General features: G+C 50.5%; 9 protein-coding genes across 29 annotated transcripts in view; 4 read left to right on the top strand and 5 right to left on the bottom strand.

Moving 5' to 3' along the window:
- Positions 1 to 6,678, top strand: part of ACTL6B (actin like 6B) — a 13,189-nt gene extending 6,511 nt beyond the window's left edge. The window contains exons 5-14 of one of the 2 annotated variants that reach the window (XM_019629883.1): positions 1,136 to 1,233; positions 1,890 to 1,984; positions 2,050 to 2,156; positions 2,873 to 2,962; positions 3,120 to 3,181; positions 3,281 to 3,395; positions 3,537 to 3,617; positions 3,717 to 3,812; positions 4,018 to 4,104; positions 6,374 to 6,677. In XM_019629883.1, coding sequence (XP_019485428.1) covers positions 1,136 to 1,233; positions 1,890 to 1,984; positions 2,050 to 2,156; positions 2,873 to 2,962; positions 3,120 to 3,181; positions 3,281 to 3,395; positions 3,537 to 3,617; positions 3,717 to 3,812; positions 4,018 to 4,104; positions 6,374 to 6,454 — 912 coding nt within the window. In that variant the 3' untranslated portion in view covers positions 6,455 to 6,677. Of the gene's footprint in view, positions 1 to 1,135; positions 1,234 to 1,889; positions 1,985 to 2,049; positions 2,157 to 2,872; positions 2,963 to 3,119; positions 3,182 to 3,280; positions 3,396 to 3,536; positions 3,618 to 3,716; positions 3,813 to 4,017; positions 4,105 to 6,373 lie in introns of both variants that reach the window. The other variant, XM_019629884.1, reaches the window with a different exon arrangement.
- A 347-nt stretch (positions 6,679 to 7,025) lies between these two features.
- On the top strand, positions 7,026 to 22,936 carry TFR2 (transferrin receptor 2). 7 transcript variants are annotated; one of them, XM_019629873.1, is made up of 20 exons: positions 7,114 to 7,163; positions 7,865 to 7,922; positions 8,164 to 8,224; positions 8,451 to 8,703; positions 8,805 to 8,991; positions 14,466 to 14,606; positions 14,681 to 14,783; positions 14,865 to 14,987; positions 15,282 to 15,398; positions 15,525 to 15,664; positions 16,035 to 16,198; positions 17,019 to 17,128; positions 17,556 to 17,600; positions 17,714 to 17,777; positions 17,867 to 17,934; positions 18,020 to 18,096; positions 18,179 to 18,263; positions 18,347 to 18,577; positions 18,940 to 19,080; positions 22,197 to 22,936. In XM_019629873.1, the coding sequence occupies exons 2-20, from the start codon at positions 7,891 to 7,893 to the stop codon at positions 22,479 to 22,481; spliced, it is 2,427 nt and encodes an 808-aa protein (XP_019485418.1). In that variant the 5' UTR covers positions 7,114 to 7,163; positions 7,865 to 7,890; the 3' UTR covers positions 22,482 to 22,936. The 7 variants fall into 7 exon arrangements, with proteins under 7 accessions (XP_019485419.1, XP_019485420.1, XP_019485421.1 ...); XM_019629871.1 differs by having other exon boundaries at positions 7,120 to 7,163; positions 17,019 to 17,138; positions 17,556 to 17,638; XM_019629872.1 differs by having other exon boundaries at positions 7,123 to 7,163; positions 17,019 to 17,138; positions 17,556 to 17,638; positions 18,350 to 18,577.
- Positions 22,937 to 26,226: 3,290 nt separating this feature from the next.
- MOSPD3 (motile sperm domain containing 3) lies at positions 26,227 to 28,896 on the bottom strand. Of its 6 annotated transcripts, none has more exons than XM_019629895.1 (6): positions 28,814 to 28,896; positions 28,073 to 28,340; positions 27,769 to 27,844; positions 27,318 to 27,547; positions 26,565 to 26,729; positions 26,227 to 26,442 (listed from the first exon to the last, which is right to left on the bottom strand). In XM_019629895.1, the coding sequence occupies exons 2-6, from the start codon at positions 28,275 to 28,277 to the stop codon at positions 26,411 to 26,413; spliced, it is 708 nt and encodes a 235-aa protein (XP_019485440.1). In that variant the 5' UTR covers positions 28,278 to 28,340; positions 28,814 to 28,896; the 3' UTR covers positions 26,227 to 26,410. The 6 variants fall into 6 exon arrangements, with proteins under 6 accessions (XP_019485440.1, XP_019485439.1, XP_019485438.1 ...); XM_019629894.1 differs by having other exon boundaries at positions 28,687 to 28,895; XM_019629893.1 differs by having other exon boundaries at positions 28,718 to 28,895.
- A 1,439-nt stretch (positions 28,897 to 30,335) lies between these two features.
- PCOLCE (procollagen C-endopeptidase enhancer) lies at positions 30,336 to 35,511 on the bottom strand. Its single transcript, XM_019629934.1, has 9 exons — positions 35,324 to 35,511; positions 34,336 to 34,444; positions 33,670 to 33,928; positions 32,678 to 32,802; positions 31,982 to 32,118; positions 31,375 to 31,646; positions 31,042 to 31,119; positions 30,734 to 30,904; positions 30,336 to 30,591 (listed from the first exon to the last, which is right to left on the bottom strand). Exons 1-9 carry the CDS (start codon positions 35,416 to 35,418, stop codon positions 30,425 to 30,427), a joined length of 1,413 nt encoding a protein of 470 aa, XP_019485479.1. The 5' UTR covers positions 35,419 to 35,511; the 3' UTR covers positions 30,336 to 30,424.
- A 1,171-nt stretch (positions 35,512 to 36,682) lies between these two features.
- On the bottom strand, positions 36,683 to 44,534 carry FBXO24 (F-box protein 24). Of its 3 annotated transcripts, none has more exons than XM_019629929.1 (11): positions 44,513 to 44,534; positions 43,108 to 43,237; positions 42,338 to 42,439; positions 42,057 to 42,240; positions 40,866 to 41,104; positions 40,414 to 40,648; positions 39,605 to 39,763; positions 39,208 to 39,329; positions 38,834 to 38,965; positions 37,358 to 37,528; positions 36,683 to 37,043 (listed from the first exon to the last, which is right to left on the bottom strand). In XM_019629929.1, the coding sequence occupies exons 2-11, from the start codon at positions 43,186 to 43,188 to the stop codon at positions 36,687 to 36,689; spliced, it is 1,782 nt and encodes a 593-aa protein (XP_019485474.1). In that variant the 5' UTR covers positions 43,189 to 43,237; positions 44,513 to 44,534; the 3' UTR covers positions 36,683 to 36,686. The 3 variants fall into 3 exon arrangements, with proteins under 3 accessions (XP_019485474.1, XP_019485473.1, XP_019485472.1); XM_019629928.1 differs by lacking the exon at positions 44,513 to 44,534 and adding an exon at positions 44,432 to 44,502; XM_019629927.1 differs by lacking the exon at positions 44,513 to 44,534 and adding an exon at positions 44,061 to 44,393.
- A 501-nt stretch (positions 44,535 to 45,035) lies between these two features.
- Positions 45,036 to 55,959, top strand: LRCH4 (leucine rich repeats and calponin homology domain containing 4). 4 transcript variants are annotated; one of them, XM_019629925.1, is made up of 18 exons: positions 45,036 to 45,318; positions 48,859 to 49,003; positions 49,108 to 49,234; positions 49,423 to 49,528; positions 51,401 to 51,474; positions 51,618 to 51,733; positions 51,874 to 51,973; positions 52,220 to 52,310; positions 52,402 to 52,478; positions 52,600 to 52,661; positions 52,770 to 52,895; positions 53,017 to 53,085; positions 53,178 to 53,287; positions 53,408 to 53,491; positions 53,709 to 53,794; positions 53,971 to 54,108; positions 54,207 to 54,284; positions 54,571 to 55,203. In XM_019629925.1, exons 1-18 carry the CDS (start codon positions 45,099 to 45,101, stop codon positions 54,766 to 54,768), a joined length of 2,007 nt encoding a protein of 668 aa, XP_019485470.1. In that variant the 5' UTR covers positions 45,036 to 45,098; the 3' UTR covers positions 54,769 to 55,203. The 4 variants fall into 4 exon arrangements, with proteins under 4 accessions (XP_019485470.1, XP_019485469.1, XP_019485468.1 ...); XM_019629924.1 differs by having other exon boundaries at positions 51,338 to 51,474; positions 54,604 to 55,203; XM_019629923.1 differs by lacking the exon at positions 54,571 to 55,203 and adding an exon at positions 55,584 to 55,959 and having other exon boundaries at positions 45,037 to 45,318; positions 51,338 to 51,474.
- Positions 55,960 to 56,056: 97 nt separating this feature from the next.
- On the top strand, positions 56,057 to 57,911 carry SAP25 (Sin3A associated protein 25). Of its 2 annotated transcripts, none has more exons than XM_019629936.1 (6): positions 56,057 to 56,519; positions 56,683 to 56,783; positions 56,883 to 56,989; positions 57,086 to 57,236; positions 57,397 to 57,455; positions 57,538 to 57,911. In XM_019629936.1, the coding sequence occupies exons 1-6, from the start codon at positions 56,374 to 56,376 to the stop codon at positions 57,832 to 57,834; spliced, it is 861 nt and encodes a 286-aa protein (XP_019485481.1). In that variant the 5' UTR covers positions 56,057 to 56,373; the 3' UTR covers positions 57,835 to 57,911. The 2 variants fall into 2 exon arrangements, with proteins under 2 accessions (XP_019485481.1, XP_019485480.1); XM_019629935.1 differs by having other exon boundaries at positions 57,358 to 57,455.
- A 93-nt stretch (positions 57,912 to 58,004) lies between these two features.
- LOC109374927 (insulin receptor substrate 1-like) lies at positions 58,005 to 63,408 on the bottom strand. Its single transcript, XM_019629930.1, has 3 exons — positions 60,112 to 63,408; positions 58,776 to 59,887; positions 58,005 to 58,582 (listed from the first exon to the last, which is right to left on the bottom strand). Exons 1-3 carry the CDS (start codon positions 60,593 to 60,595, stop codon positions 58,526 to 58,528), a joined length of 1,653 nt encoding a protein of 550 aa, XP_019485475.1. The 5' UTR covers positions 60,596 to 63,408; the 3' UTR covers positions 58,005 to 58,525.
- A 100-nt stretch (positions 63,409 to 63,508) lies between these two features.
- AGFG2 (ArfGAP with FG repeats 2) lies at positions 63,509 to 87,425 on the bottom strand. Of its 3 annotated transcripts, XM_019629932.1 has the most exons (13): positions 87,036 to 87,423; positions 78,813 to 78,906; positions 77,897 to 78,012; positions 76,644 to 76,797; positions 75,892 to 76,057; positions 75,106 to 75,231; positions 74,419 to 74,451; positions 68,402 to 68,522; positions 68,140 to 68,222; positions 67,875 to 67,958; positions 66,822 to 66,950; positions 66,411 to 66,496; positions 63,509 to 66,067 (listed from the first exon to the last, which is right to left on the bottom strand). In XM_019629932.1, the coding sequence occupies exons 1-13, from the start codon at positions 87,254 to 87,256 to the stop codon at positions 66,008 to 66,010; spliced, it is 1,473 nt and encodes a 490-aa protein (XP_019485477.1). In that variant the 5' UTR covers positions 87,257 to 87,423; the 3' UTR covers positions 63,509 to 66,007. The 3 variants fall into 3 exon arrangements, with proteins under 3 accessions (XP_019485477.1, XP_019485478.1, XP_019485476.1); XM_019629933.1 differs by lacking the exon at positions 74,419 to 74,451; XM_019629931.1 differs by lacking the exon at positions 63,509 to 66,067 and having other exon boundaries at positions 66,090 to 66,496; positions 87,036 to 87,425.
- Between the last annotated feature and the right edge of the window lie 15,164 nt (positions 87,426 to 102,589).

Raw genomic sequence — 102,589 nt, 5'->3', positions numbered from 1 at the left:
TCTTAGCTGTAGAGGGCAGTGTCACTGGCCCTCATATGGGATCCGAACCGGGGCCCTGCTGCTCAGAGCTGGCGTCCCAAGCCAGCTCTTAACCAACGCGCCGCTCGGCCGGCCCTCATTATGCTTTTGATTTGCATTTTCCTAATGACCAACAGTGTTGAGCATGTCTCCATGTGTTTATTGGTTTTTGTGGGTTTATGTCTTTTTTTAAAGTTTTTTAATTGGGGAATTGGAGAAGGGGAACAGTGTTGGGAAATTGGGGAAGGGGAACAGCCAAGTTATTGTCCTTCAATCTTAGCTGTGGGGGGCACAGCTAGTTCAGCTCCCAAGTCCAGTCGCCATCCAGCCGCCTGTCAGCAGCTTGCAGCTGCTCAACTCAAGGTGCCGTGTTCAAGCTTAGTTGTTGGGGGGGGGGAGGGGAGCCCACCATCCCACGCGAGAGTAGAACTAGCAATCTTGTTGTTAAGAGCAGGTGCTCTCACCAGCTGAGCCATCCTGCCACCTGTTGGCAGCTCAGCAGCAGCTCAGCTCGGGCACAGCTCACTGGCCCATGTGGGAATCGAATCGGTAGTCCTGTTGCTCAGAGCTCAAGCTCTCACCCAACTGAGCCACTTGACCAGCCCTGGTTTATGTCTTTTTAAATTGCCCCTTTATTATAGTTTTGCTGAGATCTTAGAAGGGAATCAAATTAGATATTTGTATTCAATCCACCATTTTTACCCAGAAATTCTCTTCTCCAGCTTTCTTGCCTCTGAGATGATTAGAATGAGGAAGAAGAGAAATGGACTGGGGGCTTGGAGGAGCTTGAAGTGTGTATATTATACAATAAAGAACACTGGGTCAAGAGTTAAGAGACTATGACTCTAGACCCAGTTCTACCAAGAGCTTTCTGTGTGATCTTGGGCAAGTCACTATCCCTCTCTGAGTTTTTCTTCATCTGGGTTTGTATTGTGATCTTTAAAATTCTTTATAGGTCTCACATTCTAAAGATCTATGAGGGTTAAGGGGACTGACCTCTGTCCCCAAAGATTGTGTGTGTGTGTGTGTGTGTGTGTGTGTGTGTGTGTGTGTGTGTACATGCATGGGTCTGTGCCTCTCCATTCCTGAATCCTCCTCTCCTGCACTTTTTCCCTAGTGGAACACACGGGCCAAGCGGGAGAAGCTGACAGAGCTGATGTTCGAGCAGTACAACATTCCTGCCTTCTTCTTATGCAAGACAGCTGTGCTTACTGCGTATCCTCTGGATTAAGCTGTTCTGCCTAGGTGGAGTGCCAGGGTGGGGTGCGGGGTGTGCTGAGCTGAGGGCTAGGCCTGATTCTATGGAGATAAGGGCTTTGATGGGTAGACAGCCCCTGAGCCCTATTAGCGCAGAGATCCCCTGTGGGCTAAGTGCCTTGGACCCTGGGGTGGCCAGAACAGCAGCCCCTTCCATTTCCTTGGATCAGGCTGAGCAGAGAGAGAGGGTTGGGCCAAGTAAGACAGCAAGGACCGGGGCTGAAGAGACGAGGGTGCGGTATATGACACTGAGGAGTTTCCTTCTCAAACAGCCAATCAGCATTTATTTTTTAAAGGATCTGCCTTGCATTGAACCCTGTGCTAGGCACTGTGGCAATACGGCCCCTAATTTCAGGGAGCCCATAGGACATAGACCAAGACTAAAGGGAGGCTGGGAGCTCAGAAGGAAGGAATAGAGAAAGATGTGATTCAGACAGCAAAGCAGTGACAGGGTTCTCAGGAGCCTTCCTCCGGCAGATAGGTCACAAACCAGAATTGATTTGCAGACTGGGAATGGGCTGGACCCTGGGAGAGCAAAGAGTGACCAGGTCAGGCCTGGTCCCAGCCTCCTCATTCAGTGCTGCTGTCTCTTTGACCTACCTATCCCATGCCAGCTTTGCAAATGGACGCTCCACGGGCCTTGTGCTGGACAGTGGGGCCACCCATACAACAGCCATTCCAGTGCATGATGGCTACGTCCTGCAGCAAGGTGGGTCCGTGGCAGGGGTTGGGGGTGCCTTAGGGGACCAGATCTTGACACCCTTCCCCTTCCAGGCATCGTCAAGTCACCCCTGGCAGGGGACTTCATCTCTATGCAGTGCCGGGAGCTCTTCCAGGAAATGGCCATCGACATCATCCCACCTTACATGATCGCAGCCAAGGTGGGGCCTCTGGGGTGTCCTGGGCACTCACCCTATGACCCACTGACCCATCAAATATCAGAGCCGGGAGCAGCAGGGCCCCCAGAGGACCCTGGGTCCAGTTCCTCAATTTACAATCAAGGCATCAGAGATTCAGACAGGCTGAGGGATGTGACCCAGGTCACACAGCCAGCTGGTAGCAGGATGAGGGCCAGTGTGGTGAGTTTTGGGGTCCAATAGGCCCAGGTTCAAGGTCTGCTTCTACCATGTAAGAGCTGTGTGACCTAGAGCATAAGACTGAAACTCCCCAAGCCTCAGTTTCCTACCATGTAAAGTGGAATAACAGCACGTAGGGGTGCTATAAATGTTAAATGAGATACTGCATGCAAGGGTCTGCCCTGGAACCCGCCCCCCCCCCGCCCCCACACAAATGGAACATGGAACATAGCTCAGTAAAGGCTGTTTCCTTAAGGTTCTGGTTCCACTGTATTTCCCACGTCATCAGCTTTCTCTGACTCAGGCCTTTCAGATCAGCTGTACCCAATGCATGCATGGCATACATGGGGACAGGCTCTCCTCTAACAGGGAAGGGGAGAAACAGCTTTTGTGGGCAACAGAGCAGAGAACCCAATGCCCATTACCTGCAGAGCCAGAAAGTGCTAGGAATGCAGGTGTGGTCAGAGTGGGTTGGGCAAGTGTGGGATGGGGAAAGGTGCTGATAGGTTGTGCCCCCACAGGAGCCTGTACGGGAGGGCGCCCCCCCAAACTGGAAGAAGAAGGAGAAGCTACCCCAGGTTTCCAAGTCCTGGCATAACTACATGTGCAATGTGAGGCACTGGAGAGGGTCCTCTAAAACACCCCTAGTTCCCCAACTCCTAGTTCCCCGCTATGAGTAGAGAGGAAGGGCCAAAGACCCTGTACATGGGGTGGGGTTGGGGGTGCTGAGGAGGGAGGCCAGCCCTCACCACTTCCCTGGGTTCTCAGGAGGTGATCCAGGACTTCCAGGCATCTGTGCTGCAGGTCTCAGACTCTCCCTACGATGAGCAGTGAGTGGGGCCCACAGTTGGGGGGTGGGAAAGAAGCTCAGGGGGTACCTCTTGTCCTTTGTAAGCACCCTAGACAGACTTTTGCTGCTTCCTGGGCAGGGTGGCTGCGCAAATGCCCACAGTGCATTACGAAATGCCCAATGGCTACAACACAGACTATGGTGCTGAGCGGCTCCGCATCCCTGAGGGCCTGTTTGATCCCTCCAATGTCAAGGTTGGGCTGCTGGACGGCACTGGGATGGGTGGGGCTGGCTGGGGTCTCCCCATGCTGAGGTGTGGGGGAAGCTGGGAAGGGTCACAGGGGTCTGAGGAGAGGAGACAGAGGGCCCAAAGCCCACATCACCTTTCTCTGCAGGGCTTGTCAGGGAACACCATGTTAGGTGTGGGCCATGTGGTGACCACCAGCATCGGCATGTGTGACATCGATATTCGTCCGGTGAGGCCTGAGCCTGTGGCTGGGCAAAGGGGCCCAGGAAAAGTGGGGAGACAGGGAAGGGCTGTTCCCTGTCTGCTCACTCCTCATCCCTCCTCTCAGGGTCTGTATGGCAGTGTCATTGTCACTGGCGGGAACACACTGCTTCAGGGCTTCACTGACAGGCTCAATCGAGAACTTTCCCAGAAGACCCCACCGGTAGGAGCCCATGCCCAGCCAGGGCCCTGGTTTCCAGTCCTGGCTTAGCCCTTTAGGGCCAAGTTCTCCCTCCTTCCCAAACAACTAACGTTCTGGCCACCAGAGCAGACCCCACCCCCTGTGGCTTCCCAGTCTTCCCCACCCCAAACCTTCTCCTTCCTCAGAACCCAGGTGTCTGCTTCCCCTAGCCCTTCTTTCCCCCCAGAGCATGAGACTGAAACTCATCGCCAGCAACAGTACCATGGAGCGCAAATTCAGCCCCTGGATTGGGGGTTCCATCTTGGCCTCACTGGTGAGTGGGAAGGGGCCTGGCCTAGCCCTGACTATAGGGAAGGGGCAGCCCCACTGCCTTGCCTGCCTCCTCATTTATTCATTCAACATTTATTTTTGAGAAAGGGCAGTCAGTGCTTCCAGAAGGATGAATTCTCCATTAGGGCACAAATCAGGGAGCAGAGGGACAGGAAGCTGGAGAGGTTGGTTGGGATAAGATTGGTGACCTACGTGCCAGGGTGAGGCACCCACTGTACTCAGTGGAGAGGAGACACTGAAGGTCTGGGGCAAGGCGAGGTAATGGTCACAGGCATTTTTGGGAAGAATATGTCTTAGGGGATTGGGGTGTGAGCTGGATGAGAGGAGACCTTGCAAGGAAACTCTGTTGTCCTGGAATCATAGAGTGGGTAGAAGTGGGGATGGGGAGGAGAGCAAAGGGCAAATAGAGAAGGAGACAGGCAGGCTGGTTCTGGGGCAGTAGGTGGTGAGTTCAGTTTGGACTTACTGCTGGGCAGAAGCAAGATGTTGAGCAGGGAGCTGGAGATGCAAAATGCATCTGGAGGGTGTCAATCAAAACAGAGGGGATAGCAGGGCCATGACAGGACAAGGAGGACATCCACTAGAGGGGGGGCCCCCCAGGGAGATAGAAACAAAGGTCAGAAAGGCAGGAGGCTGACAATCTGGTTAGTACAGGGCTGGGAGCATGTCAGCTATACAGTTATTGTGGGCCTCCTGTGTGCTGGAAGTGGACAGAAAGAGTCCCTGCCTATGAGCAGGGACAGTCTAGAAGCCAAGACCATTAGACAGGAGGTCACCACAAAATGTGGGGTATTGCTTTAAGGGAGGGCCTAACCCAGCTCAGGGGTCATGAAGGGCCTGTAAGGAGCATTCAAGCTGAGATGGGAAGACTGAGTAAGAACTCAGAGGCAAAGAAGGAGAGAGGGGGATTGGTAGGCAAGGTTAAAATCAGAGGGCCTATGAGTTTAGGAAGCTCACTTGGGCTCAGTGGTCTCCACTGTGACTGGAGTTTGACAGAAGAGTGGCTATTGGGGTGGAATTGGGAGCTTATCAGAGGTCTGACTGATAGAATGTGGACACTGGATATAAGAGGTAAGAGGGAGAGAGTCCAAGATGAGGCTCAGGATGGTAGCTTCTGGAAGATCTGTCCAATAGGAACGTAATGCAAGCCACGTATGCAATTTAAAGTTTTCTAGTAGCCAAAAGAATCCAAAGAATCTGGTGAAATTAAGTTTAAATAATATATTTTATTTAATCTAATATATCAAAATATTATTTCAATGTGTGATCAATATAAAAATGATTAAGATATTTTACATCCTTTTTTCTGGACTTAGTCTTCAATATCCAGTGTGTATTTTACACATAGAGCATATCTCTGTTTGGACCAGCCACTTTTCAAGTGCTCAATAACCGCACGTGGCTAGTGGTCACTGTTTTGGACAGAGCTCCTGTAGAAGGTGAAAAAGACCACGGAAGAAGATTTGGGCCAGACCTGGGGAAAACAGTGAACTCAGTAGTGGACATGTTAAGTTTGAGGTCCTGAGGGATACTCAGGAAGAGGTGTCCAAAAGACAGCCTTGTTCTGTGAGCCAAGGAGAGAAACAGGGGCACAGGCACTTTCAGGCAGAGACAGAAGAACCATCAAAGATAAGGGACAGTCTGGGATGCCCAGTGCAGAAGACCCTCAAGGGGCAAGTTTCAACAGGGGGTGGGGGTGGGGCGCCAGACAACTTCATCACAACTCCATGGAAGACAACTCCATCACAAGTTAGGTGGTGCAGAAATGGTGAGAGTGGAGGAAATATTTTTTTATTGGGAATGAGAGAGACTTGACAAGTTTGTAAGGCCTGATGGAGTGACAGGATACTCCTGGTGGAGGAGGAATGTGTGTGTGTGGGGGGAGGGGGGGCGCGGCGGGGTGCCGGTTGGCTGGCCTGGGGCTGTAAGCTCCACCACCCAGCTCGAGAACAGTGCCTGGCCCAGGGCAGGCAGGTGCGCAATAAATACTTGTTGAATGAATGAATCAACATTGTGATTGAACGATATGACATATGACGACGGGAGGCGTACTAGTCCTCCGAATATGAAGGCGTTGATGGGCGAATGGGGGCGGGGTTGGGGAGGCCGTTGCAGGAGGGTGGTGGGCCTGAGGGGCGGGGAAGGCCAGGAGGGTTTCCAGGGGCTGAGCCTGCACGGGTGGAAAGTGGGGAGGCGCTTCCCCCCACTCTTCCAGGGCCTCCCTGACCCTAGGTGTTGTTCCCTGCACCCAGGGCACTTTCCAGCAGATGTGGATCTCCAAGCAGGAATACGAAGAGGGCGGGAAGCAGTGCGTGGAGCGGAAGTGCCCCTGAGGTCTCCCCCTCTTCAACCGCAGGCCCTCCGCAGCGGTGGGGGAGGGGGCGCGCAAAGGAGGAGAGGGTTCCCTCCCGCCCTCCCTGGCCTCTTCAAGCTCAGATCGAAGCCCCCATCTACCCTTTCTCTTTCCCATCCCTCTCGTCCTCTTAGATTGTGATGTTTCTGGGTTGAAAGGAGTAAAAATGTCTTACGGAAAAAAAAAGTTTGGCCTCCTTGGCGGTGGAGAGTGGGTGCAGAGGTCTGGGAGTTGGCGATGGGGGGGCCACACCTACATCCATTCATGATACCATGGTGGACACCGAAGCAAGGTCTGTGGACTGGGACGGAGCCGCAGGAGCCACGGATGACTCAGGTTTCAAAGGGGTTGCGATTCAGGAAGGATCACACAAGGAGGATCACGCAGCGAGGACTCGTAGAGCCGCGCAATGAGTCCCCCAGTGAGGGGCCGAGTTGGGGACGGAAGGGGTTGCTGGAAAGGAGACGCCGAGGCAGGGGAGGGGCCAAAGCGAAGGCCAGAGTGGGAGGAACGGAGGTGGGACATAGGTGGGCGGGGCCTTGGTCCTCAGGAAGTTAGTGCCCAAGCACCTCCAGACCCGCAGCTGAGGTGAGCTGGGGCTACGCTGGGTCTCTTGGCGATGACAGGAATGGGGCGGGGACTGGGGCACTGGTTCACCCCAGCAGCTCAGAACTTCTCTTCCGACTTGGGTAAGAGCTGAGGTTTCCCAGGGGTGACTCCAACACAGGATCCCTCAGCCCTTCTATTCCAGAGCTACTTGTCCTGGGGTCCTCGGTTGGGCTTGGGGACCTGTGCCCCGTGCCGAAATTGTGGGTAAAACATCGGTTTGTGACTGTGATGTGTTACTGGGGTTCCTAGACCTAAAAGAGGTAGAAATTCGTGTGGTCCAAGTCCTTTGGTCACCAAACAGGCAGAGGTGCCCAAAGAGGGCCATGGCTTGTCCAAGGTCACCCAGCTCTGACTACGCCATGGCCAGGACTCTTTCCACCAATGCCTGGTGACCCACAGATGGCTGACTCCAGGACTGCCATCCTGGAGCACTCGCTGGTCTTGCCTGACCATGTGCTCCCACCCATGCCCTTCCCTCCCCAGCAGCAGTAGGAGACTGAGACCCACATTGCAGCCTGATTCTCATGAGACAGACATCCACATGGCCAGACCAAACCCCCAGGTCACACCACTGTGGTACATTCAGCTTAGGATCCCACTGCGGCAGGCATCTAGACAGGGAGGGCAACTAATGTGTTACAGGCCCTGGGCATTGGGCCTGCAAGCCAGATGAGGAGGGGCAGAGGTTTTCATGATGGGGAGCGAGAGGGGGGTCCCTAGAACACTGGGAGGAGTGAAAGCAGGAAAGGGGTGGGGGCATCCATACCTCTGCCCTCCCCAGCCATCAGCCCCCCTCCCCCACCCCTGATGGGAACTGGAAGGCCAAAGTCTGCTCCAAGGTCAAAAAATTGATTGTTTTGCAGAATGGGACTGTGGAGGGATTGGCAGGGGAGGGTACAGTCCCTCATTCTCTAGCCTGGGCTGGGGGGCCATGTCTGGAAGTCTGGACTGAGGCCAGGGTTGTGCCCCCACCCTTAGTGGGGGGGGCAAGGAACGCCTGAGCTCAGGCTGCCTGCCAGGGCTGATAAGGGGCCCTCAAGCAGCTCCCACAAACGGTTTATCACTGGGGATGGGGGACAGCCTGCAGGACTCAGGAGGGGGCACGAGCATGGAGCGGCTTTGGGGTCTACTCCAGGGAGCGGTAAGACTGAGTGGGGTCGGGGGACACCCTAGGCCTCCTCCCAAACCCCAAGACTGGCCCCTCCCCTTCCCACCTCAATTTCTACCTTCCAGCCTACCTCTCACGACCCTCGCCTCTGCCTTGTGCTCATTTGGCACCCCAAAGTCACTGACCCAATTTTTGCTAGATCCCTCCCTGGTCCTCCCCACCTCTTTCCTCAATCTCATGCCCACCGTGCCCCCCACAGAAAAGGTTGTCCCCAGTACCCTCTCAGACCATCTACAAGCATGTGGAAGGTACCCAGCAGGGGCGACTGCAGGAGGAAGAGGAAGATGGGGAAGAGGTGGCTGAGCCACCAGCCCACTTCTGTCCCATGGAGCTGAGGGGCCCTGAGCCCCTGGGCCCTCGACCAGGGCGGCAAAACCTTGGACTCTGGGCAGCAGCAGGACGAAGGGCCATCCCCTACCTGGTCCTGATGGCCCTGCTGATCTTCACTGGGGGTGAGAGTCATTTGGCCCCCACGATGAGCTGCCTGGGCTGGGGGAGATTTCTGGGGTCCAGAGGAGGGCACAAGAGGCATCTCCATCTTGCCACCCACCAGCCTTCCTTCTGGGCTATGTGGCCTTCCGAGGGTCCTGCCAGGCATGCGGGGATGATGTGCTGGTGGTCAGCGAGGATGTCAACTATGAGACCAGCCCAGACTCCCACCAGGGTACATTATACTGGAGTGACCTCCAGGCTATGTTCCTGCGGCACCTGGGGGAGGGGAGCCTGGAAGACACCATCAGGTAAGGATCGATCATGCTGCCCTCTTCCTGGTCTTCAAAAACCCTCATCTGCTCAGACTCAGCCTCTTTTCTTCCTCTCCCAGGACCCTGGTGTTGGGGTTCCCTTTCTGAGTCCTTCCCCTGCCTCCCTGGCCCTCCTGTTCATTGATCCTGGGAAGGATGGCAGGCATTGGAGCTGAGAGGAGAGAGGGCAGTTCTCTAGATGAGCCTGCAGAGGGCTCAGGTTCTGAGCGTGGCACATTTGGGAGATTGGCGAGCTGACTGAATGAGAACACTGGGGTCCAGATATGAGGTGGGACAGGCCCTGAAAAGTCTTGAATGCCACACCAAGGAGCTTGGGTTTTGACATGGGACAGCAAGGAGCTCTGGGGGGCTCTGAGAAGAGGTGTTTTAGGCAATCAGAAAAACAAGCAAGGAAATGCATTTGTGGGCACAGACCATCCCCTCATCTACATTATGAGAGAAGCCAGACTGACTGTGTGGGCCTGCAGCACAGCACAAGCAGGGCAGTGTTTTTTGTCCTGCTGAGGTCACCCTTCCCTGATGGGAAGGAACTGCCAGGTAGGTCCTCAGAAGAGCTATTAGGTCAGGAATAGTTTTGCAGTGGATTCGCCTAGGTTTTCTAAGTACAAAATCATACAAACTATAGATAGTGAGAGACACATAGCTTCTTTTCCAACGCTGATACCTTTTATTCCTCTTTCATTTCTTATTGCATTGGAAAGGACATGAATTTAGGTAATGATAACAATAGATATCCTTACCTATTTCCTGACTTTCGTAGGCATGTTTTTATAATATTTTGTCATTGAGTGTGAACCTTGCTGCAGACTCTGGATAGCTTTTTCAAAGTAAATTAAGAAAGTTTCCTTCACTCTTAGCTTATTGGGATTTTTTTTTCTTTTTTTAATGATCAGGAAAGGAAGAACAGGTATGGGATTTTTTTCACATATTTTTCCAGAATGTACTGAGATGATCACCTAATTGTTCTTTTTTTCATGTTTATGTAGTCATTTATTTTAATACTGAGGGTGCCAAAAAATGTATACACATGACATGTATTCGTCTTTTGTTATCTGTATATATTATTAACATTTTTATACAGCTTTTTCCTTTCTTAAAATCTGTATACATTTTTTTGGCACCCTCTGTAGATTTCCTTTTCTTCGTGAGATCAACACTAAACTTGATCAAGGCGTATTATTACACTTTTGATTCTCCTGGGTCCATCTTGCTAAAAAACCTTAAATCTGTGGCATCAATGACATGTAGGGCTTTTTTATTTTCTTGAGCAACACTTGGCAGTCTGGGTGCAGGCTGAGCAGGTGAATGGTTTGACAGGTCTGAGAGTGGGTTGTTGCGCTGTGGATGCCATCAAAGGGCACGGAGGCAAGAGGATAGCAAGCAATGAAGTGATTCTAGGTTGGATGGGGAAAGAGAAGGGAAACTAGGAGCTGATGGCAGGCTTGGAGAAATTGGACAGTCTGGAGTGCTCGATGTAGTTGAAGACCAAGTACAGTAAGGGTTAGGGAGTAAGCTGGAACCTGAAAAACTAGTCAGAGAGTGGGATTCTGAAGCTTTTACGATTTATCTGATAAACTGTGTCCTGTTGATTTTGGAGCCTCTGGCGCCTATCACAATGCCTGGCACTTAGTAGGTGTTCAGTAAACCCTCAATGGATAAATATTCCAGGGATGGAGTTCTGCGTAATAACAAGATCCAGGGTGAGGCCAGGAGAGTGGGTGGCTGGACTAGAAGTAACAATGATGAGGTTGTTCATTTATTTATCCAACAAATATTTGTGAGCACCTACTATGTGGCAGGTGCTGGGCTAAGTAGCTGGTGGCGATATAGGAGAGAACAAAAAGGTCAGGACCTTTCCCTCCTGGAGCTTACAGTCTATTGGAGGAAATTGATACAACAGTAATAATCACATCCATGACTGCATAATTATTACAAGGATCATGGCTTTGAAGGAAAAGTATGGGATGTGGGGAATGACTATAACCCAGGGAATCTGATTTAGACTGGGGGTCAAAGAAGGCTTCCTTGAGGAAGTGACTAACTGAGACCTGTGGGGTGAGTTGATCACCAAGCAAAGACAGGGTAGAAAGCATTTCACACCAGAGAACAGCACATGCGAAGGATCTGGAGCAGGAAGATGGTGGCCTGTTGAAGGAAGTGAAAGAAAGTCCCTGTGGATATGGCTCAGGCAAAAAGAGCCTTACTGGCTACATGAACAGCTTTGGATTTTATTCTAAGGGGAAAGAGTGAGAACTGAAAAGTTTCAAACAACAGAGTATCATGATCAGATGTGAGGGGAGGGATTTTTTTTAAGTTGTACCCGAGACCATTGTACAGTTTCCTCACTGGTCAATGAGAGTGAAAAGGCTTTCCTGTTTAATTTCCCCTCCCTATCCCTGAGTACTCCTCCCCACTCCCTTCTCCTATAGGCACCTTATCTAATGTGTTTGATGTGTACCTTTAAATACACATGTGCCTTTGTCATATACTGTATTTTGACGTATATAATGTGCTCCCATATGTAATGTGCACCCACGTTTTTGGCCCAAACTTTCAGGGGAAAAAATCTTTCATTTTATTTATTTTTTAAGATTTTTATTTGGGGAATTGGGGAAGGAGAACAGCCAAGTTGTTGTCCTTCAGTTTTAGTTGTGGAGAGCGCAGCTAGCTCAGCTCCAAGTCCAGTCGCCACCTGGCTGCCGCTCAGCTCAAGGTGCCGTGTTCAATCTTAGTTGTGGGCGGGGGGCTGTGGGGGGAATCGAACCTGCAACCTTGTTGTTAGGAGCAGGTGCTCTCACCAGCTGAGCCATCCTGCCACCTGTTGGCAGCTCAGCTCCAGCACAGCTCACTGGCCCATGTGGGAGTTGAACCGGCGACCCTATTGCTCAGAGCTTGCGCTCTTAACTAACTGAGCCACTTGGCCAGCTCTCGTTTTAATTTTTTAATTCAAAATTTTATTTGTTTACATTTAGGTACAGTAATACCTTGGTTTGTGAGCATAATTCGTTCCAGAAACAAACTACTTGTATTGAAAGACATCGCATGTTTACCATGTTAAAATGTATTAGAAATGTTTGCTCATCTTGTGGAACACTCGCAAACCACGTTACTTGCAATCCAAGGTTTTATTGTACTTGTTTTTTGTATTAGAAAGGAATTTTAGCATTTTTTAAACAGTATGGCACAAGAAATTTTATGTAACAAATAATTACAAAACACAAGAACAGATACAAGGTACAAGAAATTTTATGTACTCGTAACAAATTTACGATATTTATACATCATAGAAGGCCAAGAACTCTTCATCGTAAATTCAACAAAACCGATTATTGTATTCCAGGGTATTATTTTGCATACGGGTATCATTATTGATTTCTAGAGTTATTTATACTTTTAACTCATAAGCATAAAGAATTAAAAATATTTATATAGATACAGAATTAGTACTACCCATGTATAATGTGCACCCTTATTTTTCCCTCACAAATTTGGGCAAAAAAGTGCACATTATACACGGCAAAATATACAGTATGTCATGTTTTATGTGCACATGTAGATTTTTCAAAACACTAATATTTGCGTAAAATGCTATATGTTTATTATTTTAAAATTTAAGCAACTTGGAAAAATACAAAGTAAAATTAAATAAAATTACTCCAAGACTTACTATTCAGATATAGCCATCTCTAGTGTGTGCTTTTAATTTCGATAAACTTTTTTTTTTTTTAAAGATTTTTATTGGGGAATTGGGGGGATGGGAACAGTGGTGGGGAATTGGGAGAAGGGGAACAGACAAGTCGCTGTCGTTATTTTTGTTCTTCAGTCTAGTTGTGGAGGACGTTGCTTCACTGTCCCAATTTGGCACCATTATTGCGCTCTTCCTGGGCAAGGCAGATCCGTCGCCGGCTTCTGGACGGCCGCTCACTGCGGCTGCTGGCCACTCACGCTGGCTGCTGGCCGCTCACGCTGGCTTCTGGCTGCACACAGTAGCCCATGGCAACCCACTGCAACCCACTGCCATAGGGGCTGCAGCTTACGCTGTCGCCGGCGACTCACAGCAGCCCTAGCTTCAGATTGAGCTGTTGTTCAGCATCTTCGGTGTAGAGGGCAGTGTCACTGGCCCTCATATGTGGGATCCGAACCGGGGCCCTCTGGTGTCCCAAGCCAGTTCTTAACCATCGTGCCACTCGGCCGGCCCTCGATAAACTTTTTTTTAACCTAACAGTATGTTTTCAAGGTCTATCTATATTGCAGTGTACGAGTACATAGTTTTTTTTTGTTCCTTACTGTTGTGCAGAAATCCAGTGTGCATCCTCTATTTTATGAACACAGTGATAGGTGCACTTTCAAAGACAGTTGCGCTCCTGGGGGTAGGGGGTGAGGGGTGGTGGTGCAGGAATGGTACTGAGAAAGCCACTATGACCATGGATTGCAATAGTCCTCATGAGAGAGGAGAGGATGGTGGCTGAAACTGAAGGGCACATCCACGTGGATTTTGAAGCAGTGCAGAAGCTTAGTGTACCATGACAAAGCCCTCAATGAAAGTGGTCAAGTGACCAATTGGCTAGAAGATAATAGCAGTGAGGTGGGACAGAGGGTGGGAGAGCTGGAGGGCACAGGCTTCAAAGGAAAGAGTTCTACCACAGGAGAAATGGTCACAAATGTAAACAGTGGAGCCAGGAGCATGCCTCCACTCTAAGCCCAGGTGGTATGTGAACCTGGTATGTGAACTTTAGGAGTCCCACAAGAGACCTGGCTTCTCAAGGGAGAGCAAGGTTTCTTACAAGGCAAAGGGTAGAAGGAGTATTCAGTGATGATGCTAAAGAAGGAGGGGTTTGTTTGCCATGGAGAGGGCACAGGTGGAGCAGGTTCACAGAGGTCATGGGGGGGAGGGGCTGTGGCAGAGATGACATGGAAGAAGAGGAAAAGTTCAGGTGACAACAGGCTCGCTAGTTAGGTGGTGACTATGGAAGACGACAGGGTCTCCATCGATTCCACCGGGAACCTTTGTGTAAGGTGCCTCCGTGATTCCCAGGTGGAGGACAGGGAAGATGGAGTGTCCCCCGTCTGTGCAGTTAGCCCTTTGGAAGAAAAGCTTTCGTGCCTAGGGCAAAGTACAGGCCAGTGTGCATGTGTGGAGGTGGTAGTAGATTGCTGAGTTTGACCTGAGCCAGGAAGAACCTAAGGAATGGTGGACAGGACCCCTAGCTATGGGCAGCTAAGATTTTAAGCAGGAGGCCCTGGAAACATTAGGTCGCAACCTGGTGGTGATGGAATTGATGGTAATGGCAGGGTCAGGGACAGGCTTGGGAGCCCCTCAGGACCCAGTGCCCAGGACAACCCCATGTCTCTGGCATCCTTCCCCGCCCCCCACCTCCCTCTCCTCCAGGCGCCCAGAGGTCCCTGCCCCTCTCCCCTCCGGCGCCCCAATCCCACTTCTCCCCGCTCAGGCAAACCAGCCTTCGGAAAAGGGTGGCTGGCTCTGCTGGGATGGCCGCCCTGGCTCAGGACCTCCGCGCTGCGCTCTTGCGCCAGAAGCTGGACCACGTGTGGACTGACACTCATTACGTGGGGCTGCAGTTCCCGAACCGGTGAGTCCGTGGGAGGCGAGGGACGCGGCGGGGAGCGCGCGAGGTCGGGGACGCTCACCACTCTCACTCCTCAGGGCTCACCCCAACACTTTGCACTGGGCCGGGGAGCCCGGGAAGCAGCTGCCGCTGGAGGACCCAGACGTCTACTGCCCCTACAGCGCCACGGGCAACGCCACGGTGAGCGCCTCCTGCCGCGGCCCCGTTTCCTGGCGGAGGAGGGACGTGGCGAGCGCGCCTGACTATCTTCCCCACCCTCAGGGAGAGCTAGTGTACGCCCACTACGGGCGGCCGGAGGACCTACAGCACCTACGGGCCCTGGGCGTGGAGCCGACCGGGCGCCTCCTGCTGGTGCGCTTGGGGTTGATCAGCTTTGCCCAAAAGGTGAGGGTCCCTGGATGGGGATCTGGGGACCCCCAGGATTGGATAGCGTCTAGGAGGCTGTCAGAGGGAAAAAAGAAAGCACAAAGTAGGTCATAAGAAAATGTTGGCAGGGAGGGCTGCCAAGGCCCTGCTGGAGGGCGCAAGATGAGGGCCAGGTGGTGCCCACAGCCTCTCTATAGATCCACAACCGGAGATCAAAGGTCATGTCATTTCACTTTTCCTTGCTTCTCCTGCCCTTATAAATCAGTTTTTTTTTTCTGGGAAAAGGAGTCGTTTAGCCTCTCCCTTCCCCAGGTGGCCAGTGCCCAGGACTTTGGGGCCCGAGGAGTGCTCATATATCCTGACCCAGCAGACTTCTCCCAGGATCCACACAAGCCAGGGTTGTCTAGCCACCGGGCTGTGTATGGACATGTGAGTCTGGGGGGAGGTAGCAGTGCCTTCCTAGGGTCCTGGGGCTGCACCTGGCCCGAGATGAGGCTGGCACACTATTTCTGGAAGCTCAGCCCACAGCTTCAGTGGGCACCCCTCTCCCCACAGGTGCACCTGGGAACTGGGGACCCCTACACGCCTGGCTTTCCTTCCTTCAATCAAACCCAATTCCCTCCAGTCCAGTCCTCGGGCCTCCCGAGCATCCCAGCCCAGCCCATCAGTGCTGACATTGCCTCCCTCCTGCTGAGGTGAGGGGCATGTGGGAGGCAGAAGAGGAGGCAGGGAGAAGTAGGCTGCAGCTAGCCAATAATGTGCCTTTGGATGAACTACAAAAAGGTGTCTTCTGGGAGGGCATAGCCTCTTGTCAGTGTCCAAGGTTTGGTGAGTGGAGCTCCTGTTGGATATCACACTCACCTCAGCTGGGCAATCTTGAGCAGGACACAACCTGCACAACTGTCCAAGGCAGCCCGGGCGGTATTGCCCCTCAGGCAGGGTGCAGAGGCAGAGAGTGGAACCAGAGGGTGGGAGGGAGAAAAAGAGTGAAAAGGGGGCATCGGTCTCTTCTATAGCCTGAGCCTGTCTGCTACTTCCAACCCTTTCTACCCCAAACCTCTCCAGGAAGCTTGAAGGTCCTGTGACCCCCCAGGAATGGCAGGGGCGGCTCTCAAGCTCCCCTTATCGCCTGGGCCCTGGGCCAGGCCTGCAGCTAGGTGTCAACAACAACAGGGTCTCTACCCCCATCAACAACATCTTTGGCTGCATCGAGGGCCGATCAGAGCCAGGTGTGCTTGCTTGCCCAGCCTGCCGGAGGGGAGCTGCTTATAAACCTTGGCCAGAGATAATCCTGGAGCAAGAGGCCCGGGGCAGGGAGGAGGCTTTGGCTGAAGTGGAGGTTGCCGCACGGGTTAGCAGGGACAGGAGCTGGCAAGTTGGGGCTAAACTGATACCATGGAGGGTGGCAGTGCGATCTCAAGGTTCAGCCTTCCCAGAGCTAGAATGAGCTGTTTTGTGCGGTAGTGAGTTGTCTAGCACTGGAGGTGGGCATGCATAGCTGGGTGATGTTACATCATGAAAGGGAGGTCAGATAAGGTAGATGAACCTTTGAAGCATAACTAGATGTGGATAGCAGTGGAAAATCAAAGTGGGTTCTTGGAGCTGAAGGGTGGGGTCATGAGAAAAGCTTGGGAAGGAGAGGGTGATACCTATAAGCACTGAGGGAGAGGCACAGAGAGGCCTGTAATGAGGGTCTGCTGAAGATGCTGGTGGTGGAAGTATGGGTGGGGTAGGGATAGAGAGAGATTTAAAAGGGGAAAACCTGTCAGGACTTGGCAAACAGTGGGACATGGCTGACCTGGGAGGTAATGGAGTCCAGAATGACCCCAGGCATTCCGCTGAGGGAGCAAGCCACCCAGGCAGGGCTAGGGGTAAGAGGGGCACTCTTTTTAGGGACAGCAGGGGTTGCAGAGATGTGAGGTGCTGAGAGATGGAGACTGGTTGGGGGCCTGGAGAAATGGTGTTGAGGCCTTACCCTCCCAGGGTGGAGGGAGAAGCCTCTGGGTACTGCCAGTGTAAGAGGTAGACCCCAAACATCTCCTCCCCCAGATCACTATGTTGTCATTGGGGCTCAGAGGGATGCATGGGGCCCTGGAACTGCCAAGTCCGCTGTGGGGACTGCCATACTTCTGGAGCTGGTGCGGACCTTTTCCTCCATGGTGAGCAATGGTAAGGTCAGGGCCTGGGCCCAGGCCCAGCAGCCAGGGCTGTGGCCCAAGTCAGGATATGGCAGAGAGGCAGTTAGGAGCATAGGCTGGAGGGTGGCCACTCAGACTTGGGCTCCAAACCTGGCCACTCATGTCCTAGCTGCGTGGCCCTGGACAAGTGACTGCATCTCCATTTTCTCATTTAAACATGAAAGTAGTAACAGCCCATGGTTGAGTGTAGATTAAGCAGGAGATTCTATATGTAAGCCATCTCCATCACTATAAGAGTTGTGTCAGGGTAGACCCAGGTGAGATGGGCTGGGTTAGGGGCTTGATGAGAGTGAAGGAGAGACCCCAGGGGACTAGAACAGAGGAAGACAAAGAGGGGGTCTTTGCTTGGCTCCCAGCTGAGCCCATCCTCCCTCCTCCCTGTCCCCAGGCTTCCGGCCCCGCAGAAGTCTTCTCTTCATCAGTTGGGATGGAGGTGACTTTGGGAGTGTGGGCTCCACGGAGTGGCTGGAGGTAATGTGGGGTCCTGGGCAGATAGGAAGTGGGGAGAAGTGGGGTGTGTTCTCATTCCACACCCTTCACCCACAGGGCTACCTCAGCCTGCTGCACCTCAAAGCTGTCGTCTATGTGAGCCTGGACAACGCTGTGCTGGGTGAGCAGGGGCAATGTCACCGCCTGGGCCTCCTCAGGTGCACAAGTGTCCTCAGGACCAAGGCCTGAGCCTGGTGTCCCTCTCTGCAGGGGATGACAAGTTCCATGCCAAGACCAGCCCCCTTCTGATAAGCCTCATTGAAAACATCCTGAAGCAGGCAAGAGTCCAGCCAGGAGCAGGGTATGGAGGGAAGCTGGGGGAAGGGGCAGAGAGCCTGACTGTGCCCCCACCGTGCCCCCCAGGTGGATTCTCCTAACCACAGTGGGCAGACCCTTTATGAGCAGGTGGCATTCAACAATCACAGCTGGGATGCAGAGGTGTAAGTTAGGACAAGTGGGGAGCTGGGGATGATATGGGGTAAGCCTGAACCCACAGAGTACTATAACCTGCCCCTCTCCCAGGATCCAGCCGCTTCCTATGGACAGCAGTGCCTATTCCTTCACCGCTTTTGCAGGGGTCCCTGCTGTTGAGTTCTCCTTCGTGGAGGTAAGACTCACTGGCCTCAGCCCAAAGCAGCAGCCCCTCGGCCTGTCTGCACCATGCCCCTGAGCCAGCATCTCCTGTCCCAGCAGGATGGCCAGGCGTACCCATTCCTGCACACAAAGGAGGATACCTATGACAACCTGCACAAGATGCTGCAGGGCCGCCTGCCGGCTGTGGCTCAGGCTGTGGCCCAACTCACAGGACAGCTCCTCATCCGGCTCAGCCATGATCACCTGCTGCCCCTTGACTTTGGCCGCTATGGGGATGTGGTCCTCAGGCACATCAGCAGCCTCAACGAGTTCTCTGGGGACCTCAAGGTCTAAGATGCCAACGATGCTCAGGGCTTTTGGGGGTGGGGGCGCTATGTCCCCTTAAAGGGCAACCCGGGCCAAAGGGTCTGGTCCCTCCTCCCCACACTCTCCTTGGAGTCTACGTCCCCTATGGCAACCTGGCCCCTTTACTTCTGCTCCAGTCACCTAAGCCCCTCCCAACCCCCTGGGATTTGCTCCTTCCAACCGTACAGGTCTTCCCTCTCACTTCATTAGGCCCCCCAGCATTCCCCCTATACCTACCCACTCCTGCCAGGCCCAGGGTGAGCCCTGTCCCCAGCCACTTGACTTCTATCCTAGGCTGGGTCGTGGCCTTTACTGCCGGCCCCAGCCCATGCCTCCACACCCAGGCCCGCGGGCTGACCCTCCAGTGGGTGTACTCGGCGCGGGGAGACTACATCCGGGCAGCAGAGAAGCTGCGGAAGGAGATCTACAGCTCCGAGGAAAGCGATGAAAGGCTGATGCGCATGTACAACGTGCGCATCATGCGGGTGAGGCCCCGTCCCCTGGCCGCTGTGCCCTTGTTCCTGCTGCCTAGCCTCTCTCACTTGGCGCTCCTCATCCCTACTTCTGCCTTCCCTTGGTCCCTGTCCTCTGGCGCTCCCAGTCCTGGATGTTCAGTGTTCACAGACCGGCTAGGCTGGAGCAACCACTGAGGCAGGCTCCACAAAGAGATGAAACGGATAAGGAGGGCCAGCCCTTTGGCCACAGTCGCTTGGCCAATGCTGGGCAGAGCTGAATACCCTCCCCCCCCCCCAACACACACACACACACACACACACACACACACACACACACACTGCCTCCCACCCCTTTGGAGAGTAAAAGCATTCCACGGTCCACAGTACAATAGGTACAGGGTTATGGCCTGGGAGGCGCAAAAGACAAGAAATTCAGAGCTTGGAGATCGCTTTTCTTTCTGGTAACGAGATGGGTGAAACCCAGAAAGGCTGCTTGGAGGAGGTGTCACATGAAATTTATACTAGATCTTATTCCCTTGCCAATCCCTCCTGCTTAGCTTTAGTACTTTGCAACCCAAACCCCATCTCCAGTTCCAACCCCTCCTCTTCCTTCCGAACTCAACCCTGCAACCCCTTGATCTCAGGAAATGGATGGTTAGGGACTGTAGGTGTAGGGAAAAGTCTATATGGCAAAATTATAAGCAGGACCATCCTCAGTGAATATGGGCACACTTTCACCCCCTTTTTCCTGCTTGGGTCCCTGCCCATTTCCCTTGGCATCCCTCATTCCTTCTTTCTGTTCACAAACCCATCCCTCTTGCTCTTTGGTACTTGCCCCTTTCTCCTGGTCTCTCTCATTCTCCTCTCACCTCAGTAGTCTCTTCTTCTTCCCCCCTTCCTGATTTCTCCTCCCCTTCCCTTTGTCCCCTCTACCTGGACATGACCCTGCTGTGACCCTGCCCAAGAGGTTGGACATTGTTCATTGTCATTCACAGATCTTGCTTTAACCCCTGTTATGCCAGACTCCAGGACACAAAAAGACACCCCCCTCACCCTGCCCCCAAAGTTGTCCCCTAAGGGATAACAGCATCTGTGTATAAGGTAATGATTCAGACTCAGGCTGGAGAGGAAAAGACGTAGGACTTCAGAATCTACAACCCAGAGCTGGGCAAGACCCAGGGGACTTTGTGGCTCTAAACTAGGGTTTAGTTAACTACAGCCAGTGGGCCAAATTGGACCTGCCTTCTGTTTTTGTAAATAAAGTTTTATTGCAATGCAGCTATGCTTATTGGTTTTCATACTGCCTGTGGCTGCTTTTGTGCTACAACAGCAAAACTGAGTAGTTGGAGCAGAAACAGTATGGCCTGAGAAGTCTAAAATATTTACTATCTGGGTTTTTGCAGAAAAAGTTTGCTGATTCCTGCTTTAGACTATGACTTGGGTCTTGAACAACAGACAGAACTTGAGTTGGTTCAAAGAAAGAGGACATTTCAGGGTGGGGAGCCCCAGAATAAGGACAAGGCAGTGAAATAGGCCTGACTCTCCTTATGAGCAGGGAGTGGACCAGCAGAACCTGAACAGAGGCCCTGTGGAGAGGCTAAGGAGGAAGGAGCACCAAATAGTGAGTTAGGGACCAACTATGGGGGGCCTTGAATGCCAGGATAAGAAATTTGAATTTTTAGGGTCTGGGCATCAAGGAAAATAGGAAGGTGTTTGAGCAGGGAGGACATGGAAGCAAAGTGGAGTTTTAGGAAGGATTTGGCCAGAATGTAAATGGCCTGAAGAAGGAATGAAATTAATGACAACTGAGCTCTGGGTGAGGGTGGCAGGTGGCAGCATATGCCACCTGTGGATGAGGGGACTGTACTGATGTAAGACATTTGGAAGGAAAATGGGCAGAATGAGTGTTCAGAGAAGAGGAGGAGAATAATCATAGCAGCTGCCATTTATCAAGGGCTACCATATGCTAGGGCTTCACTTTCTCTCACAGGACTCCCCCAAATCCTGTGAGGTTGCTAGTATCATACAGAAACTGAAACTCAGATGGGCTAAATAACGTATCCAAGATCACAGTAAGTGGTGGAGCCAAAATTAGAAACCAGGCAGTCTGACCACAAAGCCTGTGCTTGCCCCACTTGCACTCACCTTCAAGGCTGAGAGCCTGGCACCTGGGGCAGACTGTGGTACTCATGAGGGAATGTGGGTGCAAGGATCAGGTTCTGGAAGTTGGTGCCCACATATGTGTGAGGCTGTGTCCAGGTGTCCCCTACCCCAGTGGGGAGGCTCAGCAGGCTGAGGGCAGGATTCCAGCGGATGATTTGTCAATTAGACTTGGCAACTGTCCCCACGAGGTCCTGGTTGAAGTCAAGGCCATGCATGAGCTCTTTCAGTGAATGGTGGAAGCCTTAAAAAGACATGAGTGTGTGAGACCACCCCTAGAGATTCTGATTTTGCTGGGATGGCACCCAGGCAATGGTAATTTAAATATCTTCCCATAGTGATTCTAATATGCAGTCAGGGTTGAAAACCACTGGATTGTAGGTAAAGAGAAGGACAAAAGGTAGAGGTTGAACCTTGGGCCTGCAGACAGGTAGGAGCAGAAGGAACTAGAGAGGCTAGCAGAAGGGTAGGAGGAGAACTGGGCTAGGAGCAAGGCCATCGCAGAAAGACAAACAGCATCTGCGTCAAAGGGTGAGGATAGAGCATCAGGCACTTCATTAGGACTGGGCTGTCCGCTTGACCTTTGAGTTTGGGCTGTGGACATTGGTGGAGGTGGGGTGAATGACTGGGGTGTGGGAAGGTGAGGAACAGCAGGACAATAGACTATTCTTTGAGGCTTTGGACAGGGAAGTAAAGGGGTGAGGAGAGAAGGCTGGGGAGACCTAGAGGCAGACTTGGAGGTTCAAGGGATAGAAAGGAAGGAATCCAACCTAAAACAAGCTGGAAGACGCATCCTACCAGGCTACTTGTGACTTCACAGAGTGGCAGTTCCTGATTGTGTAGCCAAAGGGAGGTGGGACTTAAAGAAGCTGTTCAACCATATTTATTAAGCAAGTACTAGGTTCCAATCTTGGTTTGGAATTGTTGTTCAGGCTTTTGCTCCTGGGAAGAGCCCCAACTTCAATCTGACCCCCCTCTCTGTGCAGGTGGAGTTCTACTTCCTGTCCCAGTACGTGTCACCAGCGGACTCTCCTTTCCGACACATCTTCTTGGGCCGTGGAGACCACACGCTGGGTGCCCTGCTCGACCACGTGCGGCTGCTGCGCTCCAGCGGCTCTAAGGCTTTGAGGACTGCCTCCTCTGGGGTGGCGCCCGTCCTGACCTTCGAGGAGAGCCACTTTCGGCGCCAGCTGGCCCTGCTCACCTGGACGCTGCAGGGGGCCGCCAACGCACTCAGCGGAGACGTCTGGAACACCGATAACAACTTCTGAGATCCGTGGGGGCTTGAGATGGGGGTCACATGCCCCTGCTCCTGGCGGACAGCTTCTGCTCTCTCTGCTTGAGAGGTTTCTGGGTGACTGCACCACCTCTCAATGCTGACCGATTACTCATTAGCCCTTCCTGTCTCTCCTTAGGGCCCAGTGTAAACACCCACACACCCCTGACCCCACAGTGTAGGAGTAGATGAACAGTGCCTTCCATAATGGATGGTCATACTGGTCAGCTAATTAGACAGCAGCAGCTGCTTCATCAATCTCAGTCTCTCCCACTTCAGGAGCCACACCCCCCACACCTGGAGACCACGCTGGAAGGTTTCCTAGGCCCTGGGATCGGGCCAGCTCTAGGAGGGAGAGATGGCTGGGACCATAGCCTTATGGCCAGTAGGTAGCTTGGGGTAGGGGGGCTGGGATTTGTACTTCAATAAACTACCTGGGTGTCTGTTGTTTATAAGCACCTTTATGCTTCCTCACTCTCATCCACTCAATCACCCCTCCCTTGAGACCTAGGGAAGGACTGAGCAGAAGGGGCCAGAGAGGATGCAAGTGGGAATGCTGTCTCCATGGGGGAAATTCTGAGCTATTTTGTTACCTAAGGAAGGAAATTGCCTAAGGAAATAAGGAGGGCCCTTCTCCAAAAACTACCACGGGGTGGGGGGCTGGCTCTGAACTATCTCCAGAGACAAAGGACGGCTACATAATTTGTAAGGCCTGGTGCAAAATGAAAATGCAGGGCTTGTTTAAGAAGCAAGTTCCATAGTTGCTCCATAGTTGCTCAACCTGTCATGGTGGGGTTTAATTTGCTGTTTAATGTCCAGATCCCCCAGACAGGGAATTACTCTGGGGAAGATCCCCATAGGCACCCAGGGTTCTGCCCCACAACTTGGTACAGGTGTACCCGACCATGACCCTGATCCAGACCTGGACCCTCCTGTGCCTGCGCCCAGGTTCCTGCTGGGGAAGGAGGGTGGCAGTTGTCACTGGATGGGGGCAGGGGCCTGGCAGGCAAGAACCCCATTTAGGGGAGGCAGGACCCCAAGCACATGCTCTACTGTTCCATTGGACTGTACTTCCAAAACATAAATTCAAAGGTAGAATCACTAAGAATTTCAAGACAGTGATCACAGAGCCTTAAACCCAAACACAGGATCCCTTCTGAGCATGGGGTCCTGTGAGATTGTAGTGGTCACACAGTTGGACTGGCCTGGGACCTCTCCTGCTAGGGTTCCCTTTGGCCAATCTTTGTCCAGCGAGCTGGAAGCTGCAGGAGGGCAGGGAATTACAAGGGCAGGTGGCACCACTTACCTTTCATCTCTGTCTCACAAGGCTGAGACCCTGCGGCCCTGCCTCTCCAAGGACAGCTGCAAAATTCCCAGCATCCGCCTCTCAGGGTCCTACCCAGCTCCTCAGGATGTGGGATGTAAAAGCCTCTTAGCCTATGGTTTGGGATGTCCCAGCCCCTGGGTCTAGGATGAAACTGTCCCTTCCTTAGCCACCTGAGCCTGACTTGGTGGGATCTCAGGAGACTGGACTGGGGCCAGAATCCTTCTTGACTATTTGCTTCTGTGACACACAGTCCAGAACAAATTTTCCAAAGTGGCATCTCAGCCCTTCTTCACCTTGTTCATTTGCTCCCTGTAGTAGACAGAATAATGGTCTGGACAAAGAGGTCCACATCCTAATCCCTGAAAACTGTGAATGAAGAGGAAACTGGACACATAGACACCAGGGATGCACACACACAGGAAAGGCTGTGAGAGGACATAGCAAGAAGGCAGTTGTCTGCAAGCCAAGGAGAGAGGCTTCAGGAAAAACCGAATCTGCTAATCCCTCCCTCGATCTTGGACTTCTAGCCTCCAGAACTGTGAAGAAACCAATTTCTGTAGTTTAAGCCACCCAGAATGTTTGCCTTAGCAAACTAACACAGGGAAGTTATCCTGGATTGGGTGGAGTGGGAAGGGGGGGGGGGCAACGTGATCACTAAGGTCCTTATGAAAGGAGGCAGGAAGATCAACGATAGAGAAAAGAGAAGTGACAACAGAAGCAGAGGGTCAGAGTCAGAGAGAGATTTGAAAATGCTACACTCTTGATTTTTTTGTGTGTGTGAGAGGTTTTAAACAATGATTATTTGTTATTTCCACTCTAGGCTTGAAAGATGGAGGAAGGGACCCCAAGACAAGGAATCTTCATTCTTCTTTCACAGAAGCTAGAAAAGGCAAAGAGACATCCTCCCCTGGTGACACTTTGATTTTATCCACAGAGGACTCATTTTGGACTTCCAACTCCCAGAACTGTAGAATTAATGTGTTGTTTTAAGCCACTAAATTATTAGAGCAGCATCAGGAAACTAATACCCACGCCAACTGCTGCAAGCTCAGTATTGTTTTCTAAAAAAATTTACTTAAATAAAAAGGTCTGTGTCATGAGGCTTAGTTGGTTAGAGCGTGTGCTCTGAACAAATTGGCTGGTTCAATTCCCACATGGACCAATAAGCTGCGCCCTTTGCAACTACACCGAAGAAAACGACTTGAGCTGAGCTGCCGGTGGGTGGCCGGATGGCTCAGTTGGTTAGAGTGTGTGCTCTTAACAAGGTTGCCGGTTCAATTCCTGCATGGGACAGTGGGCGGGGCCCTAGCAACTAGAGTGAAAATGGTGACTGGACTTGGAGTTGAGCTGTGCCCTCCACAACTAGATTGGAATGACTTGACTTGTAGCTGATTGGTCCTAGAAAAACATACTGTTTCCCAATAAAATTTCTAAAAAAAGTCTGTGTTCCAAGCCCCTCCCATCCCTATAGAGGGTCATTTGTGTGTGATACCTCAAACGCACTTTGGGAACCTGGGCATAGCCAGCCCAGTATGAATGGTTATCACTCACACACATGTAATTTGGTGAGGGGTTCACTGGACCATAGTGATAACCCTCCCCATACTCCCTGACACAGGCTGCACAGCCATTCTCTGCACACTATTGGGGCCATACTCCACTGGGGCTAGCTCCATGTGTGGGAGGGACAAGACTCGCTGAGCAGTGGGGCAGCTCCCAAGGCCCCCAAAGTAAGCTGGAACAACTGATAACCTTCCAGCAGCATTAACCGACTAAGTCTGTCTTAACAACATTATCTTGCTGATTTTTGTCCCCAATCAATAATCTACCAGTGCTGCTAGGTGCCCATCAATAGATGAATGGATAAAGAAAATGTGGCACACACACACACACACACACACACACACACACACACACACTGGAATATTACTTATCCATAAAAGAGAATGAAATCTTGCCATTTATGACAACAAGGATGGACCTGGTGGGCATTATGTTAAGTGAAATAAGTCAAACGGACAAAGATAAATAAATACTGTATTTCACTTACATGTGGAACCTAAAAAGTTTTTTTAAATGATTAAACAAAACAAAACAGAAATAGACCCAAAAGTATACAGAACAAGCTTATGTAGCCAAAGGGGGCGGGGTAAAGGAATGGGTGAGAAAAAAAAAGAACCAGCTTTCCCAATTCCCCCATTTAGGAGGTAGAAACGGAAGCTCAGAGAAATTAAAGGTCTTGCTCAAGGTCAGTTTTTTTGGTACAGCCTCAGGACTAGAATCCAGCCCTTCTAAATCCCGACTGGGCCTCTTCACTGGCTCAGGTGCCTGGGTCCCCTGGGAATGGGAGTAGGAGGAACTGGAGGAAAATAAGTAGGAAGAAAGGGGCATGTTCCCTACATTTCTCAGTTTAATTTTACAAACTCATTTTATTTAACTTGGAAAATGAATACAAATCCCTGGGTATTTTTTGTCTGGGGTGGTGGGGGAAGTGGGCAGGAAGAAGGAAGACCGGAGTAGGGGTCAAGGCAAGGTATGGGCATCACAGTGGCTGTCTCACGTTCACATCCCTGCCCAGGGAGGGTTCAGCAGGGGGCTCAGGTCCGGAGGAAGACCATTGTGAGAAGGCCTGGTGCAGGGAGAAAGAAAGACCAAGGTCGTATGAGCAGCCCTGGGGCTCTAGAAGCCCTCTTCTCAGGCTCCACCCCCCTTTCTCTGGGGCCTGGATCCCCTGGCCACTCCTGTGCTCACCCAAGACATAGGCTGCCACCAACTTTTGTCCCATGGAGACGTGAAGGATTTGGGGCAGCTGGCTGCCGAGTTCATCCTGGAGCGGGAGCAGAAGGAAGGCCACCGAGACTATGCCCGTCAGCAAGAAGAGGAGGAAGGAGCTGGTGGCCAATTGCGAGTGGGATTCTGGGAAACAAGGATCAGCAGAAGTTCCAGCCCCCATTCCTGCCCAACCCAGAGTCCTCCATGGAGGAGGCTGAAAACGGAAAGTGTATCCACTTTTAATTGCCCTCCAGGGGCACATGGCAAGTGTCATCTCTCCTCCTAGAGCCTCTGTTCCCGCAGCCACAAGAAACCCTCTCTCCTCTGGTTCCTCAGAATTCTTTTTCACTTCACTCTGCCTGATTACTAGTTTCTGTGTACCTGTCTGTCAGGCAGGGACCTCCATTTCCCAGACCCAGCACATAACTTGGTACAGCATAATTGCTCAGCACAGGTCTCTTATTGAGCTGAACTGAGCTGGCACATGGTAGAAAGTACAGAAGTTAGAGCTAAGGAGTACTTTTCCATCAAGTAGAGGCTAGAAACCAGGGAAACTGCAAAGTCTGAGTATTCCCTAACCTGATATAAAATCTCAGCTCCTAGGAATGCTTCCATTAAAAAGCAAAAGACTGAACCAGAAGACCTCTTCAACTCCAGCTGAACTTATCTCTAGGGTAATACTAGGTCCTCCCTCCCTACAGAACTCAAAAATTCCCATTCCCCAAAACTCACTTTCCGGGAGGTGTCTGGCTGTGGGTGGTGAGGTCCTGGAAGGAGGCCCGGGGTGGGGCATTGCGTTGGATTGTCCCTGAAGTTCAAGGGGGTACGCTGGGGCTCTCAGAACTGAGGTGATGTCCTTGCGCCCCACCACTCGGCCCTCAGCTCCCTCCTCAGACAGCTCAATGCGGAAGCGGTCCTGGACATCATAGTGGCTGGGAATGGGGGACACGTGGCGAATCACACTGGTCCCAAGATAGGAGAGAAGCCAATTGAGAGGAAGTGAGTGAGAGGCAGTGATCTAAGTGGATCCAGGCCCCAACCCTCCCAGGAAAATTTCCCATATGGTCGCAGACAGAGGGTGAGGAAAACAGGTTGAAGAGGACCACGTCTGAGACCTAAGTACAGCTCAGTAATTCAGAGAAAGGTGGCAGTGGTATCTGGCTTCGCCACCCTCCCAACTCACATGTCAATGCAGGACTGAGGCTTCACATATCCTTCTGCATCAAACACTGTGTATTTGGCAGGTGCTGTGCACAGAACTGGGGGATAAAGGCGCAGAGAGACTGACTATTGCCACAGAGACCCTACACAAGCCTTTCCCATGATGGGACACTAGAGAGTTCCTCTTGCCTTCTAACCCCATGATTCTTCCAGTCCGCCAAGGCTGGACATCTCACCACACTCATCTGACTCCTCCAGCCCATACACGCCCCCAGTGTCCTGCCTCCAGTCCCCATATCCCTAGCATGAGGCGCCCATCTCTTCACCTCGGAAGCGAAGTGCAGCTCCCGTGGGGTTATAGAGGGTCAGCAGCTGCCGGGGTCCGCTCCGTTGGTCCGCTCTGAATACTAGATCCGGGGGAAAGACGAGGACCGGAATAACAGGTCCCAAGGTAGGAGGGGCGCCCCGGGATCCCCGCCCAGGAGCCCCCGAACCCACGAGCTCCTGGTCCTGGGGCGCCCCGCGGCGCATGCAGGCTCTGGGCGGTGGGACATTCGAGAGCAGAACTCGGGGGACAGGGCCTGGAGTCTAGAGCTGGGGAGCGAAAGAGGGGAAAGTGAATGGATGAGATCGTGGGGCAGGGCCTGGATTTATGGCGCCGCCGCCACCGCGGCCTCGGAACCTCACTAGATAAGGCTCCCGCGAACCAGGCCGGGTTCCCCAATCCCTTGCCCTCTCCCGCTCTGCCAGTCCCTTTAGGCCCCGCCCCCAAGCCCCACCTTGATGGTCACGCCCACCCCATAAACCCGGCCCCTCGCGGCTCCCAGCCGGGCTATCTCCTTAAGCCTCACCCCGCCCCAGGCCCCGCCCCTTCCGGGCGTCCTGGGGCTTCGGCCCTTCTCCCACCAGTCTCCACCAGCCGCAGCGGTCCCCTCCGGACCTGCCCTTTCTGCCTCCGGCTACCCAGAGACCTGTTTCTGTCCTTCCGACTCCTCCCTGAGCTCGGGCCTGCGCTCCTTAAGGCTTCCGCTTCCGATCGGCCATTCGTGCTACGATGCTTACAGTATCTGCCAATCAATTTGTGATCGTAAAGAAGCGGCCATCTGCCGGAGAGATGCTTTCTGCACTTCCGCCGTACGGCCTCTGTCATTGGCCAGGGCAACCTCGTTTCCGCCATAAGTATACGCCGATTGGTGTGCTTAAAGACGTGTTTGACTTGAGCCTAGTGACAAAAAGCTTGGCCAGTGTCTCTGGCTAGAGCTGTAGCCTTGGAGTTACTCTGGGGAACCTGGGCGAGGCTGGGAGCGGGCTTTGTTCCATTCTCCCCACTCAGACCATCCAGATCGCTAGAATTCAATCCCACAAAGAAGCCCTCTTTCTCCACTTCAATCCCAGGCTCTCCTAGAAGCCTCTGCAGCAACCAAAGCTGTTTGCTACAGTAGTAGTTGGAGGTTGCTCCCAATTGGATTTGGGTCTCAGCCTAGGGCTCCCCTCCTGATTTTCTCCTTCCTACATGAAACTCGAAAATCACTCGGATTTGCACAGGGATTAAGATTTACCAACCCTGCCACTTATATCATCACACCAAATCGTCAAATCTTAAAGACAAGAAACCTCAGTAAAGTGAACAACCTCACTCCAGGCCACACAATTGGTTAGCAGTGGAGCAAAAACAAAGTTGATCTTATCTGAAAGCCTTCCCTAGGGGAGCACTGTATCAAATGTACAATCTACTTTTGTCCTCTTAATCATCCTTTTGTTTTCTTCACAGCACTCATAGAGCTGTTTGACCTCATGTATTTTACTATTTATCTTTGCTCCAGTAGAATGTACTCTCCTTTCCACAAGAGCAGGGACTTTGTTGTATCTTTGGTGCCTAAAACAGTGTCTCACGCCTTTTGGAATGAACAAGTGACTGAGTAACTAGAATAAAGTTCTGATTGAAGTTAGGAAGCGAGCTATGAGCCATCTATAGAAGAGAATTCCAGGTAGAGGGAATAGTACAGGCAAAGTCAGTGTTCTAGAAATGGTCAAGGAGCCAGTGTGACTGGAAAAGTAGTAGTAAGGGAGACAACAGTCAGAGGTGAAGGAGGTGGGAGGGAAGATGCAGATCACCTAGAGCCTTTGAGCCTACAGTAGGCCTTTGGATTTTATTCTGAGACTGATGGAAAGCTATGGGAGAGTTTTTAAAATTTCTTTTTAACAGATTTATGATATGTTTGACATAAAAATTGTATATATTTAACATCTACAACTTGATGTTTTTATACACACACACACACACACACACACACACACGTCAGACAATTAGTTTCGCAAACTTCCCACCATGTAAGCGCATGGTGGAAAATTCACGAACTTCATTGTCTGACCTCATGTATATATAAACGATCACCACAATCAAGCTCATTAACATATCCATCACCTCTAAATAGTCAGTGTGTGTGCGCGTATGTGTGTTGAGAATGCAGGAGAGTTTTAAGCAAAGGGGTGACAAGATCCACTTACATTCTTAAAATATTCTTCTTTATAGTAAATGTCGGTTGAGTGTAATGAATTTATGAAAAGAAATCCCCAAAACCATAGAAATGGAGATGTGATCCCTTCCTCAGTCAAGGAATATTTATTTGGATAAAAAAGTGATCCCTAGGGCCAGGGGCTGGAGGCTGACCTGAGTCTCAGGTCTGGGGCCCAGCAGCCGGAACAGGCTGGGAAGGGCACCTTCTCTTGCTGAGGTTGGTGAGGATCTGGTCCTGGTTGGGCCGGTAGAGGACCACAAAGCTCTCTGGAGGAAGGATGGGACCTCTGTTCTCTTCTACCTGTCCCATCAGCAGATAACTGGCTCCTGGGGGAGGGGAGGGAGTGATTGAAAGCTCATGTTATGTACCTTGTAGCTGTATCTCCTCTTCTGAGTCCTTCAGGTTCTACCAGCTCTGTCATTTCCATGAGGCTGAGTCCCAGTCCCCACTTCCCCACATCTCTGTTACCTTTCTTCATGGGAGGGCACTGCTTGCAGGGTACATAAAACTTCAGGGAAGTGTCAGTAGGTGGAGAGGGCAGGTCCAGGCCTCCAGTTTTGTAAGCACCAATGAGACTGACAGTGACAGTGAGGCCCTCCCCTGGACCCCGGACCATGGACTTCACTGTTGCGGTCACCACTGTGGGAGAGTGAAGGTGAATGGTGAGGAGACAGGAGGCCAGGGCAAGGCTAGAACCAGAAGGAGGGGGCATTTTGGGGAGAAGAGGGTAGGTGAGAGGAGCGGGAAGAGCAGAGCTTAGGGATGAGGCTTCTTACCCAGGTTGCTGGTACAGAAGTTGCTCTGCAAGGTGCCTGTCCGCCGGCACTGCTTTGGGCAGGTGACACTGGGTGCATCTAGGAGGGAGAAGGGGGCACTGTTTATGGAGGGTGACCTACCCAGTAGGTAGGAAGGACCACTTTCTCCATAACAGCCTCATTGATTTGAACTTGTTCAGAGTTCTGTCCAGCCTTGGGTCCCAGCACCCAATACCAGCCATTAGCACGGAGGTTGCAGTGAGTGTTATAAGCATGAACGACTGAGCCAAGAAAGGAACTCTTTGACACAGCCATCTTAGTCTGCGTCTCCTTCCTCCCCCTTCCCAGACTCACTGGGGCCCACAGGGGTTGCCTCGGCTTTAGGGGAGGCTTTCGTTTTCTCAGTAGGTGGGGATTCAGGCTTCACTTTGGGCCGGGTTCCCGGCTTGGGGCCGGGGCCAAGGAGCTGGGGATCTGGCCGGGCATCCTCCCCTGGACTCTGGGCGGGCACTTCTTTGGCGGCGTCCCGCGGCACGGTTCTGTAGGAGGCTGAGAAGCCATCGGCTGTGACGCTGAGGTCTGAGACGAACTGGACGAGGAGCTCATTTCCTTCGGAGGAGATGGGACTGTGGGCGGCAGGGCATTGGGGGAGATGTCAAGGGGGCTGTGCACCCTGCCCTACCCGGGCCAGTGGCCTTTTAACCTCTGTCCCTTAGTTGGATGCATTAGCTTCCTGACTTCGACTTCGCAGGCCCCACTGGCCTCTGGATCCACAGATCCTAGACCTGGTGCGAAGCCTGGTATTCTACCTGCTCCACCCACCGGTTTTGGACTCACGATTTGAGACCCTGACTCTTCAGCTAAGCCCTGCCCCTCCCAACAGCAGTGAGGTCCCCCACTCCTGCACCTGAGAAGGTGGATACACCCAATCCTGCCGCCCAGCCAGGTCCTGACCCCTCACCCCGGGGCTGCGTCGCCGCAGAACTTCCCCAGCCTCTTGGAGTCATCGCTCACGGCTCCGTTGAAGACGCTGACCGAGTCGTAGCGGCAGTATGTGTCGGGCTCCAGGTCAAACTTCCCGAAGGTCAGTGAGATCACCTGGAGGCAGGGCAGAGGTGGAGGCTGCGCGGTGGGACCCCCAAGCTGCCGGAGGCCTCAGGAGCTTGGCACCTCTCAACTCCTCTACCTATCGCAGCCTCTGGACGCTTGCAGCAGCCTCCTCTCTCACCTCCCGCATCCCCTCATGCCCTCCTCTTAATTCATTCACACCACAACTCAAGGGATCACACACACACGGGGACCCTGCAGTGGCGTCCATCACCATTGTTGGCAAGGTCAAGTTCTGGCTCATTCTCAAGGAACAGACCCAGAAACCACCTCCACCACACACACACACACACACACACACACACACACACACACACACACACACACACACACACACACACACCAGTTTATCGGCATCGTGTACCTTGCTCGTCATAGGTGTAATTTTTAAAATTTATTTATTTTGCGTGTAAGCATGTTGGGTCTGTTTTTACCCCCCACCAGCACAAGCTCAGTACTCAGGACATAGATGTTCAATAAATCTTTGCTGGCTGCATGCTGGAGGACGCCGCTCGGGTCCCTGAGGGCAGCCCAGGCAGGGGGTCTGTACCTGGTCCTGGGGCGCGATGATGTGCCAGGAACAGCTGATGCCCGGGGGGTAATCGGACTCAGGCCAGTTGGGCGTGGTCAGGGTTCCCTGGGCTTTCTCCAGCCGCCCCCCGCAAAATTGGTGCTCTGGGGAGGGGAGAGAGGAGGGGGGGTGGGGGGCGGTGGAGACCCGCGGTCAGCTTGAAAAGAGCTCTAGGTTGGGAGCCTGTCGGTGCAAGAAGCTTGCATGTCGGGGTCTCAAGGTGAGGGGGCGAGAAGAGGAGGAAAGAGGTTAGCAGAGAGAGGGCTTGGAGGAGCGAGGCTTAGGGAAGTTTTGGACCGCGGGGCAACCAGGAGGGCTGGAAGGGGGAGGAGGAATTGGCTGGACACGCCCCTGATTGCCCCGCCCCCTGACCCGCGGCCACACCTCTCCTCTTCCCCTGGGAGATCCCATCTCCCCCTCCAGACAGAGAAGTCCCCTTGGCAGGCTGAAAAGTCCTCACGCTGTGAGGATTCACTGAAACTGGGGCACAACCCCCTAGGCTCCTTTAGGGTGGTACCTGCCTTAAACTTTTTAAGGGAGGCTTCTGCCGCCAGGAGGGGGTGATGGGACCGCAATCGGGAGCCCCGGGCTGGGTGTAGGGGGCTCCGGGTCAGGGAACCTAGTCCCCTACCCCTGAGGTGCCCCCTCACGCCTGTCTGAGGGAGCCCGATTGCGGACGGGGGCGGGCAGTTACTCACCATCCCAGTAACCCCAGGCCGCCCATTCCACCCGTGGGTCGGTGACCCATTTCCGCCTCGCGCCTGGGGGGGGGCCTGGAAGAGGGGGTGGGTGGGAGCGGGAGAGGGGAGAGAAGACGGGGAGGAGGGACTGGAGGGGCAGTTAGTAAGGAAAAAGGGAAAGGGAGATAATGGGAACCTAGGCTCTTGGGGTGTGAAAGTTAAGGCTGGGGGCGGGGCCTGCGCCGGGGCTGGGCCAGGAGAGGGGCAAGGCGGAGGTGAGGGAGGTCTCACCAGTGCCTGAAGTGGCCCGCCCGCTGTACCAGAGCAGGAAGCCTCGTCCTCCTGTGCCCTCATCGGCTGTCATCCTTAGGGTCACCTGGTTGCCAGGGGCGACTAAGGGCGCCGGCCGGAAGGTCCCACAGAAGCGTCCGAGCCGCTGGCCAGAGGTTCCAGACCCGGCAAAGACCTCCAGAGCATCATAACGGCAGGCGGGGTGCAGCTCCATGTCGAAGACTCGGAATGAAAGGGACACAGTCTGGCCTTCGGGGACCTGATTGCAGGGACAGGGCAGGGACAGGGCAGGGACCCACCAAGTCAGGCCACACACAACACAGGCAAAGGGCACCTTCCTTTCTCCAAGCATTTCCTACAGAAATTTGGGCCTGAAGAGGAAGGGACCCCATCACGGTGCAGAGCAGAGGGCCTGGGCTCTTGCATGGGGCTTGTGCAGGGGGCAAGGCCTGAGGTGTATGGGGAGATTACAGGGGTCAGGAATGAGGTTGGGGGTGGAGAAGCAGGCTTGAAGATAAGGGTTAAGAGTGGTATCGTTGTGGACACTGATGCCATAGTGACCAGAAGGGAGGGGGCTTGGACTTCCCCAGGGAGAAGTGGTGGTGCTGGCTGCACCCAGGCCTTGGAGATTTTGAAAAGGGGTAGTGAGCAAAGGGGCCTTCTCACCGTTATTGTCCAGATGCACTCCTTATTGGGGGGGTAGAGGTTGGGAAAACCCTCACTTGCCACGTAACCTGACTCCCCAGTCACATCCCCTCCGCACAGGAACACCGGTCTGGAGGACAGAAGAGGGGTCAGCCATGAGTGGGGGAGTAGTGGACTGACTGGGATAGGGTAATGAGAATGGGGAGGCCAGGGAGGGAAGCCTGGAGCATGGGGGAGAAAGGCCTACAGGATCTAACAGGATCTGGGATGGCCTCAGCCAGCCAGGAGAGAATTGGGGCAGGAAATACTACAGCAGAGGATCAGGAAAAAGTGGGGCCAGCAATTTCAGTATCCCTCCAACCCCCAGTCCCCACCCCCACCCCAACAGGAATTCCCGGAATCCTCTTTAGCCCCCCCTCCTCACTCTCCCCCTTCACGCTGCCAGGCAGTTGGGACAGGAGCCGCCTAACTGCTTCCAGATGTAGACACAGCCACGAGGCGGTGCGGGGGAGGGGGTGGAGAGATGAGGGAGAAGCAGCAGAGATGGCCCTCAAACTGAAGCTGAAGACCAGGCTCTCTGAGCTCCCAACCTTTGCTCTGCTCTTGTTCCATATAACTACTTGAGTATCTGACTCCCAAGTCTCCCACTCACTGCCCCCGCTTCCCCCCACAATGTCTAATTTCTTCCTGGAATCCAGATGTCCAGCTACCAGGCAAGTTAAAGGTCTTGGCGCTCTAAGGTTCCAAGGGGGGCCAAGGGTCTGGATATATGGGGAGACTTAGAGGGCAGAGGACAGAGGCTGAAGGAATCGGGAGCTTGGTGGTCCGCAGGAGACAGTGGTCTTGCAGTAGGGAGGGAAGACTTGGGGGCCAGAGAAGGGTAGGGGGCTGCAGGAGATCTCTGAGGTGATGTATTAGCAAAAGAACCTACAAGATCCCCAGGCATAGTCCACCAGGGATTGGCTTTTGAAGCTCACTCAAGCTAACTGGAAGGTGCTAAGAGACCTACCTGGTGAAGTTGGGGGTCTGGCCCTGGGCGAAAGGCAGCAGGGCCCAGGCAGTGAGGAGGGGCCCCAAGAGGGAGGCTGTGGCAGCAGGCAGCATGGCTGGGGGGAGAGGCGCTGGGGTCTTCCAGACAGAGGCAGCAGCTGAGTTTAGCAGCGGCAGCAGCAGCAGCAGGGATAATCAGTGCCAGATGAGGCAGCCTCGGGTGTGTGGGCGTGGGGACTGGCCAGTGGGGAGGGCGGCGGGGAAGGCGGGACAGGGAGAGTAGAGCTGGGACAGTGGCGAGTCCAGGGGCCTCTCGCGGTCCAGGACACATAAATGTCGACCTAAGTAGGGGGTGGAGCAATGAAGGGCTGAGGGAGCATCAGGCCCTCAGCTATAATCTAGGCATTAAGTAATGTTATCTGGAAGCCCGCTCTGTCTAGTGCCTGAGCATCCTGTGAACACAGCCTCTGGTCCTTCCCGGCCACTCTCCAGCCCACTGATGATCTTCCCCATTCCTGCTTCCTCGGCATCCAGAAGTCCTTTCCTGGACTCCCAGCCTCTCACCCTCTTCCTGATCATCACCTTTTCCAGCTTACTTTCCAATTTCAAATTTCCACTGTCTTCTCTCCATCTCTGGCCCAGACTAGGCCAAGGAGAAAGGAGGTATGGGAGTGGGGCATGGCATGCGGATAAAGAGGATGATGAAGTTGAAAGTAGCAGAAAAGGACATGTGAGACCAGACCTGGAAGGCAAACAGGAGGTGGAGAGGAGGGAGATTGACTTCACAGGGATGAAGGGAAAGGGGTGGGAAGCTTTCTGATGTCCGAAGTGACTTCCTCAGAATGGGAATAAGAGGATTCAAGTGGGGGGCACCAAAGAGCACATGACTGAATTGTCCTAGAGGTGGAGCTAGGACTTCCAGTCAAGAAGGCTGGGTCAGGTCTTGGGAATGGAAGGGGAAAGCAAGTTGAAGGATTCAGACGCTGTCTGCTCTGCAGCACCTGAAAGCTTGAGCTGCTTCTGCTCTGCCTGTCCCGTCCATGCTCCTGCCCTCCCTCGCCCACTGAGTCAGGCATCAGGTCCCCCATCCCCTGCCCAGGCCCCAGGGTTCCAAACTGGGGCTTACTTTAGCCTTTTATTCTATTTGTCCATCAAATCTCTTGTCCATGATAGTCAAGTTGGGGGTCCCTCCTGGGCAGCCCCTGAACATTTTACAAAATAGTCCCCTGCCCACCTTGGCGTATCTATCAGTCCCCAGCCCAACGTGTTCCCCTCCCCATGCACACATACAGTGTTCACTGCTACCGCTCCATCTCTCCTTAGCCTTTGGCCCAGGGCCAGACTCTCCCTCCAGGGGTGAAGACTAGGAGAGGGGTCAGCTTTCAGGGGCTGGGGGGGGCTTTGTCAACCCCTCCAGCAGCCCTCTGCAGCATGTCTAGGGCCTCCCAGAAGAAATCCTTCTGTGCAGCCATCAAGGGCATCCAGCCCACAATCTCCTTCATCTTTTCCATGCGGTCCTGCAATGTGGGGCAACTGTGGATCTGGCTGAGGTACTCCTCACAGGCCCAGGTTGCCCCCCCAGGGTCCTGGGGTTCTCCAGACCCTGGATTGGGCTCGGGGGTCCCCACCACCTTGCTGGCTGGTAGGTCTCGATAGTCAGGATGGTGCTCAATGTCATGGCTGGACAGCATGTAGAGACACTCTCTGGTAGAGCAGAGGGAGCAGGCACACAAAGGGACCTTGGAGGAGAAGGGGCGTGGCTGAGTGGGCCCTTTACTGAGGGGTTCCCAGGAAGCTCCAGCTGTTGTATTCCTCCCTCTCAGATGGGCCATGAGCCAGCAAGTGAGCTGGCTGGCTGAGCTCCAAGGTTGTGAGGTCAGAGAGGCCGGCAGGGTTTGCTAAGGGAGAGAGCCAGTAGCCATGGTGTATGGCAGGAAAGGGAGGTGGGTGGTACTGGGGAAATGGGGTCCCTGGGTCCCTGCAGGAGCCCCAACTACAGTCCTGTAGGCTACCTGCCCTCCCTGGTTGCCCACTTGCCTGACCATGCTCTGACCTTGACGTGGAGCTTGACGAAGGAGGCACTCCCCTTAGGCCAGCCGGGGAGGCGGCCTCCAGCCCCACAGCCACAGCCCAGCAGCTCCTTCCTGAAGTCCGAGCCCTGGCTCAGCACCAGGGAGTGGTTGAGGCCACACCACAGGGCAATGGGGCGTTGCAGATAGTGTACCTGAGGACACAGGCCAGAGTCCCTAAGGGGAGGAACACCAAGGGACTCGGGGCCCAGCTTGGAGAAGGGTGACAAGAAGGCTCAGGGCAGAATCTAGGGAAACTAAGAGAGGGGAGAAATGGGGTTCAGCATATCCCCCACCCTGCCCCGCCCGGGAGGTCTGCCCTGCCGAATGCAGATCAGCAGCAATCTCTCCCTCCTAAAAATACGGCATGACCATCTTTCCATGTCCATAAAATATATTTCTACAGTATCATTGTCACTAATGACCCCTCTCTCCTGTTTGAAACTTCTTGTGCCCATGGCTTCTGGGACATGGCATTTGAGAGCGTGCCTCCTGTCTCAGCGACAACTTTTCCGTTCCCCCTGCCTACAATGGCTGCTCCTGTCCAGGTTTTCTCCTCTAGCTCTAATTTTGTTGTTTCCAACTTGAATTCTAATTGCCAGTGAGACATTTCCACTCTAGTGTTTTACTCTTATTGCAAAAAGTCCACATTCATGCTCTTTCCTCAAAGCAGCATCCCCTTCCAACTCATGTTTATTGCTAATACCATTTTTCTTCAAGGGACCTATTGCCAGAGCCAACTATGTCCCACACCTCTCAGCTCACATCTAATCAGTTTCCAGGGCTTGTTAATTTTCTTTCAAAACATCTCATGTTTCCATTCCTTTCCATTCTCCCTCCCCTGTACCAGCTCCAGGCCCTTGTCTTAAGTGCTACTGTCACTCAACAGCCTCCCAGTGGGCTTCTCAAAGCTTCCTGTGCACTCTAGCGAGGTGACCTGTTCTCAGTTACCTGTAGGGGTTGCCTTCTCCTGCTCCAGAATCTGCAATGACTCTTTCCCAAATCTATACCTCTCCAAGATCATACTCACTTATACCACCACATATCTACCCATTTATAAAACACTCTCTCCTTTAGTCAGGCCAGTCTTGTCACTGTCCCAGGTCTTTGCAAGCTTTGTCCCTGTTCCCATTACACAGGCTGCCTTTCCCTATCTCCACCCGAATCCTATCTAACCCACTAGGCCCTGCTCACATCTCACTCTTCTACTTACTCTAGCCCACCCAGATCTCCCCGCTTCACTAAATTCCTATTGCACTTACAGCATGCACTGCACAGAACGAACCTCACAGTGCCAACCCTGGGTATGACACATAACAATATCACAGGCATTACATACTGGTTGGCTTAACTTCCCAGGCAGTAGGAAGAGGATTCTATAATTGGTGTGGAGAGACCCAGGTGGGTCAGGGAATTGGAGGAAGGGGGACAGGATGAGAGTTGCTGGGAAACAGTCTCACCTGTGTGGGTTCCCCTCGGTCCATTTTGTCCCCTGTTCCCAGCTGCCCATATCTGTTATTTCCTTGCATAAAGATTCGGCCAAATTCATCCACGAGGCCAAAGTGATTGTAGCCAAGAGCACAGAATAGGACCTAGGGGGTAAGATAGAAAGGGGAGATAGTCCAGAGGAACTCTGAACTCTAGAATCTCTCAACCACTAACCTACAATCCCAGGCTGATCTCTTGGCCTTGCCCTCTATATCACCCCTTTCCCTGGGTCCCCTGTCCCTCCCTGATCAATCATTTGGTTCCTGCTCATATTACAGACCTTCAAAACCTTTCAACCCCTATAGCTCCTCCCCCTCTGATCTGCCAGGTCCCTCCAGGATCCTACCTTGGCAGGCAGTGAGAGAGCAAGTGGCATCTGCTGGTCCAAGGGGTCAAATGCTTGAAGGGTCCCAAAGAGATCACGATACACCCCTGGGGTATGCACTTCAAAATACACTCCCCCCTGGTCTGGGGGGTTGGAAACCCTCAGTTCAGCAGCTTTGGGCTCCCATTTCCTAGTGATAAGGCCCCACCTGGGATGAAAGGTGCAAGATCCAGGGAATCTCACACCCACTAGAAATGAACCAGCTATGATGTCTGGGAATCTAAACAACTTTTACTAGGATGCCCTAGGGGTCCACCACAGAGCTGGAATAAGAATTGGGGGTGGGTGGGTGATGGTGTCTGTATCTGGAAGATCTGTCCAAGGCTGGGGTCTGGAGAACAAGGGAGGTGGTTCTTACCTGTGAGATAGAGAGTACTGCTCTGGTTGGAAGCCATGCAGGCCACACGCAGGTGAGGCAGGCAACAGGACATCTTCCTCAGAGTCAGCTGAACTGTGTAGGAGCGTGGTTGATCCAGCTGGGTTTCATTCACTACCAAAAAGTAGATCTTTCCTTCCTCTGGGGGGTGGGGAGAGACAGACAATTATGTGGTGAAAAGGACCCTCCAATATCCACATTAACTCCCCAAACACCCCCTAAGCCATATGGAATGAAATGTTTACTGCCCTAGAGTGGGGTTGGAAGAAAAAGGGTAGAGATGAAATAAGCGGAGAGTGACCTCAAGTTTCCCAGACTCCAGCTGCTTACTACCAAAAATAAATCAGGACTTCCTTCAGTGTGAGGGATGAGTGGAGAAAAAACCTAGTTAGATTTGGCAGAATTCAATCTGAATGTTGGCAATGTCTGGGAATTCAGGGCCCTGCCCAGAATTAAGAAGTCCAGAAGGTCTCAGGCTTGGGGCCACAAGACCACTAGACTTGTGGTCAAGTATAGGAAACACTGAGAAAGTAGGGGGGGCAGTTTGGGGTATAAAGTGAGGAGCCCAGCATGGAAGTCGGGCAGATTAGAATTTAAATCAGGGCCCTTTACACATATGAAATATGCAGAATCCTAAACCAGGAGACAGACAAAAGCAGAGCTATTTGGTTTGAGACCAGATGAGGAGAACTTGCAGAAGCCAGTGTGAGAGGTCTCCTTCCCCCATCCCCTGCAGCCGGTCCTGAAGAATCTGCAGAAAACAATTTGCAAAACAATGCTGGAAGCCACACCTGTGAGGAGCAGTAGAGCCCGCTGGGTCTCCTGACCAACCAGCACAATCTGTTTGAAGCTCATGGAGTGGTGGAAGGTCATCTTGAAGACTCGCTGCCCACTGGACTGCAGGTAGACCTCAACACAGTCACAGGCCCGGCTGCTGGTTGTGTCTACCACTCCCAGCTGCTCCCGAGTGGCCAATACATAGAGGTATTTACGGTAAACCGTGTCACATCTTGGATCTGAGGCAAACTGTAGGAAAAGACAGAGTGGTCTGGGACCTAGGGCTTCGAGTGGGATGAGGCTGGGGTGGGAGATGAGATAATTGGGTACACAGCAGGAAAATGACTTTTTTCTGGTTCCTTGTAAGGGAAGACAGCTGTCCTGAGGAAGACACCTTTGGACTAGTGTGGGCCCTGGGTCCCCGGAGGTGCGGTGGGTTCTCAGCTGCCAGGGTTCTGCTACTCACATCCTTGGCTCCACGACACAATATAACATAGCGGCAGGCTCGCTTCCACTGGATCTGGCCAAGGGTGGAGGAGACCAGGGCATTTTTGAGGAAGAAGAGGGTCCCAGAATAGTCGAGAATGAAGACATGGTCCTTGGTGGGCAAGAAGCGGCGGTAGCCATGGGCTAGCAGGGGGGCTACACTTTTGCCGAGACAGCGGCGGCGGCCCCCGAATGCCTGGAAATACAGGCCTTTCGTGTCTGGAGAAGGGAAGAATATGGAAGGTTCAAGGGGTTGGGATTACACCGGGAGATAAATCACAGCTTGGGCAAACAAGATTTCTCAGATACTCTGCTATTTAGTTCCTCTCCATTTCTAGGACTAGGGAACAGACCCCTTCCAAAGGACATATAGAAAGCTTAGAGGATATCCTCAGTTATACTCCATGGCTGAACGTTAGTTCTCTAGCCCACCTCAGTCCAGAGCCATAAACGTGCATCTAAGTTAGCACTTCTTTGGACCAACCTTGCATTAGAGACATCGAGGGAAATAAAAGAATAAATACATAAAAAAGAAGCAGAAAGGAGTGAAAAGGAATGACTCAGAAAGATCTGTAACCCTCACTCACACCTAGCTTTGGATCTCCTGTCTGGATCTCCCTTAGTCTCTGATATGTGAGATGAAGTAAGTGGATAGTGGCTCCCTGGGAAGGGAGGGGGTTTAGAGCATGTTTCTCAACCTGGGGGAAATTGTCTCTCTCAGAGGACACTGGTTGTCACAATTGGGGTGGGGGGAGTGCTACTGGCATCTGGTGGGTAGAGCCCAGGGATGCTGCTAAACATCCTATAATGCACAGAACAGTCCCCCACTACAATGAATTATTTGGTCTAAAACCTCAATAGTGATAAGGTTGAGAAACCCTGGTTTACAGGAGGGAAAACTCCATTTCTGGGGAGTGGAACATGTCTCTAGGGTAAGATTTAGAAGAGAGTTTGAATATGGAGGGAGACATGGAAGGGATGCTAGTTAACGGGGGCTCTGGGTAGGACGTCTATCAGAGGGTGGCTTCTAGACTTGAAGTACTCAATGACATGTTTGAGTCTGGAAGAGCTGGGAATGCTGAGGTCATCGGGCAACTCTATGGAGCAGGAGGGATCCCAGAATAAGGTAGGACAGAGGCAAAGAGAACTGGAGGTTCTGGGGAAGGTGTACAGTTAAGAATGGCAGCTCTCTTCCAGGACCGGACCCCAGAACCCTGTTCTCGTAGGCGAGGACTGAGCCTGCGACAGATGCGTCTCCACATGCTCTCGGCATCGCACACTTCGTGGAAGTAGTGGCAGGTCTGGCCTAGGGCGACTACATCTCTGACTGGGAGGAATGAGATGATATGTTCCACCTGGGGGACAGGAGGGAGGAAGTGGGGATCATTGGGGACCCCTCAGTGGTTTGGCCCCCAGTCCTTTATTCTTAGTATCTCCTCCCCAAGGACTCACCAGCTCTGGGGGGAACAGCTGAACTGAAATAGGGTTCCCTCTCCCCTTCTTCTCTTCTTCACCCTCAAGCTCTGGGCCATATGAAGGGCAGCTCCGCTTCACCTAGGAGGAGCGTAGGGGTTCCATGAGGATCGAGCCTCTTTTTCTTTCTTCTCTCAGCCTATCTTTCATTAATTACTATCTGGGGGGATCACAGCTCTGACTTTCAGGCTCTGTGCTGTCAAATCCTCCCATCTTTCTCTCTAGGTCCATGGATCAGCCTCTCCCTGTCTGCCTTGTTCCTGGGTCCAACTTCTTCAAGTAACCCTTCCCCAGCTACTGTCTTCCTGCCCTTCCCTTGCCTTGCCCCCACCCCTCTTCCTGAGCCCCTCTTCCCATCTGCACAGCCCACTGAATTTTTGCAGCTTTCTCCGGCTTCTCCTCACCATCCTGACTGCCCCCTCCCTGCTCCTGCCCTCATTTCTCCAGGCCCCTTGGTACTCGTCCTGGGCCTTGTCCCTGCTGCCTTTCCCACACCATGTCCCCTGCCTGAGCTTGGGGGACCTCTGAGGACCCTCTGCCTCCCAGGCCCCTCCCCCATGGAGTCTGGGGCAGACAAACCTCTCTGTGACCTCACTGCCTAGCCACTGTGACCTATTTTCCCCCCAACCTTGCCTGGAATTTTCTTAGACAGCTCCTCAGTTCTAGCTCAGCTCTAGCCACCCAATGGCTCCTGGAAGATGCATTTTACAAGAGAAATAGTGTGAACTACTGGTAAATGAGGCCTTTACTTTTAGGGAGTAGTAGGAGGTTTTTCCACTTGAGGTCCTTTTAGTACTAACTCTGTAGAGAAACACTGGCGAATTCTTCATATCTCAGCAGGCCAGGGCCTCCAGGAGATTTGTAGCTCAAGAGTATAAACTCAGGAAAAAAAAAAAAGTATAAATTCAGTTTAACAAGTGAAGGGGAAGGTGACCCTGCTAATAATGACCATCTGACTCATAAAAGCATGCACCAGATGAAAGTGGGATCAATTCAGCACCAACTCTTTACAGTCTCATGAAAATACATCCAAAAGTAGATTGCTTTCCTGGGGCAGAAACTGTATGAAGGGAAACCTATTATGGTGGAAAGGGCTAGATTTACTCTGAAAGCTTAGGATATCTCCCAGAGTCTAAGCTATTCACTTATTTTTGTGTTGGGGGGTGGTGACATTTCTGAGGAGAAACAGGGGTTGTGTCTGTACAGGTAGGAGCAGAAGATTTGCACCAGTAAATCTAAGGAGCAGCTGGCTCTTCAGGGGCTCAAAGGAATCCAGTCCAGGACAGCCAGCCCTGAGCTGTGCAGTATTACAGACTTGTTTGTTTACTGTGCTAACAGACTGTCTATATCACCCATCCAAACTCCCTTATTCACGGTGACTAGTAAACACCTGGTTAGGGATACCCAGGATGGAATTTTAATAATTCAATAAGTGTTTAGGAATGTCAGCATCTGAGATGTGACTTATGAGTGGTTAGGGAACTTTTAACATACTGAGTGAACTACGATAGGTCTTCATGCCATCTAAAAGGATGTTAGATCTCTCAGCAGACACAAAAAGCATCATCAGTTTCCTCTCATATCTGGGTCTCCTTTATCCACTTCATATCACCCCAGGAGACAAAGAGGGTGAGAAAAGAAAAAGTCCACCGTAAAAGCTGATGTAGTGGGAAGCCTGGGTTCTACTGCAAGCTGTCAGTACCTTGCTGTTTGCTCCTGCCAACTCATCCACTTTCTTCCGCCTCGGTTCCCTCATTTGTAAACAGGAGGTCTTCTAGATGAGATGGTCCCTTCTAGACTAAATCCCTAGTCCTATCATCACAATTCCTGCTCTGGCGCTCTCCTCTGGGTCAGCTGGCAGGTCGGGCGGCAGCTCTCAAGGCTTTCCCGGGCTACCGGAACCCTCCCTCCAGAAGCTAAGCTGGGTCTCTCCAGGATCTGGGAAGCCGCTTGCCGGGCCTCCACAGTCCCTTCGCCTACAACGACCCCTGCGCATTGGCCTCAGGAGTCGCCTAGCACCATCGCACCCCCGACCCCCCAGGCCCCAGTATACCTTACGCACTCAAAACTTACTCGCTTCCTAACACAGCCAGCTGGCTGGCATACACTTCTGCCCCTGTAATGCTCCCAACCCACCCCGCGTGCCGTGCTTACATTCTTTATCTCAAAGTTCTAGCTCACACCTCCTCCTTAACGAAGGAACTGCCTTCTCGCCCATGCTATTGGTAGGTAGAACCGTCCCTCAGAGAAGAAGTCGGGCCAGGTTCCCTCCGGATGATCTAATTGGCCCTCTTAGCAGTCACTCTCCTGTGTCTGGCTTGCGATTGGTCTTCATTGGAAGAGGACCAGGAGTCCCGGGCTTGCGGTCTCGGCCTCTATCCCTCCTAGTTGAACGCCGGCGTCCCTGCCTCCTGGTTGGACCTGATTCGCTTCATCTTCGGCCCTAAGCATTGTGATTGGATGCGATGAGCGGGGTGGGTCGGGCTGGAGCGTCGGCAGTTGGCGAGAGCTCCATTCTAGTCCCCCTCCCTTCTCTCGCCTCACTCCAGCGCAGGAGTCTGCCCCTCCCTGGCGGGTTCTGATTAGCCACTTCCGACGCGTCTGGGGACCGCGATTGGTCCGCCGGGCCTCTGGGCCCACTTCCTCCCGCTTCAAGCCACTACGGCGGCTCCAAGGAGGGGGCGGGGGAAGAAGGGACGACCAGTCCCGTCAGTCAGGCAGCGGGAGCCGCCGGGAGCGGATGGCGGCGGCAGTAGCGGCCCCATTTGCCGCCGGGGGTGAAGAGTCAGCGGCCACGACCACCGTTCCGGGGTCTCCGGGTCTGCCTGGGAGCCGCAGTGCAGAGCGGGCCCTCGAGGAGGCCGTGGCCACCGGGACCCTGAACCTGTCTAACCGGCGCTTGAAGCACTTCCCCCGGGGCGCGGCCCGCAGCTACGACCTGTCAGACATCACCCAGGCTGGTGAGTGCACCCCGCCGCGACCCCAGCCGGGACCCTCATTTACATAGCCCCGCCCCCACGTTTGTTTCTCTTGGGGCCGGGGAGTCTGGCCCTCCCCTTCACCTGGCCGTCGGGGTTCTCGACTTCGCTGATTTACATAAGCCTGCTACCACCCCCTCCCCACTTTAAGAACTACTAGACAATGAACGTGTTTCTCGTTTGCACGGCACGCCCAGCGTCCCTGGCTGAAAGTTGTCAGAGCCCTCACCCTCCGCTTCTCTTTATTTGCATATTGGCGCACCTGTATAATGGTCCCGCCCCTCACCTGGTTGGCTCATTTGCATGATTTCTTCAGCTTCAGTTCTGATCATTCCATAAAGCAGCCCCCACGAGCCCCTCTAATGACTCCTTTTTGTTCGTCCACTTCGTCTGCAACTCTCCGCCGTTCCACCGAGATCCGAGCAGACTTAGGCTTCCACTTCCCAAGAATTTGTCCCTAACAACCTGATGTTTCTGCTTACTTTGCTTGTAGTCCCACCCCCTAAAGTGGCTGGTCCTCTTCACCCAGCCAGCCTGTCGGAAAGAAGCTAATCTCCCACATCCCCTAACTCTTTTTTCCTCAGCTCTTCTGCCTGTTATTCCTGACCCCCGTTATCTGAAACAACTCCTCCTTCCTGCGTGTGTGAGGTCACTGTGGAGCCTGTGACCTCATAGGGACTCCAGAATTCCCATTTCAGTTTCTGCTTTCCCTTGGGAGAGGGACTTTGAGGCAGTAGCTGAAAGGAAGGAAATCTTATCTTCTAACTAGTAGTGCTGGGAACCTAGGGACCGACTATCCCTCCGCTCTCCCACCCGCAGGATCCCTCTGATCATGCTCTCTTCACTCTGGTGTCTGTTGATGGTAGGGTGTGGGGGACTCTACTACAACAGGTGAGTCAGGCCTCAGCTGCTCTGAAGGCAACCTATGACCTTCGGCTGGCAGCTGGGGGGTGGTGAGGATTGGAAATGGGGAGGAGGACTACATTCCCGGAGCCCCACCCGAGCCTGGCTCAGGGTAGGACTTGGGGCTGAATGAGAGTGTCCTATTGACACCGCCCTGGGACTGCATTTCTTCCTTAGCAGGTGCCTGCTGCCCTGCAAACACTCAAGGGGGCACAGACACTCTCTTTTCCCCCACTGTTCCAGGGAGAACCAGTTTAAACCTCTCCATTTTTCTTGGGTTGCTGGGTAAACTAACTTGCTTATTATGCAGTGAGTGAGTTCAGGGAATGGGTGAGCCCCAGGAGCCATCCTCTGTCTACTCCAGCTACTTAACCCCCAAGCTCCAGATTGACCTCAGCAGCTGTGTGACACTTGCCGTCTGTTCCCTTTCCCCTCCCCCTTGCTTGTTTTTTGACAAAGACCAAATGTTATTCTTTACTTCCTTAAGGCTCTGTCTCTGTGAGTGGACTCCTGGGGAAAACTACCAAGAACTCCCTGCTCCTCCCAGCTCTCCCCCCTTTTATCCTCCTCCCCCAGCATTCCGGCCCAGGGTGCAGCCAGTTCTCCTGTGAGTGAGCTTGTGTGGTGAAGTGGGAAAATCCCAGCTTTCTGAGAACCCCTCTCTGCCCTGCTCTCCACATAAGAATCTTCATTCCTTTCGGGGCCCAGATTCTAAGCCCAGTGGGATCTATCTTGTCCAGAACTCTCTCCTCTGTCCTCTTTCCAGAAGCAGGGTGCTTATAGTGTGGGGTGGAATGAGGAAGTGACAGAAACACAGTCAGTGTTGCCCATACCCTGCCCTGCACACCCCCTTGCCCTCCAACCCAGACTAAAAGTTTCAGTGCTCTGCTGCCGGAATCATTTTGAACCTTCTCCTGCTTTCCCAGCTCTTTCTGGACTGTGTTTTTGGTGCATGCTTCCTGTGGCACAGGTCCCTGATATCCTGTGGACTGTTCCTGGGGCCTGATAGTAGGATGACTCCTGAGATGGGGGAGGGGCCACTCTCACAAAGGAGAAGTGCAGCTCATTTTCTCACAGACCACATCCTGTGCCTCCTGTGCCCTGCCTCCTGCCTGGGCTCCCTTCTGCGCTCCCCCTTCCGCTCCATGCTTTTGCTCTTGACACCCACTTACCCCATCGAAACTTGTTCTCCTCCCCTTTCATCCATGTGTGTGTGCATGCACACACATTTGGTGGATATAGAGAAAGTAGGCAGGTGGAAGGTGAGAGTAGGAGTGCATCTGGTCCTCCCGTCCTCTCTGGAACTGTCTTCTCCCTTGACAGGTCACCTGTCTGTATGCACCACCAGGGTTGGGAGCAGAGAGGGAGAGAGAACGATTTTGGGGGCATCAGGCTATCATCTGCCCTGGCAAACACAGGTCCCACCAGAGACAGAACCTGATAGATTGTTTCTATTACATTTCCTGTCACAAGACTCATTTCCTTGGGGGATATACCCCAGCTTCTCCTCCCCTTAGCTTTTGCTGGCTCCTCCCTGAGAAGGGCCATCTAAGAAGCTCACACAAGTACTACTGCTCAGGACTTCCCCCAGCAGGCTCTCGGCCCCTCCCAATACAGGCTGAGCAGAGGAAGCAGAAACACAGCCTTGTAGAGGTCTAAGCCTGAGTGCCTCCAGACTGATGGGAACCCCAATTGTCTGACTCCTTGTACTGGACTAGCAAGCCACCGCCGGAGAGTAGGGGGCAGGAATAGACAGTACCCTCCTTCCTACCCTCTCCACTCTTCTCTGTGCCTGAGACACAGGCCGTGGTCCTGATTGCCTGAAGTCTGGGGCAGTAAGAGAGGAAGTAGAGGAGGGCTGGAAGAGGAGGGTGGGAAGGAGCCAGCCCTGAAGAAGGTGTGCCCAGATGGTGGGGACCAGAGGACTCTAGCTCCCACCTCCGGCTTGGTTGACTTGCCTTTTCTTCCTGGTCTGTTACTTCATAGGATCTTAGACCTGGCTTGCGGATACTAGGGGTTGGTGAAAAACCGTTGTCCATTGTCAGGAGCCTCAACTCTAGAGCCACACTTTAATGACCCTTGGTTTTTCCCCTGGGTTAAAAACAGGTTGAGGTTGGGAGATAGCCGCCTGAGGAGGGATGGGCTTTCTCAGTGGTCTCCCCAGAGGTTGTCCATATTCTTGCCTTGAGCCTTCCAGCCAGCCCATCACTTGCTATTTTCCTTGGAGCACCGTCCCTCCTACAACCTTTGCCTTCCATCTCTCCTGGTATCACAGAGCAACAGGAAGCACAAGAGGTATAGAATCCAGCCACCCTTCCAGGATAGTCCGCCATTTGTGTGTTTGAAGACAGAGTTTATGGCTCCTTCCCACTCCCAAATCTGGGCTTCTCCAGCCCAGTGGCCCTAAGGCCTTTGCCTCCCCTTTGCCATTCTGGTTATGCTTGGAATGTGTTCCAGTTTGCAATAGGCTTTGTTCTCTCTCCAGGGAGCCCAGGTTTATAGTCCTGATTCTTCAGGTCTGCTAGGATGGTAGAGGGCTCGGCAGATGGCTCTCTAGAAATTCAAGGTCCTCCTGTCCAGGGCTGGGTAATTCCACAGCTCTCCACTTGCTTCCCCTAGATCTGTCCCGGAACCGGTTCCCCGAGGTGCCTGAGGCAGCATGCCAGCTAGTATCCCTGGAGGGCCTGAGTCTCTACCACAATTGCCTGAGATGCCTGAATCCAGCTTTGGGAAATCTCACAGCCCTCACCTACCTCAATCTCAGGTAGAGAGGCAGGGCCAGGGGAGGGTGTGGCATGACCTTTAGAGGAGGGCCATGTGGGACACCGTGCCTGGGGAGTGAGCCCACTGCCTTTCTCTCTTCCACAGCCGAAACCAGCTGTCATCGCTGCCACCCTACATCTGCCAGCTGCCCCTGCGGGTGCTCATTGTCAGCAACAACAAACTGGGAGCCCTGCCTCCCGACATCAGCACCTTGGGAAGCCTGCGACAGCTTGTGAGGATGGAGAGGGGGGCAAGAAGAGGGACTATTGAACCAGGCAGCAGGGGCCTTTGGGGGGAAGCTGGGGAAAGGCAGGATGCGCCCTAGGGGAAAGGCCGGACTAAAGGAGGCGACCAGAGACAGGACGCAGTTTCTGATGCTCCTGGTCTTGTGGCTCCTTCCTACTTCTTTCCTCATTCCAGGATGTGAGCAGCAATGAGTTGCAGTCCCTCCCCACAGAGCTCTGCAGCCTCTCTTCCCTGCGGGATCTCAATGTTCGGAGGAACCAGCTCAGCACCCTGCCTGATGGTAAGGAAAATGAAGAGAGGTGGTGAGAGAGGGAGAGACAGACAGACAGACAGAAACACGACCTTGGAGAAGTCAGAGAAAAGGAATCTTCACAGAACAATAATGCCTTAGTTGACCAGGGTTTTGCAGTATATAAAACAGACTATAAATTATTTTATTTGCTCTTGACCAGCAACCCTCTGAGGCTGGCAATGCATGGGGTTGTTAGCTCTATTTTACAAATGTGGGAAAAGACACAGAAAGAGGGGTAGGCGAGTGCATTGGCACCCTGTAGAATCCCAAGGCCAGAAGGGGCCTTCAGGGCTACCTATGACCACCACTCACCCCAGCAGGAGCTCTCAAACACCTGACTCAGATTGCCCTGCGCTTCTTCCCCAGAGAGTGTGAATCAGTGGGGCCATGAGCTGGAGCCCAAGCAGCCCCATTTTAATGAGCTTATTGTTGTGCACCCCAACATTTGATAGCCTCTGCTCCAAAGCAGGCACACCTTGTTTAATTCAGCCAGCATTGTTTTGTGTGTGTATTTCCTGTGTTTTACGTGGGGACCAGGTAAATGTGAGTGATGTCACTCAGATCTGGGGCCAACTCTTAAAATTGAATGGCTTAATTAAATCTAAATTTAATGGGAGAAACAAGCAGAGAGAAGTGCTTGAACAGGATACTTAGAGAGCTGCAGGAGCTGGAGGAGGCTCTGCTTGGGCACCTTGAGCAAGATTTCGCCCCTGAGGCGCAGAGCAAGCTGACCATTAAAGGAGAGTTCTCCACCCTCTGCATCCCAGAGAGGAAATCCCATGTGCAAAGCATGCAGATGGGTGGGAGCCAGGTCCAGCACAGGTGTGGTTAGAAAAGCAAGCCAGGCTAGGCAGGAAGGATCTGTACCACTTTAATCTTGGTTTTGAAGAACAAGAGACAGGAATCAGGTGGTCATCCAATTTCTCTGGGCTGCCCCCTATTCCTACACTGGCGCTCTTTCCTTCTAAGTCATAAAAATAAGCATTTGATCAGGGCTTTCGTTGGACCATAAAGGAGACCCCCGCAAAATGCCCTGGGGATATAGGAAGGAGCAATGAATTCCAACCTAGTATCTGGAAGGATTGTGTGGAGGAGGACACACTTGAGTTGAACCTTGAAAGATGTGTGGACAGAACAATGGCGTTCTCCCAGTTGAGTAAACAGCATGTGGAAAGGTCCAGAAGCTGAGGGGCTGGAGGGTTGTCTGATGTGGTATCCTTGACTCTGCTTGGCCAGGGGATTGTGATTTTTATTCTGTGTCTTGAGCCACCACTAATCCAACAGTGCCTTTCTGAGAAGTAGACAGAGGCACCCCTCCCTGTGGGCAGGCACAGCCTCGCCCAGGGGGCAGGGCTTGGCTACTGAAGTGCAGGTGGGATTACAGCCCCTTCTGCCTGGGTGCCCTCATGTAGGGCACAGCCCATTTACCCTCAGTAGCCCCAGCTGCAAATCATGGAAGAATTTTGAGCAGTGTCGTGTCACATTCTGGCTTGGGGCTTGTGAGAATGAAGGAGAAGCTGGAGTGGGGAGTGGGCAGGGAGGAAAAAAGGAGCAAGCACCTGGGATGAGCAGGCGCTGAAGTCAGGCCTTGTTGGGGAGGGGAAGCCTGAAGGTGGGCTGGATCTGAGTGGGAGGAGCAGCAGCGAGGCTGTTCCTGGGGAGTGCCCTCAGCCAGCCAGGGCAGAGGTTGTGGTGGACCCAGGGGAGACTGGCTGGCCAGAGCAGAGGGCAGAGGAAGTGAGCACAAGGCCACCCCACTTTGGGGATACTTCTGACTCTTCCCTCACCCGCCCCCAGAGCTGGGGGACCTTCCTCTTGTGCGCCTGGATTTCTCCTGTAACCGTATCTCCCGCATCCCAGTCTCCTTCTGCCGCCTCAGGCACCTGCAGGTCATTCTATTGGACAGCAACCCCCTGCAAAGTCCGCCTGCCCAGGTGAGGGGTCGGCCTGGGGTGGACTGTGGGGACAGGGCTGAGATTGGGCAGGAGTGTGTTGGGGGTCCCTTTGGTAGCCAAGCAGGATCTGGGGTGCCCTCTTGCTTCCCCTTGACTCCTTTCATGCTCCTCTTTACACTTAGATCTGCCTGAAGGGAAAACTTCACATCTTCAAGTACTTGTCAACAGAGTCTGGGCGGCGTGGGGGTGCTGCACTGGGGGATCTGGCCCCTTCCCGCCCCCCGAGTTTCAGTCCCTGGTAAGTCCTGTGTGGGAAGGAAGGAAGCTCCTGGAGCCTTAATGCCCCTTCCTGGCACCAGGGTCCCCATGGCTTCTGGAGGGAGGATGAGGGGTTGCTATCCAGTATAGCACTGACCAGGTCTCCCTGGCTGGTCTCAGCCCAGCTGAGGACTTATTTCCGGGACGTCGGTACGATGGTGGGCTGGACTCAGGCTTCCACAGTGTTGACAGTGGCAGCAAGAGGTGGTCTGGAAATGAGGTAAGTGCCTTCTTTCCAAGGGACATTTGTGATCTCAGCTCTGGGGGAAAATCTGAGCCAAAACCCTTTGCCTTGCACCCCTAAATCTCAGAATGACACATGGTGACTGGAGCTATCCTCTTGCTTCCTTTGCCCAAGTATCGCGGGGAAGGGCTGGCTCAGCAGCCGATCCCAAGGCTCTGGACCCCATGGGTCCCCAATACTATAGAGAGGCTGCCTCCTATGTCTGCATTTCTACATTTACAGTCAACGGATGACTTTTCGGAGCTGTCCTTTCGGATCTCCGAGTTGGCCCGGGAGCCTCGGGGGCCCAGAGAGCGGAAGGAGGATGGCTCTGGTGAGTAGTGGGGTAAGGGGCCCTGAGGCTAAGATGAGTGGACCAGCCTGAAGGCCCCCATCTGCTTGCTGACGTGTCCTGGCTTCTTCAGCTGACGGAGACCCCGAGCAGATTGACTTCATTGACAGCCACGTGCCTGGGGAGGACGAAGAGCGAGGTGCTGCTGAGGTGAGGGGCCAGCCCTTGTCCTTATGTCCTTCTGCTGTGAGAGGAAAGCTGGAGGGAGGAGGGGCCAGTGCAGGCTTGGGGACCAGGCACTCCCTTAGCCCATCCCCTATTCTTTCTTCAGGAGCAGCGGCCACCAGAATTAAGCCCTGTGGCAGGGGACGGGGAGAGGGCATCAAGCAGCAGGTACTCAGCGCCACCTGAGCTGGCACCTCCTCCCTTTACTCCATCTCCCTGCACCCTCTCCTCTTCCCTGAACTTCTCTACCCTTCCCGTCCTGTCTTTGCCCCTCAGGCGAGAAGAACCAGCTGGGGAAGAGCGGCGGCGCCCCGACACCTTGCAGCTATGGCAGGAACGTGAGCGGCGGCAGCAGCAGCAGCAGCAGCAGAGTGGAGTGTGGGGGGCCCCCAAGAAGGACAGGTGTGGGCACAGGCTACTGCCAGGTGGTGGGCCCTGGAAATTAGGGGAGATGAGCCCTCCTGAGCTACTCAGCGTTGGCAGCCTCCTGCCTCACACTGCTGACATCTCCTTCAATTTCTAGTTTTCTGAAGCTGGGGGTCAGGGTTGCTGGTGGAGGTGCTGCTGCCTCGTCCACTCAGGTCACCTACAAGTATGTCCTCCCAGACTTCACCTCCCTGAGCCCTCTCCCTAAACACCCTCTCCCTGATCACCCTCTCTAATTCCCTTTCTGTCTTTCCTCAGCGGCACGCCCAAGTCCAGTGTCACCCAACTGGGAGCTTCAGGGGTGCAGGGGCCCCCCACCCCTGCCCCAGCCCCCACCTCCCAGGAGCCCCTTCCTATATCTAGACCAGGTGGGACAGGGGCTTTGGGAAGAGGATGGGGGCTTGTGTAGGTGAGGGGATGGTTGGTGCCTGGTGGCCTGAGGGAAGAGTGCATCTCACCTGCCCCATTTCCCTGGCTCTGGCCCCCAGCAACAGCACCTGCTCCCCGGTTACTCGGCTCTATTCAGAGACCAAACAGCTTCCTGTTCCGTTCTTCCTCTCAGAGTGGCTCAGGTGGGTCTTCCCTCCCCACTACTAACCCAGTGCTAACCCAGCACTAACGTGGGCTGTTGATCACCCCTTCTGGCCTGGGAGTCCTCTGGTCAATTGTCCCTTTGTGTTGAAAATCCCACAAGCACGGAGGCAGGGGATGTGGGTGCCAGACACTGCGACCCAGCTACAAAGTCTACGGTGGTAGTGGAGACAGGCCACACAATCTCCTTTTCTCTAGGTCCTTCCTCACCAGACTCTGTCTTGAGACCTCGACGATCCCCCCAGCTTGTGGATGAGAAGGAGCTGATGGCTCAGCTGCGCCAGGTAAAACGCGGAATCTGTGTGGGTGGAGCCTGGGCTCAGCATGGCACCTCCTGGAATTTCCTAGCCTCTCTCAATACCCTCTTTGTCCACCCTGGTGCTTTGGCTGAGGATGGGAGAGGCAGGCTGGAGTTCCCTGCTGATCCTGACCTCTCCCCCCATCTCCCCCTGCCTCCCAGGTCCTTGAGTCGCGGCTGCAGCGGCCTTTGCCTGAGGACCTGGCAGAGGCTCTGGCAAATGGCGTCATCCTCTGTCAGCTGGCCAACCAGCTGAGGCCCCGCTCTGTGCCCTTCATTCATGTGCCCTCACCTGCTGTGGTCAGTTGGGGCCCAGGGTGGGAAGTAGGGAGTGGGACAAGGGACTCCTGTGACCCCCTCCCTTACTCTACTCTTTTTCTTTTCTTACACATCCCTAGCCAAAACTCAGTACCCTCAAGTCTCGGAAAAATGTGGAGAGTTTCCTAGAAGCCTGTCGAAAAATGGGGGTGCCTGAGGTATGCGGCGGGGCTGATCTCTACTGTAAAGAGTGGTGGCATCCTGGGCTCAGCTGAGCCCTTTGCATGGATGGCAGGGTTCCATTCACAGGGGGTGTCTGCTTCCCAGAAGGAAGCGCCTGTCCCGCATGGCTCCCTTCTTTGCATGCCTCCCTTCCCTGCACTCTGCATGTTGGCATGGCTCTGGCTCTGGCATGTGAGGGCAGGGGGTGGGAAGGATTGTCTTGCTGCTGCTGCTGACGTCTGCCCTTTGTCCTTGTCCATCTGTCCTACTCCCCCTTCCCAGGCTGACCTGTGCTCGCCCTCGGATCTCCTCCAGGGCACTGCCCAGGGGCTGTGGACCACCCTGGAGGCCGTGAAGCGGGTTGGGGGCAGGCCTCCCCCGCCCTTCTGGCCCCCCTCTGGCCTGGGCGGCTTCATCCTCTTCTACGTGGTCTTCATGCTGCTGCTCTATGTCGTCTACACTCGGCTCCTGGGTTCCTAGGACCTGAAGTCACCCCTCCCACACCACCTCGCCCTTTTTCTATTTATAAGACTCCTGTGCAACCCCTATCCCCACCAGTGGTGCCTTCCGTCCCTACCAAAGACACTAGTGAATCCCCCTCCCCTCACAAACACTGACCTCAGAGGCCCCACTCTGGTGCCCCCAGACCCTGGGCCCCCAGCCTCTGGGTGCCCTCCTGTAGCCCCTCCCCTCTCAAGTGCTGATGGTGCCTTCATACTCTCCACCTAGCCCTGCCCTCTGCTCCTCCAGATGGAATAGACCTTAACCTTCCTACTTTTATTCTCTACACCCCCACCTCCAACCCCTGCTATAGGGGGCTAAATTATCTATATTTTGTAGAGAGAACTCTATATTTGTAGGGGATGCAGGGCCCAGGCTGGGTCCCCGTCTCTTGTATAAATTGTACAGACCGTGGCTGCCTGTGTGTGTGTGTGTGTTTGCGTCTGCTCCTGCTGTGGCCAGGCCCAGTCCTTGCAGTGCCCATTGGGTTCTATGTGCCAGCCTGCCTACTCCAGCATTTCCCTCTGGAAATGACAGGTCTCTCCTTCCCCCTGAGCCTTGGGCCCCTGTGTCATCTCCCTTCTATTTGCTGGCAGCTTCCTTGCATCACATTTGTCCCCAAGTTGTGTCCAAGGTGCCCTTGACCGTCCCCTTCTACATTTTGAAGGGCCATCCTGTCAGCCCCCTTTTACCAGGCTCCTTTAGGGTGTTTCCCCCCCTGCCCTCTGTGACGGGCAGGGAAGCCCAGAGGAGAAGGTATAAAGGGGTATTTAACCTGGGCCCCTTCCCCCCAGGAGTCCCTGTGCCAGCCCCATCACATCCTGGAAGAGGAGGGGGCCCCAGGAAGGGGCCTCCCCTACATCGCTGCTGTCGTCCACGCACTCCTGGAAGTCTTAGGGGTTGAGTTAGGAGCGCTGGGCCCTGAACCGCCTGGGACCCAGGAACAGAGAAGACAGCTGCTCCTGGGCTCTGCTCTTTAGCAAGGACTGGTGAGGGCGGCCTCGGGCCTGGCCCTGTTTATCAGGCACCCCTTGGCCCGAGGGCTTGGAAGCAATCCTGCCCAGCAAGGCACCTGGCTGCCTCTGGGTGTCGTTGAAGGTCTGGGATGGAAGACGGGCCCGGATGTTGTGTCAAGTGCAATAAAGAAGCCGGAAGGTCTCTTAAGTTGTGGCTCAGGTGTATGCGTGTGTGTGTGTCTGCGAACGGAAGCCATGCTTTGCGTTGCGGGGAAGGGGTCGCCTCAACATCCATGTCCAGGTTCTGCAGTGACTTGCTCTGCACCACCCTTTCACACCCGGCTGAAGGCGGCCCGCGCCCTGACCCCACCGCCAGGGGGCGCCCGCGGGACCCCCGGCGGGAGCGTGCACCACGTGGCCCGGAAACGTGCTGGGCGCCGGCGTTGAGGCGAGGCCCTGTGAGGTGGGCGGGTGACCTGGGCTCACAGAGACCCGCAAGGTACAGCTGGCCGCCGAGGGAGGCTGGGACTCCGTGGGAGACAGGGAAGGGGTAAGGCCGGCAGGGCAGGAGGCCCGGGCAGCGCAGGGTGCCAGCATAGACGTGCTGCCCTGCCCTCTCAGAGGCGGCATGTTGCCCTGGCCCTCTCGGCGGTGGGGCGCAGGCGAGGAGCAGGCGCCCGAGGAACACGGCCGCTCCGCAGGCACTGACCCCAGCCAGGCCTGGAACTCTGGAGAGGAAGCCCTGGGGGAGCCAGGAACATCCCCACAGGACCGGTGAGGGGCATGCAGGAGGCGCTTGGGGGAAATTCGACGTGGGGGGGGGTCCCACAGTGAGGAACGCTCAATGAGCCATACCATTTACCAAGTATTTAGACTTGGCGGGGGTTGGTGAGTGGGGGAGGCTATGACTGGAGCACCTCATTACCTTCCCCCCAAGCCCTCAGCCCAGGTCCCCAAGGCCTTTCCAGATCCGGAGAGAGCAGCTGCTGGCCGGGTCCCCCTCAGGCCTGGCTGCTGAGCAGTCCCCAGGAACCCCAGGTAGGTGCCAGGCCTTGCCACTTCTACCCCCAATACTCTTTCACCGACTCCTGAGCCTGTTTTAATCTCTACACATCCTGTTCCCCCCCCCACCCCCAGTTCCCCTTTCACCTCAGATGGCCTGGGAGGTGGCCCCCTCAAGGATGACCCTGCTGGCACCGTGGGACCCCAACTATGAGGCTAAAGCAGGACCTCAGCTGGAGTGGGTGAGTAGGGGGTACCTGTGGCTCTGGCCTGGGGGTGGGGCAGGGATGCCCTGAGGGGAGACTGAAGCTCCACTGATCTTTCCTGACCCTCCACAGGGGCCCAGCTGTGGGTCTGGCGCCTCCTTCTCAGGCCGGACCTTGTGTCATCCCTCCTGGCCGCTGTACGAGGCAGCCTCAGGCAGGGGCTGCAGGCCCCTGGCTCCCACAACAGGACATCAGAATGGCGAGCAGGCGCCTAGGGGTGCAGGTAATTTCCATTGGTCCCCTCGGGTTCAGGACTGATGGTTGTGTGAGCACGGGGAACTGGTTCAGAGCTCCCCCGGGGTGGGAACTCCCAGCCTGTCACCCTAGCAGCTTCTCTTCCCCAGGGTTCCCGGTGATATGCTGTGAAGATGTCTTTCTTTTAGACCCTCTGCTTCCCTGGGGGCAGCGTGTTCCCCTGTACCTGTCTGAGGCCCCTCAACAGGTGAGCACTCTTCCTTCCCTGGCCCCACCCCAGCCTTCATGCGGGGCTTGGAAGGAGACACTTCCCCCTCTTCTCTCCTCAGATGATGGGCTCTCTGAAGCTGCTGCTCCCACCCCCTATCATGTCGCCCTGGGTCCGCCCAGTCCAGTCCCCACGCTGCTCCACTGCCTGGCTCAGTGGGCCTGAGCTGATCGCCCTCAGTGGCCTCTTGCAGATGAGCCAGGGGGAGCCAAGACCCAGCTCCTCCGGCCCCCCAAGGGCTCCCCCACCCCCTGCTAGTCCCCCAGACCCTGTCTCTGATCAGCCAGGCCCCAGTGGCTGCCCTAGCTGTTCTCACTGCACTGACCCATCTCTCCCATGGACCCCAGGCACCCATTAACCATAGCCACTTGTGGGAACCATGGGCTCCCTACTCTTCCAAGCAGGTTTCTATTAATAAAAGTGTTGGTTTGCAAACAGGCTTCTTGTGGAGGGTAGCAGAGTGGGGCACAGAGGTAGGGATGGGGTCTCTTTCTCCATCATGGCTTTGACTGCCCTCCCCTCAAATTCTTGTTACTCGTTGGTCAAGGCACCTTTAATGAGGGGGGGATCCACAGTACAGTCCCTCAGACTGAGTATGTAAGAAGCAAGGACTCCCCATCAGTTTTGCCAGGCCTGGGAGAAGGGAGGATTGTGTGAGCATGTAGCTGGCATTGGGAGAGGCAAATTAGGGAGTAAGGGGGTAGCACATCACTTTTGGGGGGGCACTAAAAGGTGAGATACCTGGTACTTTCATCCTTCTTGTTCTGGGGCCCCAGAAGTTCAGCTCTGGGCTTGCAGGTTAGTTCTTTGCCTTGGAGGAGACACTCAGCAGGCACTGCAGGTGTGTGTGTGGGAGGGTGGTGGTGGGGGGCTGGTCCACGTGGGAATTCTCATAGGAGGCAGGGTGGGGGGGGGCCAAGGCTGACCTGAGACTGTGGACTGATGCTGCAGGAACTGTGTGGGGAAACAGAGGATCGGGGCTTCGGCTGAGAAAGCCCAGAAATTCGTAGGACTTTTTTTTGTTGATAGGGGTTCTAGAATTGTCTCTCTTAAAAGAATCCAACTTCTTGGGGAACCTCCTCCTGAAGATTTCCCAGGCTCCACAGCTGGAAGGGACAGAGTGGGCAGAGGGCTGTAAGGGGCAGCCCAAGAGCCTCTATAGGTCACATGTTCTAGGGGTTGTTGGGGCCTTAGAGCCCCTTAGTCGTGGAAACAGGTGGGAAGGCATTCTTAACTTTGCCCTATTTTCTCTTCCCTGCTTCTGGTCCATCTGGTCAGCTAGACCTGGCGGGCTCTCACCCTTGTCTCTCCATCATTCTGGAACTGGATTCTGGCATAGCTGTGCGTGCTGGCCCCGGGGGCGTCGCCTCGTGCCTCCAGAGGAGGGACCAGGTCCAGGTCAACATAATTCAGGTGGCCATCGAGGGGGTCCAGTGTGCAGTCTGGGGTTGGGTACTTGATGCACACGTATTCCCCCGCTTGCTCGGATAGTGGCTGCAAGCAGGACTGAGCCCCTGCTGTTCCGCAGCTGTCCCCAACGCCCCGATGGGGGTCTTGGAGCCAGTGTCCAGGGTCCCCAGCCCCAGGGTTGTAGGAAAAGGGTAGGGAACTCGAGGAAAAGGACCGTGGCTGAAAGTGGCTCATGGGCATGTATTCAGTGCCCTCCCAACCTTGGCGCGGATGGGAGGGAGCGGCGTTGGCAGCAGCCGGAATGCCTGGGGCTGCCATCACCATGTAGCCACCTGCTTCCTTGCCCTGCATGGTCTCGTAATCACTCCCAGCTCCCATGCATATGTGGCCCCCAACCTGCTCCAACTCCTCGGGATATGAGGCTGCTGCCCCCAGCATTGCCAGGGTCTCTAGGGTTGCATGCTCATTCCTCTCACCCAGGCACACCTGACGGCTCAGGCTGCTTGATGGGGCCTCTGAGGCTGGGGTCTCATGAGGCTGGGGGACAGGTGACCGTCTGGAGGCGCTTGTTGTAGGATCCCTTGGCAGTGGTTCAGCCTGGCCACCCGCACCACCGTCCCCGAGCCGCTTCATGGCGGCCAGAACGGTCTCATGAATGCTTTGGGCCACCACCGTGTCAGGCGCCTGTAGCCACAGCTCCCCGGGACCCGTGGGTGCTGAGCGGCCAAGCTCCAGGAAGAAGAAGGAGTCTGCGTGGCCACAGCGGCGCACGCTGAGCAGGGACAGGCGCAGGGCTGGCGGTAGCGATGCTTGGGTGTCCTTGGAACCTCTGGCCCTGGGCTCCCGCAGCAGGCTCAGTACCCCCGAACCCAGACACAGGCAGTAGCCACCGCTTCCCAGGCCTCGTGTCCGCCCCAGCCCTTTGGGCCGCAGCGTCACAGGCCAGACGTCCTGAAACGGAGCGAGGATCCAGGTCTCGGAGTCCTCATGAAAACAGGGATCTGGAGAGACAATGGGATGGTCACGGAAGGGGGTGAGGGGAGCGGGGGGGGGGGCACTGCTGAGCTGGGAGGTCAGAGTGCCCCGAGAACTGAAAAAGTGTAAACGCTTAATGTTTGAACTTGATTTCGGTAACCTAGGGGAGGGGCAGGCTATGGATAGACCAAATCCACGACCATCCAACCCCCGGCCCCCAGCCCCTCTCTGCCCCGGGCTCTGGCCTCACCTGCGGCAGCGGCGCGCGCCTCCAGCAGGGCGCTGTACCACGCCTGTTGCTCCGTCTCGCTGGCCGCCGCCACACCCAGGCTGCAGTTGCGCGTGTAGAGGACGATCAGGTGGCGCTGGCGCGCGTCCACGCGCTTGCTAATGGTGCACGCGCCCGCCAGGCTCATGCTAAGTTTGGGGGGTGCTCGGCCCGAGAGGAACTTTTTCTCGCTCTCGTAACACTCGAGGCGCGGCGGGTCAGCGCGTAGCACGAAGAAGCGGCGGCGCTGGGACTTCTGCTTCCGCAGGTGGCCGCAGAGCCTCACATCAGCCGGGCAGGCCCAAGGAGGTGGCGGACCCAGGGGCACATCGGTCAACTGGGACTCCGGGGTTGCCGTCGGGCCGCCGCCTCCAGGGTTCATCCCGGACCACAGGCTATAAAATGGCTGGAGGAGCGGCCGAGACCGCTGGGGAAAGGCCAGAAGTGGGGTAGAGGTGGCCGACATCTGTCTTGATATCCAGTGTCTCTCCCCTCCCCCGGACTTGAAGTTTAGAGCAGGGAGTCTGCAGTAGCCCCTCGCTGCGCGCAGCGTGTGCCCCAGTGGCTGCCCGACGGCCTGTGACACCCAGGTCTCCAACGGCCTCAGAGGCTAGACCCTAGCCGGTTCCCCGTGCCTCCTCACCCCTCCCTCCCTCCCTCCCTCCTCCGACCGCTCCGGAGTCCCCACCCCCGCGGGGTTAACCCTCGCGCGACCCGGGCGCTGGACTGCCGGCAATGGAAGCGGAGTTTGAGTTGGGAAGTTTAAGAGAGCCGGCCTCCACCCTACCCCACCCGCTTCGGCAGGGGCGGAGAGTGTGGGGGCATCTCCACTGATTTGAGGTGTCTGTTGGGGAAAACTACCGTGTGAGGCGTATGTGAATGGAACTGTGTCTGTCTTGATCGCGCTGGCAGTGGCATCCGCAGTCCTGGAGATCAGGGCCGGTTAAGTCCGGCCATCCTTAGGGCAACCCCTCCTTCCAGCTCCTGCCATTCCTTACTCCTGCTCTCTCCTTCCAGCACCTGTGTCCCCACTTCCCATCCAGGACTGGTTTTGCACTCTTCCTTCCCAAATAATCCTAGGAGCTGGCCTCTGAACATCGGGGTGGTTCTGATTTCTGAGGAGCTGAAGGTTTAGTTTCTCTGTGGGTCGGTGGGTCTGTGGTGATAAGGTGTCTTGGGATAAATAAACTTCTGGATTGGTCCCTGTGCACAGCCCATCCCACCAGAATCCCAGTCAAGTGGCCACTGGAGGAGACCCTGTGGAGGATGGCACCATCGCTTAGGGGCATTTCCCTCATGCTGCCCCATTGCCCTCAGCCCCTTCTCACCACCACTGTCCAAAAATGCCACCATGGGCCAGCTGATGGCTCTGATCACAGAAGTGCAGACTCTCTGGTGGGGGTACTCCCTTTGCCCCTTGCTTACTGAGAGGTTTGAGATGGAATTGGAATTCACACATTTTTACACCTCACTTCTGATCCTTCCACTGACCAACTCACTTGGGGGAAGATAGCTCTGGTCAGTCAGTGCACACTCTGCAAGACAAACTAGCAGTTGACACAGATGGGGGCCTTAGAGGACCTCATGATATCTCTCATGGCAAGTAAGATACCTAAAAGGGGGAAGCTGAGGGTGGGGAAGGGAAAGAGGGCAACATTTGGCCCCTATTAAAGATGGTATAGGAGCACAGTCAGGTATGGAAGGAGATATAACAAGAGTACTGAAGCAAGGGAACCTTTTTCTGACCAGTCCAAGGGCCAGGACAGCCTGAGCAGGGAGGCAGAGTTTCTCCACTTCCCAGGCCTGGAAGGAAGGGGCTAGAATACTAGAGGAGCCAATGATGCAGTGTGCATGGAAGCTAGGATCTTTGAGAAAGGGATGCCCTGTCTTGATGCCCAGTGTCTCTCCCCTTCTCTTGACTTGAAATTTAGGGCAGGGAGTCTGCAGTGGTCCCTTGAGGTCCTTTTGCTTGACCCAACCAGTATCCTGAGGATGGGCATCCAGACAGCAGGCAGGCAGTACCTGGGGCCTGCTCCAGGTGCCCCCCAGTCAGCCAAAGCCCCACCAAGGAGCAGGAGAGGGGCTGGCAGCTCAGGTGACACAGTGGGGCCATTGGCAGCTGCCACAGCTGATGGGTGTTGGCCAGGGAGGGGCAGGTATGTGATGGATCCATAAGTGGCCACCAAAACATTAAGGTCATAGTCCCCGTGTGGCCTTGATATATGCACCATGTGACAAGTGGCAGAGACACAAAAGCTGTCTGCAGGCCCTTCCCCTTCCTAGTCTGGCTGCTGCCTCAAAGAGCAAGGCACGCGCAGGGCTCATGCACCTGCTCGGCTCCTGGCCTGGAGCCTTACTCCCCAGGCTTGATTTGAAACTACCCACAGGAGGGTCTCTTCATACCTACTCCTTCCCAGTCCCCATCAACTAGACCACCTCGCAGCACCCTAGTCCTGTGAATTCACAGCTGCTGTCATAGAGGGCAGCTCCAGACCACTTCGTGTCATCGAACCCCTAAGTGCTGGGTAAAGATATAAGTAGGAAGCAGCAGGGATCGGAGTGTCTGGGTTCTGGGCAAGCAGCAGTGGTAGATGGTAATCAATGCCAGGTGATTTAGCTTGCCAGGTACCAGGAAAAGCCTGGAGCCAAACAACTGGCCTAATCAGTTGCCCTAGCAACAACACTGCCCTTGGCCTCACCCAGACAAGATTTATTCTAGCCTGTTGCCCTGGTAACTTGAGTTGCTCCCTCGGGAGAGGAAGTGGCAGAACCTCAGCTCTACTCCGTGAGAATTCTTACCCCAAGAAGTGGGGTCCAACTACCAGGTTCAGGGCAGATGTGGGCTCGTGGGATGTGAGCGCTACATTTGAAGTCCCTGTGGAATTATCTTGTTACCCAGGAGAGTAACCTAGAGGGAGGAGGCTGGGGTACTAAGGCCAGGCTGTTCCTGTGTGCCTCTCCCTCCCCCCATCCTGAGTTCCCACTCCTTTCTGGAGGAAGGGGGATGTAGAAACTGTGCCATCCATTTAGCCCTTTCCTTCAGCCCTCCCCACCATGGCTCCAAGGCTTCAATGTGGACAGAATGGAGCTCTTCACAGAGGTCCTGGGGACTGGTTCCTGCTTCCTCACAGGGGCAGCCGCAGGTGACCTGCTGGAGACTGGGACCCAGCCAGAGGACAGCTGTCTGAAAACCATGGTCACAACAATGGTACGTGGGAGGGTGCAGAGACATGAGGTCTTGGTCAGAGACTTGGTGGGAGCCTGGGTGAATCCCTCCAGCCCCATGGTGTTTGTGTAGTGGGGTTCAGACTTGCAGCTACCAGACAGGGCTGTGCAACGATGTCCCAGGGGGTGAGGCAGGAAGAACACAGCCCAGTCATTTAGACTTTTTTTTTTATCAGGCCAGGGATTTTTCCATTCTTTGCCACTCTCCTGGAGAGATGAGGCCTGATGGAAGCTGTTCCAGGCCAAGAGAGGCAGCTGCAGTTCTAGTCCTGGCCTGTGCCTGGAGAACTCTTGATTTTTCTGTCCTGGGGTCTGAAGTTGACCCAGTATAACTTCTCTGACTGGTCATCCAGCTCTTGCCAGTGAGCTGGCTGGAGTCCACGTCGAACAGAGTGACTGGGAGGCAAGGAGGGGGCACTGCAGGGAGGTCCTGGGCTCAGGCACCAAGCAGTAAGGAGATCCCTGGGAAACAGCAGGAGTGTGACTGAAACACACAGTGAGAGGCACTGCAGCTCCTGGTCCTTTAAATCTCACTTCCAAACCTCAGTGTTTTTTGGTTCGGAAGGAGGAGTGGGGGGAGGCAGGTGGTTGGGGTGGGGGTGGGGGGAATAAGAAAAGGCACCTCCCCCTACTATACCACAACAGATATCAGCTCCACCCTACCTTCCCTGGCTCTAAGCAGACAGAAGGCCAGAGATAATCAAGGATGGCAGAGAAAAATACTGGGAGAATAGACAGAACATGATACATGGGGGAAAAAAGGATGGTGGTATACCCTGGGAGATCCCATCAAGAGATGGAGGGTACAGGCTGGGAGAATGGGAACACAGGCACAAGACAGGATGGGTAGAAAGGTGGGGGGCTCATGCCTGCCTGGGCAAATAGTAGCAGCTGGAGGTATTTCCAGAAAAATCCTAAAACAAATCAACTGATAACTCAATCCCCGCCTCTCCTTGCTTTTATGCTGTTAAAAGTCATTGGGTGGAAAGACCCAGAAAAATCCCAAGAATGAGCAGCTAAAGGGTCAGGAGTTCCTGGGCAACATGGAGAAGAGAGGAACCTCTTTTGACCCCAAGGCTGCGTCCTGGGCCTCTCCTCAGCCAGGGAAGGTGTTTAACTCAAGCCATCTGTCTTGTTGCCACACAAACAGCCCAGACACCAGGCTGTTGACACAACATCCTCAGGTGGAAACAGTGTAAGAGTGGCCTACTCTGATCAGGTATACTCCCACCTTTCAGCTGGCATCTCCTCTTTTGCCCACCCCCATTCCCAGTAGGAATCACCCCTTTACTACTGTCACCTAACTCCTGTTCCTGCCAGAAGCAGCCCCTCTCCTGCCATACTCCCCCCCCTCCCCGCACTGCCAACACGGGACTCCAGTTCAGACAGGGGCTGGCTCTGGGAGCAAGAGTCCCGTCGTTGGTCCTATCCTTGGCCAGTGACAGGCAGCATCACAGGCAACATTATCACCAACCCAGGCAGTCATGTTGACTGACACGAGACCCCTCAAGCTGGCCCAAAGCAAGACCACGAGAGCCATTTTCTTTCTTTCAAATACTTTTTCCAACATTGCCCGCAGCAGCTTTGGTGCAGAGATTTGGGGGCCAGGGAGGCACGTGGAAAAAAGGAAAAAAAAATAGCCAGTTGCACAAAGCCTTTCCCTGGAAAAGCCCAGGCTCTGGGGTGGTCAGGACATGTAGCTACCCTCCCCCACCCCGACCCCTTTGAGCTCTGGCTTTGCTGGTCGAGGCACAGATGGGGATTCATCCCATTCCCCATGTAAAAGAGCTGTCTGGGAGAGGGAGAATGGCTGTGTGTGTGTGTGTGTGTGTGTGTGTGTATCTCTGTGTGTGTGTATACATACATACATATATATAATAGGTTATATTATTATAGAAAATTCTCTCTATGTATAAATATAAAACACTGGTATCCAAACATGACACCACAGCTAACTAAAGTGCTTGATAGCAGTTGGGTGTGTCTAAGTATGTTAGGTAAAACTAGCCATCCTGAGTGCCCAGGATGAGGGAGGGAGCTGGGGAAGCAAAAACATGGAGAAAGGGTGTGCTGGCCCAAGTCAGGGCACCAAGGGCACTCTGGCCCCCCAGGGCTTTCTCAGCCTGTCTGATTACTGCCTCACATCAACACCATGCCTCATCCCCACCTTTTGCCTACTCTTCCCACTGTGCTTCTGTCCACGAGAACAGTGTTTGAAAGTTGGGCATGGGGAAGAGTTGTTCCCACAGGGGACACTGGTCAGTCTGTGCCCGCAGCTTCCTCCGCCCACAGGGCTGGGAAGGAAGGGAGCGTTGTGTATGCTGAAGGCAGGAGAGGAGGAGGGTTACTATCATCATAATTAACAACTTGAGAAATAAAACAGCATTGCTTCTCTAGGCCAGGCTCTGCCTTCTCTCCTCCTGGGTCTCCTGCCTGGGTGGGGGCTGGAAGGCAGAAGGGAGGAAGCTGCCCTTTTATCTGCAAGCCCCAAGCAAAGCATTAGCACCTCCACCATCCCCAAGACCCCTATCCTGCAAGACAAGGCCCATTCTGGTCTCAGACCCACAGAAATGCCACAGGCAAGGGGGTCACCAGAACTCCAGGGAGTAGAGGGGCCCCAGAGAGCAGGGAAGAGGCCCCCCAGGACTCAGTGCTACAAGAATGGGTTGGTGGTCGGAGGTTTGGAGGCAAATGGGCTTGATGAGGGTCCAGTCTGGAAAGAAACAACAACCACCAGAAATGGTTAGATTACGGGAGAAAAGCTGGAGGCCACAGAAGAAATGTAGTTCAGGATTCCTTTCTCCCTCAGTATTACTGTGCTGAGGGAAGTAGGAGCTAAGAGGCAAGTGGAAGGGGAGGGGGTGTGGGAGATGACAGGGCCAGAAGAACTGAGGCCCATAAACTACCCCACTCATCCCTGGCTCGGATAAGGTAGAACTTCATGAGGAAGGGGCCTGAATTCCACCCCACATCGTCCTCTTTTCCTGCAAGGGTTCTGTCTCCAAGCCCCAGAGGGGGAGACCATGCCCCACACCATGGTGCACCCGGGCACTCACCATGAAGGGGTTGGTGGAGATGCCCGCTGGCTGGCTCAGTGGCCTCTGTCCCAGCTTGGCTGATCCTAAGTCGCTGAAGGAAGAGCCTGGGAAGCAAGAGCAAACACTCAGCAGACATGAGCCCTGCCCCTCGTGCTGGTGCTGACCAGCCGTCTGCCTCCTTGCAGGGTAGGCACAGCTACATCCTAGGTGGCCAGTGGCAGGGGCCCTTCCTAAAGATGCGAATAAAGGTATGGAGCAGTCATAGGACACAGGCAGGTCTGCTGCTTCCCTGATCCCTCCCCAGTGGTCCAAAATGGAACTAGATCCCATATGTCTGCCTCTCTAATATTCTTGTAGGTACACACATACAGAGCCCCTGAGGGTGGGGAATAAGGGGTGAGGAAGGAAGGCATGGTCTGAATCCCTTACCGTTCTGCTGCTGAGTCATCGAGGTCTGTGGGGAGAACAGCGGTGGCGGGAAGGTGCTGGCAAAGGCCCCGGTGGGTGGCACTGTCTGGGGGAAGCCAGGCCCAGCACTGCTCATCCCAAAGCCGGGTCCTGTGGGGTGAGGGACAGGAGACTCAGGCGAAGTTCTGGAAGGTAGGCTGGAGAACAGTTCTGCAGAAATCCCTCCAAGATGGGGAAATGGGATTGTTTCCCTAACCAGAGGTACCCAGTGGAAATACCCTGAATGAGCCACAGAAGCCTTCAGCTACCATGCAACTCACCAAACCTACCCCTTCCTGCCTGCATGGCTCGTGGCATGGAGAGCACAGTGGTTATAGCATGGGCATGGCACAGAATTGGGGGCAGCTTTTGGCTACTTATTCAACTGCATAAACTAAAGCTAATTGTTAGCTCTTTCTGTGCCTCAGTTCTCTCATCTCTAAAATGGGACAGCCCCTATCTCCTTGGGCTGCTGTGAAAATTAAATAATGGATGTAAAGCATTCAGCAATGGGCTTGCCACATGGGTACCTCTAGCTATTCTTCTTTCTTCATGGCCTCAAGGTTTTTGAGAACAAAACGGGGGGGGGGTCATGAGTTTGAAGAGAGAAAAGCAGAGGTTGAGGAAGGGCAGGGTATACGGTCATGATTTCAGGTGGCTCACCTTGGGATACAGAAGGGAGAGGCTGGGCTCCTAGAGGGACACTGGGGGTCAGGGAAAGGAGAATCACTGCCACTATCGGTCAACACGAAAACAAGCTTCAGAACTGGCTCCCGTAAGTAGCAGTCTGTTTTTTCTAATTCTGAAATTCTGAGTCTGTAATTTGGGTGCTTTTACTTTTTGCCCACTAGGTGGCCTGGAAATTAAAATAGGTCTGACCTGGGCCAGGGAAGGGTGGCCAGGGGGACTTGTTTGGGAGGACCACAACTGCCAGCTGAGGCTGCCTGCCACTTCTCCTGACAGTGTGAGAAGAGGGGTGTAAGGAGAGAGGTGTAGGGGAATTTGCACCATGCAGAGCCAGTCTGGGAGGCTTACCTGTGGCCAAGCCATTGGGCTGGAATGGGTTGGTAGAAGGCAGCTGGGGGTGAGCAGCAGGTGTTGTGAAAGGGTTGGTGAAGGCTGCTCAGGGTGGAATGGGGTAGAGGTGAGAAAACGAGATAGTTATTTTTCTTCTTATTTGCTTAATATTGTGATAACTGAGTCTTCCTCTAAATCTTCCCTCCACTCCCCTCCCTGCCCAGAGCCTCAATTTCTTCTTGGCCTTGGATCCCTTCCCTGGGTCTCCACAGGCAAGACTCACCTCCAAAGGCAAGCCTTGTGCTGCCACCTCCACCAGCTGTGGCTGACTGCAGTGTGTGGCCCTGGCCGGTCATCCCAAAGATGCTGCAACATGGGAAGAAAGGTCGGCATGCACAGCTTCCAGGAGCAAGGGGGCAAGGGACGAGGAGATGGCAAAGCCAGGCCTGCCACACAGGAGGAGCTGGGTGGGCTGGGAAAAGCAAGGTCAGGATTTCTTGGCCAGCTCTCCTGCCCTAAGGCAAACCCCCGATATCTGGGCCTACCTGCTGGGGATAACTCCAGCTGACGCTCCAGGTCCCAGGAGGCCACTCATATCTGTGAGGCTGTTGGGCTGACTGGCAGGTGTAAGAGGAGAGGCACCAAATGGAGTCACCTGGCTGCTCCCTGGGCAGTCATAGGAAATAAAACAGGGAGTGTTGGGTTGAGACAAGATGGAAGGAGCAGAAGAGACAGAGGTGGGGGTGAAGTGGAAGAATGGAGTGATGGCAAGAGAGGCACCATCTGGGTTCTCTAAGCCAGCCCATTCTTCTCATGGATCACCCAGTTCTGGAGGGCTTGTTTCCCACCAAGAATTCCAGGCAACGTGAAATTCAGCTTTTCTCAGTCTCCCTAGTGCTCAAAGCCATCCCCACTGTGAGAAAAGTGGTTCTTCCTCATGTCAGGTCATCGTCCCTCCTGCTCTAGTCTGACTTATACTTCCCATTTTTCCCTCAAGAAATGGAAAAGTCTGTAATTTATTCAAAGCAGCATTTCCATTTACGGATAAATCACCTGAAGGGGCAGGTAGAAAGGGTAGGGGAGGAGCTGTGAAGGGCAGAAAGGTCCAAGAACACTTGGGAGACTCTCATGGAATGTGGAGATGGCACTGGAGGCGATGAGCATAAATCTCCAGCCATCAGCACTCTTTTCCCTCTCCCATCAGAACTGCCTCCTCTGGGGAGTGGGGTGGGGGGGGAGGGGCATCCCGACGCTATGAGCTTAGATCAGGGCTTGGGCACATGGCTCACTGGGCAGGGCCTTCGGCAGGGTTCTCTTGCCCTCCCTGGTCTTCATATCTCTAAAGAAAAAGCACAGAGGGCCAGCCAAGGGGTGCGCTGGCTAGGAGTTGGCTTGGGACGCCAGTGCTGAGCAGCAGGGCCCTGGTTTGGATCCCACATGAGGGCCAGTGATGCTGTGACCTCTACAGCTAAGATGGTGAACAACAGCCCGACTTGGAGCTGGGCTGCCGTGAGGCGATGACGTAGAATGCAGTGGGGCTGGCCGGCAGCGGGCATGAGCTTTCGTGAGCTGCCATGAGCCACCATGAGCAGCTGTCCAATGGCCGGCGAGCGACTGCCTCATCTGGGAAGAGTGCAATGATAATACCAACATGGGCCAGTGAAGAGACATCCTCCACAACTAGACTGAAGAACCAAAGGACAGCAACTTGTCTGCTCCCCTCCCCCAATTCTCCAATAAAATCTTTAAAAAAACATACAAACAAAAAAGAAAAAGCATAGAGAGTAAGAGGGAGTTTTACAAAAGAGCAGGAGTCCTGGAAATCCTAAGCAATCTTGTGTCACAAGAAGAGGCCTGAGGCCCTGTCATTTTATGAAAGCATCTTTATCTCTGTGTCTTCGTCTCATCTGTCAACCATTCTGGGCTGTTGTGAGGGTAAAACAAAACTACAAATAGGGAAAGGCTTTATTTTTATGAGTGCTACAAGATTCATTACTGAAGGGAAACACACTGCACAGTGTCGGTCACAGACCATGCTCAAGAATGAATGAATATTTGAATAGGTAGAGGGAGAAAAACTAGATTCTAGTTGTGGCTCTACCACTTGCTACTGCTGTAACTTTAGAAAACTATTTCTCTCCTAAGCCCAGTTTTCTCTTGCTCTCTTGTGGAGTGGCTGTAAAGACCCTCTGAGGTAAGTGTTTTGAAATCTTTAAAGCATAACACAAATGTGAAGAATTATCATAACCTATGATCTAAGAACTGATTTCCAGGGTCAGAGAAGCAAGACAAGGTCTTGAAGGAAACACGATGGCTGGCTCGGATCATGAACACAAGTGAACAAGACTCTCCCCTGGACCCTCAGCTTCGGCCTTTCCACACCCTCTGCCTTTGCCTTGAACAAGAGGCGCCAACCATGGCCTTGGCTTGCTAACTCCTACTCACCCTTCAGGCTTAACAGAACCATGTCTTCAGATGAACCTTTCCTGAGGCACTAATGTGAATTCAATCCTGGTTTTCCTCATAGCACCTTGTTCTTTTCCTTCATAGCACCTGACATATTTGTAGTGATATATTTTTATTTATTTCTGTATCAACTATGTCCCCGGGACTAGACCAATTTCACTACCAGGAACTTTCTTACAGATCTAACTTCCAAGTGCAAAACATGACATACAGAGTTATTAACTGCAGCACTGTTTAACAGCAAGATTGAATCATCCTAAATGTTCATCAACAGGAGGTCGATTAAATAAATTATGATATAAACACATGTTGGACTATTATACAGCTATAAAATATGAGGAAGCTCTTAATGTACTGATAAAAAAAATCTATCAGTGCTGTTAAATTTTTAAAAATCAAGGAGCAGGGCCGGCCGAGTGGCGCGTTGGTTAGGAGTTGGCTTGGGACACCAGCTCTGAGCAGCAGGGCCCCGGTTCGGATCCCACATGAGGGCTAGTGACGCTGCGCCCTCTACAGCTAAGATGGTGAACAACAGCTTGACCTGGAACTGAGCTACATAGGCTGCCATGGGGCTGCAGTTGGCTCCCACAAGCTACTGTGAGCAGCTGGCAGCTGGTGTGAGCTGCGAAGAGCCACCATGAGCGGCCATCCAGTGGCCAGCAACCGATCTGCCTCACCCGGGAAGAGTGCAGTGATAATACCAACATGGAGGCCAGTGGGCCGGCCGAGTGGCGCGATTGTTAAGAACTGGCTTGGGACGCCAGAGGACCCCGGTTCGGATCCCACATATGAGGGCCAGTGACACTGCCCTCTACAGCTAAGATGCTGAACAACAGCTCAACCTGGAGCTGGGCTGACGTGAGTCGCCGGCGACGGCGTAGGCTGCAGCCCCTGTGGCAGTGGGTTGCCATGGGCTACTGTATGTAGCCAGCAGCCAGCGTGAGCAGCCAGCAGCCGCAGTGAGCGGCCGTCCAGAAGCCAGCAACTGATCTGCCTCACCCAGGAAGAGCGCAATGATGGTGCCAACTTGGGCCAGTGAAGCAACGTCCTCCACAACTAGACTGAAGAACAAAACAACAGCAACTTGTCTGTTCCCCTTCCCCCAATTCCCCAGCACTGTTCCCATCCCCCCAATTCCCCAATAAAAATCTTTAAAAAACAAAACAAAAAAAAACAAAACATGGAGGCCAGTGAAGCAACATCCTCCACAACTAGACTGAAGAACAAAAAGGACAGCAACTTGTCTGTTCCCCTCCCCCAACTCCCCCGTGCGCCCCCCCCACCCCCCAAAAAAACCAAGGAGAACAGTATTTATATTATGGCATAAAATGAGTAAAAATGATGAAAAAACAAAAAATGAGTAAGTGAAGGCCATTGACTCCTCTTCCCAGAGGTATGGCTGTGGAGAGGAGTTGAGACAAGAGACTAGCATGAGTAAGGCGTGGAAACATTTTATAGGATGGGCAACTTTAAGCGTATTTGTGAAAAAAAAGGGAATGTGCCAGCAGAGGTGAAATTCAGATAAGAAAGCTGATGGGACAAAACCCTGCAGAAAGTGGGGAAAGGTGAGGGCGTGTTCTTCACAATGGAAGATACTTTTCTTCTCAGAGACAAGAGGAAGAAGGGAAAGGAAAAGATAAAGACAGGAAACAAGGAAGGAAATGGCAAAGCTGGGTTGGTTCTCAAACCCACGTTGCTCCCTGGCCCTTCAAACCTCAGCCCGGTTTCTTGTCTGTGAAGTTTTGTGCTTTTTTCTGAATGCCCAGATCTGTAATTTGAATCTCCATGCTTTCTTTTCTAAAGGCTTAGGCTGTATTTCTCCAAAACTCCCTTTAAAGGGTATCTGCCCTGTGCTAGGCACTGAGCGTAACTGACTGTGACCAGGCTCTAACCTGGAGGAGCTGAGATGCCAGCAGGGAGTGCCTTCCTGCTGCAAGCTTCCAAAGACGGGCTGCTTCTGCCATGTCAGCACTTAAAGCACAGTGCTCTCCTTGGCCACTCTCCCTCCCCAACCTGGGCTTCCCAGAGGAGCAAGGCTATAAAGCTACTGTGCATACTTGGCCCTCAATCCTCTCCACTCCACTGTCTGTGAGGAAGGCTGGGAAGTCAGCAGGATGGTGTTGAATCTTCTGATTCTCCAGCCCTAGACCGCTCCCTTGCCTGACTTACTCGGGGTACACAGTGCACTGTTCTCACTTAGGTCAGACTCTCAGGCCTGCTCAGGGCCTTTATGTCAGAGAGCTCCCCTCAGTGAGGACCAGGTCCTCTGCCCTCCCAAGCTGGGAGAAGGTCTGTCCTCCCACCTGTAGGCAGTGCTGTGTATCTCCTTGTGGACACCAGAGGGCAGAGCCAGCCCGCCCTCACTCCCTCAGGCGGGGTGGGCGCCCTGCACAGCCAGCGTGTTCTCAGAAAGGAGGCAGCTGCAGGAATACCTGTGCTTGAGTTTTCTTCCTATACACGTCCAGAGCTTTATTCCAGGAAGCTGTATTTGTACACATTCCTTATAAGAATTTCAGAGGGAAAACTGCAGTTTTAGAAACCTCCCCTTTCCATACTCCCACTCAGAAATATAAAAATACAACCAGGCTTGTCAGAAGAGACGTCCACCTCTCACCAAAATCTCCCTACTTCTTACCCAGTTCTTTATGTCACACTCACAAACAACCTCATGAGCATAGTGTGGGGCAAAGTGAATGCACTCTGCCACTTAGCAGCCACTCAGTTTGGGCCAGGCCACTGATCAAGTGGAGCCAGTTTCCTCAACTGCAAAATGGGGAATCTTTCTTTCCTCCTGGAGATAATCTGTGGATGCTCCTAGCAATGGCAAGAGCCTCATAAATGCTGGCTGGCTCTGAATATGGCTGCAGACTCTGCTTTCTGAGATGGTCAGACACTAAAAAAGGTTCACCCCAGGTTCAGCCAGGGATGGCTCTAGGGCCAATGCCTTCTTTCTCTTCTTTGAAGTCTTTAAACCAATCAGTTTTGCTAGGACCCTATTTCTGAACAGACCAATTTATAACAACCTTGTACAGGATGTTTCCTTTTGAGCTCCCATTCACAGGAACAATTCCCTCTTGCTAAATTGAATATCCTTATACCAATTTATATTCTTACCAACAGTACACAAAAGGGCCCATTCCCCCACACAATATTAGCCATTATCAATCTTTAAATTTTTTGCGAATATAATGTGCAAAATTATTCTTATCCTAATTTGTATTTTCCCTGATTAGTCAGGCTGAAGGCATTTTCATATATATTTTTTTCTGGGTATTATCTGCTTGTATCCTTTGTCCATTCTTATTTATAGGCATTTTAAAAAAACACATTATAGCTATTAGCTTTTTGTCTGTTTTCTGTGTTGAAAGTATCTTCTCCCTATTTGTTTCATGCCTTTAAATTTTGTTTAGGACATCTTTTGTCATATAGAATGTGACCAGTGCAATTTCTATTTGTTAGAATTTATGTAGATTTTGTTTCCCACTATATGGTCAAATTATAAAAATGGTTATATGTTTGAACATACATACTATACATTCTGTGTTTTGGTTACAAAGTTCTACTTATATTTATTAGCTCAAACTTGAATTGTTACTCAAATGATTGATGAATTTCCTTCCTTATGTGTCTATCTACTTTATTAATCTTATGAGAGAGTTTACTCTAGTCTCCCTCTCTGTTGATTTATTAGGTCGTCACTGTGTCTAACAGTTTTTGCTTTATGAATTTCAAGGCTACTCTTGAAATTACTTAACTTCAGTAACTTTAAGTCCATAATGTGAGAACTTCTTTTGTTAATTTTTACTGTCATAAAATGTCCAATCAAAACAATTAAAATAAAATAAAAACAAAAGCAAGTAGCCAGTTCATGGTGGCACAGTGGGAAGGTTGTGGGCAGGGTGACAGTCAAAAAGCCTGGGCCCGGGGTTGAGCTCTGCTGCTCTGTGGGTTGCACGTCTAGGAAAACTGCTGAACTGCCTTATCTGTAGAATGGCTAAATTTGAAATGTTTCTTCGGAACCTCCAAACTCTAGGACCGGAAGACCTGAGGTATGCTCCTGCCTGGGGTAGGCTGTGGGGTGGGCAGAATAACTTACCAAAGCTGTAACTTCCAGTTAGCATCCGACTGGCTGGCAGTGAGGGTGGAGAAGGGAAATGGTGGGTAGATGGGTGAAGAGAGAAAGAGAGAGCGTAAGTCACTGGCTTTCCTCAGACATCTGTCTTTACAACCTCCTGCATCCAAGCATGTCCAAAGGAAGAGGGGCAGTCCAAAGGCTCTGAAGACTCAATGCCTGGGTGCTTCGAGAGGGGCTGAATGCTTTAAGGTGGACTTTAGACTCTCTTTCAATCGTATACCATAAGCGTAAACTGCACAACAGTTTACAGGCCTCTGCTCGAAGGATGGGTGAGGACTTCCGGAGACCGCCTCGGACTTTGACCCAGCTCTTGCCCTTTGATTATTCACTCTAGAGAAAAAGTCATGTCCTTTCTCAATTTTTCTAGGACTCAGGTCTCCCATACTTCCCAGTCAGAAATCTCCCAGTACACAACCTCCACAGCTCCTACGGTAATTTTAGCCATTTTCCTTCCATGAAAAAATAGAACAGTAGAACCCCCTCTTCCTTACAAGAATCTCATCAGACTCCTGTCATCCTTTCCTGGAGCTTCTTCTGCTTTATATAGTTCATTAAGTTGGTGCAGATGTGGATGAAGGGTGATGAATGGATGTGGACAACTGGATGCACTAGGAAGCGAGAAAGGAAACTGGTGGGGGCAGAGTTTACCTGTGGGTGTTGGCTGGGCCTGGAATGGGGCTTGGCCAGTAAGAGGAATGCTTCCAAATGCAGAAGAGCTGGGGCTATTGCCAAAGGCATCGAAGTTGGCAAAGCCCCCGTGGGAAGGTGTTTGGCCTATAGGTGAAGGGAATATAAAGGTTATATATATAAAATGTATATTAATCTATACAATACACACTAATTCTAAAAGCCAAGGCCACTTGATGGGACATCTGCCTTTTCACAGGGTCCTCTTCAGAGGGAGATGGCAGGGGCCTGGAGCAGAGACCCAGACACATATGGGGGAAAGGGGATCTCAGAGGCCTCCAGGTTCACTCCCCACCACCTTTGATCCTTACTTCATGAGGCACTAATATTTTTGTCAGGGCCTAGTTTGGGAAGAATCACGTGAAAAATTGTTTTTTGGGTGGGGGTGGAAAAGAGCTTGAAAGGAAAAAAGGGAAACTAGATACCACTTTATTCAACACTCTATTATTGGCTAATGCTGATCTTTAGGAAGAGGGCAGGGGAAATGGAACACATGGTAATCCCCCTGCCCCCATTTTAATAGAGAAAGTAATAAAAAGGTTATTTCCAGTGTTCTAAACAAATGTGCTAGGAGCCCCCAACTCCCGAATGTAATCCCTGCCATACCCATTTGACCCCAACCCTCCCATCACCTCGTTCATGTGAAGAGAGCTAGGGCCAAGTAAAACTTGGCCACCCCAAGGGAGTGAATTCCGTGTGTTATGGAACATACGTTGTAGGAGGGTTCTCATTCCAAGTCCCACTTACCCCCAAAGGCTGGGAATGCAGCAAATGCTGGTACCGCCTGGGGAGCAGCAAAGGGGTCTCCGCCAATGTCAGCCAGCAGGTCAGTACTGGCTTTCTTGACTGAAGAGTGGGGAGGTGGCTGAGCACTCCGGGGCTGGGATGTCCGAGCCTGAGACTGACTGACAGACTTGGAGGAGAAGGCATTACATATAGCACTTGGAATCCCAGACACGACCCAGCCCCTGCCAGGCTCCCCAGGCTGCCCCCAGAGAGGCAAGTGGAGAGAGAAGAGAGTGAGAAGTTGCCCTCGGCTGAGAGGATTCCTGGGCAGGGGTTGCCTTAGCCTCTCTCATACCTAGTTCTTCTGTCTTCTCAGTACACCAGCTCCCAGACCACACATTTTGGAGCACATTAGTCAACGTAACCCTGACATATACAGGGATGTTTCCCAACAGTCCCCCTGAAGCTGTTACCTCCTCATCTTTCCCAGGTACTTGAAGCAGAGTCCCGGCCCCTTCTGTGTTTCCTTGGAGGAATGATCAGGTTTGGAGTTCATACTCTGACTTCCCTAAATACCACTTCCTGTTGGGTTCTTTCTTCCAAAAGATACGAGTCCAAGGTGATAGATGCAAGACATAGGTAACAGCAGGGCTGAGAACCAACTTATAGCTCCTGAACTGTTGTCTGCTAAGTCCAGGAGATTTGATTTAGAAAACTGACACTCCTGTCTCCCAAACCCCAAAATAACCTTGAAGGGCAGATATGAGAGTTACCTGGCTAGAGGTGGAGGCAGCAGCTGAGAGAGATGGCACAGGATCCCCCAGAAGTGTCCGCAGGGGTTTCCCTTCTGGGATGGAGCCCTGAATAGGGGTCGAGGCACTGCCCTTGGTATAAGCGGGCCCCTTAACTTGGTCAGGGGGGACATACCTGCAAGAAAGAATAATTAGGCTGAAAAGAAAGGGGTAAAACCTTGGACCATGCTCAGCTTAGGTGCCTGGGAAAACACAGGTTACAGCAGTCAAAATCCTTTTTCATTTTTCCCTACTAATTCTCCTTTTTGAACTGAAGGGAATTTAGCAATGCAACAAATTTCTGCCTATCTTGAGCTTCCCCTTTACTGTCAGATGCTCCTTTTTTTTTTTTCTGCAGGAATGTTTAGTTTGCTCTGGCTTGTGCCTATTATTCCCTCCTCTTTCTGACACCATCTGGGTTTTAAGCAATAACACCTGCAATAATGCTGACAGATGATCCTGTTTCCCAACTTCATATTCAAGGTCCCCCCTTTTATTTCCTGGGCGTTTCTTCAGATTCCTCCTTCTCAGTCCCATAGAAAAAGTTCCTGCCACCTCACCTTCTAAGTTCTCATAACTCTTCTGCCAGCTCCTGCTATTTCTGATAAAGCCCCTCCCACTATAGTGTATGTGGTCTCTATTCTGGAAGAATCTTCTGGACATCCCCAGGAGGGACTCCAAAATGCTGCTTGATTCACATCAATCTCCTTGCTCTCTGCATTCTCTTCTCCACCCTATAGTTACCCCTCAACATGCACATACCCCAGAAATCAAACAATAAGAAGTGACACCTGGGGAGAGAAAAGGCAAGAGAGAACAGAGATGCTGTTTTCCTGAAAAGGAAAACATATAAATCATGAATGAAATGATGGGCTAAAAGCATAAAGCTATATAGGACATATGTTTCCAGCCACCTCTCTCCATATATGACATTGGCTATAAAAACTAACCCACACCCCAACAAGGCCTAGTTCCCCCCTCCAATCAGTCTACTGTCTCCCCAAAAGAGGGGACATTAAATCTGCAAGGTTAGTGACCGAGAACAAGTTGTCCTTTCATCTAGTTTTATGATTTTGAAGTCAGAATTTAACTAGCTCTAACTGCATCTGAGTAGAACAAACTCAACCCAAGTCTAGCTTTTGAGAGAAGCCCCAATTCAACTCTGGAAACTGGACTGTCAGATGAAATATGTCGTGGACACATGTCTCCATAGCAATCTCCTTCTTTTTCCTTACCATCTCTTCTTCTCATATTTTTCCTGGAGAAACTCCTTCACCTTCTGAGGATCCCTGGAGTCTGGTATTAAAGATGTCCGAGCATCAAAAAGACCCAGCCAAATCTTCCTGCAAACCTAATGGAATGGAATTAGGTGACAGAGGACTTGGGGTAGAAAGATGAATGGGAATGATACCACATCCAATTTATTCATCAATAAATATTTATCGATCATGGACACAGTGTGAAGATCTGGGTATACCTACAAAACAGACACGATCCCTGTCCTCACAGAGTTATCATCTAATGGGGAGGTCACGCTTTAGATCAATAAAAATAAATTTATAATTACACATTGTGACACATCTTAGAAAACAGAGGGCCGCAAGAATTACGGGGAACTAAATTTGGATGGAGGTGGGGTCAGGGACAATTTTCAGAGCTGTGGCTTCCAGTAAGAATACCCTCTAAGTCAGTCAATCGCCCGTAAGCTAGGAGTACTGCTAACACCAAGAATGGTATCTTCCCGCCAGCAGATTTGGCTGAGGAAGGGGTTTAACTCACTGTCAAGTAAATGACATGGACTTAAACCTGGGTTTCCAAGGCTCAAGTCAGCTCCTGGGCTCAGAGGGGCCAGCCTGATCAACTCTAAATCCTCATCAAGGTAGAACTCTACCCATTTTCCCCTCGAATACCCAGGGGCAGCCCCCTGCAGAGATTTTGCCCCTTTCCCTGATTCCTCCAACAAAAGGCCCAGACAAACCACAATTTGTATAACTAAGATTCTGTAAATATACAAATATACATAAGATGTTTTACATACAAAAACAGAGAAATTTGACCAGAAAAGAAAACTGCAGGGTTTTAATTTTGAGGCAAAGTTCCCCAGCAGATAAGGCAACTACAGCCTGTAACAGTCCATCAGTGGTAGCTCACCTCGTTTCCACGGGATTGCAGGAACAGTACTTCAGACTCAGTGAAAGTTGTCATGGAGATGGACTTGACTCTATGAGGGGGATTCAGGCCTCTCCTGTGGGAGAGAAATAGAAAGAGGAGTATAATGCAGTTAGCACTGCAGGCCTGTTTATGCAAGGAGGAGAAGGGAGAAAGGATATGACAGCACATAAATTAAGCTCAGGTAGAACTCCCTAATTCAAGGAAAGAAGGGAAGCAAAATGTTTTGGAGGCTTCCAATAAGAGACAAGGGCAACAGTACAGGAATATATTGTGATTCCAGTCATTCTGGAGAGGAAGGTGGAGACTGCCCACCCAGAAACCTCCTCTACCTTAGCTCAGACCCCAACAGTTCAGTGTTCAGCCTCCAGGCTGAGGGGGTGCTTCTGAGAACTCGGATGTGCAATGACTTACCATTTCCTGTTTTATCGCTGTTTTAGATCTGCAGCACATCCTCAAGGTCCCACAGCCCGCCCATGAGACACAAATCCCTCAAGAATGAGGGAAGGCAAAAATGAAGGCCCATGACTATTCTTGATAATACTAAAAAAGATAAGATTTGGAGACAAAAAGCAAGGTCCCTCCTCTTGTCTACACAGAAGGTTGGCATGGTGGTAGGGACGGAAGAGATCTCTGGAAAAGAAATATTCTGCACTTTCTCATTTCTAGATCTTTCAGTGAAGCAGGAGGAAGTCAGGTTCAACAGTGAGATATGAGATTGGAATGAGTCAGGAACATACATCCTGTAGCAATGCTTTTGTACTAGCTCTGTCTGTTCTGTTAACTCCCTGGGAGTCCAGTTCTGCCCACAGAAGCCCTGTGGAGATTACAGCAGAGAAGAAGGCTTTCTTGCTACCCTCCTCAACTGCCCTCCAGAATGTTCTAACAGGGGAAACTTGGGGTTAAGCCAGGCAGGGTTTCGATAGATCCCCCTTTCCTTATACCTTAAGTTTGACTCTGGACTAGACCTCTTGCCCTCATCATATTAAAACAAAACTAGCTGAACCAAAACAAATAAACTAGACCCTGGGATCAGGGGGTAAAAGACCACAGGCACATGCAGGAAAGATGGTCTCAACTGATGAGGCCTCTTCAGACCTTTACTCTCCTGGAAAAAAATGAGTGAATCAAGATGTGAAAATAAAAGTACTATAACTCTAGAAGAGGTTCCTGGTTGATGCCCTCAGGAAAGCAAAAGGAGAAGGAAGAGATAACAAAATTCACAAAATGGAAATACCAAGAAAAACGTGGGGAAAACACATATTCACACTTACAGGTGTACACACAGAATAAAAGTGCCCCTGCCAAGTCTGGAAGAACGGCAGTTTCAGGTTATTGTAAGTGAAGGCGGCAGGGAGGGGGGACAGGTGACACAGTACAGAGTGAACAGTAAAGGGCACGTGCCCTTTTGGATGATTAATTACTGATTACGGATTCTAACAAAGGACAGGACACTGAGGACATTTTCAGCAATTCTGTTGCTAGACTTTTAAGAAAAGGGTCTCAAAACACCCCTTTAAAAAACAAGCAATATCAAAGAGGACCGATGCCCCTAGGAAAGATAAGAGCAGGGAAAACCAAAAGCGAGGCTTTGTTACTACATGTCGAATAGTAGCTCTTAAACTTGATCTGGAGGCTCTGCTGATCACATTTCAGAGACATTCCAGTTTTCGTTCCTAAAGCCTCTTTTACTAATGGCTTGGTTTTGTTTTGTTTTTAAGTCCAGACAGCCTGCTTCTATACTCCTTCCCTTCCCCTTTCTTACCTTAACCAGACCCTTCCCCCTCAGAATGCCAGATCTTTCTGAGGTCTAGCCAGAGCAGACCTCTTTGACCCTATGACCTAGTCCTCGTCACCTCTTAATAACAAATATTTACTTTGACAAAACACAAGGTATTGTGGTAGGCACTTTGGGGGATACAAAAATTATAGGATCCAGTCCTTGATCACAGGATGCTGGCATATAAGAAGGACCCAGGGAGCCTGGACAAGGGTACTTCTCAATGCAGTAGGGTGCTATTTAGGTACACAGGCCAATCAGGGAGAATGTGGCACCAGGATGCAGCAGTGGGGGAAGAGAAATGGTCATGGGAAAAGTAAAAATGCATCATGTTTACACTAGAAAAACAGACTCTAAGCCTATCACAAAAAGGTCATTGACATTTCCGGAAAGGACAACCAGGAACTGTTAACAAAGTATAAACAGGGAGGTGTGCTTCCTTATAGGGGGAGGGGAGGGACTTAACCCACACATCAATCTAGAGGGGATATTTAGAACAGAACTTCCTACGGCTGAGGTTGAACTGAAGGGTTTTTTTGGGGGGGAGGGAGAGGGACAGAGAGACAGGATGAAGGGGAGGTGGAGAAAATAAGTGATTTAGGTGCTTTGGGCCAAATGAATCTGATGGAACAGGATATCTCCATAGCACAGTACAAAAAGCATTGCTTTGACCTTGATGTGTATAGACTGGGTTATGTACTATAACCAGAGCCAGTTTGGGGGAAGAGAAAATTCTCTACAAGGCAACACAACACTGTACAGCTCAGGAAGAGAACCTAGTTACATGGCTTATGAATCAGAGAATTTGTTTCTGAATCAGAGAGGCCACTGCTGGCTGAGAAAAGCAGTTTAGAAACAAGAGCCCCTCCCCTCCAGTAGATGACATCAAGTGGTCTAGGAGTGTTGCTTTTTGTTTTGTACATACCATTGTCATACAATGGGCCAGATGTGAGTCACTAGCCTGAAATCAAACAGACCCAATTCTCCAACTTGTACCTAGTCTCCCCAAATTAACTCTCAGGTTCTCCCCAAAAGAAGTGAGAGCTAGAAGGAGGTACTGCCCCTCAGTCAGCACAGCAAATCCATTCTGTTATTTCTGAACAGGAGGTGCTGAGGAAATACAGAGATAAATTTATTTGCCCAGAATAATACAAGTTTTTCCAAATGAAAGCAAGTACATTAGTAGGATACAAGCCTTCAGCCCAATCATGATGTCTTTTTCCATTTCAGTTTCTTTTTCACCGAAATGCACCTAAATGACATTTGAAGTACTCTGAATCACTCTTTGAAGTACTCTGAATTACTTGGCAACTAACTTGCAGAGATCCTAAAGTCTGCCCAATTCTTTCTTAGCTTTTCTCTCCCCTCCCTCTATTAAGCACCCTACTATTTCTACAAATACCATGCCTGTTGTTTCTCTGTGGTCATCACCCTCAGAGTGGCCCACATTTTGTTTCTATCTTGCTTCATAAAAGCTTCAAACCTGCTCAGCTGCTCAGATAAGAAGGTTCTGCCAGGTCAACAATGGAAAAAAACAGTTCCACCCAGCCACCCGAGTTCTTTCATTTGTGCCAAATCTTAACTTGGGAATTCCTTACCTCTGAATATTTGTGTTCAAATTCATACAACCCAGACTGTGTTTCTTTGCTCCTGGGATTCCACTCCTTTGCCTCTGAGCAGGGTTTAGTTAACCAGTTCAGTTCTTATCTTGAACTCACAACATCACCAAGAAGAGTCCCTATTAGAGACTCTCAACAGTTCCTAATAGGAAGGTTCGCCTATTACCCTGCTCCAGGGTTAATTTCACTAATTTTTAGGAACCGTCTTCCTAATCTGAATTCCCTGCTTCAACCCATTTCCTGTTGTTGTTCCTCAGGGACAATGATAAACAGCTGTCCTCTATGTAAAATCATGATATTACCAGCTGCCCTCCTCTTCAGGCTCAAGGTCAATCCTTTAACATTTTTTTCCCTTTCTTTTCATCCCTTTGGTAATTTATTATTTTCTTAGGGGCTTTTCACACTGTCTAATGCCCCCCACCTGCCACCCCATGATAAAGTGCTTAAGTCTGGAATTTATATGAGACTCTGTCCACCTCTGCCCAGCAGAGGTGAATACCAAAGGTGAGGTGGGAGGGGATAGAGGGATGGGACTAAAATAAGGGCAAGGTACATGTCTATCTCTCCAACCCAGACAGATGGAAAAGTACTGAATTATTGAATAACATACTACACCTTTCCCTCCATGGAGATAAAAGTGCTTCAATAAGGAGCCACTACTAGCAGGCCAGACAGGGAAATTAAGGGACAAAGACGGTAGGAACTTGTCACAAATAAAGAGCTGTCTGTAAAGCACATCTCTTGACACTCAGCTAAAAGCTCTGTCCTCCCTAATCCTGACTTAATCCCATCACCAGTAAAACTGTGCAGAAGTAGAAGAGACAAGTATCCACTACTGAGACCTGAAGGAAGATAGATTAAAGGATGGATCCAAACAGCCAGGTTGGGGAAGCATAGCACATGCTTTCTGAAAAAACTTGGTGTCAAAGGTAATGCCCATCCCTGATGTCAATGAGATCTCAGGCCTCAGCATCTGTTTTCTTTCTAAAGAAAAGCGGTTTATTCATGAGGCATGCAAGCAAACAGAGCAAGAAAGAATATTTAAGGCACTGCTTTGGAAATAAATCCTTTTTAGCAGTAATTTTTACCCCAACCTAGCTTCAAATGGCAGATTCATCCTCTAGTAGAAGAGTTAGAAATATAACTAACCAAACACGCACATGTATATATTGGGTAAATTAAAAGGTTCCATATCCAGGTTAAGGAAATTAGGTATTGGAAGAAAACCAAATGAATAAGAACTGGGTCAAATTTGGGACCTACAATTGTGGCAGTATGTACATAAATTTAGAAACAGCAGAAACTAAGCCTCTTTCTCAATCCTTCACACCAACGCTGTGGGTTTTTGCTACAGCTGAGAAGTCTTTCTTATTAAAAAAGAAAGATCGAGAATGAGCTCACATATGCAGAAGTGAAGGCATAGTCATACCCACCCACCAATATTAAAATCTGAATTTTTCTTCAGATCTTGGGAAATTCAACTTTGGCTGGAACAGTCAACTTTGCTCTACATCAGCCAATCTGGCCAGCTGGGAACTCTGGTAATTATCATCATTGCCTCCAGAATACTTCATCCCCCTAAGAAACAGTCATATTTGTAACACTCTCAACAGAAAACTGGATTTCAAAATACAAAACCAATCCTGCTGTTTCCTTTCTCTGGCTGTGGTGCTGTGCTAACTTTGGTACTTCAATTCCTGCCCACCCCCTCCCCCCATCTCCTCTTCATTTTAACAAAGAATATTTCTTCTCTTTTCATCATCATAGCTCAATGAGTTCCTACCACTCTCTAGCCCATGCTGAGCTTTATTTTACTTCATTGCATTTATCACTACCTGCAAATATATATATTTAATGATAGAGTCCATGGCCTCCACTAGGATGTAAGCTACATGAAGATGGGTACTTTGTCAGTTTTGTTCACTACCATATCGCCAGTGCCTAAAACAGTATCTGGGGCTTGACAGACACTCAATAAATATTTGTTGACTGACTTAATGTGTGTGAAGGCTGTTGGCCTACTACAATTTTCACTTCCCAGTACCACAAAATCCTAATCTATGGGCAATCAACCATGTGGATTTAAGATGTTAACTGCTGTAATGTGTCACTGTGGAGCCATGCCTCTCCATCGCCTGCTGGACTGTGTGTGCTCCCTCACTCTGCAGCCGGCAATAAACATGCCCCATGCCCACACATTCTGCCTAAGGCCCACCTGCCAACTCCAAGCCCATCCCACCATACATCAAAGGACAAAGGTAATACTTCGTTAAGACCCCTTTTAAAAGCTTTATGTGCCTTGCTCTAGTCTGTGCTAATTAGAACTCCAATTAACAAATGAGAAGTACCACCAGACCCCAGAATCAGGGAAACTACAGCTTTCTTGTAGAGTTTCTTCTGATATTTCTCTCTTTATAATCTCAACATGCCTTCAGTTCAGCTTCATTTATTGGCCCAGCCTCTTCTTGATCCTTTATTCTACTCTCACTTCCTGTTAACAAAGGGTTGGCCTAGCTTCTCATTTCCCAACCACCAAAATGTGTTCTCTACAGTCTACCACCTCGAGAACCACTCTGAGTGATTCTCCTAATGCTTTACCAAAATACTAAGCAAAACTGTCCTTTTTTAGAAACTTTTGAAACTAAAAAAAAAAGGGGCTGGTAGATTCCTACCACTTGTTCCCACTGGAGCTTAATAAGAAGCTAAGCCCCTAGTTTGAGGTACATACACCCGAGACAGAGCCAGGCCTCTTGGGGTATTTCTCTGTTAAATTAATCCTTAGGCCATAGTCACCTCCACCCAGTGTAGCTCCAGATCACAGGTGTTTGACTTCTCATTAATGGGATCAACAACAATGACCACAGGGAAAAGTGGTCAAGTTCTGCAAATTGTGCACTGATATTTAAGGAGTTAACTATCCCAACAAAAGAAACCAGGTTTTTAATGTGTCCCAGATCTCTTGGCCCTCCTGTCCTGACTGAAAGATATTCATTATAGAAGGGAAATGTTATCAATGGGATACTTTAAACCAAGATCTATAAAATAATGAAAATGATGTCAGCACTTTCAATTTATTCAGCATTTTATCTTTCATTCCATCACAGCTAACCATGGGAATGAATTAACACTGTTTCTTAACATTTTCTTCCTAGGACCTAGACTCTGATATAACAACTTAACTCCCTGCTTCCCTTTACTTTTCTCCAGACTCTACAATCAGATTTCCCTTTTCCTAACAAGATTTTCAGGAATCTGCTTTCTCATTCCACTTTGTGCTATTCATATTCCTGAACTTTGCTGCTTCTCTTCTCAGAGTACTTATCCCAGTCTCAAGTCTATCCTTTTGCTTCATTTGAGTCTCTATCTCAACTTCTGACAGACACATTCCTGTTTGGGTTCTTTCTAAATTATTGTCCCAAGGGCCACAGTGGTTTTTACTTAGGCCAAAGTCAAGTCCCTTCTACAGCACATGAGTGAAGTTGATCAGAACATAGAAGTTTGGCAAAGTAGGTAAAAACTGAATAGAAAAAATAATCCTAAACTGTATCTTAGAAGACTTGGATCCTCATTTCTGGTCTGTCATGATCATAACTAATATCAAACAACAAATGCTGAAAACAGCAAGCTCCATATGGCATTAGATAAGTGACTGAACCTCTCTTTGCTTCTGTTCTCCCATCTGTCAAGCAAGAACAATACTGTTCCCTCCTTGGCTCCTAAAGGTGTAAAAAGAAACAAGGAAAGTGCTCCTTGTTAAAAACAAAGCCGACAACCAACCAAACAAGCCAATGTATTAAAATAATACTAAAAAACAGTAAAAATAAACCCCTTGATAAACATAAAAAAAAATAGAGCTACAGGCTTGGTATCAAATGTTAATCATGCATCTAACCAAATAATTCCCTAAAGGGAAAAAGAAATTTACTATATAACCAGAAATCTGGGCTAGAATGTGGTTCTAAATTAGCTCAGGCATGACCAAATACAGTGCAAGTGCCAAGTGAAGCGTATCAGATTATACAACCCCCAATCTAGAAAGAGTTGCCAGATGCTACTACTAGGATCAAGCCATGGCAACAAGGAGCTTAAAGATGTAAATTTTTACACTTAAGGATGGCTCATCCAGATCCCCAAACCTTTGGAAAAGTTAAGCTCTCTAACAAGGCAACCCATCAGCTCTCATCGCTTAGATTCGTAAGATATCTACTTCTGGGTAGCATTTCAAAACCCTGCCAAGATTAGGATCTGCATCTGAACACTGGAACATGGCTCCTGACCTGCCACTATCTCTGTGCTGTCAACCTGGGTTAGTTTACCTATTTTAACTTGGCTTCTCCATCTCACACTCCAGGATGGGCACAAGCAGGAAGGAAGGTACTCACTCCTTCATCTTGAGCCCAGTCTGCCCTACCTCTTTCCTTTTTGCCCTCCATCTACATTAAGTTCCCTTTCAAGGTGTTATGTCATTCTCTGGCCTTTTAAATCTCTAATCCCCTCCCCTCAGTTCCCTTCCATTTTCCCCACTTTCGGTTCTCCTCGCCTCCCTTAGGGTGTTTCTCCATTCCCCTCCGGTGTCCTTCCTTCCTATGAAACGCGACTCCAATCATGCGTCTTGACTCTCTCGCCCCTTTTCCTTCACCACGACACCTCTGCATTACACAACCCTCTCACCACCCTTGGCGTGTCCCTCCAGGCCTTCCCGCGTCCCCTACCTCGGCTCTGTCCCTACGCCCCTTATCCCTGCTGTCCCCTACGCCGACTCTCCGCCACACCTTCCCAGTCCTCCCTCCGCGCCGGTCCACTCACAGGAGGCCGGAGCAGGTGGTGCAGACGAAGCTGCCCACGGTGATATCCACGTAGGTGACCCCGCGTTGGGCGCACTCGAAGCAGTGGCGATTCCCGGCCTGGCTGCAGCCGCCCAGCTCCCGCACCCGGCGACACCACACCTCCGAGGCCGCCTCCGCCTCCGCCTTTCCCCCGCCAACCCCGCCACCTGGCCCTGGGCCCTTTTTCGCCGCCATCACCATGGCTGCCCCACTCTCTCTGACCCGCCTCCCCGCAAGTCAGCAATTGCCCCTTAAGTCACTGTCCACTCTCCGCCTCCTCAGTCGCCTCCGCACGCCCGGTTCCCCTGACAGAAGCTAGGGAGCCCGCAGCGTCCGCTCGAGACTCCTCAACCCCCAAGCCTCACCTATCCTGCTCAGTGATTGGCTAGTCTCCTCACTCTGATTGGCTCGACATTGGACAGCCTCAAGTTGCGGAGCTGCCAATGCCACGCCTCATTGCCTTCAGACCTCAGGCCTCTCCCATTGGCCCGCAGAGAACTGGCTGCAAGAACTGTGCGTGCCCTCTCCTTGTCCCCGCCCCCTCTCGCCACCGCCTTCACGGCGGCCCGCCTTCCAGATTCGATTGGTGAATTCTCGGAATGTAGGCTCCGACGCTAACTCTGATTGGCTGTCGAGGCTGCAAAGTTAGTGCGCAAGAAAGAGTAGGTGTCCCACGTGTGCGTAGCTCTGGTTCTTCCGTCTGATGATGTTTATTCCCGCTAAATTTCAAAGGCCTTATCTCAGCTAGACTGCAGAGGGGCAAGCAAAGAAGAGAGGTGGCCATATGAGGGATTAAGGAGAAGAGAAAAAAGAAGGAACTCTTAGAGGAAGGGAGGAAGAAGAAGAGGGAGTGCTTTACAAATGCTATTTTACTTACTCTTACCCTATGCCATAGGAAATCGCACTTTACAGAGAGTCTTAATGTTATACAATTTGTGGTAGGTCACACAACTGGTATGTGGCCCAGCCAGGATTCTAATCTGGGTTGTCTGACTTTAGAGCTGCTTTTAATCACCACACTATCCATGGAATAGTATTTGACCATTCATTTGACAAACACGGAATGTCTACTAGGTTTCAGGCTCTGTTCTAGACAATCAAGCAAAACTCCCATCTTCATGATTCTTACATTCTAGCAAGGGGAGGCTGACAATAAACAAGTTTTAAAAATCATCAGGTAGTGATAAGTTCTATGCAGATAATTAAAATAAGGTATTGTAAAAGAGAGTGACTTGTTGGGTATTTTAGACTGTTCAGAGGAACAATGTCTAAAGCAGTGATATTTAAATTGAGACCTGAATAATGAAAAGGAGTCAGCCATGAGGAGATCTGAGGAGAAGCAAGCCAGGAAGAGGTAAAAGCAGGTGCAAAAGCTCTAAAGCATGAAGAGGCTTGGTGTGTTGAAGAAGCAAAAAAAAAAAAAAAAAAAAAAAAAAAAAAGCCAGAGTGACTGGAGCTTAGTGAGAGGAAAGTGGAGGGATTATACTGGAGTGGGACCACATCATGTAAAACCTTCTGGACTTTGGTAAGCAGTTTGGATTTTCTTCTAAGTGTGATGGGGAGCGGTATTAGTTAGAATTACATCCCACTGTGATGAAAACCAAAAATAATTGGGGCTTAAACAAGATGAAGTTTATTTCTCTCTTATGTAAAAGTCTAGGTAGGCGGTCCAGGGCTGGTGGGTTGGTCCATTATGTCAGGGACCCAGACTCCTTCTATGTTATTGCTCCATAATGCATTACCTTCACTCATGATCTATTCTAACTTCGGCCATGTGTCTGTTACAGCAGCAGGAAGAGCCTGCTCTTTTTTTTTTTAATAGATTTTTTTTTTAAATTGGGAAATTGGGGGAGGGGAACAACGTTGGGGAATCAGGGAAGGGGAACAGACAAGTTGCTGTCCTTTTTTTCTTCAGCCTAGGTGTGGAGGACGTTGTTTCACTGGCCCATGTTGGTATTATCATTGCGCTCTTCCCCGGTGAGGTAGTTGCTCACCAGCCCTTGGACGGCTGCTCACGGTGGCTCACGGTGGCTCAAAGCAGCTCACAAAAGTGCAAGCCAGAGGCGTGGCCAGCCCCACTACAGCCTACGCTGTCGCCAGCGACTCACGGCAGCCCAGCTCCAGGTCGAGCTGTTGTTCACCATCTTAGCTGTAGAGGGCAGCGTCACTGGCCCTCATGTGGGATCCGAACCTGGGCCCTGCTGCTCAGAGCCGGTGTCCCAAGCCAACTCCTAACCAATGCGCCACTCTGCCCACCCAAGCCTGCTCTTTTTAAGGACATGCCAGGAAACTGCACACAACCTAATTGGTCAGAACTCCATCACATGATCAGACCTAAGTGTAAGGAGGGATTCTGGAAAATATATTCTTTATTTTGGGCCTCCATGTGCTCACCTAAACTTCAGAGGTTCCATTACTGAGGTAGAAGAAGAGAAAGGATGTTAGGATAAAACCAGTCTCAGCCACAGAAGCCATTGGAAGGATTGTAGCAGGGGCAAGACATGATCTGATTTTCAGTTTTGAAAAAAATCACTCTGTCTTTTATAGGGGAAATGATTATAGGTGGGTGAGATTAGAATTAGGGCAATTAGGAAGTGAATTTAGCAGTCCAGGTGAAAGATAATGGTGGCATAGACCAGGGTGGTAGCAGAGGGCTAGAGAGAAATGGATTGATTCAGGGAATGTTTGGAGGTAAAATCCACAGGACTTGTTAATGGATTACATGTGGGAGGTGAGAGAAAGAGGAATCAAAGGCAACCTCTGTAGAGAAGCGCCATCCAATAAAACTGTCTGTGATGATGGAAATGCTCCGTATCTGACTGTCTAATATGGTCGCTACTAGCTACATGTGGCTATTGAGCACTTGAAATGAGACTAGTAAAACTGAGAACCAGAAATTTTTATTTTACTTTATTTTAATTAAATAAAATTTAAATTTAAATAGCCACACATGGTTACTGACTACCATATTGGATTTTTTTTTTAAACAACTGGGTGGCTTATGGTGCCATTTATTGGAAAAGGGTAGACTGTAGCAAGAGTAGGTTAGAGGATGCTGATAGCCAGAAATTAGTAGTTTTGCTTTGGACATGTTGATTTGAGACCCTTGGGAGGCCTCCAAGGAGTTGATCAAATAGGCAGGTAGATACAGAATTGCAGGAGGTTTAGGAGTCATCAGTATAGGGGAGTTGTTTAAGGCCATGGGACAGGGTGAGATTGCTTAGGTACCGCATGTAGACAGAGAAGACGGCCCAGAATTAAGCCCTGGGCACTCCAATGTGTACTTTGTTTCACCTCTCTAGTTATCACAGCCACAAATGCACTTTAACATCCCTAAAAGGAGGCAACATCAAGTCACATCCAGATATGCAAATATGACATCTCAGATCACTTTAAACGTTCCTTCTAAGTTTCAGAGTTAACAGTTTCCAAGTGCTGCCCATTCCTCATATGGTTTCTCATTAGCCAAGGGTTCTTTCTTACTATCCTGAAACCTTGAAAAAATTGGTAAATTTAGCTACCACCAAACCCTGATGTATACAATAGTGGGGGAGGGAAATTAGAATGTTAATATGGATTGTGATAGTTTTCTGTTAATTTGTACCACTTGGTGTGGTGGTGCAAGGAGGCCCCCACCTCTGCCCCTCCCAGGCCTTATCGGGGAGTAACCCTGTTTCACCCTTCGTAATCGGGGGAGCACAGCTAGCACAGGAACACCCTTTTCTGTCATTACCCTAGTGGCAGGAGGAATCCCAAATGGCCAGGTGGAACGCTTATTGGTTCCCTGGTGAAAACATCTCACCCTGGGGCAGTTAAGTGAACAGATCATGAGTGACTTGGGGGATGGAAAGCAAATATTTTTAGAGGAAAATAGTAAAAGCTGTCACTCTCCACCCAACCCTTGGTTTCTGAACCTCTATATTGGATGAGGGATAACTGACACTGCATTTCAGTCACTGTTTGAGATCACATATCACTTTCTGCAAGAAAGCATCCTAGTCTCACAGGTGCAGTCTCCTGGATACTGTTAGATCTGTTTTCAGAACAACATTTCATTGTTCTATAAGACCAGCTGCTTCTGGTGGATGGGAAATATGATAATGGCGCATGGCTTGCCAACTGTTTTATTTCTTTCACTTGGTTGGAGATCATTTTGTCTGCACCTCCCTGTGCTATGCAAAGTCAGTAATTTCAGGGATAGTGAAATAGTCAGAGGCATGACCTGTGGGAAAGAAAACCCAAATACAGAATAAATGTTTTTTCCAGAGCATTTAAATCTTTACTCCCTCTATGAGATCTGATAGAGTTGAACCTGACACTAGATTCCTGACAGGTTCCCAAGAAGCTAGGTGTTCTATTATGGCCTCAGGACTGTATCCAGCCTCCTACTTAATTCACTTCCTCTTTATATTAAGTAAGGCCAAAAATATTTCATTTGAGCACTGTCTTAGCTGTAGCTCACAGATTCTGATATGTCATGGTGTTTATTATTATTTTCCAAATATTCAGCATTTTGATTTGTATTTTTTTATTGACTCAACAGTTTCTTTTTAAAATGAACAATAAAAATTTTCAGGTGATCAGGACTTTTTTTCCCTTAGTTTTAATGTTAATGTCTAGTTGTATTACATAGTGATCAGAGAATGACATATGTATAATTTATATTTTTAAAAACTTAATGAGGCTTTCTTTGTAGCCTAATATGTAGCCAACTTGTGTGAGGTTTCTCTGAATATCTGAAACTCGGTTGTGTTTGATAATATCAGATCTACCTTATTAACTTATGCTATTGAGGTCATCCAACTTCTTACTCACTTATAGAGATTTTTATAATGGAAAGTCCCTCTTTTACCTTGCTATCCCAGAGAAAGAGACTCCCTCATGCAATGCCTTGCCTGTCTGATTGTCATACATGCCACCACCTCTTCTGCTTTTCAGAGCTAAACTAGGTCTAGGTAGTTTCTGCGTGCCCCTCTGCCTACTCAGTTCCCCCATCTCAAACATCTGAAACAGATCCTGAAATGGCTTTTGTGCTTCATGGTATGCCCCTCACCCTTGAGAAATGTGTTGTGCTGGCTCTTTTTGAGATCTGCAATAAAGGACCTATCAAATGTCCCAGCACAATTGAGAAAAACTTAGAACCTCACCAAGGCACATCCTTGTGAACTTTAGAATAGTGGAGATAAGCTATTTATATGTATTGTAAGTTTCTAAGGGGACAAATAAGTGATCCAAACTAGAATTTATACGCAACTCTGGAAAGTAGAAGGCAAAGGAGCAATGCATTAAAAATTCTGTAGAAAAATAATTTCTAATTTGCAATTCCTTATACAGCCAGCCTACAATTATCAGTTACTCTAGAATAAAGACATTTTCATTAATTCAAGGTTCAGATGCAAGTGACAGAAAGCCCAAAATAATAGTTATATATTTTTTTCTCACATAAAAATCCAGGTCACTAGAGTGCTCTATTCCATGAAACTCTCAACAACCCAGATTCATTCCAGCCCCCACCCCCCTGCCATGCCCAGGATGTGGCCATCGTCCTCATGGTCCAGGATGGTAGTATCTAGTCACAGATACCAGATGGAGGAAGGAACGATGAAGAGGGAACAAGGGTATTTGTCAGCAATCTCTTCAGGAATTTTCTCACACACTGCCAAGTAACTCGTCTGCTTACATCCCATTGATCAGAATTTTTGCAAGAGAGGCTGGAAAATGTAGAAATATAGACTTTATTTTGGACAGTCTTGTACCCAGCAAAAAATTCTATTGTTATGGAAAAATAGAAGACAGACATGGGTGGAATAAGTAGTAGCAGTCTCTGCGATTCAGTCTTGAACATTTTCTGAGCACTCTTTTTCAGAAGCTACTGGTGGACCATACCACCAAAGTGAAGGGATGAAGCAGGAAAGAGGAAGGCTTGGGATCCATGAATAAGGATATCAAACACCAAAAAGATGAAGGGAATTCCTAGGGTGTTGGTGAAAGGAGATTACAAGATGACAGCTGAGCTGCAGGCCTAGACAGCAGCCAGTCCAGATTGAAGAGGGTTCTAGGAGGGATTTCTTTAAGAAGATGAAACGGATAGAAGACCCAATAACTTACCTTCTCCTTGAAGACACAGCAACAAACCATTACATCTGCAACAGCCCATTCCATATGTTTGAACATAATAAGACATTTATACATCAAGGGTTCAATTAGGAAGAAATACCTAGAAAACTAGGCAAACAAAAAGACATGACAGTTATTAACTCCAGGGAAAACAAATAGAAAAATAATAACATTATAACTTATAGTTCAGTTGTAAATAGCAGTTATAAAAATATAACCATAACTAAAATGACAAATATGTTCAGAGGGTGGTGAATGGGAAGTTTTGTGTGTGTGTGTGTGTGTGTGTGTGTGTGTGTGTGAGAGAGAGAGAGAGAGAGACAGAGAGAGAGAGAGAGAGAGAGACAGACTAGAAGTGAAAGAGAGCTAGATCTTACTGTCCACAGTAGTAGGCCAATATATAATGGCTAAAACTGAAAAAGAAATAAAGAATTCAATATATAACCATATATGGTGATAAATACCAAATAACAAAATAATCATCTACAAGAACTGAAAGTGCTTGCTTCTGAGGAGATGGAAATTGAGACGCGTTGAAAGGGGTCTTCTTGGGCCGGCCGAGTGGCTCAGTTGGGTAAGAGCTGGCTTAAGAGCATGAGCTCTGAGCAACAGGGCCGCCGGTTCGATTCCCACATGAGCCAGTCACGCTGCGCCCGAGCTGAGCTGTTGCTGAGCTGCCAACAGGTGGCCAGATGGCTCAGCTGGTGTAACAACAAGATTGCCTGTTCGATGGTGGGCTATGCCCACCTGCAACCAAAACTGAACTGGGCACCTTAAGCTGAGCTGCCTCCCAGATGGCTCAGTGGATAGAGCGTGTGCTCTTAACAACAAGGCTGCTGGGTTTGACTCCTACATGGGATGGTGGCTACGTTCATCCACAACTAAAACTGAACACAGCACCTTAAGCTTAAAGGCCATGAGATGCTGACAGGAAGCCAGATGGCAACTGGTGCCCTCCACAACGAAGACTGAAGAACGACAACTTGTCTGGTCCCCTTCCCAAATTCACCAACACCGTTCCCCTCCCCCAATTCCCCAATAAAATCTTTTTTTTTTTTAAGATTTTATTGGGGAATTGCCGGAGGGGAACAGCACTGGGGAATTGGGGGGAAGGGGAACAGACAAGTTGCTGTCCTTTTCTTCTTCAGTCTAGTTGTGGAGGATGTCACTTCACTGGCCCATGTTGGTATCATCATTGCGCTCTTCCCGGGTGAGGCAGATCAGTTGCCAGCCTCTGGACAGCCGCTCACGGTGGCTCTTGGCAGCTCACACTGGCTGCCGGCCACACACGGTAGCTTCTGGCAGCCCACTGCAGCTTCACTGCAGCCTACGCCATGGCCAGCGACTCACAGCAGCCCAGCTCCAGGTCGAGCTGTTGTTCACCATCTTAGCTGTAGAGGGCAGTGTCACTGGCCCTCATGTGGGATCCGAACTTGGGCCCTGCTGCTCAGAGCCAGCGTCCCACGCCAGCTCTTAAGCAACACTCCACTTAGCCAGCCCCCCAATAAAATCTTTTAAAAAAAGGGGTCTTCTTTTTTTCTAACTAGCCATTGGAAGTATTTAACTCTTTAAATTATGTACATGTCAAACTTTATTAAAATTAAAAACATAAACTTAGAAAAGGTAATCAGATTCTTTTTCTTGGGCTTTTCATTTGAGAATTGTGAGATCAGATGGAAGGAAACAAACACCAATGGGAATGGTAGATAATGTCTAAGCCACGTAAACAACCTGGGATAGAAGAAAATCCACAAATTCCTATTCCTGGAGTTTTTGTGGACCCAGAATTTCCTTGGGTTTTAGTCTACACGAAGCTTCACCCCACTATAATCTCAGATCTAAGAAGTTTGGTCTCTCTTATTTTCTCTTCTGTTTTTTTAATTAGATCTTTGTTGAATGAACTTTTGTTTCTTCCAGTGAAAAAATCTCTGCTAAAATAGAGGTATGTGCTGCTTCTAAAACTTCTTGTTAGTTGAAAGGGTATAAACCTTGCCCTTCGTTTCCTACCCCTTCCTTTCATTTTGAAGGAGACATTCTATTATACATTATCATAGTCACCTCCTAAGAGCTTCACTGATACGGCGGATCCTTGTATTTCTACAAGTTTTATCTCACACCCGCATTAAGTTCATGCCTCAACTAGGTATCAAAGTACTTGCTACTTCCTAATGTCCAAGGCAAATCAGCATGATATCATCAATTTAGAAGATTAGGGTGACATCTGTGGAGGAGTAAATTAATATGATAAACCATCCCTGTTTGCCAGGGACCCAGGGGTTTCGTGGGATGCAGAACTCAGATAGTCCTGGGCAAACTCCATCATTGGTCACCCTAGTTAAGTGGACTAGGTCCTTATGAAGACATACTGCTACACCTCCAAATAGCTTCTGATAGTGTGGGTAAAGAGAAACAGAAAAAAATAGTTTTATCATATATCATATACCCACCTAATTCAGCTTGAGGTAACCCTCCATTATTTTTCAAGTCCTGTCAATCTTTGGGACCAACCAGCCGGGAGAACTGAATGATGTTGGAGCAGCCTTTCTTTGAGTTTCTCATCCTCCTTTCCAAGAAGCTCTGGGTCTATGACTCAAGAATGATTATAGCCAGAAGGTCTGCCACTATGTAGTGTGCTGGCTTGAGTTACTTATTTGTTTGTTAAATTAAGGAATTATTTTGCTGTATAAATCAAGCAGAACCCAGGCCTGCCTATCTGTTCTGTTCCTGCCAACACTTCAAGAAGTGAAAACCTCAACTCAGTGTGTTAGGGCATTTTTTTGCACTAAAATTATCACACCTACTTGTTTTTTTGTGTGGCCACAGCTAGGGGTGATATTCAAAATATTTAGCAACTGGTTACCACATGATCACCAGCCAATTAAAATAGACACTGACTTTAGCACTAAGATTCTGGGTGACCAACAACTGTGCTGGGTGTTAACCCTTTAGTTTCGGGATGAGAGGGAAGTCTGGTGGCCTGGAGGCAGGTAAATGGGGTGGGGGACACCAGGAGACTCTAGGCAGCAATTTACCAACTGATATAAAAACATTTCAGAATTTCAACAACCAGCATGGCCACAGGCAGAATGTCAGCCCGGCCTCAGCAAAGAACAGACTGGATGGTCCACTCACTTTGCTTTTAACACATGCCTGCTCTTGGTTCTGACCACTTAGCTTCCTCCTTTCCAGTGTTATCAGTAATTTCATTTTGGTTAATCACCCTCCTTCCATGTTCCTGGCTGGGACAGCTCTTCCTGTGTCCCCTTTCCCCACCACACACAATTAAGAAGCTTTACTAAATTAGTCTTTCATCAGTGGTGAAATTTTCTGAAGTGCGGATGGACAGAGGCAGATGTTAGCAGGTCATTGGTAACACATTGTCAATCCTTTCTCCTTCAATCTTGATAGTTGTTCATCTACAGTGGCAAAAGCCATCAGGCTCTTCAGTGTCAGCTTGACGAAGAAGTATAATCAGCCAAACTGTGCAGGAAGAAAAGGAAAGTGGGAGTGATGGGGACAGAGATGAAGAGAAATAAAGACAGGGAGGAGGGAGAAGAGAGGAAGGAAATAAAATAATAGTCTAACCTACTTTATTTGCTTTATCCTCCTTGATTTTGAACCCATGGGATTCAAGTCCACATAGTCACTCCTGCAACAACTCCCTTGAAAATTCCTGCAATTCATTTTGCCTATAATTCCTCTTTTCCCTGCTCAGATTGTGCACACCATTCTTGGTTTCATGGTATCAATATTTTCAAACTACGATGACCAGATGTTCCTCATATTGAGGTGGTTCATCACATTTGCCTGGCAATCAGGAATGCAGTAGAAATTATTTGTAGGGGCCCAGAGGACTAGGGAGCTCCATCCTCTCAAGATACTGCTACTCCAACTGCCAGGATTTCAGTCTTTGATAATCAAGACTTTAATTTTAACCATAGGAGCCCAGCACAGTTGTGAACATAGCAAATGCTGTAGTTTGTCAATTTACTGTGTCCTTGTTCTGCAATTTGACAGAAAAACTTTATGATCACGTATTTGAAAATGTACACAGAATATATATTACATACAGAGGGTGTAAAAAAATGTATACACATTTTAAGAAAGGGGAAAACTGTATTAAAATTATGCTAATGGTAACTACTTTGAGCACCTCTTGTAATTGCAGAAGTCAAACATGACTTGTATACATCTTTTTTTACCAGTATATAGTATTACAATTTTAATACAGTTTTTCCTTTCTTAAAATGTATATACATTTTTGGCACCCTCTGTAAATTAACTATGATGTGTAAAAATAAACAAACACTGGTAAATGTGCCACTCAAGTTAAAAAGTAGAATATGATCAATATTCACTTTGGGGATCTAATTTTCAGTGGTCTCCAACCATTAGCTAATAGTGAAAGGTGTTTTTTGTTGCAGGGTGACAGAGTGGCCTTGAATATTGTTGTCTGATTCTGCCCAGGTACCCTGGGACTAAAATTTGTTACATCTTGATGCAAATCATTTAACGCTGTGAAAAATGTACATTTATCCATACAGTCTTTATATTCCTTATTCCCTTAAAATGCCTCTCAAGCAGTGAGTCTCAAACTGTAGTAATTTAGAATCAGCTGGGGAGATTTGAAAAATCCTAATACCCTGGCTCTGCCCAAGAACAATTAAATCAGAATCTCTGGAGATGCAATCCAGGCATCTATGGTTTTAAAAGTATACTTCCAGTGGTCAGATATGCTCTAAAGGAATGGCAATAAAGTCCACCAAAGCTTTACTTTCAATTAGCGTATATCTGAATACAAGACTTCATTAACTGTTTTACCAATCCATAGACTTCTGATTTCCCATTTAGGGATGCAGAGATCATTTCTGCTTCTTCTCCACTATGTTATTACAGAAGGTTGTATATCTCGTCTGAGATTCTGTTGCTTGCAACTCCATTCTTGGAATAAACTTCTATGTTTGTTAGGGTAGTTTGGTAGTTTGTTTGCAAGAAACAAGGTCTAAATGAAAAGTTTAGGGGGAAAAAGAGTGTCAGTGTACTGTAAGGATATAGGTGGGCTGGAACTGGAAATCTGAGATTAGACTGGGGACGGGTTATTATCTCTTCTGTCTCTCATGGCCCACACAGCCTCTCTTATAGCATCCTACTGTCTCTCACTTTCACTCCCTTAAGCACTGGGGGTCTCATTTGGTTGGCTAATCATTTGCAGACTCAGAATGTCTCTATTAGGCAGCCTCTAATTCAATCATCTGTGGTCAGGGTCCAGTTACGATGACTCAAAGCCCAAGGCTGCAAGCAAAAGGATGGAAAAAGTTACCATGAAAATTGCAATAATAAAGATGAAGAAGCCATACTAATACCAGACAAAATAAACTTGAAACCAAAAAGTGTTATTAGAGATAAACAGGAACAATTTATAATGGTAAAATGGTTAATCCATCAGGGAAACATGACAATTATAAACATATATGCAACTAATAATAGAGCCCCATAATACATAAAGTAAAAACTGACAGAAGCAAAAGGATAAATACACAATTCAATAAAATAGTAGGAGACTTTAATACCCTGCTTTTAATAATGGAGAGAACAAGTAGGCAGAAGATAACAAGGAAATAGAACATTTGAACCCTACAGTAGGGCCTGCCGAGTGGCGCATTGGTTAAGAGCTGGCTTGGGATGCCAGAGGGCCCCGGTTCACATCCNCTCGCTCTCGCTCTCGCTCTCGCTCTCGCTCTCGCTCTTGCTCTCGCTCTCGTTCTCTCACTCTTTCTCTCATATGTGAGGATACAGCGAGAAAGTGGCCATTCCAAGCCAGGGAGAGGGTTCTCCCCAGGAACTGAATCAACCAACACTTTGATCTTGGACTTCCAAGTCTCCAGAACTGTGAGAAATAAATGTCTGTTGTTTTAAGCCACCCAGTCTATGATATTTTGTTACGGCAACCTGAGCTGATTAATACACCAGGACACTTTGGGGCACAACTAGGGAAATGTATATATGGCCTAGGTATTAGATAAGATGAAAATCCATTGACATGGGGAAGTGGAGACCATTAACATAGCTTTCAAAACAACGTGTGCAGGATAATCTTATTTTGTTAAAAAACACATATTCATAGACAAAGTCCTGTAATGTTGTATAGTAAGATGTTAAAGGACAACATTTGGGTGATGGAAATATGGTGTTTTGGATTTGCTTTGCAGCATTTGATAAATTTCTACAATGCATATATATTGCTTTGTAAAAATAAAAGGTTATTTTTAATTAGAGAGTGTGTACTGGGAGGGGCTTTCTAGATAATTTGCTCCCACCCCTCATTTTTTTCAAAGGAGGAAAAATTATGACTCATCACACTGACTTAAAAAAAAAAACAACAGCACTTTTTATTGTGGAAAGTTTCAAATGACCCAAGCACAGACCAAACATTTATCAGCCTTAAAACACCTCATTCATTTCCTGCTTCTCCCTCACCACCACCCCCACCCCCACCCCCGGCTTTCTCCCTTTCCATTTTATTTTGAGGTGAATCCCAAACCTCATATCATTTACCCCATTAATATTTTAGCATTCTCTCTTGAAGGACTTTAAAAAATACATAACCACAAAACATTATCACACCTAAAAATTAAAAATGATTTCTTAGTATCATCAAATATCCAGTCAGTGGTCATATTCCCAATTGTCTCATTAATTCAAGAAGTGAGCTTTTAAAAAAGTTTGATTTGGGTGGCCGGATAGGTCAGTTGGTTACAGCATGTGCTCTTAACAACAAGGTTGCCGGTTTGATTCCCACATGGGCTGCGCCCCCCGCAACTAGATTGAAAACAGCGACTAGACTTGGAGCTGAGCTGCGCCCTCCACAACTAAGATTGAAGGACAACAACTTAACTTGGATCTGATGGGTCCTGGAAAAAAGACATTGTTCCCTGAAAAAAGACATCGTTCCCCAATAAAGTTAAAAAAAAAAAAAGCTTGATTGAATCAGGATCCAAATATGGTCCATAGATTGCAATGGGCGGTGTCTCTTTCAGTCTCTTTTAACTTAGTTTCCTTCATCTCTTTATATTCTCTGGCAATATATTGGTTGAAGAGTTCAGGTGGTTTGCCCTGAGGCGTTTCCCATAGTCCCGATTTTGCTGATTGCATCCGCTAGTGTTCAGTACATTCCTTCTCTATTTCCTGTAAGTGGTAATGGCATCTACAGGTTTGATCGTATTTCTAGGTTCAATTTTTTGAGGACTAAAACACTTCATAGGTGGTGGCACATTCTTCCATCAGGAGGCCCATCATGTCTGGCTGTCTCTTAGAATCTGATAGACGATGATAGCTGCTGTTGAAACTCAATACTACCTGGATCCATTACTTCATGGTGATATTCCAATTCTAAAATTCTTTTTTCATTTACTAGCCAGAATATTTATATAAAGGGAAACTCCCATTCATCAGCAATTTGATAAAGATAGATAGATGCTTGATTCTTTCCCTTTACTTACCCAGTTTTCAAAATAATGAATTGATTCTCTAGCATCCTCCAAAGGTGAGACATATTTATTGTCATTGTGAACTAATGAATTTAACATTATTTGTCTTTCAATCCATTGCAGTTCTTACCCTTCTTGATGCTTGAATTATCCCATCCTTTGACCATAGGGAGCTCTTCAAGTTTATTCCCAAGTCTTTTTGACCCTAGTATCTTTGATAGAAATCTCTCTTCAGAGCTAAAATATGATTTCAGTAGACAAAATGGGCCATGAAAAATAAGACAAGATATTATGCCTGAGGTCCTTCTTTTCTCACCCTTTGATTCAAATGTGTTCCCTCCCAATGAAGGTCTCTCCCACCTGGCTCCTGTCCCTCTCTTGACTTGAATGCTCCACTTCTGGCTGTGCTGCCCTAGACTTCCCAGCTTTGCTGTGGTTTCAAAAGCTGTAAAGTCAGTGTTGAAAGTGGCTTAGTGACCCCAGGAGGGATGTATAGTCCCAGGTGAGTTTTACCAGGTGTCAGACAGGTAAGGCTGGGCCCAGGCAACTTCCCAGGGGGTACTTATCCCTCCATTCCTCATGTGAGGTTTATAGTTCCAGCACAACCTAAGTTTTTAAAACTCTTCCCAGGCCTCCAATCTTGTAATTTAAAGAAAGGTCTGTGTAGCCCTAGCTACAACACCCTCAAGCATCTGCCTTTGTCTGAGCCCTTCCAACCCTGATTCCATCCACTCCAGCCCCTCACTCCAACTCTGCTGTTATTCCAGTCATTCTCATCTCACCCCATCTCCATCTCTACCCCTCTCTATCCCTCTCTCTTCAGCCTCTAAGTGCCCATCTGGGATTTGAACTCACACATGCTGGCTCCATAGTACCTGCCACTTGGTGACTACCTCTGCTGTCCGTGTTCATCCTCCTTAGACTCTTTTAACTACTTAGTTCTCTTTTTAGAAAATATTAAATATATAGTTTTCTGATTTCAGAATGAATACATATACATACAAATTCAAGCAATATAAATTCATTTTTTAAAAAGTAAATTAAGTCCGCTCTCTTCTCAGATCTCAAAATAATCACCATTAACTATTTGGTGTATTTCCTTCCAGACCTACATAAAAATTTACAAATAAATAATTTTTCTAAAATTATGCTTTTTCTATATGTACATTTCTGCCTTGTTCACTTATTATGAACTTCTCCTTGTGTTTAGAACAACTAAATCTTGTGCATTCTATTTAACAGCTTCCGTTTTCCATTGTTACCATAAATTACTTAGAGCCATACTGATGAACTTTGGAGGTTGTTTCCAATTTTTCATTATTTCAAACAATGCTGCAATTAGCACCCTTGTGCACTTAACTTTGCACCTTGTGTAACTATTTCCGTAGGATAAATTCCTGGATGTGGAATTTCTGAGTCAAAACCATGCACATTTAAAATTTTAATAAATATTATTATTTTTAAATATTATTAAACTGACCTCCAAAAAGGCTGAATTTAATTTATATAATGAGTGCCTGTTTACTGCCCATACATGCCAGATTGATCTTATGAGTTTTTTTATTTGCTAAGTGAAAAGTATTTTATTATTGCTTTATTTTGCATTACTTATTGTCAAAGTTGAACTTGTTTTTTGGTAACTTATGTTTCTTTGGTGAATTGTCTGTTCACATCCTTTGTTCACATTTGTTTGGGTTGTTTTTTTCTTTTTCTTATCAACTCACAAATCTTCCTTATGTATTGTTTTTGTATGTCTTAGAAATATTTTCCCAGTTTAATATTTGTAGTTTGCTTGGCCATATAGAAGTTTTAACTGTGAATGAGATAAAATTTAAAAGTCTTGGTTTATTTGTTTCTAGTTTTCATGTTATTTTGGAAAGGCCTCCTCCATCCCAAGGTTAACAGTCCCTTTTTTTTTTTTTTTTTTTTT

Source organism: Hipposideros armiger, unplaced genomic scaffold (genome assembly GCF_001890085.2).
Source record: "Hipposideros armiger isolate ML-2016 unplaced genomic scaffold, ASM189008v1 scaffold_875, whole genome shotgun sequence".
NCBI classification, from domain to species: Eukaryota; Metazoa; Chordata; class Mammalia; order Chiroptera; family Hipposideridae; genus Hipposideros; species Hipposideros armiger.
This window is presented reverse-complemented; position numbering and strand designations above follow the sequence as displayed.

Coding starts and splice junctions, on each gene's coding strand:
- AGFG2 (XM_019629931.1), bottom strand. CDS start 87,256: ATGGTGATGGCGGCGAAAAAGGGCCCAGGGCCAGGTGGCGGGGTTGGC. Junction 76,798..77,896: donor AAATATGAGAAGAAGAGATG/GTAAGGAAAAAG, acceptor TCTTTCTTGCAG/GTATGTCCCCCCTGACCAAG. Junction 67,959..68,139: donor CACAAGGCTTGCCTTTGGAG/GTGAGTCTTGCC, acceptor CACCCTGAGCAG/CCTTCACCAACCCTTTCACA.
- FBXO24 (XM_019629929.1), bottom strand. CDS start 43,188: ATGAAGAATTCGCCAGTGTTTCTCTACAGAGTTAGTACTAAAAGGACC. Junction 42,440..43,107: donor CCTCCTACTACTCCCTAAAA/GTAAAGGCCTCA, acceptor CGCTCCTCCTAG/GTGAAGCGGAGCTGCCCTTC. Junction 41,105..42,056: donor GAGAGCTGCCATTCTTAACT/GTACACCTTCCC, acceptor TCCCTTCTCCAG/ACACGAAAGGCCTGTATTTC.
- LRCH4 (XM_019629922.1), top strand. CDS start 45,099: ATGGCGGCGGCAGTAGCGGCCCCATTTGCCGCCGGGGGTGAAGAGTCA. Junction 51,734..51,873: donor CCCCCGAGTTTCAGTCCCTG/GTAAGTCCTGTG, acceptor GGCTGGTCTCAG/CCCAGCTGAGGACTTATTTC. Junction 53,492..53,708: donor TTCCTCTCAGAGTGGCTCAG/GTGGGTCTTCCC, acceptor CCTTTTCTCTAG/GTCCTTCCTCACCAGACTCT.
- LOC109374927 (XM_019629930.1), bottom strand. CDS start 60,595: ATGTCGGCCACCTCTACCCCACTTCTGGCCTTTCCCCAGCGGTCTCGG. Junction 59,888..60,111: donor GGCGCGCGCCGCTGCCGCAG/GTGAGGCCAGAG, acceptor TTGTCTCTCCAG/ATCCCTGTTTTCATGAGGAC. Junction 58,583..58,775: donor AGAATGATGGAGAGACAAGG/GTGAGAGCCCGC, acceptor TGTCCCTTCCAG/CTGTGGAGCCTGGGAAATCT.
- MOSPD3 (XM_019629895.1), bottom strand. CDS start 28,277: ATGCGCCGCGGGGCGCCCCAGGACCAGGAGCTCGTGGGTTCGGGGGCT. Junction 27,548..27,768: donor CCTCAGTCCTGCATTGACAT/GTGAGTTGGGAG, acceptor TCTTGGGACCAG/TGTGATTCGCCACGTGTCCC. Junction 26,443..26,564: donor GGTGGCAGCCTATGTCTTGG/GTGAGCACAGGA, acceptor TCCCTGCACCAG/GCCTTCTCACAATGGTCTTC.
- SAP25 (XM_019629935.1), top strand. CDS start 56,374: ATGTTGCCCTGGCCCTCTCGGCGGTGGGGCGCAGGCGAGGAGCAGGCG. Junction 56,520..56,682: donor GGAACATCCCCACAGGACCG/GTGAGGGGCATG, acceptor CTTCCCCCCAAG/CCCTCAGCCCAGGTCCCCAA. Junction 56,784..56,882: donor GCAGTCCCCAGGAACCCCAG/GTAGGTGCCAGG, acceptor CCCCACCCCCAG/TTCCCCTTTCACCTCAGATG.
- TFR2 (XM_019629871.1), top strand. CDS start 7,891: ATGGGAACTGGAAGGCCAAAGTCTGCTCCAAG. Junction 14,607..14,680: donor GGGCTGCAGTTCCCGAACCG/GTGAGTCCGTGG, acceptor CTCACTCCTCAG/GGCTCACCCCAACACTTTGC. Junction 18,097..18,178: donor CACAGCTGGGATGCAGAGGT/GTAAGTTAGGAC, acceptor CCCCTCTCCCAG/GATCCAGCCGCTTCCTATGG.
- PCOLCE (XM_019629934.1), bottom strand. CDS start 35,418: ATGCTGCCTGCTGCCACAGCCTCCCTCTTGGGGCCCCTCCTCACTGCC. Junction 32,119..32,677: donor TCATCGCGCCCCAGGACCAG/GTACAGACCCCC, acceptor CCCTGCCTCCAG/GTGATCTCACTGACCTTCGG. Junction 30,592..30,733: donor GTGCCCTCCCATGAAGAAAG/GTAACAGAGATG, acceptor CCCCTCCCCCAG/GAGCCAGTTATCTGCTGATG.